The sequence below is a fragment of the Pleurodeles waltl genome, chromosome 7 (assembly GCF_031143425.1).
Source record: "Pleurodeles waltl isolate 20211129_DDA chromosome 7, aPleWal1.hap1.20221129, whole genome shotgun sequence".
Classification (NCBI taxonomy): Eukaryota; Metazoa; Chordata; class Amphibia; order Caudata; family Salamandridae; genus Pleurodeles; species Pleurodeles waltl.
The window spans coordinates 250,682,315-250,826,493 of record NC_090446.1 but is presented as its reverse complement, the minus strand read 5'-3'; the positions used below and the strand labels follow the sequence as shown (position 1 = coordinate 250,826,493).

At 46.0% G+C, this 144,179-nt stretch overlaps 1 long non-coding RNA gene across 1 annotated transcript; it reads right to left on the bottom strand.

The window, feature by feature from the left end:
• Positions 1-59,652: 59,652 nt before the first annotated feature.
• Positions 59,653-142,466, bottom strand: LOC138247242 (uncharacterized). Its single transcript, XR_011194381.1, has 3 exons — positions 142,352-142,466; positions 88,816-88,875; positions 59,653-59,712 (listed from the first exon to the last, which is right to left on the bottom strand). It is a non-coding gene; the product is annotated as an uncharacterized lncRNA (long non-coding RNA).
• Between the last annotated feature and the right edge of the window lie 1,713 nt (positions 142,467-144,179).

The window sequence follows — 144,179 nt, the reverse complement described above, 5'->3', positions numbered from 1 at the left end:
CTGATAGGGTGCGGTGGCAGACCGTGTCAAAGGCTGCTGATAGGTCCAGGAGGATGAGGGCGGCTGTTTCTCCTTGGTCCATCAGGGTCCGGATGCCGTCAGTGGCGGCGATGAGGGCGGTCTCGGTGCTGTGGTTACTGCGAAAACCGGATTGGGAAGGGTCCAGGATGTTGTTAACTTTGAGGTAGCGGGTCAGCTGTTTGCTGACAATCTTCTCGGTCGCTTTTACCGGGAAAGGGAGCAGGGAGATGGGCCGGAAGTTCTTGAGGTCCTTGGGGTCCGCCTTGGGCTTCTTCAGAAGGGCGTTGATCTCGGCGTGCTTCCAGCTTTCTGGGAAGGTTGCTGTCTCGAAGGAACAGTTGATTGTTTTCCGGAGGTGGGGCGCGATGGTTGCGCTGGCTTTGTTGAAGACGTGGTGAGGGCAGGGGTCCGATGGGGATCCGGAGTGGATGGAGTTCATGGTTTTGGTGGTGTCTTCGTCGCTGACACTGGACCAGACGGTCAGGCCACTGGTGCGAGTCGCACAGGTCTTGAGATGGCGGGATGTCGTTGGTGCTGTAGCTGGGTTTGGAGAGTTCTTTCACGATGCTGAAGAGCTCTTTGGTGTTGTGTGCGTTGTTGTCTAGGCGGTCCTTGAAGGCGGTCTTCTTGGCGGTCCTGATGAGTTGGTGGTGTCTGCGGGTGGCGCTATTCAGGTGCAAGCATCAGCTCCTCCCACCACTATAGCTCAGGAAGACCCATCAACCTGCTTAAGGGCCATCAGGATATGCAGGGCACACCTCAGCGCCCTTTGTGTGACTGTCTAGAGTGAATACACAAACAACTCAACTGTCACCCTCACCCAGATGTGTATTCAGCAGACAGGAAGAGGGAAAGAATGCTTAAGCAAGAAAATGCCCACTTTCTAAAAGTGGCATCTTCAAACCTACAATTCAAAAACCAACTTCAACAAAAGATGTATTTTTAGTTTGTGAGTTCAGAGACACCAAACTCCATTTCTCACTCGGCTCTCAATGGTAAGTTACACTTAAAAGATATTTCAAGGCAATCACCATGTTACCCTGTGGGAGGAATATGTCTTGCCATAGTGAAATCCGAATTTAGCATTATTTCACTATCAGGACATGTAAGACACACTAGTACATGTCCTACCTTTTAAATAAACTGCACCCTGCCCATTGGGCAGCCTTGGGCCTAATTTAGGGGTGACATACATGTAGTAAAAGGGAAGGTTTGTGCCTGGCAAGAGGGTGTGCTTGTTAGGTCGAAATTGCAGTTTAAAACTGCCCACACAGAAACAGCAGTGGCAGGTATGAGACATATTTACAGGCCTACCCATGTGGGTGACACAATCAGTGCTGCAGGCCCACTAGTAGCATTTGATTTATAGGCCTTGGCACACCTGGCACACTATACTAGTGACTTACTAGCAAATTAACTATGCCAGTTATGGAGAAGCCAATCACCAATACCATTTAGACAGAGAATACTTGCACTTTAGAACTGGTCAGCATTGGTAAAATGCCCAGGGTTCTAAAGCCAGCAAAAATAAAATGCAGCACACAGTCAAAAATAGGACGTCAGAGGCAAAAGGTTTGGGGATAACCCTATAAAAAGAACTATTTCCAGCAGTAACCATTGAAGTCAATTTCATATGTGCAGATTATACCAAATGGCCTGACAGAGTGGATAACACGGAATCCACAATTATGTCACTGCTTCCCACAGTCAAGAGTGTGTACTACCAACTGTGTGAACTGCAAATGGAAGTCAAGGAGTTAAAATGATGGGCAGAGGATGCATAAGGCAAATGTAGAAGGTACAATATCTGCATCTTGGGCTTACAGGAAAAAGCCAAGGGCTTAAGTATTGAACATTTCCTTGAAAGAGGGGTAAAGGAGACAGTGCTGGCTGGAAGGCTCCTGGAGTGTTTTTTCCACTTGAGCAAGTGGATAGCTAGACTGCCTAATTATGATGATAGGGATCTCATCCTGCACAGGGCACAGTTATTTAATACCCCATGGGAATGGTTACAATCTAAAGCAGCTGTGGGACTGGTAGATGTGGGCTCGGAGGCTGTAAGAAGAACAGGATCCACTAGCCATCGCTGGAGAAGACCTCAGAGAAGCCCAATGGAAGATCAGGTAGCCAAAGCAAGAGCTAAGGAGGTAGCAGAGGTTCTACAGCACACTGGAAACCCCTTCGCAGCCAGCAGTCAGATCATGTTTCAGATGCCGACCCAGACACATATAAATCTAGACTTAGTCAAGGTTCCATCATTGTGTACAGCATCTGACTCCAAGACTGGCTGATGATCTGGGTTGAGGACGAGATATGATACCCGACTGGTGCACTGGGGAGAGGCTGAGGACTAATGCATCAACCACAGGTAACACAGCTCTGGGCTGGCAGGGTGATGACACAAAGAAGCAGGCTGGTAACAGAGAAGTAAATTGTGACCTCGTTCTGTGCTCTCACACATCGTATGGGACACAACAATGTATTTTCAGTGTGAACATTTTGGTTTGGAACTTTATATTGTTTATGGCAAGGCTTATACAAAGCACAATGCCTTTGGGGGGGTGCTAATTAGTACAGTGATTATACTATTGCAACGGATTGCCCATGATACCTCACAGAACATTTTAACACTGACTGGAGACTGGACAAGTCCCACTGACAGAGGATGGGTGGGGGGAAATGTGTGCAACAAGGTGACTGTCAGCCACAGACATGCGGTCAATTGCACTCAGTTACTCTTCTACAAGATAGCAAGCACACCCTTGTATAATGTTTCGACATGGAATATCACCAGCATGACAACTCCTAAAAGATGACATGTGATCTACATATATACCTAAAGCACCGCAATATACAGATTGTCTACCTTCATCTGGCTCAAATACTACAGTCAGTGTCAGGCCTGCAAACCTGAATATGCTCCAGAACCCACATCTGGCATTTAGTAAAGTGTAGCCCTAAGCAAATCATCTGTCCTTGCATGGACCAAGGATTGCTGATGCCTTTGAGAAATGTTTATGTGAGCCAATGCTTGTTTTAGAACTCATGTAGGAATCTCAGGCACATGTCAACTTGTTGACTGAGCTTGCAACATCCTCGTGACTCAGACTGGGTGTGGCCAGATACAGCAGCCTAATGACTCCGACTGGGTGTGGCCAGGTGACTCAGTCCTGGTGTGCCAGGTACAGAAGGTATTTAAAGCCTCACCCGTCTTGAGGTGATTGCTTGCTATCAGAGGTCTTCAGATGGAGAGTGGAATTCTCTGATCCTCCGCGCTTGTTCCTGGATCATCTATTCCACAACCCAGCCTCAGATATGCCAGTCCGAATAAAGAAGATTAGCATCATGAAATGCGGTAACGCGCTGCACATGCTTGAAAGGCTTCTTACCGGTTCCCTCTGATAGCTGATTGCCGGATGTTAAGACGGGCAGTATGTACTAGAAGGGCATGTTATCAACATCCTTGGACTTGAACACTTGCTGTCTGTCGAATAACGCTCATTGTTGTTAGCTTGCAATGACAGATTTGAGTGCGTGTTGGACAATTGTCATTTTAACGATGTTGTTATGAACATGTTTGTTATAGTTGAGTTTTATGAAGCATTTTTGTGATACCAGTCATTGCCTATGATAAAGAAAACTTAGTGCTTGGAACACACTAGTTTCAAAATGTGAATCAAAGGTCTGTTATTTCCATGTTCAATTGTTACTGTCATGTAACATTGATGACACCTTCTACATACATAAGTGAGCTTTAGTATATTTACCCTATGCTCTCAGTATGGTTAAAACACTGACCTGTGTTCTATCTGATACTAACATGCTGCTCTGATTAATCCCTGTATATTTGAGAAATTGAAATACTTAAGAATTGATTTTCATTTTTTATCGTTTGTTATATGTCTATGATTTGTGGGTGTGACTGTGTTTTAGAAAGTCTCATAAAAACCCAACGAGCAAGACCTACACCTAATTTCTGGAACACTTCAGGTAGGTCTTCAAGTTGGGCCACATTGACTTGTAAAAAGGTGGCAATACATTTAGATAGTATAAAAGGCTAAACATTGTGTCTGGTTGTAGGTTCCATACTGTTTCTTGAAGATCCCTAGAAAGAGGGGCAAGCCAGCAAAAGTAGGAAAGTGGATCCTGACAGGTACACCTAGTTTGTGGGAATTGGCAAAGAGACGTTTTAGGATATCTGTTACATGGAAAGTGTTATTGAGTAAATGTTTAATTTATCATAGGAGATATCTGCTCTTCTTAGACCACCGCTAGTCATCCTGATCAGCCAAGTGACGTCCATGTTTCTCTCTCTCTCTCTCTTCCATCCCATTTACCCCAGAACATTCCCATGCCGTTCATGGACAAGTAAGTGGAACACATGCAACATCTAGGTGGAGTTGGGAACAAACATTGGGGTCAGCATTTTGTCTCCGTGGGACTAACAGGTTAGTGCTTGACAGTCAGAACTCAATAAGCTATGTAGGAGGTAGCAGGTAGCAGGTAGCAGGGACAACTATATGGCACAACCCTCTCACCCTTTGCCTGAGGGGTTCTAATATGGGTGGCCCAAGCAGTACCCTTTGTGGTAAATACTTTTAAAAAAGACCCAGATGGTGGTGGCATGACTATATGGAGCCTTTCTGACATTCCTGGTGATTTTTTGACGGACTAACTCCATCTCATACATACAATTTGTGAGCCCCTTGCTTATTGGGGTAATTTTAACTGTTATGGATCTGGGCCTGGACAGTTTTACTCCTCCAATGCTTAATACAACATGTAGCGGAGTAGCCCAGCACCTCCGTGGCTGGACCACAAGCAAGAAACATTACAAGGTGTGAAGAACAATGCACCCTGCTGAGTGGGAATAAGCATACTACTGAGTGATATACCAAAGTAGATATGTTTTGCTGCAGGGGGGATTGTGTACACAGGTGAATGCTTATGAGTATCTGGGCTGCACAATCTTAGATCATTGTCAGCTGTTGCTGTTGTTGCACTGGGGAAAGGACAGAGCCAGGATCACAACCTGGCAGTTGCATAAGGAGGCATTGTTAGATGCACCATTTTGTGACATGGTAAGTACAAACACAACACAGTATTTCACTGACAATGAAAACTCAACCACCACCAGAGCTAAGGAGTGGGAAGCATTAAAGTTAATGGTAAGAGGCTGTTGCATTAACACTACATGGGGGTTAACTCCACATTATGGAAGGAGATAATAGGTATGGAATGAGCCAATTGCGCAACAAAAAAGGCAATATCTAGATACCCCACCCATTGAATCGGCTATATGTACTACACAGACAACACACAGATTTGACCACTACACTTAGGGGGTCATTACAACTTTGGCGGGCGGCTACCGCCGCCTGCCAAGCTGTAACAGCCGGGCGGCCGCCAATGTGGCCGCACTACCGCGGTGCCCATTTGGACATCCCCGCTGGGCTGGCGGGCAGAAACCAAGTTTTCGCCTGCCGGCCCAGTGGGGATGTGGGCCGCAACATGGGAGCCGGCTCCAAATGGAGACGGCGGTGTTGCGGCCGTGCAACGGCCGTGCGACGGGTGCAGTTGAGACCCCAAACTCCATATTTCTGTCTGCTCCCAAAGGGAATTTACACTTTAATCATATTTAAAGGCAGCCCCCATGTTAACCCATGAGAGAGATAGGCCTTGCAACTTCAAAAATTTGGCAGTATTTCACTGTCAGGACATACAAAACCCATGAGTATATGTCCTACCTTAAACATACACTGCACCCTACCCATGGGGTTACCTAGGGCCTACCTTAGGGGTGTCTTACATGTAAGAAAAAGGAAGGTTTGGGTCTGGCAAGTGGGAACACTTGCAAGTTGAATTGGCCATTTAAAACTGCACACACACACTGCAGTGGCAGGTCTGAGCAATGTTTACAGGGCTACTAATGTGGGTGGCACAACCAGAGTTGCAGGCCCACTAGTAGCATTTGATTACAGGCCCTGGACACCTCTAATGCAAAGTACTAGGGGGCATATTTATACTCTGTTTGCGCCGAATGTGCGTCAAAATTTTTGATGCACAATAAGCGCAAACCCTGACCCATATTTATACTTTGACGTCCGACCCCGCGGGAGTCAAACTTCCACCATGTGCGTAATTTTTTGGAAGGGGGAACCAGCCTTGCGTTAATTATATGCAAGGTAGGCGTTCCCTTCCACAAAGTGACTTTAAGGCCTGTGCCCCTCATTTATACTCTGGCGTCATTTTGACGCACAGGAGGGGGTGGGCCTTAAAAAACAGCTCACAGCCTGATGTGCGCTGTTTTTTAACGCCTGGGTCAGGGCACGCGTTAAGGGACCTGTGGGCTCGGAAGGAGGACACCCAAGGATGGAGGGACCCATCCCAGGGAAGTAAAGGTAAGTTCGGGTAAGTATTTTTTTCCGATTTTTTTTGTGGCATAGGGGGGCCTGATTTGGGCCCCCCTACATGCCACTATGACCAATGACCATGTCCAGGGGACATAAGTCCCTTGGGCATGGCCATTGGGCAAGGGGGCATGACTCCTGTCTTTGCTAAGACAGGAGTCATGTCATTGGAGGTTGGGCGTAAAAAAAAATGGCGCAAATCCGGTTTGAGGCCTGAATTTTGCCTCAGACCTGACGTGCACCATTTTTTGACACACAACCCCCATTTTCCCATACTCCGGCGCTGCCTGGTGTGAGTCATTTTTCTTCACGCACACAAGTCCACAGCGCTGGCTAACGTCATTCCATTAATAAGGCGCCCGCATGGTGCATTGGAATGGCGTTAGCCAGCGGTAAAAGTTTTGACGCACAACTGCGTTGGCGCAGTTGTGCTTCAAAAAGTATAAATATGGGCCTAGGTACTTATCAGCAAATCAAATATGCCAAACACAGAAAGCCAATTACATACACATTTTAGATAGGAGCGTTTGTCCAGCACACATCAACAACGAGGGAAACAGAAGCAAACAGTTAGGGAAGATCACACTAAGGATGCCAAGTCTAACACGTGTCACCTCCAGCTGAAAGTAAGGAGCAACTAACCAACCTCTTGGGAGTTCTCATCACTGAGGCGGAAGAATCTGGACAGAGAATCAGCATTGGCGTCTTCCACCGTAAAGTCCATCCCCTCTAGGGAAATGGACCACCTCAACAGTTTTGGATTCTCACCACTCATCTGCATTAACCATCTAAGGGGCCTGTGGTCGGTGTGAACACATAAGTGAGTGCCATACAAGTAGTGTCTTACCTTCTTTAGTGCCCAGACCACCGCAAAAGCTTCACGCTCTATAGCACTCCACTTATGTTCCCTGGGAACTAACCTCCTGCTAATGAAGGCTACAGGTTGATCTATGCCGTCTTCATTAAGCTGTGAGAGTACTGCCTCTATATCATGCTTTGAGGCGTTTGTTTGCACAACAAACTCCTTGGAGTAGTCAGGTGCCCTCAGCACAGGTGCTGTGCACATGGCAGCCTTCAGAGCATCAAAACCGGTCTGGCAAGCCTCTGTCCAGATCACCTTCTTTGGTTGCTTCTTGGATGTCAGCTCAGTCAAGGGGGTAACAATGGTGCCATACCCCTTGACAAACCTCTGGAAATGGCCATTAAGGCCTAAAAAGGCTCTTACCTCAGTCTGGGTCTTGGGAGGTTCCCAGGCCAGAATGGTATCAATCTTTGGCTGTAGAGGTGCCACTCCCCACCTGGTGTCCCAAATACACCACAGAACCCTGCCCTATTTCGCATTTTCTTGTCCTAATAGTGAGGCCCGCCTTTTGCAGGGCCTCAACACTTTGCAGAGGTGTTGTAAATGTTTCTCCCATGTGTAACTAAAGACAGCAATGTCATCCAGGTAGGCGGCACTGAACTCATCCAGCCCAGCCAACACCTGGTTGACCAACCTCTGAAAGGTGGCAGGGGCATTTTTCATCCCAAATGGCATCACTTTTAACTGAAAGTGCCCATCTGGGGTAGAAAATGCAGACCTCTCCTTGGCTCCCTCAGTCAAGGCAATCTGCCAGTACCCAGATGTTAAATCAAACGTGCTGAGGTATTTGGCAGCTCCCAACCGATCTATGAGCTCATCAGCTCAGGGGATGGGGTGCATGCCAGTCTTACTGACCGCATTGAGTCCGCGGTAGTCCACGCAGAACCGGAGTTCTGGAGTGGCACCAGGGTCAGCGGCATTTGGGACCAAAACCACAAGGCTGGCCCAGGGACTGCTGGAATGCTCCATAACCCCTAGGATTAACATCTTCGATACCTTATCCTTGATGAAAACCCTGACCTTGCCAGTCACCCTGTAAACCTTTTGTTTAATGGGTGTCCTGTCCCCTGTGTCCACATCATTTGTGCACAAGTGTGTGATCCCGGGAATCAAGGAGAACAGTGAGGTGAACTGTTCCAGCACCTGGCGACACACTCTCTGCTGTTCTGCAGTCAGGGAGGGGGAGAGGTTCACTTCCTCCACAGACCCATCTTTCTCTCCTGCAGAAAGAAGGTAAGGAAGAGGCTCACTCTCCTCCTCTACCCCGTCATCTGTCACGAGGAGCATGGACAATTCAGTCCGCTCAAAGTGTGGCTTACGCCGGTTCACGTGCAGGTCCCTTAAAGGGTTCCTGGCAGTCTGCAAGTCCACCAGGTAGTTGACTTCATTCTTGTACACCACCGCCTCAACTTGCCCAGTCCTCTTGTCCTGGAGTGCTTTAGGCTCAACTGGTTCCATCACTCACACTTTCTAACCAGGTTGAAACTCGGCCAGAGTGGTATTGTGGTCATACCAGAGTTTCATATCTTCATGGCTTGCTTATAGGTTCTCCTGTGCAAGACCCCTGAAGGGGGCAGTCTGGTTCCTCAGAGCCAGCATGTAACTGACTACATCCTGGGGGGTTTGCTAGGAGCTTTTTCCAAAGCCTCCTTACCAGACTTAAAGGTCCCCTCACAGGGTGGCCATAGATCAGCCCAAAAGGACTAAAGCCAAGTCCATTTTGAGGCACCTCTCTGTGAGCGAACAGAAGGCATGGCAAGAGGACCTCCCACTTCCACCTCAAGGGCTCTGAGAGGCCATTTATCATGCCCTTAAAGGTGCAGTTGAACCTTTCAACCAGACCAGTGCTTTGGGGGTGGTAAGGTGTGGTGAACTTATACGTTACCCCACACACCTTCCACAAAGACTTCAAATAAGAAGATATGAAGTTGGTACCCCTATCAGATACCACTTCCTTGGGGAACCCATGCGGGTAAAACCCCCCATCAATGCACGACCCACCACAGGTATTAACTACAGAAAAAGGTTGGAGGGGAGCCTTACATTCCCCCCCCACTCTTGCCGCTTGCCTGACAAGTTTGTCAAGACCTACAATGAGCATCTGAGTGCCTGTGAATTAGGGGCTAGTAGACGTGGGTAACAAGCCGTTCAAAGGTCTTGTCCTGCCCCAAATGTCCTGCTAAAGACACATCAAGAGCCAACCCCAATTGGAAGGCACTGAAGCACTGGGGTACTACCAGCACATGGGCTGACCCAGGCTCAGGAACCTTAGGCTCACTATACAGGACCCTGACCTCCCAGTAGATAAGGTGAGATTCTGGCCCATTAACAGGCCGCCTTGTCTGCAGCCTGCTGCTGCAAACCCTCTAGATTAGGGCATCACACTCAGGCTCCACCTTCCCCGGACCATGGGAGCTTCTGGGGACGGTTTCCTGTGCCCCCTGTCCTTCCTCATTTTGGCAGTCCCCTGGGCCACTGTTTCAGTCTCCAGGGGCTCTTGACCACCTTGACGGGCTGCCATTGACCTGGAGGATAGTCATACCCACCCAGGCAGACCCAACATCTCCAAGTGTGACCTGTGTTCCACCTCCTTCCAAGGGGAATCCTCCAGGTCATTGCCAAGCAAACAATCTACAGGCATGGTTGGACTCACAGCTACCTTCAAGGAACCTGAAACCCCCCCATTCAAAGGGAACCTGCGCCACTCTGCACAGGCGCTCTGAGTTGTCCACTGAAACTACTTGGTGAAGTACATGGGGATCAATCTGCTCTTCATACACCATGTGACCCCTCACTGTGGTAACACTGGCTCCTGTGTCCCTCAGAGCCTCCACCTTCTGTCCATTGATGGTCACTCACTGCCTGTACTTCATAGTGTTCTCAGGCACTAGGGTTCTCTGGACCATCTCACTGTCCTGTAGTGAAACAAGGGTCATTCTCAGCTGGCTCCCACCCACCTGGAACCAACTCCTCCCCAAGCGCTACACTAGCCAAACCCTGGGACTGCGCACCAGTAGGTGTCGGAGTACTCTTGGGGCATTTGGGGTCCCCCCTCACATGACCCACCTGGTCCCATGCATAATACTTACATTGGGGACACCCTTCCACAGGTCTCCCTTTGGAGAACCATGGCTTCTTTTCACTCTGGGTTGGGAACCCTTACTCTGGGTAATAGGTTGGGGCTCTTTAGGTTGGGGCTCTTTAGAGAACTCCCCCTGTTTACCCTTACTCTCCCCCTTTCTTCTGTGAGGAACCCTGCCCACCCTTGGCATGGTCTCCCCATACCTCTTCTAAACACTGGTGCTCTCCCAGCAGTCCGCTTCCTGCGCAAGCTTCCTGGGGTCAGTCATCTTGCTGTCAATTAGGTGCTGGGGTTACTCTGGAAAACATAAACTATACAAGTGCTCCCAAGTTATCAAATTGTAAAACCCCTCATACGTTGTCACCTTACTGCCCTTCACCCAACCATCCAGTGGCCTGCAGAATGAATCAACACATTCCAACAATGTTAGGGATTCCTTTCTCTTATAGGACCTGAACGTTTCCTTATACTGCTCAGTGGCGAGACCATACTTTGTGAGTATGGCTTCCTTCATGATAGAGTAGCTGGGTCCCCGAGGATCCCCTAAGGATGTCAGAGTATCCCTCCCCTCTACCTCACAGTGCTTCCACAGTCCCACCCCAATGACCTTCAGGGACCAGATTCATATGGAGAGCAGACTCATACCCCATGAACCACAAGAATATGTCATCCTCACTTTGTAATCCTTCACAAGATCTTTAGGAATGTGCACCCTCCTCTCAGGCTGTACTGTGATATTGCTGCCACCATCTCTACAAGACTGGCTCCTCTGATCTAGCTCCCTCAAGCTAAGCTCATGAGCGAGCAGTGTCTTCTTTTCCTTAATGGCCATCGTTCTCTCTTTCCTCTACCTCTCCATCTTGAGCTTGAGCTTCTCCAGCTCCAATTGGTATTCCATCTCTGTCTGTGTGTCCTGTAACTCTTCAGGTGTCAAACCCTTGGAGGACACACTGCTACTTGCCCTAGAGACTCTCTCCCTGGACATAACAGGCCCACCCACTATACCATTGTGAATGGATTGCACCTCCTCATCCTTCTCATCCTCCTCCTCTGTGTGCCCCTCAGCTTCCTTGGCTGTTACCCAGGCCCTCAGTGCCTTCTGCAGCTCCTCCTTTCTGGTGGAGCATTTAATGGGACAAGCATGGTTTTTTCAGAACTGCTTTAACTGGGCAACTGTATAGCTCTCCAGATTCTCTAAATCAAAAGCATCTCCAGCTGATGCATCTCGAGACTGAGACATGATAAAGAGGTAAGAATGAAAAGTTCCAAAGGCAGAAAAACAAGTTCCAAAACAAAGTTTAAAAAAAAGAAAATTAGGGAATCAGAGAAATATTGAAGTAGAACAAAAAGAGTCCCAAAAAAGAGGAAAAGCTAAAATCATGACAAGTAATGTGTTGTCACTAAGTGGTCTGCACTGAAAACAGTAGTGTATACTTAGGTGGTCATTATGAACATAGCGGGAAACACTCTCCACCGGTGGAGGCGGAAACTACAGCCAACAGGCTGGCGGTCCAGACCCCCAAATAATGAAGCACATGAGAAACAAGTAGCAGTCTAGCCAAACACCGTCAGCATTGGAGTAGCAACGAGGACGGAGGAGGCCGCACACAGGTCGGCGGAAAGGCCCCACCCACCCACCAAATAATGAAGCACAAGACCGCTGTCAGTTCCGTGGCGGGAACTTTGCATGGCAGAAACAAATATTATAAAAGGAAGCACTTACCAAAAGCACACACAACACGCAGAAGCAGACATGGAGAGAGAGTTGCAAATAATGCCAGTGCTGCTCCTTGCCATATATCTCCAGGACCTTTACCGCTGATGTGAACGACAACGGTAAGTAACGCAACCTAGTACACATGGGAAGAAAGTGCACAGATACACAATGCAACGCACCCCAACCCCTTACTCCATCACACAACATAGACACCAGAACAAGATGTAGTTACCCGACACAAGGAAACAAAGTCCGTCCCCAAAGTACACACATGTGCACACCCCCACAAAGAAACAGTGAACAACATTACCATATTGTGCCAACAGCACCACTGCGCACTCAAACTTTAATAAAACTCCAAAAAAAGGGATGTCCGAATAAGGCCATTGGCCAGTCCATACAGAATACCCTGAAGGGCCAAATAGCCCGGACTTGACTCCCACATGTGCTCAGGGTACTCCACTGTAAAGGGACATCAATGGGGCAGCCAGGAACCTCAAGGAACAGGGGAAGGGGGTGGAGGTGTGGGGACTTACGCCTGTAAGGGGATGGTTTGGGCTTACGTTTGGGAGGTGGAGGGGTGTGGGGGTGTGGGCTCGCCCTTGGAAGGTGGGGGAGTGGGCTTGGACCAGGGAGTGGAAGACGGACCTGGGGCAACACAGGGCTTCTTCCTCCCTGGGGACGGGGCACAGGAATGAGAAGGGCGGACTGGGGTGGACGTGGATGAGAAAGGAGTGGACTGGGCAAGGAGATGGGCACGTTTAGGGACAAGACGGGGGGGCCAGTGGGTTCAAACAAGTCAACACGGGAGAGGAAAAGTTTCTTACGGGCAGTTGGAGTGGATTTGGATGAAGGTGTGGGAGTGGAGGTAGAGGGACTGCTTATACCAGGTGTAGGTGTGCTGGACGTGGATGCAGGTGCCTGTACAGTATGCTGATGTGTGGTGGATGTGTGTTGTGTGGGTGTCTGTGAATGTTTGAGTGTTTTGGGAGGAGGGGTGGTGGACACAGTGGGACAAGACAGGCTGCCAGTGTATATGGATGTTGACTCAGTGTCTGCAGGTCTGGTGAGCGTGCTGCATGTTTTAGTCAATGTAGTTGTGGTGAGTGCAGGTGTGGCGTCTAGGGTAGATGATTGGATGTCAGATGTTGTGGTGACTGCAAGAATGGGGGCAGCAGCAGTGAATGAGAGTGCAGTGATTGTGGGTGTGCATGTTGAGGTAAGAGACAGGGATGCTGGAGGGTGGACACACTGGGGGAAGTGGATGTTGTTGTGTGTGCCTTTGTATGTTGGGTGTTTGTATGCCTGTGGTGGGAAGTGTGGTGCTTGTGTTTCTCTGTGTGCTTCTTGTGTGTTGAGGTGTGTGCATGGCTGTCTGAACGTGTGCTTGGGATGGTTGAAGAGAGTGGGGTGCTGGAAGGGGTAGAGGTGGTTGGAGGGGGGATGGAAAGACCAGGGACCTTGGCTGCAGTCAAAGAGGAGACCAGAGCCTGAAAAGATATTTGTAGGCCAGACATGGCACTGTGAATGCCTTCCAGGATGGCATTGCATTGCTGCATCTGGGATGCTAGCCCCTGGATGGCATTCACAATGGTTATCTGCCCTACAGAGATGGTTCTCAGGAGATCAATAGCTTCCTCCATGAGGGCAGCAGGGCTGACTGGGGCAGGGGAGGAGGTGCCTGGGGCAAATAGACGCCCACCCTCCTGGGTGAGTGGCCACAGGCAACTGGGTGGGAAGCAACTGGGAGGTTTGAAGATAGCATGGGGGTGGCAGAAGATGACAAAATGTTGGTGGGCCCAGTAGGGTCCACCACCACCAGGGAGCTGCCATCGGAGGAGGTATCAGAGTCATTACAGACGATGAATCCCCCAGTACAAGCAGAGTATAAGCAAGGGATCCACCACCGTTGTCAACCTGAGCCCAAGAGTATTAAATACCAACGAGCTCCAAGCCCTAGAGAAAGGTCTAGGTTTTGTCCCCACCCCAAAACTTGATATCTTCAAACTAAGGATAGAACTAGCAGAGTTCTTTCGCAAGATCAGACTAAGAACCTTTTTTCTTATGAACCCCGAATCTAATAAAGAACAAGAAAGGAACACCGGGCTACGTCCCAAATCCAAGTTCACTCCCTCCTCTCACCTGATGCCACCAGAAGTCTTGGCATTTGAGAAATCAGTGAGTAGGAGGATCGACAACTTACAGAACACACAAAGGGAGATCTTCCACAATATCAGTACCGAAGAACTCACAGCCCTCCAGAACCTTAGCAATGACTCCTCCATCACTATTAAACCAGCCGACAAGGGCGGGGCCATAGTGATAATGCCCACAGTGATGTACAATACTGAATGTCTACGCCTACTGAACAACGACCATCATTATAAGAAACTGGCAAGGGACACTTTCCTGATTGACAAGGGTATGAACAACGGGTGGATCACTAAACATGAGGCCGCCTTCCTCAACCAATCTGACCCAAAAACCCCATACTTCTACATTTGCCCAAAATTCACAAAAATAAACACCCACCCCCGGGAAGACCAATAGTCTCCGGGATTGGCTCCATACTAGAACCATTGTCCCAATTTTGCGACTGGTTCCTCCAACCATTCATGAAACAAATTCCCACATACCTCAAAGACACAACAGATGTGCTCTCCCTTTTGGATACCCTGGAATTTGATAAAGACAAAGAACATCTCATGACACTAGATGTGGAATCATTATATACCAACATTCCACAGGAGGCAACTCTGGAAGTAGTCAGTGACCTACTAAATAGGGGTATCTGGAACTACATTACCCCCCCAGAATTTATCCTGGACTTAGCCCATCTGGCCCTCACTAGAAACTTCTTTGAGTTCGATAAGAACTTCTTCTTACAGATCCAGGGTACTTCCATGGGTAGCACTTTCGCTCCTAGCCTGGCATGCCTATATGTGGATCACTTCGAGAAAGAAATGGTCCTCACTGAAGAGAACCCTTATGTCAACCATATCAGGCTATGGAAGAGATACATTGATGACATCGTGGTCATCTGGAGAGGCACAAGGGAAGAAGCCAATATTTTTATCACTTGGCTGAATACCTTGAATCCGTTTCTGAGATTCACAGCCACGCTGGGTGACCCAGCGGTCGCCTTCCTTGACTTATTAATAACAGAAAGAAATGGCTCACTGACAACAGAAGTATTCTACAAACCTACTGATCGAAACACTCTCCTTCAGTTTCAGAGCTTCCATCCACGCTCCCTCAAGGAAAACCTGCCAGTGGGCCAATTTCTCCGTCTTCGGCGGAACTGTACCGAACTAACGGACTATAAAAAACATGCTCAACAGCTCACTAACAAACTTCGAGCAAGAGGATACCCGGACCATCTACTGAGATGAGCTGATAAACGTGCTCGTGTGAGCCCTAGGGACACTCTACTGCATCCTAGCATCAGAGCCAGTAAAGGAGACCCATTGATCTGTGTAACTACATTTAACCCAGCGTCTAATATGATCAAAAAGATACTAAATGAAAACTGGAAAATCCTCACTTCTGGGGGTCTTTCCTTTGAGATCCCAATGAATGCCTAGCAAAAAGTATTCGGGATATGATCATACATACACGCCCACGGGTAAACCCTACCATAAGTAGACAAAGGACCCTTTGGGACCTTCCTCCCCCCAGAGGACACTTCCCATGCGGCAGCTGCAGTGTGTGCGCACTCACCAAGAAAACCTTTACACTTGATCTAGGACTACGGACGCCCTGGGAACTGAGACAATTAACAAATTGCAACAGTAAAAACGTGGTATATATGATCACATGCCCCTGTGACAAGAGATACATTGGGATGACAACGAGAAGAGTGGGCACACGCATCGTCGAACATAGGAGCACCATCCGTTGCAAGAGAGATGCCACAAGACTCACTGAACATTACATCTCCAACAATCACCATCCTGACCACATGCAATGGGTGGTGTTGGACCAATTGAAATCAACAACAATTAATGCCAAACATAAACTATTATTATATGAACAGAGGTGGATATGGAGGCTGCAAACAGACACTAGAGGATTGAATGACAATATCCAGTGGTCATCTCTAGGTTGATGACTAGAGACCTGTAAGATTCCCTCCCCACATGAGACCCCCTCTTGGGACCTTATTATGCCCTACTACAGGTTCCATTACCCACTCGCTGGTTACTATTAATTTTTGACCAGGGGATCACCCCAATTACCCAGTTCAGTCTCTTCTCTCCTGCCATCAGAGCTATTGTCGCTTATTATTATTTTTCTCGCTTTCTCTCTCTCACATTTTCTCCCTTTCCTCTTTTGCACATACCCCTCTATTCTCTCGTTCCCTGTCTTCTTCTCCCTCCTCTCTCCCCTTTTCCTTCTTCTTTTTCTTTTCCCCCCCCATCACTCTCCCTCTTTTATACCCTCTCCTTTCCGCATATACCCTGTCTGTTTCCCCTCCCCGACCCTGGTGTTCCTTCCTCAACTTCCCTCTTTCTTTTCCTTTTTTTCCCACTTCTTTCCCACCTGCCCTCTTTTCATTTGTTTACACCTCTTTCTTTCTCTTCCCCCCCCCTTTTCTAGCCCTCCTTTTTATCCCGTTTTCTCTTCTTTCTTTCCCTTCCCTCCCCCCTCCCCCCCTCTTCTTTCTTTCCCTTTTTCATTCCCTGGCTGCACAACCCCCCCCCTTTTTTTAGTCTTTCCTGTTTGATCCCTTTTTCCTTTTCCTTTCCCTCTTTTCCCTCCCCTCCTCCCCCACCCCCCCTTCCCTCCTTCCAGCTTTGTTTCCCTGGCACCCCCCGCCCCCCTTTTTTCCACTCCGCCTTGGCGTCCTATTTGGACTACCAGGCGCGCTCTACGGGACTCTATATCCCAGAGTCCCGCGAGCGTTGATGACGCACTGCGCCTCCCGCGACGCGCCACGGCAGGACGCTCTCCGCGCCTGCCATCTGCGCCGCATCCTCTTCCCGTACTTTCACCATGTCTCCCGCGGGCCTCGGTTTCACAGAGGTCCCGCGGGCGGATTCCACATTGAAGCACCGGCGCACCCCGCACGGGGGGGCGCGGCCGGTCTAAGGGCGTGGCAGCAACACTCCCTGAGCTCCGGGAGGCTTTAGGCAATACGCCCTATACACCTGATAATCCTTACACCGGACCCCGCCCCCAGGCTCCCCAGCCTCTTGCCAATTGGTTGATGATCGACATAAAACTGCAGATCAGCCCTCCGGTCAGTACCAGAGCGGCCTGGCTCTGGCATGTAGGTACCCCCCATGGTATTCCCTTTGGAGTGGTAAGTGTTGGCCCCCCTGGCCCCTCGTATTTCTTGTTTTCCTTTTTCTTTCACCTCTTTTTCCCCATTTTCCCTCTTTTTGCTTCCAGTCTGCCTAGCTTCAACCCTTTTTCTTTTTTTCCTTTTTCTTTCTTTTTCCCCCCCTTTTTTCTTTTTTCCTTTTTTTCTCTTTGTCCCCCCCTTTCTTTCTTTTTCTCTTGTTTCCCCCTTTTTTCTTCCTTCCTTTCCCTTTCACCAACTGCCAATCGACCCCCCCCTTTTCCTTCCCTCTTCTCTTCCCTATGTCCTTGTTTTCGCTTTCTCTGTCTATCCCTACCTCCCTCTCTGGGTCTCCCTCGTGCCCCCATGTTCTGCACTTTCTCTATACATTTTTTTATCTTCTTCCCCTCTGTTTTCCCTACCTAAACGCCTAATCTCCTCAGATTTTGACTACAAGGGAAAACCCCTCCCCGGCATTAGCCAGACCAGAGGCAAATCGCCCCCTAACCTTTGGTAAGTCACATCTGCATGCGTGTGTGATTGCCTTTTACATTTTTACATGTTTTCACCTTTTGCTGTGTGCCTTGCAGTGGTTTGCCACGGTTTTTCTCACTCTGAATAGATTCTGAATAAATTGTGGTGTATTTAATTTCTATCATAGACCCGTTCAGGTAGGACATACATTATCCACTTTGAGCACTCCACTTACTGCGTGTGCTCCGACCCTGACGAATGCCCCTGACCTACCAGCACCTTGTGAGGGCAGAAACATGTTGGTCACCCATTTTTCATTTTAGACTCCAGGAGACATTACTCTCTAACGAGCCTCCTCCTCTTGTTTTTAGTCTTACCAGCATGCACCTATATTAAAACTAGCAGCAACCATCAGTGACATGCTTGGTAATTTTATTACTCACCTCATCTGGATCTAAGTAACTATCCAGTCAGTCTAATTTCAGCACTCCCTCTGGTTCTTTTAACCAAGAGGTCGAGTCCGCCCAAGCAGTATCATCTTGCTTGGGTGGGGCTAGGTGGTCATATGATTAAGCATGACACTATTATGTGTGTGAGACCACCTAGTCCGTAAGCGAAATTCCCCCTTCCCCTGTAGGACAACACAGCACCCCCCCTGCCTGGATATTCTCCAACATTGACTCCCCTGCTTTAGGACTCTAAGCAACCTAACTAATACTGGACACCGATATAAGACTGACCCAGTCTTACCTTTGGTTCCCGACTACCCCACACCTTCAGTGATTATACAGATTTCTTTAGGGAGGCGGTGTGGGCTAGCAACACTCGCAGTGCTCTCCTTTTGTGTATTTATCAGAGTCATTACCGCCAGTGGTACTTGCCTCCCATGTTACCCCCCTCGACCTCCAACCCACTGGTTCCCTTGGCCTCCCCAACTCTGCCTCCTTGGAACGTGGGCCGCTGCATCCCCACTCACCTTGCCAGATGATGCTGATGTACACAAAGGACAAAAGAGCACAGGGGTGAGGAGACAACATGAGAGAAATCTGTAAATACCAGAATGAATGTACATATCTGGTTCACACACTCACATCCAGCTCACACACCTACATGCAGCACCTACAACAATATTCATGACTGTGCCCCTGACTAGTGGCCACTACCCCAGAATACACCACATTACCCACATGAATCACAGACCTGAGGAACTGTGGGGACTACACACATGGGGGACCATGCCCAGCCAATTCACCCACTAGTCCATAGGCCCACAAAGCATCCAAAAGGTACATGAAGTTGAAACCCCATGGGCCTATTTGAACCATCAACACCTGCCCCACAACATTTCGTGTCTATGGGGGGCAGGACTGCAGGAACACACCTGTCAGAGTACCTGTCACTAGACAGCATACATACCACAGCACCCACACACATCCATCAAAGTAGAATTAAACAGTGTTGGTACTCACCCCCTTGTGGCTGCTGTGCTACCTTCAAGTGCCAATCCAAATCCGGATAGGCCACCGCCACAATGCGGGCCATTAGGGGGGTCAGGTTCCTGTGGCCACAGTTTCCTCGTTGGGAGGCCTTCCCCAGCTGGATCTCGCAGGTCTTCCTAGCCCAGCACCTCAGGTCCTCCCACCACTTCCTGCAGTGGGTACTCCTCCGGTTGTAGACCCCCCAGGGTCTGTACCTCCCTGGCGATGGCTTGCCACAGTCCTGTCGTCTGATGGGAACTGACCTGTATGGGGCACACAGAGCAGAAAACAGACGTCAGGATGTGGGCATCTTAGACAGATGAGATGTCGTCCCCTATGGGATGGACATGTCACAGAATCATGTTACCAACTTACAAACAGTACATGCCACACAATCTTCCCCTGTGCAGTTACAAATTGTACACACATGCATACAAGCATCCGCCCCATCACACACATTCAGGCAAGACAACCGCCAACTCACCTACTCCTCTGGTCGCCCATATAACTTGGCACACAGGGGTAGGACCCAGTCTACCAGCTTTTTGAGCTCCTCCGTGGTGAAGGCCGAGGCCCGTTCCCCTATGACTCACGCCATTTCAGGGACCAGAATCAGGACACAGCAGCACACTCAGTGGAGTACTTGCATGCACTGGAATCGGGAGTCATGGTGTACGCTCCACAGCGGTGTGCACCATCACCGCCGGAGGCGATCATGATTGGCCCAGGTTCCCCATTGACAACCATGTAAACCAATGAATGGGTGCATGGCAATGAACACTGCCTTCCGCCATAACGACTACTGCCAGCGGAATAATGTCACTTCCACTCCCTCAGATCTGGATGGCAGGAGCTGCCATTTTGCTAGCACCACATACATATATCCTGGCCAGGAGCCCCATTCAGGGCCTACAAATCCCAGTTCTTAGTTGCTTGCTCACGAGTGACTGATCCTCACAAGCACCCATCTTATAAAATGTGTCCACACTGGGATGCCATTAGAACAGAGTTGGCTCTGCATAAATGGACCTAACGTTGTACATAATACATAGCATGTGGGTGTAACCTATGTATTGCACATCCAGGTATTCATTTACAACCTGTTTTGAACATGTATGTTTGCCCCTCATATGTGTTCTTTCCTCCCCATAGGTACAGACCCATGTGGCGAGGGAGGGCCCCATTGGTGTACAGACCTCTTGTTGATTTGGAAACCATGGATGAACATCACATCATTGTCACCTACAGACTAAATCGTGCAACAATTTATGACCTATGTGTCTTACTGGATCCTGTACTTAGCCCGGCTAATCGAAATAAGATTGCCATTCCTACTGAAGTGCAAGTGCTATCTGTACTCCATTTTTTGGCTATGAGCCCATGTCAGGTGACAGTGGGCATGGGTGCAGGGTTCTCACAGCCAATGTTTTGCCTCATTGTGTCCAAATTCCTGGATGCATTCGTCCAACACATGCAGACATATGTCCATTTTCCCCAAAGGGCTGATCTCCCTGCCATCAAGTCTGGATTTTATGCCTTTGCTAACATCCCCCATGTGATAGGTGTCATTTATGGAACCCACATAGCTCTCATACCCCCAAGGTTGAATGAACAGGTGTACAGGAATCAAAAGAACTTCCACTCAATGTACATACAATTGGTGTGTACTGCTGACCAGTACATATCACATGTAAATGCCAGGTTTCCAGGATCAGTCCATGGTTCATTTGTCCTGAGGAACAGCAGTGTACCACACTTGATGGGACAACTACAAGGGGGCAGAGGATGGCTCATAGGTGAGTGTGTATGACACTGGATCTGTACATAGCTGACAACCATCCTGTATGCAGGTAATGGCAGTATGTTAAAGTGCTCTTTCACCCACATTTGTAGGTGATTCTGGGTACCCAACTTGCAATGGCTCCTCACACCTGTGAGGAATCCCAGGACAGATGCAGAGAGGAATTATAATGAGGCACATGGACGTACTAGGAGGGTGATTGAGTGCATCAAAGGTCTCTTGAAGGCTAGGTTTTGTTGACTCCATCTCTCTGGGGTATCCCTGTGCTATGGCCCTGAGAAGGTGTGTAGAATAATGGCGGCCTGCTGCATGCTGCACAACTTGGCTGTGAGGAAAGCTATCCCCCTTCTAGAGGAGGAGGGTGCTGTCCAACCAGACCTGCAACCTCTGAGAGGGAATGAGAGTAATGGTGAGAATGAAGAGGGGGAAGATGTCAACTCCAGAAACCAGCTGATCTGCCTATACTTCCTATGACTATGAGGTATTGTTCACTGATGCTGTTCTCTTCACTGCATATTGTTAGTCTGACTCATTTGCTTAGGGGTGTGGTGTCTGTAGTCACTGACACTGTTAACTGAAGACTGAAGTGGCATGTGCCAGGAAAACCAAAATGGTGTACATTTTGACTTACTTCAGATACTGTTGTGCGTAGGATTCCATTCCTGCAATAAAGGTATGAATATGGAATTGACTGGCTAATGCATACACACTTACAATTGTATACTCATAATGACATAGGACATAGGAATTGGTGTAGATGTGTTTTATTAAGTGTATACAATTTGTAAGTGAGCTGTACAGTGATAGGTAGTGGGCTCATGGTGCATATCCAAACCAGATACATGGGCTCAGCTGTTGGTGGCAGTGGGTATTGGTCCATTTGTCCCTTGCTAGTTGGTTTGTTGGTATTGGTGGGTCAACATGGTAGCACAGTGGCACATTTGGGAGACAGTTCAGGTTTGACACACTTCTTAGCAGGGTCCTTGGTCTTGGCAGGTGTTCCAGTGCCATATCTGGGTCTAAGAGCATGTTTGAGTGACTGGCGCTGGGATGCAGGGCTAGGGGTGCCGGTCTCCTGTGTGTCTTCTGGCAGTGTCACAAGTCCAGTAGCTGCTGCAGATGTAGATAGCAGGTCAGTTTCCTGACCAGTGGTAGGGGCTTGCAGGTGTATGGGGGCCTCAGGCTGGCTAGGGTTGTGGTGTTGCAGCACCTCTGCGATGGTGGCTAGGGTGGCATTGAGCTGTTTCCATTGCTCCATGGCCTCTTGGTGTTGTGCTGTCTGCAGCCTTTGATTCTGCTCAAGGGTGTCCAGGATCTGGCCCATCCTGTGTTGGGTATGGTGGTATGGTCCCAGGACCTCGGATATCACCTCCTGGGCTGCTGCATCCATCCTTTGGCCTCCCACCTGGGCCACTGATGCCCTCCCACTGGCCCTTGCCCCCTGAGCCTGTGTCCCGCTTGCACTGGGGCCATCATCATCCTGCCTGTTGGTGGGTGGAGACTCTGGCCTCTGTACACGTGGTCTGCCAGTCCGTGCCTGGAGAAACTGGTGTGGGGTCGGTTGGCCAGAGCTGATGGTGGTGGCTGGGTGGTAGGGGTGTCAGTGGTATCCTGGGCGGGGCTGATGGAGGGTGACAGTCCAGGACTGTGTGAGGGGCCATGGTATTCATCACTGTCCATGCATCCCTCTCCAGTCTCCTGAGTGGTGCTTCTATCTCCAGGTGGAGTTCTGGCATTCCTTGGCCTTTCAGTCGGGGTGGCATGGGTGGTGGGGCCTGTGGGGGGAATGGACATGTATGTTACATGTACTAATTCAAAGATAGATGCAAAACTCTGCCCTATATTGTGCTTTTATTCCCCTGTCGGGCCATGAGGGACATTTTGTGGAATTATTCGTTCATTTTGCATGGGATGTGGAGGTACATTGTGGGTGCAGTAGTGCCAATGTGAATCCTTGCAGGGGTAGGTGACTGTACACAGGGGGAGGGATGTGCGCCAGATAGTGTGTTTGTGGGCATGCAGGCTGACTGGATGTGGATGTTGTGGCCTGGGTGGGGATGTGGTCCTGGTGGTAGTGGGAGGGGTGGGGTGGGACATGCATTACAGGTGCAGCAGATTTGAAGTAACTGTAGTTGACTTACCCAAGTCTAATCCTGCAGTGAGTCCAGTGAGGCCCTCCGGGTACAGGATAGCCAGTACCTTCTCCTCCCAGTCGGTATAGTCGGGGGTCCTCCACCAGTCTTCTGTACCGTAATGTTGTGCCTGGATGCCATAGACCTCACCTTCCCACGCAGGTCGTTCTATCTCTTGCAGATGTCGTCCCTTGTGCGTGGATGGTTTCCCACTGCATTGACCTTGTTGACAATCGCTTGCCATAACTCCATCTTCCTGCTGATGGTTGTCTGCTGCACTTGTGACCCAAAAAGTTGTGGTTCGAACTTCAGCATTTTGTCCACCATGGTCCTTAGCTCCCTATCTGTGAAGCGTGGGTGCATAGGGGGTGCCATGGCGTGTGTTATGGGTGTACCTATGAGGGTGTTTCTGTGTATATGTGTGTGTGACTTTTGTTATGATGTTTTCCGTGTATGCGTATAGTGTTGTCAGTCTCATTCGTGCAATTGGCATTGCAAAGGATTGTTTGGGTGTGTATGTGAGTGTTTTATAGTGTTGTGGATGTATGTTAGGCGTGTGGGTTTCAAACTTGCCAATGTGTGCATTTCTTGTTGTTGGGTCCCATTGCTGGCCGTGGTGGTCCGTACCGCCAATGGTCATTCAACATCCACTATCCACCACGGTTTGTGAATCATTATATAGTGGGTGGAGAATTTGTCTGCTTGGCAGTGGCGGGGTGAGGTGTACAGCCTTTCCACCATCATGGACCCTGGCGGTGGCTGGAGGTTGCAGGATTTTTGGAGGTTTTTGTTTTTGGCATCATTATACGGAGGTGTGCTGTTCGCCGTGCTGGCGGTCTTCTGTTCACCGTCGCCACCACGGTCAGCTGTGATTGCCGCCATGTTCATTATAAGGGCCTTAATCACTCTGTGTCAAGTACAAATACAAGTCCAATCCCAACCGCTGATCACCAATGTTAGAAATGTGGTATTTGGTTGGCAGTCAGGTTAGCCTGTGTCAAAGCAAGGACTCTCACTCTATTTAGGGTAAAGGAGAATCATCCTCAGTTAACTCCCGCTCAACCCCTTGGTAGCTTGGCACAAGCCGGCAGGCTTAACTTCAGAGTTTAGGTGTAAAGTATTTGTACCAACACACACAGTAACTCAGTGAAAACACTGCAAAATGAGAAGACACAGGAAAATAGGTAATATGTATCTAAACAAAACAAGACCAAAATGAGAAAAATCAACCATACACAAGTAAAGTTATGAATTAAATCCTTAGAAATTAGTGCTAACACTGTTAGCATGAAAAAGTACCTGGGTTGCATCAAAATAACACTGCACTGGCGAGTGTGCGTCAATTTCTCACTCGCAAGCAGCACCGTGCTTCGTTCCTCCTCCAGTTGGGTTGGTGTGTGTCGTTTTTTCTCTCCACAGGAGAGCAATGTGCCAATCCAAACAGGCACCCTCGGGTCCGGGCAGACTTTGCGATGTTTTTCCGCGCCCAGTGATGTTGCATCGAAAATCCGGTCGCACAGTACCACAAAGCGTGGAGTTTGCGTAATTATCAGCCTCCGTTATTGGGTGTTGCGCGTAGTTTCTCCAGCCACGTCGCATCAATCTTCCAGCTGCGATTCAGGTGGAGCATAGATTTCAGCCGCGAAGCCGGCGGCGCGTTGTTTCTCGGATGCATCTCGGAAGGTGCGTTAAAAATGTCCCCGCACAGCGGTCTGTGCTTAGATTTTCAGGCTTTTGGCTGCCAGCTTCATCTTTCAAGGGCACAGAAACTGGATAGGGAAAACCCTCTGCTGAGACTCCTGGCAGGGGAGGAGTATCAGCAGAGAGTCCAGGTGCTGCCAGGGGAAGTCTTTGATGGCTCTGAGACTTCAGCAACAGGAGGCAAGCTCAGGTCAAGCCCTTGGATATTTTGTCACAAGCAGGAATGCAAAACAAAGTCCAGTCTTTGTCCCCTTCCACAGGCAGAAGCAGAAACTGCTGGATAATTCCACAAAGCACAGGCAGGGCAGCACTTCTCCTCAACTCTTCAGCTCTTTTCCAGGCAGAGGTTCCTCTTGATGTCCAGAAGTGATCTGATTTTCAGGGGTTTGGGTGCCCTTCTTATACCCAGTTCTGCCTTTGAAGTAGGCCTACTTCAAAGGAAAGTCTCTCTTATTTGTGAAATCCTGCACAGGCCAGGCCACAACACACACCAGGGAGTTGGAGACTGCATTGTGTTTGAGCAAACATAGCCCTTTCAGGTGTAAGTGACCAATCCTCCCCTCCCCCTAGCATAAATGGTTCATCAGGATCTGCAGGCTACACCCCAGCTCCCTTTGTGTCACTGTCTAGAGAGAGCCCAACTGTCAAACTAACCCAGTCAGGGAATCCACAAACAGGCAGAGTCACAGAATGTTTTAAGCAAGAAAATGCCTACTTTTTAAAAGTGGCATTTTCAAACACACAGTCTCAAAACCAACTTTACTTAAAGATGTATTTTTAAATTGTGAGTTCAGAGACCCCAAACTCCACATGTCGATCTGCTCCCAAAGGGAATTTACACCATAATCATATTTAAAGGCAACCTCCATCTTAACCTATGAGAGAGATAGGTCTGGCAACAGTGAAAACGGAGTGTGGCAGTTTTTCACTGTCAGGACATGTAAAACACATGAGTATATGTCCTACCTTAAGCGTACACTGCACCCTGCCCATGGGGCTACCTAATGCCTACCTTAGGGGTGTCTTACATGTCAGAAAAGGGAAGGTTTAGGCCTGGCAAGTGGGTACACTTGCCAAGTCGAATGGGCTGTTTAAAACTGCACACACAGACAGTGCACTGGCAGGTCTGAGCCCCGCAGCGCCTGAACCACCACTGTCTCGGATTCAGCGATGCTCCGATCCCCAACTTCACGCACCAGCTTGTTCTCACATTTTACTAAGGTACTGTACCTGGGGGTCTGTGTGACTCCGTACCCCGTGCCATTTGCATGGGATTGTTGGGAACAACTCCGTCACAATGCTATGTTATCATCTCATCGAAGCATTTTGTGTTTCTAAGCACTATTTTTGAGTTTAATCTTTCAAAATTCATAACGACTTATGTATGTCAGATTTTAGTTGTTTTGGTCTTGTTTTGTTTAGATAAGTATTGGCTATTTTTCTAAATCTGTGTTGAGTCATTTTGTGGTGTTTTTACTATATTATTGTGTGTGTTGGTACAAATGCCAGATCAAATAGATATCTGGAATAGAGTGCAATTTGCTAGGTACTCTATACCTAGATAAAACAAATGTGGTTACTAGGTTAAATATAGAGATGAAAACAAAGCTGAAGAAACACGTGAATGCACTCTGAAGTAGGTCTTGCAACCAATGTGTTTTCAAAAGACCTCAGAAGGGTAGTCAAAACAGAGAAGTGTGAATGAAGAGTGCCAAAAGAGAAATCTATCCGTCCCCTAACAATTTAGCATTAGTTGCTCTGGTAGGTTAGTTTAATTCTCTGTCTCCTTTAATCTGTATAGGGGTTTGCTGCAGTTTAAATGACCATGGAGGTCATTCTGGCCCTGGCGGTCGGTGATAAAGCGGCGGCCAACCCGCCAACAGGCCGGCGGACAAAAAAATGCAATTCTGACCCTGGCGGGAACCGCCAACACAGCCCGCCGCATTAACACTCCGACCGCCACGGCGGAACAAACAAACAGCGCGGCGGTCACCGCCAACAGCCAGGCGGCAGACAATGTACCGCCCACCCTATCACGACCCACCAATCCGCCACCTTTTCCGGGGCGGGAGCCCCGCCGATAAAAACACGGCGGAAACAGACATTTCCAATGGAAAACGCTCACCTCGAGACACTCCACGCGGAATCCGGACAGCATGGAACCTGAATTGAACATCATACCTGCTCTCGTCTACCTGCTCATCTACCACGAGTACGAACTCCGGCGCAGACGTCAACGGTGAGTACTGCACCTACGACACACGGGAGGGGGGAGGAAGAAAGGTTATGGGCATACACATATGCGACCCCCCCACCCCCCCAATATGTACACACCAATGCAGAGCAGGAAGTCACAGTGACACCACACAAAGACCCTTTAAAAATACAATGACACAACCAAATTTGGAATAAATTTTCATGTACAAAAAAAGCACCTGGAAATAATTGAGCAACCGTGAAAAATATTTACAAAAACCAAAAAGATATACACATCAGTGTATCACTGAAGTAACAAGTCCTGCACATCCTACGAATCTAACATGTCCGTGGGCCAAGGTTCTGCGAAACAAGGGCAAAGCCCACACACGAGACCTGAGTCCTTTGGAGAGAACACTGCAGGGGCATCTGATGTCAAAACTACAGGCATCTCAGGGGGAAGGGAAGGGGGGGCCACCACAGCCACATGAGTCCACGACGCCAGATCCACGAGGAGCCACCATGCCCACTGTACCATCCTGGGGAGTGCAAAGCCACAGTCTCTCAAGTCTCTGCAGTGGGTGGGTTGCCCACTGTACCATCCTGGGGAGTGCAAAGCCACAGTCTCTCAATGTCTCTACAGTGGGTGGGTTGCCCACTGTACCATCCTGGGGAGTGCAAAGCCACAGTCTCTCAATGTCTCTACAGTGGGTGGGTTGCCCACTGTACCATCCTGGGGAGTGCAAAGCCACAGTCTCTCAATGTCTCTACAGTGGGTGGGTTGCCCACTGTACCATCCTGGGGAGTGCAAAGCCACAGTCTCTCAAGTCTCTACAGTGGGTGGATTGCCCACTGTGCCATCCTGGGGAGTGCAAAGCCACAGTCTCTCAAGTCTCTACAGTGGGTGGATTGCCCACTGTGCCATCCTGGGGAGTGCAAAGCCACAGTCTCTCAGGTGGATTACAGAGTCCACTGGTCAAGGAGGAGGCATGGTGGGCACAGTGAACCATAAACAGTGCCTGAGACGGCGGGACCCAGCGCAGCGGTGCATGACATGGCGATGTCCAGCGGAGCGGTGCTTGACAGGAAGGGTCCAGCGGAGCGGTGCTTGACAGGAAGGGCCCAGCGGAGCGGTGCTTGACAGGAAGGGCCCAGCGGAGCGGTGCTTGAGACGCCGGGGCCCTGTTCAGCGGTACCTGTCTTCACGGCGGGGCCCTGTTCAGCGGTACCTGACTTCACGGCGGGGCCCTGTTCAGCGGTACCTGTCTTCACGGCGGGGCCCTGTTCAGCGGTGCTCTTCTGCACGGCGGGGCCCTGTTCAGCGGTACCTGTCTTCACGGCGGGGCCCTGTTCAGCGGTGCTCTTCTGCACGGCGGGGCCCTGTTCAGCGGTACCTGTCTTCACGGCGGGGCCCTGTTCAGCGGTACCTGTCTTCACGGCGGGGCCCTGTTCAGTGGTACCTGTCTTCACGGCGGGGCCCTGTTCAGCGGTGCTCTTCTGCACGGCGGGGCCCTGTTCAGCGGTACCTGTCTTCACGGCGGAGCCCTGTTCAGCGGTGCTCTTCTGCACGGCGGGGCCCTGTTCAGCGGTACCTGTCTTCACGGCGGGGCCCTGTTCAGCGGTACCTGTCTTCACGGCGGGGCCCTGTTCAGCGGTACCTGTCTTCACGGCGGGGCCCTGTTCAGCGGTGCTCTTCTGCACGGCGGGGCCCTGTTCAGCGGTACCTGTCTTCACGGCGGGGCCCTGTTCAGCGTTACCTGTCTTCACGGCGGGGCCCTGTTCAGCGGTGCTCTTCTGCACGGCGGGGCCCTGTTCAGCGGTACCTGTCTTCACGGCGGGGCCCTGTTCAGCGGTGCTCTTGCAGTATGTCAAGGGAGTCATACCTGGCCTGGACACCCTGCTCAGTCGCCCTCCGACCGTGCTGTGTCAGGCCCCTTCGGGGAGTGAGTCCTGGGCCCTTTGGTGTCGTCCCTTGCAGCCGGGATGGGGCTTGTGGGGCCCTCCTGCTCCGCGCTCCTGGTGGTTGTCCTCTCCGCCCTGCTGTCCTTCCGCTCCTTAGATGGGGCTCTCGGGCCCTTGCCTCCCCTGGCTGCTGTGGCCGGTGAAGTGGCCGGAGTCACCTCCTTGGGGGCAGCCGTCTCTGTCCGCTCACGGCGGCCCTTCAATTTCCGGGTCCTCTTGCCTGGGGGGGGGCTGGCTGTCCCCTTGCTGCTCACCGAAGTGTTACTGCCGCCAAAGGGTGGACTACACATGCCATGCACCACTTGCACTGTAGAAGTTGGGCTGGTGGTGGCTGAGGTGCCCTTGGGACTTTTCCCAGTTGGAGGGGGTGGGTCGGGGGAGGGAAAGAGGTCAAAACTGGAGAGGTAATTTTTCTTGGGACCAAGGTAAGGGGTAGGAGTAGTGGTGAGAGAAGTGGAGGAAGAGGATGTGGTTGTATGAGAGCCAGGTGTGCTGTCCTTGGGTGCAGGTGACTGGGACGTAGGCTGTGGTGAGGTGGTTGGCTGTTGTTTGGGTGTCTGCCTGCGTTTATGTGTCTTGGAAGAGGGGGTGACAGACACAGTGGGAGAGGACACAGGGGACGTGTAAATGCCAGTGGGGGTGGTGACTGCAGGTGTGCGGACTGTAGTGGAGGGTTTGCTGGTGGTGGAAGAACTGGCTGATGTTGGGGTGCATGCAGGTGTGAGTGTAGACGTCACAGGGAGGGAGGAGGGAGACGAGGAGGACGGGGACACAGAGGTGGTAGTGACTTGATATGTCTGCATCTGTGTGTTGCTTGGGTGAATGCTTGTGTTTTCTGTGGTGCTTATGTTTGGATGAGCTGGCCTTGGGTGTTGAGGTGTGTGCAGGCTGGTCTGATGGTGTGGATGGGATAGGTTGAGGTACAGGAGACAGAGAAAGGGTGGAGGCAGATAGAAGAGGGAGACTGGAGACAGGGACAATGGCTGCCGTCAGTGCTGAGGCCAGAGCAGTGAACGCTCGTTGATGGGCAGCCTGACCCGAATGAATGCCCTCCAGGTAGGCATTGCTCCGATGCACCTCCCTTTCCACCCCCTGGATGGCATTCAGAAGGGTAGTCTGCCCAACAATGACCGTCCTCACCAGGTCAATGAGCTCCGCACTGAGGGCAGCAGGGGTAACAGAGGCAGGGGCCGAGGTGCCTGGGGCGAAGGAGACGCGCGCCTTCCTGGCCGAGCAGCCACGGAGCGAAGACTGAGGGGCTGCTGGGAGGGCGGTGCTGGTGCGCTGGGTGGCGGCTGTACCTGTTGTTGCGGGGGGCACAGATGGTGCCGCCACCGCTAGGGAGCTCCCAAACGAGGACGTGTCCGTGTCCCTGGTGTCTCCACCGGCCCCCGTTGTGGTGCTCCCTTCGCCCTCCGGATCACTGGTGCCCTCGGTGTCTGTGTCAGTGCCCACCGGGGCCTGGTGACCTGCAGCTCCCTCCTGCTCCGACGCCAAATCTCCTCCGCCTGATGATGCTAAAACACAAGAAGACAAAGATTTAGGGTGGGGGGAGAAATGAAACAAAGTTGAGTGCATGCCTTAGCAATACCCTTTGCGGAGAGGACAGACACAGGTGCCTCGTGCACTAAGTCGCGAACTTGGGGTACACTACTCAGTACTTCTGACTAGGCAAACAGGTCTAGGGACAACACACGCGCACATGTGTGATGCTGGAGCATGGGTAGCTGCACTTGGCACCCTACAGAGGTGGGGGGCGGGGGCACAGGGCCATGCCTAAGGGAGCGGACTACACTACAGAGAGCGCCCTGGCCTAATGTCACCCACAGCCCTCCTCCCCCACCCAGACGCCTCCAATGCGCATACAGATAGGAGAATGTGCGGATACTCACCCCCTTGTGTCTGCTGTGCTGTCCTCAAGTGCCCATCCAAATTAGGGTAGGCCACCGCCAGGATCTGGGACATCAGGGGGGTCATGGTGCGACTGGCACCCCTCCTAGGTCGGGAGGCCATCCCCAGCAGTGTTTCTGCGGTCTTCCTCGTTCCGCGGCGGATGTCCTCCCACCTCTTGCGGCAGTGGGTGCCCCGTCTGTTGTGGACCCCCAAGTTCCGGACTTCCTCGGCGATGGCACGCCAAATAACGATTTTCTGGTGGGCGCTCACCTGTTTGACATGTACAGGGTGGGAAAGAGAAACCGTCACATATCTGCATGTTTGGAGTACATGCCCCCCCCTCCCCAACCTTGTCATGGTTCCCATTCTCTCAACTGTCGTGCGTTGCACTCCTCATTCCCTCCACACCCCACCAACTTACATCCCCCCCCCTCCACACAGGCATAACCCATTCAATGTGCACTGAGTGTACTCACCTGTTGGTCTGGAGGACCGTAGAGTAGCGCATACTGGGGGAGGACCCCGTCCACGAGCTTCTCCAACTCTTCTGAACTGAAGGCGGGGGCCCTTTCACCAGTAGCAGCAGCCATTGTCACTTCCAGACCGAGTTCACAGCAGCACTTGCAGTATAGGTCCTCTCCTGTGGATGATCAGGTCTCGAATGATTGAGCAGATAGAAAATGTCGGTCACGCCCGCGGCGGTGCGTACCGCGACCGCCGGCGCACATCGTCATTGGCTCCTGAAACCCATAGGCTTCAATGTTAACCAATGCGTCTTCGCACAGCGGTCTTCGACCGCCTACCGCCACGGTGTGCCCCGCCAGCGCAGTGACCTCACATCCCATTGTCCCACTTCACAGGTCAGGCATGGGCCATTTCAAGGGCCCACATGGCTTAATTTCTAATGCGTCACACAGGCCTAGGCCTTGCAATGGCACACATACAAACATATCAAACCATACATTTACCTGTACTGTGCAAGCTGTGTTGTACGTACCTGTGAGTGGATTGACTCTGTACTCCATATTCTCCTTCCTAGGCACCGTCCGCTGGGACTAGCGATGAGAAGGAGGAATCCTCGCGTGTACCGGCCGCTGGTGGACCTGTCCACAATGGAAGAACGCAACATAATACTACGATACCGACTTGACCGAGCCTCCATCCATGAACTGTGTGCCCAGCTGGAGCCAGCCCTGATGTCCCCCATCCGCCAACCCACAGGAATTCCCCCTCTAGTGCAGGTTCTGTCTGTCCTCCATTTCTTTGCAACTGGCTCATTCCAGACAACAGTGGCCATGTCATCTGGGATGTCTCAGCCTATGTTTTCCAAGATCTTATCCAGAGTGTTGTCTGCCCTGATGAAACTCATGCGGAGCTACATCATTTTCCCAGAGGAGGGTGATTTGCCTACAGTGAAAACTGATTTCTATGCCCTTGGACACATCCCCAACATCATTGGTGCAATTGATGGGACCCATGTGGCTTTAGTCCCCCCAAATGACGATGAACAGGTGTACAGGAACAGGAAGAATTACCATTCAATGAATATCCAGGTGGTCTGTTTGGCTGACCAGTACATCTCCCATGTAAATGCCAAGTTCCCAGGGTCAGTGCATGACGCGTATGTTATGCAAAATAGCAGCATTCCCTATGTGATGGAACAGCTACAGAGACAGCGTGTGTGGCTAATAGGTGACTCTGGTTACCCCAACCTGCCGTGGCTATTGACCCCAGTGAGGAATCCCAGGACCAGGGCAGAGGAACGGTACAATGAGGCCCATGGGCGTACTAGGAGTGTGATTGAGCGAACCTTTGGGCTCCTGAAGGCCAGGTTTAGGTGCCTGCATATGACAGGTGGATCCCTAATGTACTCACCAAAGAAGGTGTGCCATATCATCGTGGCGTGCTGTATGCTCCACAACCTGGCTTTGCGACGCCAGGTGCCTTTCCTGCAGGAGGATGGTCCAGATGGTGGTGTTGTAGAAGCCGTGGAGCCTGTGGAGAGTGAAGAGGAGGAAGACTCTGAGGACGACACAGACAATAGGGACAGAGTGATACAACAGTATTTCCAGTAACACACAGGTAAGAATCACCCACGCCATTTCACAATTGCTTATAGCCTCCTGCATCTGTACTTTCTGTAGTTCCCCACAGATGTTTTTCATTAATTTTTGCCTTTCCCTTCCCTTCTCAGTGCTGTCTGACTCAGTACCTGACTTCTGCTTGGTTCGCCCATGAAATACAGCGTATTGACATTGGTATGTTGTCATGACTAATTGACAGAACAGAAATTGAACAGTAATATGTAATACATTTGTTAATAATACAGCATGACTCAAAACAGATTTGTGTGCAAAATGTGATTTATTTACAGTGCTAGATATCGGTACATGTGATTCTAAGGGTGATGGGTGGGGGTGGAGGAATATCCATGGCAGAGTCCAGTTCTCAGTCTCACAGGTGCATTGTCCTTTTGCCTGTGGAAGGATGGAGCATAGGCAGTTCATGGTTGGACAGGGTGGCAATGTGGGACAGTGGGAAGACTTGAGGGGGTATGTCCTGCTGGCGGGGGTCTTGACATCCTACTCTGTCTTTTTTTTTGGTCTCAGGCTCCTCTTACGTGGTGGTTGTTCTTCAGCAGGAGGTGGGGTTCTGGGGGGCTGTCGAGGTGTTGGGACCTCCTGTCCACTAGCGCCGGCGGAGGTGGTAGGCTGTTCCTGGTCCGGGCTAGTGACAGGGGCCCTGTGTGGTGCACCATGGTCCCGCAACGCGTCCTCTATCCTGTGGAGGGCCAGGACGATGGTCCCCATTGCGGTCCCGATGATTCTCAGCTCCTCCCTGAACCCCATGTAGCGTTCCTCCTACTGTGCCTGGATCTCAGTGAACCTGGCCAGTACCGTCGCCATCGTTTCTTGGGAGTGGTGGTAGGCCCCCATGATGGTGGTGAGGGCCTCTTGGAGAGTGGGTTCCCTGGGCCTCTCCTCCCCCCCCTGTCGCACAGCAGCCCTCCGAGCTGCCCGGTTTCCCCCGGCCTCTGTCCCCTGGACGGTGTGCCCGCTACCACTGCCCCCAGGTCCCTGTTGTTGTTGGGGTGTTGGGTTAGCCTGGGTGCCCTGTAGTGGCAGACACACCGCTGATTGAGCTGTCCTAGAGACAGAGGCATGGGCCCGCTGGGTGGGAGCTGTGCTGGTGTTGGCAGAGGGGGTCGGTCTGGTGTGGCCTGTGGCTGCCTGAGGGGAACCGACTGCCCAGAGGTCCCCGATGGTCGGGCTGGTCATCAGGTTCACTGTCGACAGAGCTGCTATCCTCAGTGTGGGCCTGTTCCGGTGGTAGGATGGACACTTCTGGACCCTCCTGGCTGGTGTGTTGTCGTTCGGGTCCTGCATGGGGTAAGAGAGTTTGGTTATTGTTTCTGTGTGTGCAATAGCGTGCGTGTTATGGGTGCCCTTGTCCCCCAGTGCAGGCATTCCCTTGAGGGAGGTGTTGTGTGGGTAGTTAGTGGGGGGGGGTTAGTGCAGTGGTCATGCTTAGGTGATGGGTGCCCATGATTTGTGTTGGCATGCAGGAGTTGGTGTTGGGATGGGTGGGTTGTGCTGGTGAGACATTGTCAGGGAGGATGTGTGCTGGGGGGTTGGGGGTGAGGGTGGGGGTGTGGGTTGGCATGCTGGTGGGGTGGGGGGGATATAGTAGTTGAGATTGGACTTACCAGAGTCCATTCCTCCGGCTACTCCTGCGAGGCCCAGAGGATGCAGGATGTTCAAGACCTCTTGCTCCCACGATGTGAATTCGGGAGGGGTGGGTGGGGGTCCGCCGCCAGTCTTCTGGACCGCGATGTTGTGCCTGGAGACCATCGATCGGACCTTCCCCCGTAGGTCGTTCCATCTTTTGCGGATGTCCTCCCTATTCCTGGGATGCTGTCCCACTGCGTTGACCCTGTCCACGATCCGCTGCCATAGCTCCGCCTTCCTAGCTATACTGGTGTGCTGCACCTGCGAGCCGAAGAGCTGGGGTTCCACTCTTAGGATTTCCTCCACCATGACCCGGAGTTCTTGGTCCGAAAAGCGTGGGTGCCTTTGGGGTGCCATGGGGTGGTGTGGGTGAGGTGTGGGGTGGTGTATGTGATGATAAATATGTTGGTGAGTGGTGCTTTGTGCTACTATGTGGTGTGTGTGATGGTGTAGTGTGCCTCAGTGTGTCTTGCTATGGATTGTCTGCTGTGTCTCTCTCTCCTTCTCTCAGTAATTATGGTCGCAGGGGTTTGTGGGTGATGTGGGTGTGTGTTTTATAGTTGGTTGATTGTGTGGGAGTGGTGTGTGTATGTGTATCAGGTGTGTGTATTTCAAATTGTCCAATGTGGCTGTGTTTTGGTGCTGTGTGTGTATTCTGACCGCGGCGGTGTGTAGCGCCAATGGAATACCGCGTTTGAATGACCGCCGTGTGGATTCGTGGGTCGTAATGGCATGGGCGTATTTCTGTTGGCGTGACGGTGGAGGTTTGGTCATCTCCAGTTTCTCGCTGCCCACTGATGTGGCGGGCTGCAGTGGAGGACGGATTTTTGGAGGTTTGGCCGTTGTGGGTCAGAATGACCGTGGCGGTTAACCGCGGCCGCGGCGGTGTTATGGCGGTCTTCTGACCGGCGGTAAGGGCCTTTTACCGCCGAGGTCAGAATGACCCCCCATGTGTGTTGCTTGACTTAATCCAAAGTTGGGCTGAGGTAGATCTCTGACTGTTTTGACACTTTCAGGGCTATAGTAACTTTAATATAGTATTTTGTACATTACATTTTTCTCACCCTTTGTGAGTGTGTGTTTTGTATTAGCATATTGGTCCTTAACTCTTCATTAAATTTCCCTACCTCCTTGCATTTAGTAGTACTTACTCACCATTTTACCACTTCCATGCTCCAGCCTACATTCGCTGCTAATTTATATACTTGTATGAGAACACAGAAAATACAGGAGAGGCAGAGGTCTACTGCTGTATGTTTGTGAAATGTATTTTTGAGGTGCATGAGTCGTAGTACTGTAGGACTATTTATGTACTACAAAATGTAGTTTGTGATTCATTTCCTTTGTATTTTGCCTGTTCTGAAATGCAAAACACAGAATCTAGGGCCAGATGTAGCAAAGGGTTTTTCCCATTCTGTGTCAATGGGAAAATGTGTTCTTACATATGGCCCATAGTACTTTTCTGTTCTCAAATTGCACCAGTTTTTCCCTGATTGAAAGCACGCAGATTAAAACTTGGAGGAGGTAATTTCTGTACATCTTGGAATTCAAACTCAAGTGCAAACTCTTTTTTCGTAAATCCAGATGCCTACTGGCATCAGAATGGGACCCCTATTTGCAACTGTTTTATGAAACTGACTTACCCTAGAAAAGACACAAAACAGTCAACACCAGATGGCTCCAATTCTTTTTGCTGACGGTTGGATTCACCTTGCGATTTAAATTAAAAGGCGCAGTGAATAACCGTTGATTTGAACCCACTCTTTCAGCCTTTACTTCAGAAGATAACCGGCACAAAAAGAGGTTTCTCAATTTTTCGTAGGCTGACACGTCTGAGTATTGATCACAGATAAGTTTTGTTGTGAATGCATCAATATAGTCCTGCGTTGTAATTAAATTCGACGTTTGGTCGAGTGACAAGCCAAACAGTGGAGCAACCCTAAGGGCCTGTAGTTTAATAAAACTGAACAGGTTAGGCGCGTGTGCGCAGATAATAAGACTTCAACTGTTTAGATGTCAAGCAGATCACGCTTCAAAGTCAAACTCATTAAGAGCTGCAGTCAATACCGCTGTGCCTGGGAGGGTGCTTATCCAGTCACTCTGCTGTTTCAGAACACTGGAGCTAATGTTCTATAAATTGTTAAAGTACGCATATAACAACGGTTAAATTATTGTACATATTCTACTGTTGCAAGATGGTGTTATAATAAAAACCCAAATAAACTTTAAAATAAATTGTAGCAGATGTGTTTTGATTTTGCCCTTTTTGCAAAATTCCTCATATTATGTGGTGCTTTTAACCGTATAGACAGGGCTACTGGAATTATCTGGCAGAATAGAACTCAATTATGCAGCAAGAAAAGACAAACAATGCTGCATGATGTGGCACATTATTTTGCATTATTTTGTCATTTTTTACACAGAGTGATACTGCCTGGGAAAGGATTTAACCTTATTAGTACACATTTAGCACCCAAACATAGCAATAAGTAACGTAAAGGTGACCAGTCAACCTTTGCAAAGGGCCTTCCAATACTCAGGAGCACGTGTCATCATGTTTTCAGTAATTTTGATCCATATTTTTGCTAAAATCTGAAGATTATGCTGTAGATGATGGTTATGCAGCAAATCCTTAATTATTCAAAAAACTCCTTTATTGCAGAATTGTATAATTCCAGAGGCCCTGAGTATAGATGTAGTGTCATAGGTTGTCAACAAAATATAGGCCTGGATGTACCATCTTTCATACGTTAGAGCAATGAAAAATGTAAGCACTGATTCTTGGAGGAGTATGCAGCACCATATTTACTATTTACACACAGTCACGTGCCTATGACATCATCAGTGGTGCTTGTGCTATATATAAATATAAGGGCTTAATTGAGCAACTTCCAGTCTTCACTATGGTGCAAAAGCAAACCAGCAGACTTTGGCCTAACATTTTTACTTGAGGTTTACCCTTCAGAACAAATTTGTTGGCAATGACAAATGAAAATGCCTTTCATGAGTAACACACGTTACACACAGCTAACTATTCATGGAGGTGCTTGTTTTGCTGCAGGAATATTCTTCTACTCAGCTCAGGCAACACAGTGATTGTAATTTTTCATTAATGTATCTCCCTTTCCTTGAAACTATGTGTTGCCCATCTATTGTTTCATCCACTTACCTGTCTATCCATCCATGCATAAATACATACATAAATCTACCCACCCTTATCCCTTCATCCATCTGACTGCCCATTCATCGAGAAAAACCACTCATATCCATCTGTCCATCTACTGGTAAGTTTCTTCTGCAGTCCGACTAGTTGACTGACCGACACATAGACCAACCAACCATCCATCTATTGTTATCCTGAACACCATTCCTTTCACCCACAAGTCTACAAAATTATTACAACTGGAAAGAATTGCCAGATTTATGTGTTTTAACAACTAGGACACTAGCTTAATGCTCAATTGTCCCACCAAAGTGACACTTTCACAAGCGAATTGCATTAATTCACTTCCCACTAGCTCAGTAAATCTGAAATCATACTCAGAAAACTGAGCATTCCAGGTAGATCATTATCTATCTACATCACCATACGTGTCTTCACAGCGGGTGACATTGCATGTGGAATCACAGGAAGTGGCATAACCCATGACCTCAGAGAAAGTGACATCACAAGAACTGACATCAGATCTTAAGACGTCACACAAATGATAAGCAGGTCTATCATGAGTACATGTGAGCACATTAAATATTTAACAAATTAGATTTTGCATCAAGTTGTGCCAAAAATTTGACTTAACCCCAATGCAAAATCTGAGCCTCAACTTATACATTTAATTTTTAAAACCCTGCCACAAAAAAATTGGCAACAAGGAGAAATGTGGCAGCTGGTTGCATACTCTGCATTTTAAAATATCTTATGGAGCTAAGCCACCTGCTGTTGAAATCTTTGCATGCCAGAGAAATCTCAGATAATAATAATAATGGTAGGGAAAATCTGAAGGAAAACATACTTGCTGGAGAGATCTGTGTTTTGTCTAGTCGCAGTTTTGAATCAAGGTAGCCTAGGGGGTTAGTGTGTCTCCTGCAAAGCACATCATGTAACATGCAGATTTGTATTTTATGTAGCTAGGTAAGTGGGTTACTGCTTTTAACACAGGTCCTTTTGTTATTTGCAGTTCTCAAATTGTAAACTTTCTAATAAGCCCAGTGAGCCATGAAGAAAATGTGGTTCCTACACCTTGTAACCCTCACTGTCTTAGGTAAAACATCCTCTACATTGATTTGCACACATATGATTTATCGTCATTTGTATAATGTGTACATATGATATAAAGTGCTCTGACTCCATGCATTGGGATGAGCAGCACTATAGCGCTTTAAAAGAAATAAAACAAAATGGTGGTACTTAAATTGTTATTTGTGTAAATACTGAGACAGACTAACACATTTAATACTCTTACAGTGCAAGTATATCTCATATACAGGGATTGAATAAAGTCAAAAGCATGTTTCTCTTAACCTGATAGGTGCGGGCGTCGGCCACTGGCCGACGGCCACACACCCTCCCTGGTGCGGGTCACGACCAGTGGCCGACACCAGGAAGGGTATCAATAAATCCTCGGGTGCGTCGCACCCGAGGATTTATTTTTTTTTTTAAACCCCCCCCGGGAGACACGGAAGCTTCCGTGTCTCCCCCCGCCCCCCCACCCGCCCCTTTGTGACGTCAGCGCGCCTCACGGCGCGCTGACGTTGCAAAGGTGTTTTCCCCATCAAAGCAGGAAGCAGCCTTGCGGCCGCTTCCTGCTTTGATGGGGGAAAACGGCCTTTCTCACGTTCGGGAAGGCCTCGTAAGAAAGGGGAGTGTCTCCCCTTTCTTACGAGGCCTTCCTGAAAGTGTTTCCTGGCCCCCGATCGCAGCACAGCTGCGATCGGGGGCCAGGAAACACTTTCAGGAAGGCCTCGTAAGAAAGGGGAGACACTCCCCTTTCTTACGAGGCCTTCCTGAAAGTGTTTCCTGGCCCCCCGGTCGCAGCTGTGCTGCGATCGGGGGCCAGGAAACACCACTAGACGCCAGGGATTTCACTTTGGGGGGGCGGCCCCCTCGGAAAACGGGCCGCCCCCCCCCCGGGGGCATAATTAATAAAAATAAAAAAAGGTAGGTGCCCCCTGGGGGGGGGGGGGCGCTATCGCGCCCCCCTCCCCCCAGGGGATTGTTTTTTTTTTTTTTTTTAAATAATGAAAAAAAAAAAAAATGACAGGGGGTCGCCCGTCGGCAGGGTGACCCCCTGTGGGGGCAATTTTTTTTTTAGATGTTGTAGGGTTTCCCTGGGGGTCATTTTGGCCCCCAAGGAAACTATACAACAACTAAAAAAAATAGATCTATATTTATATATCTATGTAGATAGATATATCTATGTACATGGATATATCTATAGATATATCCATGTACATAGATATATATATATATAGAGGTAGATCTATATATACCAAAGAGATTTATAAAGTGTGCTACTCACCTGTGAGGGTCTCAAGGCGCTTGGGGGGGGCGGGGGGAGGGAAAGGGGCTGGGAGGTTCACTGTTCATAAAGCCAGGTTTTGAGGCCCTTCCTGAAAAGAAGTAGGTTTTGGGTCTTGCGAAGGTGGGTTGTGAGGGCGTTCCAGGTTTTGGGTGCAAGGTAGGAGAAGGATCTGCCCCCGGTGGTGGTGTGTTTGATGCGGGGGACAGAGGCGAGAGAGAGGTCAGCTGAGCGGACGTTTTGTGTGGGGGTGTGGAAGGTGACTCTCGTTGAGGTAGGCAGGGCCTGTGTTGTGGAGTGATTTGTGTGCGAGGATGAGGATCTTGAAGGTGATCCTTTTGTCAATGGGGAGCCAGTGGAGGGATTTGAGGTGTGGAGAGATGTGTTCGTGTCGGCGGAGGTCGAGGATGAGTCGTGCTGCTGAGTTCTAGATGCGTGTAGTTTGCGCTTGAGTTTTAGAGTGGTGCCGGCGTAGAGGGCGTTTCCGTAATCAAGCCTGCTGCTGTGTGCGTGAGTGACAGTTTTTCTGGTCTCTGTGGGGATCCATTTGAATGTTTTTCAGTATACGGAGTGTGTTGAAGCATGAGGAGGTGAGAGCGTTGATTTGTTGGGTCATCGAGAGGGAGGAGTCTAGGATGATGCTGAGGTTGCGTGCGTGGTTGGCGGGGGTGGGTGCAGGGCCTAGCTTGGTGGGCCACCATGAGGGGTCCCAGGTGTTTTTGTGTGGGCCAAAGAGGATTATTTCGGTTTTGCTTGAGTTGAGTTTCAGGTGATTGGCTGTCATATATATATCACTTTTGTCAATATGTGTGTGGTTTCCCTGGGGGGAAAAGGGTCCGACTTGTCTAGTGGCAGTTTTAGTGCCATAAAGAAGCGCAGAAGGTTTATATGCCTACTGCAAAGAGCAAATCTGTATTTTATGTAAATAGCTGAGTACATTAGCAAAGTCTATGGAGAGATGAAGGGCACTTTTGCTGGGTGGTAATGAGGGAATCCGAGGAGGAGGGAGTGGGAGCACCAATAATGATTGTTGGACTGGGCGCAGGAGGTGCTAAAGACTGTGACGAATGGTATGTGACAAGGTGTTTTTTGAGTGTCTTGAAAGTACGTGCTGATTGAGGGAAGAAGCGCAGGTAAGGTGGCCTCTACTGTTGCACGTATCTCACACACCATCGATTTTGTGACTGTCTACGTAGGCTAGTGTTTTGGAGCAACAGTTTAGCCAATAGCAGAGATGGCATCTTGATGGATGACTGCTGCCTACACTCGGGTTATAGAGGACCGCTCTGACATAGGATCAGAGACTGAGACATCAGATACTGAGACAGCATCTGAGGGATAGGACAATGGCGCAGACTCTGGGAGTGATTTTTCAGTCAGAGGAGTCCCATTCGATAACTCCTCTTCCAGTACATTATGAGGGAGGTGATGAGGACAGTCCTGCTGTCCCTTCGCAAGCTGTTAGTGCAACTGGGTAATAGTGGGTTAGGTCAACCCAGAGAGCAGGTGAATGTGGCGGCAAGCAGAGAGAGAGTGCTCTCTTGGGAGCTCCCCAATTTAGTTCAGCCCCAAATTCCACCACCCAAATCATATTGTGGAGACATCAAAATTATCCATGGCAAAACAAACTGGTTTTGTAAGGCAGGCACCTGTGTTTTTGGTCCTGGATTCGGCGGCCATATAGAGAAACACACTAAACCCAAACATTTCTGGAAACTAGACATTCGGGGGAGTCCACAGAGGTGTGACTTGTGTGGCTTCCCCAAAGTTTTCTTACCCAGAATACCCTGCAAAGCTGAAATGTTGAAAAAAAACTAAATGTTTCTCGCATTTCTGTCACACAAACTACAGGAATATGCTGGGATCCACAATATTCCTACCACCCAGTGACTCCTCACCTGTCCTGATAAAAACACTACCCCACTTGAGTGCCTACACCTAGTGTCTGTGTCAGGAATGGATCACCCCAGGGTCAACAGCTGCCTCACGTAAGGACCAACATTGACCGTTGTGTGATCTATTCCTGTCGCAGGCACCAGGCCTAACCACACAAGTGAGGTATCATTTTTATCGGGAGGCTTGGGGGAACGCTAGGTGGAAGGAAATTTGTGGCTCCTCTCAGATTCCAGAACTTTCTGTCACCGAAATGTGAGGAAAACTTGTTTTTTTAGCCACTTTTTGAGGTTTGCAAAGGATTCTGGGTAACAGAACCTGGTCCGAGCCCCGCGAGTCACCCCATCTTGGATTCCCCTAGGTCTCTAGTTTTCAGAAATGTACAGGTTTGGTAGGTTTCCCTAGGTGCCGGCTGAGCTAGAGGCCAAAATCTACAGGTAGGCACTTTGCAAAAAACAGCTCTGTTTTCTGTGATGTGTCCACGTTGTGTTTTGGGGCATTTCCTGTCGCGTGCGCTAGGCCTACCCACACAAGTGAGGTATCATTTTTATCGGGAGACTTGGGGGGACGCTGCGTGGAAGGAAATTTGAGGCTCCTCTCCGATTCCAGAACTTTCTGTCACCGAAATGTGAGGAAAACTTGTTTTTTTAGCCACTTTTTGAGGTTTGCAAAGGATTCTGGGTAACATAACCTGGTCAGAGCCCCGCGAGTCACCCCATCTTGGTTTCCCCTAGGTCTCTAGTTTTCAAAAATGTACAGGTTTGGTAGGTTTCCCTAGGTGCCGGCTGAGCTAGAGGCCAAAATCTACAGGTAGGCACTTTGCAAAAAACAGCTCTGTTTTCTGTGATGTGTCCACGTTGTGTTTTGGGGCATTTCCTGTCGCGGGCGCTAGGCCTACCCACACAAGTGAGGTATCATTTTTATCGGGAGACTTGGGGGGACGCTGGGTGGAAGGAAATTTGAGGCTCCTCTCCGATTCCAGAACTTTCTGTCACCGAAATGTGAGGAAAACTTGTTTTTTTAGCCACTTTTTGAGGTTTGCAAAGGATTCTGGGTAACAGAACCTGGTCAGAGCCCCGCGAGTCACCCCATCTTGGATTCCCCTAGGTCTCTAGTTTTAAAAAATGTACAGGTTTGGTAGGTTTCCCTAGGTGCCGGCTGAGCTAGAGGCCAAAATCTACAGGTAGGCACTTTGCAAAAAACAGCTCTGTTTTCTGTGATGTGTCCACGTTGTGTTTTGGGGCATTTCCTGTTGCGGGCGCTAGGCCTACCCACACAAGTGAGGTATCATTTTTATCGGGAGACTTGGGGGGACGCTGGGTGGAAGGAAATTTGAGGCTCCTCTCCGATTCCAGAACTTTCTGTCACCGAAATGTGAGGAAAACTTGTTTTTTTAGCCACTTTTTGAGGTTTGCAAAGGATTCTGGGTAACAGAACCTGGTCAGAGCCCCGCGAGTCACCCCATCTTGGATTCCCCTAGGTCTCTAGTTTTCGAAAATGTACAGGTTTGGTAGGTTTCCCTAGGTGCCGGCTGAGCTAGAGGCCAAAATCTACAGGTAGGCACTTTGCAAAAAACAGCTCTGTTTTCTGTGATGTGTCCACGTTGTGTTTTGGGGCATTTCCTGTCGCGGGCGCTAGGCCTACCCACACAAGTGAGGTATCATTTTTATCGGGAGACTTGGGGGGACGCTGGGTGGAAGGAAATTTGAGGCTCCTCTCAGATTCCAGAACTTTCTGTCACCGAAATGTGAGGAAAACTTGTTTTTTTAGCCACTTTTTGAGGTTTGCAAAGGATTCTGGGTAACAGAACCTGGTCAGAGCCCCGCGAGTCACCCCATCTTGGATTCCCCTAGGTCTCTAGTTTTCAAAAATGTACAGGTTTGGTAGGTTTCCCTAGGTGCCGGCTGAGCTAGAGGCCAAAATCTACAGGTAGGCACTTTGCAAAAAACAGCTCTGTTTTCTGTGATGTGTCCACGTTGTGTTTTGGGGCATTTCCTGTCGCGGGCGCTAGGCCTACCCACACAAGTGAGGTATCATTTTTATCGGGAGACTTGGGGGGACGCTGGGTGGAAGGAAATTTGAGGCTCCTCTCAGATTCCAGAACTTTCTGTCACCGAAATGTGAGGAAAACTTGTTTTTTTAGCCACTTTTTGAGGTTTGCAAAGGATTCTGGGTAACAGAACCTGGTCAGAGCCCCGCGAGTCACCCCATCTTGGATTCCCCTAGGTCTCTAGTTTTCAAAAATGTACAGGTTTGGTAGGTTTCCCTATGTGCCGGCTGAGCTAGAGGCCATAATCCACAGGTAGACACTTTGCAAAAAAACAGCTCTGTATTTTGTGAAAAAATGGGATGTGTCCACGTTGTGTTTTGGGGCATTTCCTGTCGCGGGCGCTAGGCCTACCCACACAAGTGAGGTATCATTTTTTTCGGGAGACTTGGGGGAACATAGAATAGCAAAACAAGTGTTATTGCCCCTTATCTTTCTCTACATTTTTTCCTTCCAAATATAAGGGAGTGTGTAAAAAAGACGTCTATTTGAGAAATGCCCTGCAATTCACATGCTAGTATGGGCACCTCGGAATTCAAAGATGTGCAAATAACCACTGCTCCTCAAAACCTTATCTTGATCCCATTTTGGAAATGCAAAGGTTTTCTTGATACCTCTTTTTCACTCCTCATATTTCAGCAAATGAATTGCTGTATACCCAGTATAGAATGAAAACCAACTGCAGGGTGCACCTCATTTATTGGCTCTGGGTACCTAGGGTTCTTGATGAACCTATAAGCCCTTTATATCCCCGCAACCAGAAGAGTCCAGCAGACAAAACGGTATATTGCTTTCAGAAATCTGACATCGCAGGAAAAAGTTACAGAGTAAAACATAAAGAAAAATGGCTGTTGTTTTCAGCTCAATTTCAATATTTTTTTATTTCAGCTGTTATTTTCTGTAGGAAAACCTTGTAGGATCTACACAAATGACCCCTTGCTGAATTCAGAATTTTGTCTAGTTTTCAGAAATGTTTAGCTTTCCGGGATCCAGCATTGGTTTCACACCCATTCCTGTCACTAACTGGAAGGAGGTTGAAAGCACCAAAAATAGTAAAAATGGGGTATGTCCCAGTAAAATGCCAAATTTGTGTTGGAAAATGTGGTTTTCTGATTCAAGTCTGCCCGTTCCTGAAAGGTGGGGAGATAGTGATTTCAGCACCAGAAACCTTTTGTTGATGGCATTTTCAGGGAAAAAACCACAAGCCTTCTTCGGCGGCCCTTTTTTCCCATTTTTTGGGAAAAAATTAAATTTTCACTGTATTTTGGCTATTTTCTTGGTCTCCTCCAGGGTAAACCACAAACTCTGGGTACCATTAGAATCCCTAGGATGTTGGAAAAAAAGGACGCAAATTTGGCGTGGTTAGCTTATGTGGACAAAAAGTTATGAAGCCCTAAGCGCGAACTACCCCAAATAGCCAAAAAAGGGCTCAGCACTGGGGGGGAAAAGGCCCAGCAGCTAAGGGGTTAAGTACCTGTGAAGAGATAACAAGCTGTGAGCCTTTGTTTCCCCTCCATTCCATTTGCATTTAAGTATGATGCTCCTGAGAGCTCCCAGCCAGGATACTCTAACAATAGGAGACCTGATGGCCCTTTATCTTCGGTTTACAAGCATAGCAGCAGTATAATAACCCCTCTTCCCAGCCAGCACGTTGCTACTTCCAAGAAAAGCAGACAACGTGCAGGCACCGCTGAATGTGTCTTGGTGTCTCAAAATTACATTGGGACAAGTTCAACATACTTCTGTAGGGCCCAATTACATGGCAGAGTTTACAGCGTCTGGCATGTGAAAATAGTAGGTAGACACTGTCTATCCGCGTGTACCCTCTACTTATGCCCTGGCCAAAGGATGTAGATTTCACCAACACATATACCGGGCACCCTGAGCTGTGGGGAACTTTATCCATAGGCAGTTCAGCAGACAGGGCTGCCAAGAAGCAGAGCTGGTTTTGGCTTGTTGTTTGTGCGCAGGCGGGGATTATTCAGAATGTTTGATAGAGCCAGAGAAGAGATTGGGCTGAAACTGCTAAGGTATATCTAAGACGGATTTCAAGGGGCTGCATGCAAAATGTGGTCTTAATATAAACGAGCCGTACAACATCCTATCTCTATGCAAATAGCATAGGAACCCAAGCACACAGTGCACAAGCATGTTGCATGTCATACAACCTACTACATACAAGCAATAGGGGTGAAGGTTGCCACTTTCAAAGGCATATCACTCTCCTTGTAATGATGGGGTCGGTCCTGATTTTACATTTGAAAGCTAAACCTTCAAATGCTTTATGCCCTAATGATGACAAATGATTGCAGTTAATATTTTCTGCAGTTTCAACTTACTTCCCTTCCCTTTTTTAATGTATGTTATGTTATGTTATGTTATGTTATGTTATAAGCATATGGATTGTGTTTGTCAACCTTTTGTGAGGCCACAGGCTGTTTTCTGTGATTCTGTGATCAGGCTGTGATTTGTTGTCATGAAGTTTCCTTATCTGTCCAATGGATCATGCTGCACAATGAGCAGAATAGGAGGAGTCTGTTTCTGTCAGAGATTTCTGTAACGGATCATGTGTAAGAGGCTGTGGGCCAAATGAGGTCATGATTTAATTTGTTTCACGAAGATGCACACAGTACATTGCTCAGCCTGAGGAGGCACCTCAGATGATAGAGTCACTTATTATGCTTTGATGAAATGTTGCACAAATGCGGGTGTGATGGGTTGAAAATAACATATTATGAAATGTTTGGTGCGAAAGATTGATAGCACCGATGTGCCATTAAAGTGGTAGTGCTTATCCCACAGTGGCCTCTAAAATGAGCAGCATTTTTATTCAGAATGGGCCCATGGAAATCAGTTGCTGAAACCAGCCAATCTCCAGGGTAATTGCCAGGGTATAATGTATTTTAGCTTTTATAAAATCTATTAACTTTAAAAAGTATTAACTTTAAAAATGTTACATTTAAAATATAAATTAAAACATCTGTAGCTTGCAAGCATAAAATAAGAAAGGACCATAAAATAATAAAAAATAAACATAATATCTAAATATAATATTTCAACATAAAGAATAACAAATAATAAAGAAAATAATCCTAATATCAAACATTATCTACTAAAAAAAATAAAAAATGTTTATAATAGCAACATAAAGTTAATTTACATTAAACCAATGTTTAAAATTAAAACAAAAAAGTATTTAAAAAAATAAAAAATCAAATAAAAATAGCCTAGGTGAGGCAAAATTCAGTATTGCTACTCCAATCTGAGCAGCAGTTAGATCATGTTCAACTTTGAAGGGGTCATCTTAACTATAACCGCGCTAATGTAAGCAAGAGTAGGCAGAGTGTTGGACTTCAAAGGTTTGGCATTTACCATTTCCACACCAACAGAAATAAAAGTGAGGAAGGTATTGAAAGTTATAGGGCGTAGATTTGCTATTCCCACTCCAACATATGTAAAAGTAAAGAAAGTGGGGGTTGATTTAGTATAATCACACCAATCTGAGCAACAGCAGGGAAAGTGTTGGGCTTTGAAGGGATCAGATATACTTATCCCACTCCAACGTGAGAAAAAGTAGGTAAAGTGTAGACTTTGGATGCAACAAAAGACAAAGGGCCTGATTTAGACACTGGCTGAGGGGGTTACTCCTTCACAAATGTGACTGATATGGTGTCCGCCATATCACGATCCAATGATCGTCAATATGGATCGTAATATGGTGGATGGGATATCCGCCACATTTGTGACAGAGTAGTCTCTCCACCAGGATCTAATCAGGCCCAAGTTTTGGACTTTGGAGGGGTTAGATTAACTATACACCCTCCAATCTAAGCAACAGTCGGAAAAGTGTTGAGGTTTATAGGGTCACATTTACTATTCCCACTTCAACGTAAGCAAATATAGAGAAAGTGTTGGACTTTGACAGGATCAGATTTTGTATTCCTATACAATCTACACAAAAGTGTTTAACTTTGGAGGGGTTGGAGTTAGCATTTCACCTCCAACATAAGTAAAAAAAAAGGGCAAGTATAGAAATCTGCAGGGTTAAATTTACTATTACCATTAAAACTTAAGCAAAAGTATGGAAAGTGTTGGGCTTTCGAGGTAACAGATTTACTACTCCCAAATGAAAAAAGTGTCTGATTTTGAAGGGGTCGCAATTACAATAAGCAAAGGTAGGGCAAGTGTGGAAATCTGGAGGGGTTAGATTAATTATTCCCACTCATAAATTTTGCAAAATATATTTAAATATAGACCAAGAATCTTTAAAACATGTTTGACAGAATAAATGTGTTAAATAAACATCACACAAATACAAGTTTTAAATTTCAAATAAAAAAGGGAAATTAAAAACACTATTATAAATATTTTAAATTAAAACACTTCCCTCCTTACTACTCTAAAAAAAACACCAGCAAAACATTACAATGGATTAAAAATAATATTATAGAAATAAAACAATATTAATTATACATTATTAAAGTGTGTTAACTGATTATAAATTAATTAAAAAGAAACACATATTGAAATAGTGATTTCTCAATTAATTTACATAATACATTATCAATTAAAAGTAAATTGCAGAAAATAAATTATACATTAAAATCAATATTTTACATTAAAAAACTTCCTACCCCACAAAGTCAACAACCCACTACCAGATAAACAATTTTTTAATAAATAAAACATAAAAAAACATATGAAATCTTGCAAATTACACCTAAGCAAACGAAACACAATAACTAATATTCATCAAATTAATTATAAAGCAATATTATATTGAACTATATTAGATAAAATGATAATATATACAACCATATTTTAAAGAAATGATATTAAATAGCTAAAAATAATATTACTACTTTCTATATTCTATCCCACAATATTTTCTGTCCCACAATTTAGTTCATACAATATTTTGTCAAACTACCAGAACATCAGGGTCCCACTTGTGATCTCTAATAATTTAGCACCTCCAGAGTTACCTACACTGATGGTATCAGTAACTCCGGGGGCGAAGTTACCCAGTAGAAATCTGGAGCACTTATAATTAGGTCCTTAATTGACATGGTGCCATATTGTACAAATGATGGTGATGGGAAGTATATCTAATGTGTAATAATGGTGTTTGGCAAAGTATAACAATCTTGTTTTGATATGTACTTTGGAGAAATTGTCATTTCTTGGAGACAAAGTGACTGGTTTAATTGTGTTTACTTAGTAGAATTTGTCTTTTTGGTGTATTGCATAGTGAAGGCTCAAATAGGTTGATGGTAACCATGCAATGTGTCTAATTCTGTCCATGATTTTTATAATGAAGTTGGTGTCTGGGCGTCTATGAAGAGGGACTTCATCAATTATTTCAGTCCACTAGTTTGCATATTTACCCAATACTTTGCATATGAAGATTGCTCTGGTGAGCAATACCATTTTTACACTATATAGCTTTGATGCAATGCTGTGAGTGTCTTCATTTGGTATGAGTTATGATAAGTTGTTAGTAATAATTGAGGGACATAGGTTAGTGTGGGATAGCTGCTGAGGTGCCAATGCTAGGCAAATTGATTGACTTTAGTGCCATTTCTGTGGACATTGGAATGCAGGAGGATTGACTAACAGGTTATATTGGAATGAATTGGAGTTGATTGAATACAAATATATTTGAATGAAACTGAAAATGGTTCATTGTTGAACATGTGGCAAGTTCTGTTGGGAATCTCATGGGAGTTGACAACACAGTAAATCTGAACATTTGTATTTATATTTGAAAGGAAACCTCACTGATATCTGTTTGTCTATGTCTATGATTTGCTGGAGCAAATGCCTTAATGTGGTGAGCACAGTGTTGGAGAAACTTTCATCACAACTGTTTTTCCTCAAATCATCAAGACATTTGGGACGGAATGAAAGCTATAATGTGCCAATAATCAGCATTTTCATTTCAATAGTTCCGATTGTCAGCGGAGTGAAAAAGTGGCTTTGACTCACTGATAAAATCAAAAAGCACAAAAATATGACCAGAAAGAGATCTGGAATCATCGTGAACAACATCTACTTTGCAAAGTATGAGAGCACTCTCCTGTTAAAGACCTCACCTCAATAATAATAAGAGTGTTGCATAATACGTGGATGTCAAACAGAGGTTCATTTTACTCATACTGGTTTTCTATTAAAAAAAAAGAAAAAAATAACTTGTAGCACTTCATCAGGACATCATTAAAGAAATGTATACTATTTTAGTGGAGATCAGCAATGAAGAGCAGAAAAAGTAGATTCTGTTTTTTTTGTACTTTGGATGTCTGGTTGTTTGCATCTCTGTGGTGAGTGAGTCTCACTAATTGATTCTTACTCACTGTAAACTACTGGTAAAATGATAGCCTGCCAGTCTTTTACCATATTCCCCATTGCTGCAAATCTGTAGTAAGAGGCTCTGCACTGGTTACTTGTGAACCTATGTGCACACTTTCGTATATATGTGTGTGGGCGTAGAGATTGGGACTCAATATATAGAGAGGTTTAATGTACAGTTCTCTATGTTCAAGGGCCCAAATAAATTCAACGACATCACTACCTCATTAAAAGGTATACTCTGGCCCCCACTTCCAACCCAGGTAATCCTCAAGATAAGCTGCATTGCCTTTAAGCCCATCATAAACAAGATTCCAGCTTTCCTGGCAAGCATCCTAACCACTCCTGGGTAACAGCACCAGACCGGGAGATCACCGGACTATAGACAAAACATTGCAAGAAGTAAGAAAACGGAAAAAAGTCTTCTCTGTCTATGTTACCAGTATCTGCATAAGTACCCCTATGGACATCAGATCAGTACCATCTCTCCTACAATTCAGGAACAGATAAAAACACACCTCTCAGAGAGCACCATCACCGACTCAACAGTCTTACCTTAACCATCCCTCAATAATTAGTTTTCCAGGGACTAATCCCCAGGGTTAGTGCTCCATTGTTGTTGAGATAGGTTTGCATGCAAACATATTATTATTTCAGTTATACTTGCACTCCTTTACATAGTTTGTAATTTGCAATAATTTACTGCTTAATAATATTTAGGTTTGACCTAACCTGCTAGGGCAAAGTAATTAATCTGCTGCAAGCAGGTAGATCAAAACATCCACCAGATAGCAGGCCCTTTTTTGGGGTGGATTAACCTTCTTCTATTGCGGAAAAGAGTATAAATCTTCATAGACCGATTAACTGATACTGTACCTACAAACCACAACATGCCCATACCACAGGGGTAGTAGGGATATAGGCAGACCTCTGGTACAATTGACATTAGGGAAGGACTTTGGTGGGAAACAACCAGTTTGTCAGGGGTGTAACTAAGACCTAGGACCATATTTATACTTTTTGACACAAAACTGCGCTGGCGCAGTTTTGCGTCAAAAATATTACCGCCGGCTAACGCCATTTCGGTGCGCCGTGCGGGTGTCAAATTTATACTTTGACGCACAGCGGCGCAAATCACAGGTGCAAGTCATTTGTTTTTTACGCACACCGCAGCATCAAGTCGTGAAGCAAAATGACGTTAACGCGGCAGAAATGACTGTGGGTCGATTTACGACACCGCAAACCGGATATGCAGCCTATTCTGACGCAATAGCGACAAAATTCCCCACAAACACAGCCATTTCAGCAGAGGAGAGCCAAAATGGATCCCAGATGCCTGTACAGACCCCAGGAAGATCACAACAGACTAGGAACCAGCCAGGAGGACCCACACAAGAACCAGGACAGTTTGAAGAAGAAAAGAAAGTGTTGCTTCAGTGCAGAGGAACAGGAAATTCTGGTTAAAGAGGAGACGGAACACCAGCACCAACTGTTTGTCACCTCAAAGTTGCCAATCAGTAGGAGAGAGGCAATATGGCAACAAATTGTTGACAAGATTAACAGTGTGGCAGAAGTACGCAGAACAGTCATCAAGTGCAAGAAACGCTGGCATGACTGTAAGCGCAGGACCAAGGAAAAGATGGCCAGGAACAGGAAGGCAGCACTGCAGACTGGCGGTGGGAGCCCAGCACACCAGGAGTCCCTGGACCACATGGAGGAGATGGTCGCAGCCGTCATCCCTGAGGAGATCGTCACAGGGATTCAAGGATAGGAGAGCGCAGACTACCAGGAGACAACGCACATGCAGGGGGAATTAAAATGCACTAATGTCAACTGTAGGCGGGGGGATACTGACCACAAAATGCATGGAAGCCATGATATACATGGGGTGGCATGGGTTAAGGGGTATGGCATGGGGGCATGGCCTGTACAGAGAGAAGCTGGGGCACACCATAACACAACACCAACAACAGTCCCATGGGGGCATGCTGCCATGCCAACGATGTAGCAAAGGTAAAGCCACGCCAGGAGGGAAGGGCACAACGTCAAACTGACATCCCGTCACACGTCAGCCACTATACCCCCTACATTAAATAGGGCCCAATAACAACCTCTAGCCATACCGACAACTGGAATGAAACAGTGACAACAGTTGCCACTACCACCTCCGCTCTGTGTGCAGCTCAAGTAGCCAATGGCAGTAACGTCCCCATGGATCATACACACCTAAAAAAGTGGGTTGAGGATGACAACTTTAACAATCCCCTGAAACAAGACAAATGTTCCAGTCCTGTCAATTGTGAATTCCCATAGTTCCCGCGAACATCAGCCAATGTCATCAACATTAGGAGCTACACAGCACTAAGGTCACACCCATGCAGCATATGCCAGGGTCCATCCTATGCCTGGGTCACAATGCAACATCCCAAATGCCATACTGCTCAGGTAACAGCATTGAGGGGGAGGACACATGTAACTGGTCACTGACATACACCTGCACAGTCAGAGGAGGAAATAGGACACTTGTACGACTATCAGGGCAATCCAATCTCCACACATTCCCCTACATCAGCTGTACACATTACCAATGCTAACATCCATATTGTGCCATTACAATGCTATGCATAGGATACGCTACATTTCAACTACATATAAGTGGATATGAAAGATCAGAGACTGGGGCAGGTCCAGATTGTTAAGTGTGCTGCTAGTGCCATCAGAGCACCCACAGCCAGTGAAAGGCATCACCATTAGAATGGATGTAGACGGAGGGTTGAGTAGGACAAGAAGCTGGCAATTCACTATTTGGCCTAAAACAACACTGGAGGAGATAATGCCGACAAGGCAAAGAACTTACCACAATACATGTGACATGCAGATGGGCCATAGGCCTGGGAGAATGCCCATCTGAAAGACTGGAGCAATGAACAGGAAACAAGATCACAATGTGAATTCCTCAGAAGGCAGGCATGTCACATCACTAATGCCACAACACAGACACACTAATTGTACCCTATTTAATTGCAGAGGACAATGGATCTCCTGCGGTTATGCCTGTCCAGGACTACCGTGATGACATGGATGACGAGCTGACAAACATCAGCCACCAGACCCTCCAAGATGTCTTTGGAACCCTCCAGACCCCACCTTCTGTCACAAGGAGGAGCGCAGAACAAGCAGCCATCACAGAGGACCCACCCACAACTCTGATTGTAAGACCTGCCAGCTCCAATACAGCTGACGACCCAGGCACCAGCTTTGAGAGAACTGTAGTCGGAGTATAGCGGGAGCTGGCCAAGGAGGTGCGGGTGGGGATGCAAACTTTGGCAGCGAAACAAAACGTTCTAAACATCAACCCCCCACCCACCTTATGAGACGGGACACATGGAGGACAACAGATACTAACCTAAACACATACTATCCTATTTCCTAAACAAATATATATTTTTTGTATTTTTTTATATATATATTTTTTTTTTCTAAACACACAAGAACCCCAACATAGAGATCACACCCACCCACCCACACACTCAAAAAGAAAAAATTTAAATATTCAGGAGCCCCTACCCACGAACACTAACTAAACTAACAGCCTATACAAACCTAACACTAAGACCCCAAGCCCACTAAGTATAAGAATAAGGAAAGAGGAGGGAGGGGGTGCGTTCGTGCATGATGTCATCTGCAGATCAGGCAGCAGCCATGCAAGGCTAACATCCATCCTGCAAGGACTACAACAAACTGTAAAGGAATTCATCACTGCAGTAAGGGAGTTGCTACAACACCTCGCACCCCAAACCTTCCACTGCATGCACGATTGCAATCATGACCCCTCAGGGCCGACCTGGCTGCCTACCATCATGATGTGGCCTCTATTCTTAAGAACCAGCAGATCCTCCTTGCAGCAGTATTGCCCTTAAGATCTTCACAGGTAGCAGGGACCGGGATGTCTGACTCCACATCTTCTAACACTGAGGTGTGTGTTGCCCCTTCACAACCACCACCACCAAGGACAGAGGAGGCAACACACACATCAGAAGATGAAGACAGATCACCTTCACATGGAAAAGTACCCGGAAGCACTAGTCCCTGCCATATGGCCAACTATTACCAAGGTCCAGTGCTTTGTAGCATGCCAGTCTTACAACAACTGTACTCAATGACTGTTCTGCAAACCACTGTTTATCTTGTCAGCCTGCCCAGTGATTGTCTCTCCCTTACTCATTGGCAAATCCAGTCCCTCTGCACTGTCTGACACATCACCCCAGCATGTCAAATGCATTTTCCTTTTGCACTTGTGTAGGATCACAATGGAAGATGTCACTATAATGGATTCACAATCATGGACAATGTACATATAGCACGACAGCACTTTTCAATAAATAGCACTTAAACAACCACTTTGTCTCTGTGTAATGTAACACATCAACCGTGCAGTAGATCACTGAATTTTGCCTCCAGTCAAACTACATAGCTTGTCAATACAACTGTCCTGAAATTATGTAGTCTGATAACTATGCACAGTGGCCTGGATTGCACCATACTCTGCCCTTCCTGAGGGTAATATCTGATGAAAAGAGAAACCATACACCTTAATGCTGTGTTGGACAGAATAATGCTTCCTCAAGGGATATCTAAGCCATCAAATAGTGGCAGCAAAATGTTGCCACCATGCAATAATAACACATATAACAGTGCCCGCAAATCTAAGCAAACAGTCAACAAACTGCATGAATGAAGGTGTCTGAGTTTACATCCAAATAAGTAATCATGCTGAACAGTGTTACAAATGTTGTCTGTGAGTCATGAACACGATACTACAAGGGTGCTTAGTACCACAGTCAGACATAACTCAGTGTCCCCAATACCAAATCTGGAAGCACTGTTTGTGACTTTGAAAACATACGTAATGAAAAAAAGACGTTGGGATCCATATTAACTGTGATTGATGGTTGCAATGAATGGTCAAATCTTTGCAAGGTAGCTTTGGGGTAGCTGCCAATCTTACAGCTCAGTTGGGATTTGTTCGTAGCATAGGACACAAATGTAATAGAACAGAATTCATGTACACTTATGCCAAGGCCCTTATCAACAAGCATTTTACACATACTGTGAAGGGTTCACTACATATTTATTAAACGGTAATAACAGAAGAGGAAACTCAGAAGTCTTACCTACCCTAATCTACCCTAACTACTCATTACCCACAACTGTCCCTAACTAACCTAACCTAAACTTACTTATCACATGTAACGAAACGTTCTAAACATCAACCCCCCACCCACCTTATGAGACGGGACACATGGAGGACAACAGATACTAACCTAAACACATACTATCCTATTTCCTAAACAAATATATATTTTTTGTATTTTTTTTTATATATATTTTTTTTTTCTAAACACACAAGAACCCCAACATAGAGATCACACCCACCCACCCACACACTCAAAAAGAAAAAATTTAAATATTCAGGAGCCCCTACCCACGAACACTAACTAAACTAACAGCCTATACAAACCTAACACTAAGACCCCAAGCCCACTAAGTATAAGAATAAGGAAAGAGGAGGGAGGGGGTGCGTTCGTGCATGATGTCATCTGCAGATCAGGCAGCAGCCATGCAAGCGCTAACATCCATCCTGCAAGGACTAAAACAAACTGTAAAGGAATTAATCACTGCAGTAAGGGAGTTGCTACAACACCTCGCACCCCAAACCTTCCACTGCATGCACGATTGCAATCATGACCCCTCAGGGCCGACCTGGCTGCCTACCATCATGATGTGGCCTCTATTCTTAAGAACCAGCAGATCCTCCTTGCAGCAGTATTGCCCTTAAGATCTTCACAGGTAGCAGGGACCGGGATGTCTGACTCCACATCTTCTAACACTGAGGTGTGTGTTGACCCTTCACAACCACCACCACCAAGGACAGAGGAGGCAACACACACATCAGAAGATGAAGACAGATCACCTTCACATGGAAAAGTACCCGGAAGCACTAGTCCCTGCCATATGGCCAACTATTACCAAGGTCCAGCGCTTTGTAGCATGCCAGTCTTACAACAACTGTACTCAATGACTGTTCTGCAAACCACTGTTTATCTTGTCAGCCTGCCCAGTGATTGTCTCTCCCTTACTCATTGGCAAATCCAGTCCCTCTGCACTGTCTGACACATCACCCCAGCATGTCAAATGCATTTTCCTTTTGCACTTGTGTAGGATCACAATGGAAGATGTCACTATAATGGATTCACAATCATGGACAATGTACATATAGCACAACAGCATTTTTCAATAAATAGCACTTAAACAACCACTTTGTCTCTGTGTAATGTAACACATAAACCGTGCAGTAGATCACTGAATTTTGCCTCCAGTCAAACTACATAGCTTGTCAATACAACTGTCCTGAAATTATGTAGTCTGATAACTATGCACAGTGGCCTGGATTGCACCATACTCTGCCCTTCCTGAGGGTAATATCTGATGAAAAGAGAAACCATACACCTTAATGCTGTGTTGGACAGAATAATGCTTCCTCAAGGGATATCTAAGCCATCAAATAGTGGCAGCAAAATGTTGCCACCATGCAATAATAACACATATAACAGTGCCCGCAAATCTAAGCAAACAGTCAACAAACTGCATGAATGAAGGTGTCTGAGTTTACATCCAAATAAGTAATCATGCTGATCAGTGTTACAAATGTTGTCTGTGAGTCATGAACACGATACTACAAGGGTGCTTAGTACCACAGTCAGACATAACTCAGTGTCCCCAATACCAAATCTGGAAGCACTGTTTGTGACTTTGAAAACATACGTAATGAAAAAAAGACGTTGGGATCCATATTAACTGTGTATGGTGGTTGCAATGAATGGTCATTTGACACAAATGTAATAGAACAGAATTCATGTACACTTATGCCAAGGCCCTTATCAACAAGCATTTTACACATACTGTGAAGGGTTCACTACATATTTATTAAACGGTAATAACAGAAGAGGAAACTCAGAAGTCTTACCTACCCTAATCTACCCTAACTACTCATTACCCACAACTGTCCCTAACTAACCTAACCTAAACTTACTTATCACATGTAACAAAACGTTCTAAACATCAACCCCCCACCCACCTTATGAGACGGGACACATGGAGGACAACAGATACTAACCTAAACACATACTATCCTATTTCCTAAACAAATATATATTTTTTGTATTTTTTTTTATATATATTTTTTTTTCTAAACACACAAGAACCCCAACATAGAGATCACACCCACCCACCCACACACTCAAAAAGAAAAAATTGAAATATTCAGGAGCCCCTATCCACGAACACTAACTAAACTAACAGCCTATACTAACCTAACACTAAGCCCCCAAGCCCACTAAGTATAAGAATAAGGAAAGAGGAGGGAGGGTAGGGAATCATGTCCATCAACAAAGTCTAGAGGTTGGCCCTCCGGAGGGTCCGCTTAATGGACCGCACACGCCTGTTGATATGGCGAACATCCCGCCGCAGGTGACTCATTTTCCAGAGGACACAGTCCATTTTGCGCTGCATGTCCGCAAAAGCAGCAGGGTCAATTGTTGCAGCTGGGGCGGTCTGGGTACCAGCTGAGGACGTGTGTGGCCGTTTATTGTCAATGACTGTGGGTTGCCCTGAAGGTGGTCCACTGCTAGGACCTGGAACACTTGCAGATGTTGGGACAATGGTCCCAGCTGTGGGTGGTGCCACCTTGGTGGTAGTGGTGGTCGTGCTGGTGGTGGCTGTGGTGGGCAGATGGTATCTTCGGGCCGTCCTTCTGTACCCCGACTCTACCAGCAGGATATGCTGGTAACGCATTGCCCGCCTCTGGAATTCACGGACCTGGATGGGTGTCATATTAGCAGCTGTGAAGACAAAGGAAAAAATATTACATTAGGAACTGCAGTGTGTGAAATGGCACAAGAAGTAAATCAGGCAGTACATCTACTGTACTTGTAACAGCTCCTATCATCATACAGATTATTGAATGTCCCTGAGGAAGTACATGGCAGGCCAGCCTGCAAAGGTCGTATCACACATAGCACATCCAAACCCTACAAGATGGGTAACAATTGGCATGATTTTGGCATCAGAGTTCTGCCAGTTGTCAGCTAACAATCATGCTGCACATCCTCCGCCAATGCCAGGGCTACAAATGTCAGTGTACAGGATGGAAATCTAGGGCCACATGATCTGCAAGTTGTAAATGGACTTGCTAGTATAGTACTCATGTGCTATACCAGAGTGTGTATACTAGGTTCTGACAAAGATTCACTGATTTACATGTCTGTGAAACATACTTGTATCATCAGTCCTAGGTACACTATTCACAAACCCATGCCTGTGTTTGAGGGTGGGGGGGTGGAGAAACAACCAACAATTTAAAACAACATGGACACCCAGGAAGCTTAGGAAAGCTGGACATGTGTTTGGCTCAACACACACACCACAGTTAAGGTGTATCTACAAATAGGAGACAGCAAACCCTTGACCAATCCCAGCGCCACACATATCTGGCAATGCAGACCTTTGTCCACATCATATACTTCCAGTAAGCCATGACTTACAACAAACACAGAGTTGCAAGAACACCCCTGGTCATGATTTGCATGCACACCTAGGCCATTGCACTCAAGTGCCACATACTTGTAGCACTACCTGTGGAGCTACATGCTGCTAGGAAGTTCAATCTACAGTTTCATAAGTACATTAGTGAATAGGGAAGCAGAGGTCTGTGGGTAAGCATTTTGCAGCCCCATTCTGGGAGAATGTGGGTCTGACAGGCACACTAAATCTGAGATTAGGTCCAGTGCTACTCTTGTTGATACAAGTGTTATCCACATGACTCAACCCAATTCACATTGCGGGGCCTACAGGAATCACCTAGAAACCCTAGATGAGACAATAGGAAAAGCATTGGCAAACTCCAAATTGCAGATTTAATGAAATCCCACTCATGGAACAGGACAAATGATGGGCCAGCGCATCACACCTTGATATTTGTTCAACACACAGGAGTCCATCACACATCACCAGCAAACACAACACATAACAGACATATCAACACTTACTGGAGTTGTCAGGGTCCTAGAATGAAGCCACCTCGCCCACAGTGTAGGGTGCGGGTCCACCTGTAAGGCATGGAAGGAAGAAATGTGCTCAAAATCCATGCACTGACCAACAATTCCAAAGACAAAAACTATGTGTAAGATTACATAAGTAAGTAAAGCCACTTAGACATGATGATACTGCATCCGATATAGCACGGCTAACATGTACATAGCATGGGTCTCTTGTGACATTTACACACATATCTGCACACATGCAGTGGCCCTAACTATCATGTGGTGGCAAACATGCTCCTTCATTAGTGAGAAGAAATAATAATGGATTGTAATTGTCTCATCATGTGCATCCAAGAGAGACATCCAAAGCATGTTTCCTTGAGGAGTACATTACCAGTCAAACAGCCATTGTGGCCATGACAAATGTATGACACATAGGTACAATGTACAGAGGGGCAGGGACATTTGTAAGCCCTCATGTTGTTACTGTTTCTTCATTTGAAATGGCCCAGCTATGATGAGTTGCACCAACCACAGAGATATGAACTCATGTGCATACCTTTGGCCTGCCATCCCTAAACGAAAGGTGGAACACCAAACACCAAATACCAGTGTAAGATGTCAGCTGAGGGCACTTTGCACTTTTTCCCTGTTTCCAAATCCAGATCTGACATGTATCCAAAATGATCAAGGACCACAATAATCCCTAACATTCATAGAACTTCCGTGAACGCTTTCCTTACACACTCACCAGACACACATGAGACATTTGTATGGGCCAAATTGCTATTATCAGTTGACGTGAAGCCTGCACTCATTTTCTGCATCATGTAGTGTTTCTAAAGTCAGTCTAGCTATTGCGTCAACAAAGGTCGGTCATATTTTGGAAAATGTATACCACACTGGCAAATGAGACCTATATAGACATGATTGGCTCCTAATTTGTGTTGCTGTCTGACACAAAGGCGGCACCAACTTACATTAAGCAAAAGTATTCGGTAAGTTTGCAGAGCACTTGATTCCTGACAGCTAGCAATTGTGGCCCTTCACATAGTCCATCAATGACCCTGTATGTTTCCAAAGCATTCCACACACTCAACAACATAGCCGGCAGATATTGTACAAATCATCTGATGTCACTACAGAGCTTTTAATCGTGCACATTTACATGATTTGTTCTCACCAACAGGGCCACCAATCACTATTCCCAGGTGGTCCAGCAGATCTTGCTTCCTGGAGATGAGGTCAGCCCAGCGGCGCTTCAGCTGGTGGTCATTCCTCTGGCTCCAATTGACGCACTGCAAGTGATGCAGGACCTTTCCCCACCGTATTCAACGCACCTCGGTGTGATACCCCTGCATCACCCACCCCCCTGCCTCAATCATAAGTGGGTGGAAATGGCACACCAGCCATATACACCCCCCAAGCTCCTCCTCACCCATCTTGCCAAGACGTGGCCTACCCAACATCTTAGCACCGAAAATAGGGGATAAAGAAGATCAAAGGAGAAAAGGGGGAAGTAGAATTAAAAAAAAGTAAACTTAACAACTAAAAGAGCCCAACTATCCCCAAACACTACCCACAACAGACTCCCACAAACAACAAAGACAATACAATACTGGACAATAGTACACAATAAACACTCAGACAGTATACAACAACAATTTTAAATAACAAACTAACAAGTAATGGAGCACACAGGAGACAAAAGCACAGTTTCACTGGACAAAACTCAGAACACAGCCACACAGTCTAGAAGAATCACAGACTGCAAAGTGAAAGTACACCCACTGTACATATTCTGTAAACAGGATATCCTATTACATCACTTCCTGCATAAAATGGTCACAGTTTTTATCGTTATACGTCATAATTTTTACGCATACAGTATGTGCGTCATTTTTTTCGACACACAGGAATAAAAATGAGACCGCATCCATATATTTGGAAATAGTCTTAACACTTAACCAATTTGTTGGAAAATGGGTTATTGGTAGGGCAGGTAGGTACCTACACCTAGCAACAAGCCACAAACCTCCACAAAAGTACAGTTAGGTCTCAGTAAATTAATCCCAGCTCTACCCTTGGTAGCTTGGCATCGAGCGTCAAGGCTTAACTTAGGAGACAAAGTGTAAAGCATTCAAATATCACAAAACAGTAATTAAATAAAACACAGGAAACAGTTTAAAAATCCAAAACCAATTTATAAAAATAGCTTATATTTTTATCTTTAAAATGACACAAAAACGATTAAAATCGGTTCAGGGGAACCGGAGATATGAATTTTTAAAGTATTATTATTTTCTAGCGCTCAGAAACGAAAAGCGCCAATCGGGTCATCTGGTTGCACCAGGACCGGGGCAAAGTCAAACTTTCAGGCCGACCGCGATGGAGCCCTGCTCGGCTACAAGTCGCGGGAGGCCTCGGTCAAAAAGTTACCTTCTGACTTAGTCTCTTTTTCGATGTTTTTCTTCCCCGGGACGAACCTGCCAGTTGGATCCGACCTCCTGGAGCCCTTGTCCGGATACGCGAAGTCGGTTTCCTCGGTGGTGATTTTTACCTTCGGACTTAGTCGTTTTTTCGAGATGAAAATCCTTCGACCGGGGTAAACCTGGATCTTGATCCGACGTCCGTGGAGCCCTTCTCGGATACGATGGCTGGAAGGTCCCGGTCAACTTTTTACGTTCGGACTTAGTCTCTTTTTTGGATGTTTTTCTTTACCGGGACGAACCACGAAGTCAGGCCGGGTCGCGGTTGAGGCAAGCCGGCTAGAATTTCCGCGTCGGGTCGGTCACTTTATGGAGCTTTTTTCCAAAATTTCTCCAATCTTTTCCAAACTTCTGGGGCTTCACCCAGATGTTCTTTTAAGGTTCTTTTGGGGTCCACAGCTCACCCCAAGGGTCCAGAAGTTCTGTGATGGTCCTTGGGAAGTGCGGACTTCAACTCCCAGAATGCACCTGGCGCAAACTCCTTTTTGGCCACTGGACAGTGGTCAGCTGGTCACTTTTTCAGGAGTTGGTGCAGGGGACTCTGGTTAGCAATTTTTCACCTGTAGCAAACAGGGAGTCCCTCCTTGAACCAGTGGAAGCCAGGCAAAGTCCTTCTTGTGGTGAAGCCCAAGTGTGCAGCTGGTGCAGTCTTTCTGAGTGCAGGGTCCAGGTGCAGGCCAGGGGTCCAGCAGGGCAGTCCTTCTTCTCCTTGTAGTTCTTTCTTCTTGAAATTTGGTGGGGATCTGAGGCGTGGGTGCAGGTCTGCCAGTTTTATCCTTGCTCCTGGGTGAAAAGCAGGGGGGCCCTGGTTCTCCAATCAGGGACAGGGTCGTCCCCCTGTGATGACCACTTCCTGGGAAGTGTGGCAAAAATCCATCCCAGAAGGCAACAGTCTCTAAAAATCCAAAATGGATGAATCTGATTTTTGGAGGAGAGATCTGGCTGAGCCCACCCACTGGTGTGGCTAAAAATCATAAACACACCCCTCTCCTGCCCTCTCCTAATCTAATCAAGGGGGCACCTAGCTGTCTGGGGTTGCAGGATGTGGGGGTGTTGCTGGGTGCTGCAAATGTCCTTCTCTGCCTTTGAAGACCAGTTTGGCAGCCCTCCCCCTTCCTGCCTCACCATCTGCTGAGGGGAGATTCTCTCCCCCAAGCACATTCCTTTGTGTGAAGTCAGGCCACTTCACACCTCATTAAAGTAGCCTGGCAGAAGCTGCTGCAGGCTGGCCAATCAGAGCACAGCAGCAAAAACAATGCAGAGCTGAAATTGGCAACTTTTTAGGTAAAGTCTAAACTTTTTACCTGCACTAGTTATATTAAATCCAACAACTGGAAGTTGTGGGATTTATTATAACAATCAATTTGATACCAAATTCTTGGTATGTAACATTTAAGGAGACTTTAAAATTTTAAATAAAGTCTGCCCATTCTAGCCTATGAAGGCCATTTACTTCAATGAGGGAAAAACAAATTTGGCTGTTTTTACCTCACCAGGGCTTATAAATCTACTTTTATAAAGTCCCTGCTTATAGTTACATGGCACCCAGCCCTAGGGGCACATAGGGCACACCTTAGGGGTGACTTATATGTAAAAATAAGGTAGTTTAAGACTTTGGAAGTACCTTTAATTCCAAAGTCGAATTTGCATATAACTTTAATTTAAAAGCAGCCAGCAATGCAGGCTTGCTTTTAAAATGACACTGGGCACCTCAGCAATGCACCTAGGTGTGCACCACCTATGCTGTGGTCCCTAAACCTACATGCCCTACCATATACTAGGGACTTATAGGTAGGTTAACTTAGCCAATTATAATTAGCCTAATTTGCATATCCATTTTACACAGAGCACAGGCCCTGGGACTGGTTAGCAGTACCCAGGGCACCATCAGAGTCAGGAAAACACCAGCATAAAGTGGAAAATGGGGGCAAAAAGTTAGGGGGCCTCTGCAATCAGCCCCAGTTTCTCACACAACCCCCCCCCAGCCCACACGCCCAGGAGACTCAGCCCAACCCTGGGAGAGTCTTCCTGGCTTGTTAGGCGAGGAAGACAGTGAAGAAAACTGGCTGTCCCTTTGCAGGGCCTACTCTGCCTTATATCCTCCTGTCAGGGTCACTCCCTCTGGGTAGTGAAGCCATCCCAACAGTAAAAGGACCCAACCCAAACTGAAACTTCCCTCTAGGGGGGTCTTCCTCCTCTCTCTCTGCCAACTTGGGTAGTGAGGTGCCCACCTCCCCTACTCCTAACTTTGCTAGGGCAAGACCTAGCTTACCCAAAGAGGTCACCCAACACTTGAGCAACCCCACCATGACCAACAGGGTCAGGGGGCCTACTTTGCTATTGGCCTTGGGGTCTGCCTCCCAGGCCAAGTACAGTGCTGCCAGGAAGGCTAGCACCCAGCAGAGGCTACTGACAGCTGTCAGTACCCAGAACCACACCCTAAGCTCTCCACTGACAGGTGGCTGAGCTGCTTTAGGGGCATCTTTGGGGTCCTGGCACCCCTCTTGCTGTCTAGAGTGGGGGGCTACCACCTCCTGTGGCAGACACCCTCCTTCCACTCTCCCTTCTGTCAGTGCAGGGGCAACACCTTGCATCTGGACAGCTGCCTGACTACTCAGGACTTCCTTGGGGTCAGGTGAGGCCTCACCAGTGCCAACTCTGGGCTCCCCCCCTACTGGGGCAGAAGGCCTTTGGCTCCCTGGAACTCTCTTTAAGAGTGGCCTACCCTTCCTTTTCTTCTTTCCTTTTCTTGGGGACCCCTGTCTCCTAACTGTAGGGACTGACTCCCCAGGACTTTGGGTTGGGGGGGCGCCCTGGGCGACCACCCCATCTGTGACCAGACTCACCTCTGGGAGGTCATTGCCCAGGATACAATCTAGGGGTAGGTCAGCACTGACTACCACCCTAATCCAGTCAAGGATACCCTCCCTCTCTAGGGGCACTATGGCTACAGGTTTGGAGGTGACCTCCCCTGTGGCTATCCTGACTTTCCTTGTCTTTCCTGGGACATACATGTCTGGGGTCACTAACCGGTCACTCACTACAGTGTGACTGGCACAGGTGTCTCTCAGGCCAGTGGTAGGGATCCCATTCACTTGAATGTGGTGGAAGTGCCTACTCCCACCCTCAGGGATCACCAGCTTACCATCTGGTCCTGTCTCCCAGCACAATGCTAGGAGGACTTCATCATCTGAGGAATCCTCCTCTATGGCTACACTGGACAGCCCAGTGCTAACCACCTTCTTTGGACAGGCTGCATCTCCTCTGAAGTGACCTGTCTGCTGACAGTCAAAGCAAGCCCTACTGTCCAAGAGCTTTTTTAACCCTGGGTCTCCCTGTCTCTGCATGTCAGAGTGGGAGTGGGATTTACTCTCCTCCTTCTTAGGGTTCTGGGGTACAGAGGGAGTCTCTGTGGTGGGCTTACCACCTCCCTCCTTAGGTTTTTGGGGACCTGTCCCCCCCTTCTTGGAGTCTCCCCCCTGGGACTTGACAACCACCCTGGTTCTCAACCACTCATCAGCTGCCTCCCTTAGCTCTCTAGGGTTGGTCAGCTTAGAGTCCACTAGATGCTGGCGTAACCTTTCTTGGATACAATTGGTCAAGATGTGCTCTCTCATGATCAGATTGTATAACCCCTCATAAGTATTTACTTTGTTGCCAATAATCCAGCCCTCCAGTGCTTTTAGTGAGGTGTCTACAAAGTCAACCCAAGACTGGGTACTGACCTTCTGGGTGTCCCTGAACTTCATTCTATATTGCTCTGGGGTCAGACCAAACTTCTTGGCTAAGCACCTTTTCATACTAGGGTATGAATCAGCCTCCTCCCCCCTTAAGGTCAGAAGCCTATCCCTCCCTGAGTTGGGGACCAACTCCCACAAAAGGGAACCCCAGTATTGAGGCCTAACCCTTCTCATTTGGAGTGCCCTCTCAAAGGCCTCCAGCCACTTATCTATGTCATCCCCCTCTACATAAGTAGGGACCACCCCCTTGGGTAATCTGGGGCAAACTCCCCCACCCATGGACACCTCAGCTTCTTTATCGCTGCTTCCATCTTTTTTGTCTTTGCTTGCCCACTTTTTCTTTTCTAGGGCAAGCTTATCTGCTTCCAAAGCTATGTAGGCTAGCTGGGCTTCCAGCTCTCTTTCCCTGATGGATGGGTTCTCTCCTCCTGAAAGGACCCTCTTCCTACCACTAGCTTTGGGTCTGCGCCTAGTGACTGTATCCAGTGAGGACCGTTCCTCCTCTTCCTCACTTGGGGTCTGATGCCTTCCCTCCCCTGAGTGGTTAGAGTTAGCATCTTCCTTTCTTTCTCCCTCCTCTGGAGCTTCTTCTGACTCTACCTCTTGGGCCTCAGCCCATGCTGTCAGGGATGTGATCAGGATTTCCTTCCTGAGATTAGTGGTTGCAGGCAACCCGCTCTCCATACACAACCCCCTAAGCTGGACTACTGTCAGTGTGGGTAGGCTAGCCAGATCAAGCTCCATGGTTCCCTAGTTTTGTGTCAACAAAAACTTTTTGCAAAAATTGGTAACAAGAATTTAGAAAAATTACAAAAATTCAATAATTGAAATTAATCCAAATTAATTAAAAAAAAATTGAAATTAAAAATTAAAAACAATTTTTGCACTAGGACAATTTAAAGGATTTTTAATTTGTTTTATCTAAAACTGTAACGTGATATTGAACACAAGTACAGGATCCCGTCGCTGCTTCCAATTATGTTGGAAAATGGGTTATTGGTAGGGCAGGTAGGTACCTACACCTAGCAACAAGCCACAAACCTCCACAAAAGTACAGTTAGGTCTCAGTAAATTAATCCCAGCTCTACCCTTGGTAGCTTGGCATCGAGCGTCAAGGCTTAACTTAGGAGACAAAGTGTAAAGCATTCAAATATCACAAAACAGTAATTAAATAAAACACAGGAAACAGTTTAAAAATCCAAAACCAATTTATAAAAATAGCTTATATTTTTATCTTTAAAATGACACAAAAACGATTAAAATCGGTTCAGGGGAACCGGAGATATGAATTTTTAAAGTATTATTATTTTCTAGCGCTCAGAAACGAAAAGCGCCAATCGGGTCATCTGGTTGCACCAGGACCGGGGCAAAGTCAAACTTTCAGGCCGACCGCGATGGAGCCCTGCTCGGCTACAAGTCGCGGGAGGCCTCGGTCAAAAAGTTACCTTCTGACTTAGTCTCTTTTTCGATGTTTTTCTTCCCCGGGACGAACCTGCCAGTTGGATCCGACCTCCTGGAGCCCTTGTCCGGATACGCGAAGTCGGTTTCCTCGGTGGTGATTTTTACCTTCGGACTTAGTCGTTTTTTCGAGATGAAAATCCTTCGACCGGGGTAAACCTGGATCTTGATCCGACGTCCGTGGAGCCCTTCTCGGAAACGATGGCTGGAAGGTCCCGGTCAACTTTTTACGTTCGGACTTAGTCTCTTTTTTGGATGTTTTTCTTTACCGGGACGAACCACGAAGTCAGGCCGGGTCGCGGTTGAGGCAAGCCGGCTAGAATTTCCGCGTCGGGTCGGTCACTTTATGGAGCTTTTTTCCAAAATTTCTCCAATCTTTTCCAAACTTCTGGGGCTTCACCCAGATGTTCTTTTAAGGTTCTTTTGGGGTCCACAGCTCACCCCAAGGGTCCAGAAGTTCTGTGATGGTCCTTGGGAAGTGCGGACTTCAACTCCCAGAATGCACCTGGCGCAAACTCCTTTTTGGCCACTGGACAGTGGTCAGCTGGTCACTTTTTCAGGAGTTGGTGCAGGGGACTCTGGTTAGCAATTTTTCACCTGTAGCAAACAGGGAGTCCCTCCTTGAACCAGTGGAAGCCAGGCAAAGTCCTTCTTGTGGTGAAGCCCAAGTGTGCAGCTGGTGCAGTCTTTCTGAGTGCAGGGTCCAGGTGCAGGCCAGGGGTCCAGCAGGGCAGTCCTTCTTCTCCTTGTAGTTCTTTCTTCTTGAAATTTGGTGGGGATCTGAGGCGTGGGTGCAGGTCTGCCAGTTTTATCCTTGCTCCTGGGTGAAAAGCAGGGGGGCCCTGGTTCTCCAATCAGGGACAGGGTCGTCCCCCTGTGATGACCACTTCCTGGGAAGTGTGGCAAAAATCCATCCCAGAAGGCAACAGTCTCTAAAAATCCAAAATGGATGAATCTGATTTTTGGAGGAGAGATCTGGCTGAGCCCACCCACTGGTGTGGCTAAAAATCATAAACACACCCCTCTCCTGCCCTCTCCTAATCTAATCAAGGGGGCACCTAGCTGTCTGGGGTTGCAGGATGTGGGGGTGTTGCTGGGTGCTGCAAATGTCCTTCTCTGCCTTTGAAGACCAGTTTGGCAGCCCTCCCCCTTCCTGCCTCACCATCTGCTGAGGGGAGATTCTCTCCCCCAAGCACATTCCTTTGTGTGAAGTCAGGCCACTTCACACCTCATTAAAGTAGCCTGGCAGAAGCTGCTGCAGGCTGGCCAATCAGAGCACAGCAGCAAAAACAATGCAGAGCTGAAATTGGCAACTTTTTAGGTAAAGTCTAAACTTTTTACCTGCACTAGTTATATTAAATCCAACAACTGGAAGTTGTGGGATTTATTATAACAATCAATTTGATACCAAATTCTTGGTATGTAACATTTAAGGAGACTTTAAAATGTTAAATAAAGTCTGCCCATTCTAGCCTATGAAGGCCATTTACTTCAATGAGGGAAAAACGAATTTGGCTGTTTTTACCTCACCAGGGCTTATAAATCTACTTTTATAAAGTCCCTGCTTATAGTTACATGGCACCCAGCCCTAGGGGCACATAGGGCACACCTTAGGGGTGACTTATATGTACAAATAAGGTAGTTTAAGACTTTGGAAGTACCTTTAATTCCAAAGTCGAATTTGCATATAACTTTAATTTAAAAGCAGCCAGCAATGCAGGCTTGCTTTTAAAATGACACTGGGCACCTCAGCAATGCACCTAGGTGTGCACCACCTATGCTGTGGTCCCTAAACCTACATGCCCTACCATATACTAGGGACTTATAGGTAGGTTAACTTAGCCAATTATAATTAGCCTAATTTGCATATCCATTTTACACAGAGCACAGGCCCTGGGACTGGTTAGCAGTACCCAGGGCACCATCAGAGTCAGGAAAACACCAGCATAAAGTGGAAAATGGGGGCAAAAAGTTAGGGGGCCTCTGCAATCAGCCCCAGTTTCTCACACAATTTTAACGGCATAATGCGTAGTTTTTCGGGCATGAGAGTCATTTTTTGACACGTATGCGTCAAAATTTCAGGGCAGTAACTGGGTTTGGGTAATTTTGCCATTTTAATGTAATGTTACATTTGTGACACAAATGAGATAGGCTGATTGCACCCACTTTGGTGTTGACGGTGTATTGTCACATGTGAGACATCATACTGCTGCGGACCATGATCCGCTACTTCCTCAACAGGATTCTCACGCGTGGCTGATGCACTAGATGGCCATATGTGTGGCCTACATATATGTGTTCCACAAATTGGGCATGTTTGGCATCAGGAGAGGATAGCAAGGTGACACACATAAGTACTATACCTCAATGCCTATGGCTCAATGTGTGTGCATTGGCTACTAATGTAGTTGTCGACCCAGTGTGTGTGCATCACAAGATGCATTATTGAAAATATGCTTGTATGAATGTGAAGTCAATGTGTCCAAACCTTAGATGCAAGTCAGTGTGGAAATGAGAGAGGACATGTGCTAGTCATACATGTAGCAACATCTGTTGTGTGCACTTCCAAGATTTTGGGTAACGTAGACACCACAAATGACAAAGCATGCACCGGATAGATGGCAGACTCTTGTTCATGTCAATGGTCCACAAGTTGCCCATCCCATGTCCTAGAAATTTGGTAACCGCTTCCTAGGCATTTGTTGGTGAACCCACCGTGAATCTGGCACATGTACAGACTAAGTGGGTACCATGTTATTGGCACAGACAGCCAAATGTGACCCCCAACTGTTATATCACGCCACAGTTGTGGTCATATGACTGAGCCACAACTCTCCAGTGGTAGTGGTGGACCAGCAGACGAGGCAGCACATGGCCACATATTTCCAGTGATCAATTGCACAGAGGTGTCTGGTTCATGTGTGTGGTCCAATGTTGATCCAGTATATTTTTAGGAGTGTATGTTGTCACAGTTCCATCCAGGTCTCATCATGAGTCAGTGGCGGCTATTCCTGTATCTACTGAGTACCCTTCGGACATCAATGTGAGTAAAGTCGATGAGGACATGAGAACCTACATGGGGATGTTCCCACCCTGTCACTGCAGACGTGTTATGAGACTGTCAACAGGGCAACCTTGATGTGCTGAGTGAGATCATATCTCAGGAGTCATTTTCTGGCAGGTGTCATTACAACATTTGTACACGGGTTGGCCTGTAAAGTTCCCACTGCATCTGGGAACATCATAGCCTCTGTGTTGATTAATCTTGAAGCTATTCACCACGCACAGGCCATCAATATGTTGTGAGCAATGTGATTCTGTGTGTGAACTGTCAGGATCCTAACATGTGTGGACTTTTCCTGCACATTATCAGAGGTAGCTGGTTCTGCTGGAGGCACCATACCCAACCCCTGCATACAGCCCTGGTACACTGTCACACTTTGTCGTTCATGCATACATGAGACCCAGACAAGGGATAGGCCATGATTTTGGTATTCAAAGACAATTTTACTAAAATGGTACAATTAAAAAGCAGATGATGGCATACAATGTATTTGGGTATGTATTGAGGAAGCACATGACAAAATACCCCCTGAGGAATGTGAGGTTTGGTAACACAAGTGTGGTACATATGCAGCCAGAAGGAACCTTTAGACAGGTGCCAGTCAGGCTGACAGGATGCAGGGTTGATCAGGATCCAGCAACTTCACAAGGTACTTACTCAGTGGTCTGATTAAGACTGGTCGGAGGCAGAACAAGACAGTTGACAAGGAAAACTGTGTTTGTCCTGGGTTTTTGAAGGTGACACATAAACCCAAGAGCTGTGTTACACGGCTTAAATACTAGCAATGCATAACAGTGTATTTGACAAAATGGCAACTTCTATGCTTTTCCAATTATCTGCAGGGGCAGTGCATGTTGAAATGGGTGGTGTGCATGGAGGTGATCACAGGTGTGTGCTGCATCAGTTTCTCACAAGTCCTGTAGGTGAGATTCGAGTTCAAATGGCCAACAATCTACAGGTGATAACAGGGCTTAGAAACTACAAGCCAGTGTATTAATTGACCTGACGTCTATGCAGTCAGGTGTACTATAACAATGGCATAACATCAAAAGGGTGTAGGACACTGGATTACTATTGTTAGTCTGTGTGTGTAGAGGAGGAAATGTGGGGGTACACATATTACCATTCCAGGGACCTCTTCAGACAGGCGGGTTGAGACCAGGAGCATGGGTGTGTCAGGAGTTAGGAAATGGGCTGACATGTACATGGAATGTCATGGGTGCAATGCATGTCCTAGGTTTGGCACTTGTGCTGTCTATGTTCTGCTTATATGGAACTCTAGTCACAGATAGTCCTTGCAAAGATAGGTGCTGTACGACTTACTGCTGTGAAGGGTCTGGTCGTACATTCCTGTTACCAATGCAATAGCACATCCACTGCGTCATGTATGAGGCATTTTTTTCCCTTATTGACTGATGGTGTCTTAGTTGTGTGCCATATGCTGCGATGAATCATGTTGCCAACATGTATGTGTGAAATAGGTATGGTCCTCTGCTATTGCCCTTCAAAGGTGAAATGTACAGGATATATGTCATTTACAGTGTGTGTGTACTGTATGTGACTGTTGTTTGATACGCATCACAATTGCTCAGGAACTTTCTGTGTCCTGATCGGTATATCAGCAATGCTCCATGAGGCTACACTCTTATTCTGATAGTTAGATATAAAGGTGAGCATAAATGATTAGCCATACCATGATATGGTGATTATTATCAGTGTTTATTTACATTAGTTAATACAGTGGTGATGGTGAGTTGGTTTAAAAGAAATTGTTCACAATATGTTGGCGCGTACGCAATCCAGCAGCTCTGTTTTGTTGTTCCCCTCATGTTGCAGGCCAGCATCCTCCTCTTCCTCCTCTTCAGGCATGTGTGGCTCTGGGTTTAAGAGGGGAATGTTCCTTCGTATGGAAATGTTGTGCAGGATGGCACATGTTAGAATGATCTTACAGACCATTTCTGGGGAATATAGGAGGCTGCCACCAGTGATGTCGAGGCACCTGAATCTTGACTTGAGGATGCCAAAGGTTCTCTCGACTATGCTGCATGTCCTCCTATGTGCGTCATTGTAGACACGCTCTGCTGCAGTGCTTGGGTTGCCAAATGGTGTCATAATCCATGGCTGGATCCCATACCCCTGATCAGCTGAAATAGAAAATTAATGGGATTGTGTTGATGTAGCTTGCCCCATTGATATCACCTTGTATGGCAGTAGTTGTCTTGTGTTGTCTGTGACTCTTTTGTATTATTGTGTTCCTTCCTAGGCTTGTAGGATGTACCATCTGCATTGGGTTGTTTCCTTGTCCAAACAAGTGTTTGCCTGCCGACCGGTTGTCAGCAGAATGTTTGGGTACTTGCAGTAGTGTGCACTCCCTAGCATTGTGACTTGTGATACAGGTGGCCTGTGTCTTCACAGGGGGTGAGATGATAGTTCCATACACAGATTCATTTTGACAGTGGTGGTAACACGTTTGCATCTATGTACCCTGGACAGCCCATACCTTTAGACTTTTAAACATCAGTGAGCCTCTTACATTTTGCAAGGTGACAATTGGCCAAACCCCTTCAAACGTTGTGATCATTGACGTCTTAACATTAGACTGTACACTAATTTCAGATGTGTGACAGGTTCACTGCAGACCTATGAAACATGGCTAGCTATGTCACAACCTCTGTGTGTTCCTGTCCACATGTTGCTGTCGTGGTGTATGTGTTGTGTGTCCTAGAGGGTTGCTGTGCAGTGTGTATATAAGTAGGTTTCTGTACTTACCAACAAGTAGTCCATTGCCATATCATCCATCCTGGAAGTATTGTTTGATGGTAGAGTGACGGAAGATGACTGAGTCATGTACACTCCCAGGATACTTTGCCACGATGTTGGTGATCAATCCTTGGTGATCGAAAATGGCCTGCACATTGATGGAATGTGTGTGCTTTCTGTTGCGTTAGAGGTGTTCAGTTGCAGCGGGTGGCACAATGCGTACATGTGTGCAGTCGATGGCACCAAGGACGTGTGGGAAGCCACTAATGGGGTAAAACTCCGGTTTTGTCTCCTGCTGCTTCTGCAGTGTGTTTGGGAAGCAGATGTGGCGGGGTGTGAGTCCAATGATGGCATCCAGTACTTTGGGCAAGAAGGCAGAGAATGATGGCTGTGATATTCCGGCAACTAGGGCGCAAGTGCTTTGAAATGAGCCACTTGCCATCATGTGAAGTAAAGCTAGCAGCTTGGTTTCTATTGGGATGGTGCGGGGTGTCAGCAAGGTGGGTGCCAACTGTGGCTCTATGTTGCGCAGCAGCTGCTGAATGGCCTGCCAGTTTAACCTGTACCTCTGTATGATGTCATGTTCCCTGAGACCATGAAGGGTTGTTCTGGTGCTGAATATTCTCTCCTGCCTTCTGCGCTGCCTTTGGGGTCCCTGCTGGTGTTGTGGTAGCTGTTGTTGTTGCTGGGCTCTGCGTCTGTGTCTGCGTGCACGCCGGATGAGGAGCACCTCCATGTCTCCCTTTTGCTGCTCTGCTGTTACTTCTGTGTGTTCTGATTATATACAGGTGTGTTTGCCCCATTTTAATGCCTGCCCTGAACCAGGCGTTAATTTTGACGCAAATCGGGCTGTGCATCATTTTCCGCCTCCGCCTCCCGGCTGTGCTGCATTTTTGCCCGGAAGCATAAATACGACGCACAGCCGTTTAAGTAATTTTTTGGACGGGAACGCCTACCTTGCATATGATTACCACAAGGTGGGTTCCCGCATCCAAAAAATTACGCACAGGGCGGGATTTTGACGTCCGCGGGCTCGGGCATCAAAGTTTAAGTATTGGACAAGTGTTGCGCCGAATGTGCGTCAAACTTTTTTACGCACATTTGGAGCAGGCGGAGTATAAATATGCCCCCTAGTGAGAGCACTTGTAAACAACCACATTACTTCACCATATTTAAAATCACTCAACAAGTTGTGCAAGGAGGTGGGGTTGAAGTGGCATCTTTGGATTGGGCAGAATTACCCACCTCCTACGACTCTCGCCTTCACTGTTCAACCCCTGCTCCAGATAGAATCTTTGGGAATAAGAGAACTCACAGAAGTAGAAGACGGACAGTCACTTATGTCAACAAAAAGAGTGCCCAGAGAGGACTCCAGACTCATAACCTGTGTGATGCTGCTGGTCTCTTGTGTTTCATGTCACTGCCCTCCTATGTCCCAAGTGGGTGGGGAGGGTGTGGGGTGAGGTGCAGTAAAGGGTGGCCTTGCTAGGGACCCTAGAGGAGAAGGTTTCCAAGGAGAATCTGTGCACCTAGCCTGGCTGGAAGTGCCCTAGAAAGACATAACACGGACTGCTGCAAGATACACAGGTGCCTTGCAAGTTGCCAAGATTCTTTCGGGCCTGGTGAGTACAGGTAGGCAGTGCTGTCTTCCCTGGGGTCAGTGTAGTGTCCTGCTGGGGACCCCCAATGAAGAGGTTGCTAGAAGAAGAAAGAACAAGGAGGCAGGTCCCTAAGCTGCTCCTAATCAGATGCAGACAAAGAACAGATCAAGTACTCTTTTACTTGTTCAGGAGGGGTCTGACATATAGTAGTATATAACCTGGTATAATGCTCTAAAAATACCCTGCTAATTTCCTCTACATTGATTTAACTAATGCATTAGTTCTACTTTTCTTAATAAACCAGGCTAAAATCCTACCTACATGTTCGCTTTCCTCATAATACTTTTGGAAGCATGTATTATAATTCATAAGTTATTGAGATCTATAATATTCTTTTAGTACCTGTCTTGCTTGCAGTAGTCTGGCACCCAACTTCTAGGTAACATATGGGGTGCAGCCGCGTGGTCTAATTCCTGCTGCAAGGCACCTAGGTGTTCCTTTCTTGCTCTATAAATTTGGGCCAGGTATGCAATGGCTTCCCCCAGTGTAAGCCTTACATGGTCCAGATATCACAAATGTAGAGGCGGATCCACTATTCCTGTCAAAGAAATCCTCAGAGCAGGGTGCATGATTGTCAGCCAGCTAGGATCTACTAATAATGACTTTTTAAGTACCCATCGTGTCATATCATGCTCCCTTTTTGCTGTCATCATATCGAGTACAGAGCCGAATGGTCAGAAGAAGAGATAGTCATTATTAGCAGACCGTTCCTTGACATTTGTGAAGATACGAGGAAAAAGTCGATCTGGGATGCAAAATTGAATCGCTTGGAGAAACAAGTGAATTCTCGTACAAATGGATGTTCCTGACGCTATGAATCTACTAGTGTTAAGTTCCTCACCATTTTGGCTAGGAAGCTAGCTGCCCTGGGTTTATTCTGAGTCTTGGTTCTGCGGTAGGAATCGCTTTTGACATCCTGTATAATATTAAAATCCTTCCCAACCACAATGAAACCCTGCAGTGTGGACAAAAGACTTTGGGGGTGATTCTGACCCCGGCGGTCTTAGACCGCCGGGGCCAGGGTCGGCGGGAGCACCGCCGACAGGCCGGCGGTGCCCCGCAGGGCATTCCGCCGCCCTATTGAATCCTCCAAGGCGGCGCAGCTAGCTGCGCCGCCGAGGGGATTCCGACCCCCCCCTACCGCCATCCAGTTCCCGGCGGTCCGCCCGCCGGGAACCGGATGGCGGTAGGGGGGGTCACGGGGCCCCTGGGGGCCCCTGCAGTGCCCATGCCACTGGCATGGGCACTGCAGGGGCCCCCGTAAGAGGGCCCCTACAAGTATTTCACTGTCTGCTTGGCAGACAGTGAAATACGCGACGGGTGCAACAGCACCCGTCGCACCTTCCCACTCCGCCGGCTCGATTACGAGCCGGCATCCTCGTGGGAAGGGAGTTTTTCCCTGGGCTGGCGGGCGGTCTTTTGGCGACCGCCCGCCAGCCCAGGGAAAAACTTAGAATACCCTCCGCGGTCTTTCGACCGCGGAGCGGTATTTCGGAGGGGGAAGTCTGGCGGGCGGCCTCCGCCGCCCGCCAGACTTAGAATCACCCCCTTTATGTTGTCTTTATTGGTCCATAAAAACTAACTAGATAAAACAGTTGGTTTTCGATCCCTATGCTGACTAAAATCCATCTCGTCCTATTGTCACAAACCACCTGTTGTGCCTATCCCCCCACCCTATGTGTGATCAGAATGACCATGTCGTGTACCACTGTGTCAACCGAAGCAACGTACGCCTGAGAAATGAAATTAGGAAACTTAGGATCCTTAACACATACCTTGAGATGTGTTTCCAGAAACAGGATAATTTGTGTGCCCGATCCCTTAAGCACCTGAAGTGCTGATCATGAGCTTAATTGTATTATTTGCCCCATTAATATTGTAAGAAGCAATCTTTATAACTTGTCTAAATATCTTCTATTCGTGCAAGAGCGCCATGTCAAGGTTGGTTCTAGCTCTTTTCCATAGTTTACCCTTTTTACATGAGATTTTATTTTGCATCCATACCTCAACCTTTCTGCTTGAGTTTATTTATCTTCTCGTTGTCACCTCAAAATGGCCAAACAAAAAGGTTTGTGTCTGAGATAAAAATAAGGTGGTCTTATTATAAGCACAGGACCAAGGAGAAGCTGGCCAAGAACCTGAGGGCAGCCATGTGGACCTGACGAGGACCAGAGGAACAGGAGGAGTTGGGCCCACTGGAGGAGCAGGTGGCATCGCTTATCCCAACTTAGTTGGTGGAAGTAGTTGCCACACAGGACAGTACCGCCATTGAGGAACAGGATAATCTAAAGGGTCATAAATTAAAAATATGGTTAAATGTGTTTTGTCATTTTGTGCAGTGCAGCGACACACCTTGCAGCTCTGCACTACGATGTGTTGAAGGGAAATGGCAAGAATGTCTAACAAGTCCTCATATACATCACCAAAATGTTAGTCAGTTTGCCAAGTGACAATTTGCCAAGTCCTGCTCAGCCAACTTTCTCGTGTCCATGCATTTTTTTTTAAATATATCTTTTATTACTTTTATAAGGGTGATAACATGAATCAAAACTTTGTGAAATTCCCCAGCAACTTAAACCCTCCCTTCCCCCCCATCGTGCACTAAGTCCTTCAATATATTTCTTATGATGAAGAGTCTTAAAAGTCTCGGGGTAGGTCAACGGTCCGGTGTTGTTATTAAGTAGTTGTAGCAGCGTGTTCGGAGTCTGAGTTCGATAAAGAGTTGTCTTCGTCCGAGGAGGGGGCATCAGCCAGTTTTAAGTTTTCAAGCAGTAAGTCCCATTGCGTAACACTCTCTCTGGGTCTTTGGCCTCGGGATGCTTCTTTCATTAGTACTGTGCTCTCTATTTCGGCCCATTTTTCTAGTGCACTTAGCCATCTAATTAGTAGTGGGCCACCTGGGTCCTTCCAATGTAATGTTATTTCTCTCCTCGCTAAGATCACAGCTAGGTCTATGGATTTGTTTGACATCTTATGTGTCGATTGGCGTGGGAAGTCCCCCAGGATTGCTGCAATCGGGGTAGGTGATAGTGTTCTTTCAGTGCAGCCAGCTAGCTTCCCGAATACTTCCGACCAGTATGCGCTAATTAGGGGGCATTTCCAAAACATATGTATTATGTCTGCTGCTGGATCAGAGCAACGTGGGCAATCAGATTTACTTGTATTATATATTTTGGCTATCCTTTTAGGAGTTAGGTAGCTCTGTGGAAAATATATAAATTTATCAATTTAAATCTTGCATTTCTAGAGATAGTGTAGAGGTGGGATGTAATTCTGTCCCATTGATTGTCTTCTAATATCATGTCAAGGTAATTTTGCCATTTTATCTTGAGTTTATTTAGCGGAGTGCAGGTGTCACCTTGCAAGAGTTTATATATACCAGAGATTAACCTCCTCTGCTCGCCCATTGAGCATAGGAGTTCGCATCCCTTATGGGCTGGGGGTTCACAGGTGCACTTGCCCCACATTTTTTGAATGATTCTTACAATGGCAGTATGTGTGAGAAACAATCCAGGAGGGAGATCAAACTGCTCTTGCAGCTCCACAAAGGGACGAAGTTTCCCATTACCATACAGTTCACCTATTTTCGTGATGTTGAACGGGGTCAGTTTATTAATATGTTTGAAGATTTGTTTATTTGGGAAGCAATTCAGAGCCTCCAAAGGGATTTCAGGAGCATAAGGTGTTTTTAAACAGGAGCGTTTGAGGTACTGTTCCCAGCAGTGTCTGATAGATTCCCATTCTATAGGAAGCGGCTCTTTCTGTTTCCTGGGGATCAGTATTATTTGCAGGATTTTGATTAATGGGCAGGTTAATGGTATTTGTAAGTCAGCTGCGATTTGGGGTTTGCTAATCAGTCTTGCTAACTATTGCATTTGTCCCGCCCAATAATAGATTTCTAAGTTAGGTGCAGCTAGTCCCCCCTCCGAGGTAGGTCTTTGTAGGGTCTGAAGTGCTATTCTGTGTCTACTGGGACCCCAAATGAAGCTTGCAATTAATGACTCAGCACTTTTAAATATCAGGCAGGGAATTATTAGGGGTAGCGTGGAGAAGGAGTATAAAAGCCTGGGCAGTACTATCATTTTAATCAGTGCAATTCTTCCAGTGACTGTAAGGGGTAAGGTGCTCCAGAATTGCATGCTAGCTTTAATTCCCCTGATTGCGCTTTGTATGTTCCCTTCTAGTAAATCTTCTACTGAATGATAGATATTGACTTCAAGATATTTGAAGGTGGATGAGGCCCTTTGGAGGTTGGGAAAATTTAGGATTTTCTCCAATTAATCCTGAGTCCGGAGGTCGAGCCGAAATTATCTAGCATTTCTATCACTCCGGGGAGATCCGCCACCAAGTTTTTAAGGAATAATAGCATGTCATCGGCATATAGCGTGATGTGGTGTGTCCAATTGTTAATTGGGATGCCTTAAAAGTGACCTTTGGATCTTGCAGTTTGTGCAAGGGGTTCTACTGCGATTGCAAATAAAAGAGGGGAGAGTGGGCAGCCTTGTCTAGTCCCTCTTCCCACCATGAATGGCTCAGAGAAGGTGTTGCCCTTACGTACTCTTGCTGTGGGGTTTGTGTATAGCAATTTCGTCCAGCGGACAAAGCCCTCTCCCAGTCCAAGTTTTAACATGACTTGCTCTAGGTAATCCCATCTCAGGCTGTCGAAAGCTTTTTCGATGTCTATTGAAATTATAGCAGCTTGCGATAAGGTGCCAGGTAGGGAATGAAGAAGTGATATTAATCGCCTGATGTTTAGCGCTGTGCTGCGTAGTGGGATAAATCCCGATTGATCCTGGTGAATCAAATAGGTCATATGTGGCAAAAGTCTGTTAGCTAGTACTCTACTCAATATTTTATAGTCTAAATTCAGCATTGAGAGCGGTCGGTATGAGCGGACATCGGTAGCAGGTTTGTCTGGTTTTAATAAGGGAAGCATTATGGCCTCATTAGTGGAATGCAGTAATTTGTTATTTTGCCAGGCTTCTGTATATAGTGTGCAAAGTCTGGGTGCTAAAGTGTCCTGATATAGCTGATAGAACTCTGACGGGAGGCCATCTGTTCCTGGTACTTTACCCTTTGCCATGCTTTGTATTGCAGTTTTGATTTCTGCAATCGAGATAGGGGCTGCTAGGGTTCTACTTTCTGTAGCTTCCAAACTAGGGAGCCTCAGTGACTCCAGTTTCGCGATCTGGGTACAATTAATTGTTTCGGGAGGTGGAGCATATAGAGAGGAGCAGTATTCAAAGAAGCAATTATTAATTTATTTTTGGCTAAGTACTCTAATCTCTGGATCTATCTCTATTTCAAGGATAATAGTTTGATGTTTGAGGGGTTTAGCTAGCCAATCCAGAAGAGCGCTTGCTTTATCCCCTTCCGCATGCTGTCTACTTAAGTATTGCTTATGGTTGAAGTGAGAGAGTCTAATGTTCTCCTCTATTATTTTCATTTTAGTTTCCCTCAAAAGAGAGGACAGTTCAGGGTTAGAGGGAAGCTTGCAGTCAGTATCTCTTAGGGAGTCTTCTAATGTATTAAGCTCTGTTTCGATAGATCTGCGCACTCCAATACTTTTCCCTATACAGTTACCCCTAGTTACTATTTTAAAGGTTTCCCATTCAAGTGCTCTAGAGGATACAGTTCCTGCATTTAGTTTGAAGTATTCGTTGATACTATTGAGGAGGTGATGTTTAAAGGCCTCGTCCTCTAATATCTCAGTACTGAGTCTCCAAGTCGGTATTACTGGTTTTTCTTTATGCCAATTAATTGATATTAATAAGGGGTTGTGATCTGATATGGTACAGCTCAGGTATTCAGCTGAAGTTACAACGGGTTGTAGCTCCAGAGAGACTACTATTGTGTCTAATCTTACGTGTAGGTCATGAACCGCAGAATAAAAGGAGTATTCTCTATTATGTGTGTAGAGGTGTCTCCAGCAGTCTCTGATTTGCCAGCCTTGTTGCCATTCTGAAAGGGCCTTAGCTGCTTTTATAGATTGAGTCCGTGAGAGGGGGGGTGTGATCTGTCCATCATAATATCAGAAATGCAATTAAAGTCACCTCCTATTATTTTCGGATTTGCTAGAATCGGACTCAGCTCCCCAGACATTTTGTCAAAGAATTTCTTCTGGTCTTGGTTCGGGGCATAGAAGCCTCCGATGGTTATTTCTCTCCCATCTAGTCTGCCAGAGATGACTACATATCTACCATCTTTATCTATGTATGTATGTAATGCTTGAAAAGGGATGCCAGGGCGTATCAAAATTAGTACTCCTCTTGCAAATGCTGAGTAGTTAGTGGCAAATATTTGTCCTCTCCACCTTTTCCGCAGTGCTGTAACTTCCTGCTCTATCAAATGGGTTTCCTGTAAAATAGCAATATGTGCCCCTCTGCGATTGATGTAGCTGTGTACCTTATATCGCTTAGCTATATTATTTAACCCCCTAACATTCCAGGTTATTAGCCTGTAGTTTGAAGTCATGGACTTGGTTCACTAGTTGTTGGTGGATAATGTAGGTGTGTTTTAGGGGTGCTTTTTCGCTACAACTTTCTAGTAAAAGTTTGGGACTAGATATATCTTCCATTCTAGGCCTCAGTGCACGAAGTTCCCTTATAACTAATTTGAAAAAACAGAAATCCCAACTCCCACTCCCCAGGACCGGTTACAGAAACTTTTCCCGTCCAAACTGATAGCATTCCAGTTCTATAATCCTATAGGAGGGTGGCGTGGAAGGGACCGAGAGCGCGCGTCCCAGGCTTTTCCCGGGGCCCGGCCTCAAAATGGTAGGATCAGAGTTATGCGCTCTTTTATCCCAGGAATCAACAATTATTGTCCCGTTCCAACTGCTGGGTAAGGATCCTAACTGGGTTTATAAGTTTTTCTCTTAAGTACTCACAGATCATAGGACCCACTCTTGTTGGCGTCAGATGATTTCTTCAGATGTTCCTAGAGTTATTCTAGGTAGGCTAGTGGCCGTGTCTCGAGAGGATATGGAGGAGCCCCCTCCGCTGAAGTCAGGATCTGACAAATTGCTCGATGTTCGGTGTCTAGGGTTAGGTCCCTTGCTGAGGGCCGCTGCCGCTTCTACAGCATCTTGCATCTCCCGCTTCCGTGATCCGTTTAGATGACCGGCTGCGCTTCTTCTTCGGTTCAATGAGGGGGCCGAAGGGCATCGTCGATGGGGTCAGGTTCAATGACTCTAGCCATTCCTCCACCAGCTGTGGTGAAGAGAAAAAACATGTTTTGCCTTTGTGTTCTATTCTGAGCTTGGCAGGGAAGAGCATTGCATATTTAATCCCATTGTCTCTTAGAGTGTGCTTTGCCCGTGGAAGGAAGCCCTCTGTATCTGGGTCTCTCTCGTAAAGTCCGGGAAGATCATGACCCGTTGGTTGTTGCATAATATTTCGCCTAGTTGTCTTGACTGGGCGAGGATGTGGTCTCGGTCTTTGTAGTGCAACAGTTTAGCTATGATTGTGTGTGGCCTAGCTCCCAGGGGCGGTGCTTCGTTGGGGATCCTATGTGCTCTTTCTATTGCGAAGTATGCCGCCAGGCCCTCTGGTGCCATACTCGTTCTAATCCACTCCTCCAGAAAGGCCTCAGTGCTGGTTGATGAGAATTCCATGCCTTCTGGTATTCCAATAACTCTAAGGATATTCCTACGTGCACGGTTTTCGGCATCTTCCGCTCTGGTTTCTAATGCCTTAATTCGGGAGGTCAAATGTACCATTTCCTTGGATGCAGTTTGTTGCTTGAGGTCGATATTGGTTAAAAAAAATTAACTTGTGTCCACTCTTTCTTTCAATTTGCGGTGATCGTCTCTGAGTAGTGAGAGTTCAGATGAGAGGTGGTTGATTTTCCCCTCGAGTGCTTCACGGGATTCTTTGATAGCCAGGAATATTGTGTCTAACTTTGCTTCTTGAGTGGTAGGGCAGTGTGAGGAGTTCTGGCTAGAGGACTGGGTGGATTGATGCACATTTGTACATTCCGTTTGGGCCTGATCGTCTCGCTTCTTGGGTTTCCCCATGGCTGGAACTGTGCTCTGGCTATGGGTGAGTTGTGCAATTTTTTCCAGTGCAGGGGTCTGGCTTAGCGGTTTCTGCTCTGGTTGCCTGTCTTTTTCCCCATCCAATTACCACTGACCACAAGTTTCTATCATTGACGGGGGTGCTCGGGTCTTCCCCGCCCCTCACTCTGCGCCCCCTTGCGCGTTCTGCTTGGGATGTTCATGCGGGGTCTGGTTTCATCGTGCAGGTTGGGGTGTACCGGGTGTTTTATAGCTGTTTACCATTGAGATCCTTCAGTGTAGACCCTCTGCTGTTAATGATTACTCCCTTGGCTTTGACTCGTCGGTTATCTAGTTTGCCTCCAGGCGGATCGGCTCCAACCTTCAGAGAGGGATCCGAGGGACGCGTCCGGGACACGCTGCTGTGCCTCACCTCTCGTTGATGCATTTGTTTCTCGGCGAGGCCAGCACGAGGTTCTGAATCAGAGTGGTGGGTCAGGTGGGAGGTCCCGCGGGTCACGGGTTCGCCCCAGTAAGTAGTGTCTCAGGTTCTTTACCGCTCGGGCCCCGAAGCGTTTTTTTTTTGTTCCAGCTCTTCGGACCCTTCTTCAGCTACTGAGTCATGCGGGTGTAGTGGTTCGCTGGTCCGATTCTTAAAATGGGGGGTCCCCGCTGTGCTTGCAGGTGTTAGCGGTCCTTCGATGGGATAGTTCTGGTTTTTCCCTCGTCTCTATGAACCAGTAATGAGTGATCTCCGCTCAGTGCCGATTGGAAATGCGGCGGTGGCCCACCGAGTTCTCCCATGAGTCAAACTGGTCCCGGTGATCAGCTGTTTCTTTTCTTTTCCATACCCCAACACCGAAGGTGGCCCTCCGCGCTCTCCCCATCCTCCGGCGGCGCTGCACCGCTCTCTTTTGCGCACGCCCTCCTTCACTCACCGGGTTCTCTGTTACACTTTTTTGGGCCCGGCTTCAGGCTCCGGTTGCTGCGCTTGCTCAGGGGTTTCCTCTCGTTCTCTGGCCTTCCATGGGCGCCGCGTAGGACGCGGTCGCCATTTTGTTTTCGCGCAACTTTCTCCTGCCGACCAAGAGTTTCACAAAACTCTCCTTTAATAGAGTGCAATAATCAAGAAAAAATAGCACATCTAGGTCCAGCCGAACTCCGGAAGGGTCCACGGTGGTCCGCTGTTAAATTGTTGGGTTCAGTGCGGTAGATATGCCGGCCGGGCCCCGGTTCAGCACCGGAGCTCCGCACTAAGCTTGCAGCCTCATCGGCTGCCGGCCACGCCCCCTTCTCATGTCCATGCATGATATGCTGTCCCAGTCCACATTGTTCTTTGAATAATGCAACTTGTTGTCTAATGAGTAACCAGGGCTACAGGTCCCTCAATACAAAGCAAAAACCATGGAATAGAGCAGCACATCATGCATGGACATGAGAAACCTACAAAACCTTTCTGATATAATACAGGCAAATGTGTTTGTCTTGGGGCTTAGCAACCAGAAATTGAGTGTTTCCTAATGGAATAGAATGGGGTTGATAGAGGATCAACTTTTTACTCGAGAGGGGATAGAAGCCTTCATTATGTGGAGTGTCTCCAAGTAGGATCATGTGAACAGCCATGGGTACACTCACAAGTACCAACACACAATGCACATAGTTGTACTGATCGGTTGGGGTGGATATCACAGGTGTTGCCTATCATGTTAGAGTCAAAACGACTTCCTATCTTATACAAATGAGTACTGGTGGGTTCATATTCCAAATGATGCACACCAGAAGTCCATGATTGTTTGAAGCATAGATTGTGTGAGACCTTGTTGCAGCTCTGTTAGCGTAGTGCCCCCCTGCAGGTGTGCCAGAGCACATTGAACTGGCAGTGGGTCTGAATGTGAAGTAATTGGATCTCAAGGAGGAGAGGGATGTTATATGTGTGGCAAGATAGCCTGAGTGCAAGTCATGCACTGTTTTGTTTTGATAGTGTTGCACATGTGTAGTAGCTGGGAATGGATGCTGTAATATAGAGCATTAATGCACCTCACTCAACATGTGGGCGTAGCAGAAGGTTTTGCAGGTGTCAGGAGGTAGGTATAGGCACATAAGTTTGACTATGCCACATGTGGTAAAGCAGGAAGCTGTACAATATGGAAGTGTGAAGTGACAGGATAAGTAAGTTGTCTAGGGTGACGGCTGGTTTTGTGGAAGGTTGGAGAGTGGATTGTCTGGGTTAATTGTCTTGGCAACCAGGGTAGGTAACTGTCACAGAGTTTCATCAGTACTCTCTTGTGAGGTTTAGCATAAGCCCTCGTAGTCGTGTTGGTCAATTGTATTTTTTACCCCATGTTGATTGAACTGTTTGTGTTGGCTTCATTCATTTGTAGCTACGCATATTCAACACATTTATGTGTAACACAAAGTGATTGTTAAATCAAGTATGTCTGTGAACATACTATAGGCAACATTGATAATAGATCATGATAAAAAAAAAAACATCTTTAATTCCAGATAGACAATCAACACCTGCTGCACAGCAGCCTATCCTGGATGACCCCCGACTTGGGGATGAGCTCCTGTCTTCCATGATTGATAACACCTTCCAGCAACTCCTGGATTCCATAGAACCTCCTTCTCCGGACCTGGCAAAGGATGACAGTGTTGCATGGTCTCGAGATAAACCACCACCCACAGAAAATGCTCCATCTGCCAGTCCAAGCACAGCCCTGGACTCTGAGGACCCCAAAGTTGTTTTACAATGTGAGTGGTAAGAGTCCAGCAGAGGATGGTTGGTGAGATGCGTGTGAGGATGGAGACCATAGCAGGCACCCTAGAAGGAGTCCATAGTCTGTAGGTTCCTCAGTCAAAATAAGTACACATCTGAGGCTATAAAAAAGGCACCTACACTTGCCTCCATAGTGTGGCTCAGTCCCTAGCTGACATTGTTGGTGTCAAGAGACAGAGGGAACAGGATCAGCCCTCTACTTCTGACACCAGTGAAGTAGCCGTGCAGTTGGGGCCATCCAAAACATCATGCGATCCATGGAGTGCAAGTTAGACTCCTATATAACAATGGGTGACCTCAATCACAACATTGTTGCTTTGTTGGCCAGCCACTAGACCCTTGTCAGGGATTTACTGGCTGCTTCAATGGCTCTGACAAAATACTGCTGGAGACTGGGGAGTCACACTTTTTGCCTCTGTTGTGTCTGTGTCTCAGATACCCTTCACACAAACACCACCAACTGCAGGGGAGGCACAACGACCATTAGAGGATGAAGATGTAGCTTTCTCAAATTTCTGTCAGAAAACTATCAGGTAACATTAGTCTGTCCCCCCGGACAGTTCCCCATTGATCCTTTGTCTATCATCATCCTACCTCTTTGGTTACCCAGAAATTGCACTATTTGTTTGTACACCTGTTAATCTAATTCACCTGTGGACTTATGAAGTGACCTACCTTCCCTAATTGCAATTTGTATCTCCTCACTGAAATTCTCAACACCTCTTCATGTTGCATGACTTCTCCTTTGCTGATAACCTATTTTCGTGTCTTTGGCTCAAACTAAATATAAATTCACATGGTGAACAACCCACACATGTAAATAAAGTCACTGCCATAAACCTCAGTGTTGGATGTCTGTTCCAGAAAAGAGTACTTATACTGTGTTTTATATGTACATACAGATCCAACATTTTAGCATCTCAAGGAGAATGAGCTACAGTTACTATCAACTGCTCTTTTTGCATATACCCAAACATTATGCACATCCACAGCCATTGCAGTACGTGGAATGTCTTGTCTACAAATTAAAACTCATGTTGTGAAACTGAGCTTCCATTACTGGACTACCACACATTGAAAATGCCTGACTATACACACAAACGTGTACATGGTTCAAATGGGGCATATGAGGCATGTGAGCCAATGAATATGTTTCACTCATCCACAAATTATGAGCCTCAGGAACACGGAAACTTCAACAAGCACATATGATTGTCTCAATGCTTACACTTATGAGACCCTAAACATCTGCTATTATACTAGCACTCATAATATGCAGGTACACATAAACACACTCCTTAAGATTTAGCTATTTATGCTGCACAAGGATGTACAAGGTAAGTCAATACCTTGTATGTCAGTAGGAATGAAAGAGAGCTTCAATTTATTCCTGGTCCATTTAGAAATGATAACTGCTGTTGAGATGTTTCCTGTGATATGTAGGATGTATGTTTCCCCCGTCCCTGAGAGGCCTCACATGTATTGAGAGTGAGCTTAACCACACATTATATCAATTTTACAATATACACAACTGTGACTGATTTGGAGCCACATCACAGACAAGGAACAAAGCAAAACATCCCCAGGCCAAGGTGAAATAGGAAACATTGCAGGCTGGTACGCCAAGCCACTTGCATGTATTGCCGCACCTAGCAAATAAACAATGGAAAGGATTATTCATGTTCTCCAGGCAGATTGTGGCCTCATACACGACTTGTAAGCAGCTAACAATTAGTGCCTAGGTGCTAATTTGTGCAAGGGTGTGTGTGTCAATGACATGCACCAGTGTGTGTCCCAACATAGCCGTTATCCTATAATATGTTGTCACAAAAAAACAAAATATACATGTTGTATTTCTTTTACCCACAGTGCTACAATAGGTGAGTATCTGTTTTAACCTGTGTGTCAAATCACATTAAAATGACCACTTAAAATGAAATGAGATTGCTAAATAATCCTTACGTGACTCATATGTGATATCCCTGGCCTGTTGACCACAGTCCTCTTAAAAAATCATATACACATTTAAAGACAACAGAACAATAGCAGCATTGTGTACCCACCTCAACATAGTCAATGGTAGAAACTCACAGTGAAGCAATAATTACTAAACTACCTAAACTACACTACCTAATCCAAACAGTACCTCAAAATAACTACGCATATCCTAATCTAACTACATTTATGCATTCTAAACTAACTATCCAAAACACTACCTAAATCTAACTTAATTTATCGTACAGTAACATGACTACTAAGCAGAAATTACATGTTAAGAATCAACTGCTTTTAACATATGCAGAGCCACAGAATACAAACATAAACTAAACCTATACATAAACTAGCTACACATTAAAACCTGAAGAAATATATAATTTGTTGGTATTTTTTAATGTTTTTGTTTTTTAAATGTTTTGCAATAAAGCCTAAACATTAACCCACTATAGCCTTATGAACTTATTAATATATAACAACAAAAACCTATAAAATATTATAAAAATCTAAAACCTACCTTATCTGAACCTATCCTATCAACTAATTAGCTAACATCCTAACAGCTAAGTTACTAGTATATGAATATATATGTGTATGGAAAAACATGATAAATATTAATGTTCACATCAGTTGGGCGATCTGCTCCATTTCCTCCTCTAGGTTTGTCATGCACATGTGTAGATTGGCCTGCTCTTCCCGAATACCATTCAGTTTACAGTTAAATTATCTTAATTCTTGAATAATGGTCTAGAGAAACACCGATTACCTCCTACCAGGCATCCTGGCTTGTGTGTGTCTCAGCTGTGTAGCTGCAAGGGTAGCTGGTGGAGTAGGTGGCTGGGTTGTCGGTTGGTGGCTTGGCCCTGGTCTGTCCTGGCCATTGATAGATGTGCAACACAAAAGGATGATGGACGGAGTGCTGAACAATGCAAACACTCACCCCCAGTCACAGATCTGGGTTCAATCCATCGTTCTTTTGCTCACAATGCCACCCCAGTTTGGACTGTATGTTTAGTAACTGTAGACCTGCTTATATACACATTAAAGTATCAGATATTCTACTCAGGCATCATCACTAAAGGATCTGTGGGCAGGGTCAGCTCTTACAGACTGTCAGGTAATTGGTGGTAGCCAAGTGTTTTCTCCCAGTAAACTTGTCAATATGACATATCACAAATATTATGCACAGACATCAAAATGGTACATACATGCACTTATGACACTTACTGGTGGCGTTGGGATCTTGGAAAGTGTTGATCTCACTCCAGGTGAAAGGAAGATGTCCACCTAGAAGACATGAATGAGGACATAGCACGGTAAAAATTGCTTTCCTGAATGTTTAATTTTTAATCAAATAGCTGTGCTATCCCACTATATCCGAAATACACAACAGCTCCTACAAAGTATTCCCAGGTTATTCAACACATCCAGTCTGCTTTCAGGCCTGAACTGGCTGGATGCAGAAATTTAGATGTATATATCATTACATCCCTGAAACATGACTCAAGGATGTGATCTTTGTAGTAATGCTGGGCAGAATAAATTCAGACTCCTATGTACTATGAAACATGGCTGACATGTTTGACCCTAGGATTCCCTACGCATTGGTATGATGGTAAAGTCCGACATGCACCTTATATAATATAATAGAAGACATATAAGTGTGTACTGGTACTTGTGTATTGAGCAAAACTGTTTGCCTGTAGTTTGAGCATGACAAGACCAGACTTGAGTAACCCAAACAAGTGTGGTTAATCACAAGTGACACAAGATATATAGCTAATTTCTGTGTAGCCTAACTGTGCACCTGAGAGTGGTCCTGGACCTTTACATGTGGGTAACTATTCACATCAGATGGAAATGTATGCAATGGTCAAGGGACAACATCAGGCAAACCTACAAATGCTTCAGTACGTAGTACCTTGCCAGGAGTGATATTACATGGAGTTAGAGCTTGACAGCTTCTAGTTACTTTACTTTTAGCTGTATCCTGTATACAGCAGCATACATCGACAAGCATCATGGTGCAGCCAATGCAGGCCTGACAGAGCAAAAAGCAAGATTTTAAGGTAGTTTGTAAGATACAGTACCCATTTTAGCAATTTGCCTGCAGACATAACTGTGGCGTAGGGAGACTATCTGTGCTGCACTGTGTGGCCCTGCCTATTATATGGTCATCTGTTTACACTCACAGGACAATATGTAGGCTATACTGTGTTCCACATATGTTAGAGGGTGTTGGAAAATGGGTTATTGGTAGGGCAGGTAGGTACCTACACCTAGCAACAAGCCACTAACCTCCACATAGGTACAGTTAGGTCTCAGTAAATTAATCCCAGCTCCACCCTTGGTAGCTTGGCATCGAGCGTCAAGGCTTAACTTAGGAGACAAAGTGTAAAGCATTCAAATATCACAAAACAGTAATTAAATAAAACACAGGAAACAGTTTAAAAATACAAAACCAATTTATAAAAATAGCTTATATTTTTATCTTTAAAATGACACAAAAACGATTAAAATCGGTTCAGGGGAACCGGAGATATGAATTTTTAAAGTATTATTATTTTCTAGCGCTTAGAAACAAAAAGTCAAAAAATCGGGTCATCTGGTTGCACCAGGACCGGGGCAAAGTCAAACTTTCAGGCCGACCGCGATGGAGCCCTGCTCGGCTACAGGTCGCGGGAGGCCTCGGTCAAAAAGTTACCTTCTGACTTAGTCTTTATTTTGAAGTTTTTCTTCACCGGGACGAACCTGCCAGTTGAATCCGACCTCCTGGAGCCCTTGTCCGGATACGCGATGTGGGTTTCCTCGGTGGAGACTTTTACCTTCGGACTTAGTCGTTTTTTCGAGATGAAAATCCTTCGACCGGGGTAAACCTGGATCTTGATCCGACGTCCATGGAGCCCTTCTCGGATACGATGGCTGGGAGGTCCGGTTCAACTGTTTACGTTCGGACTTAGTCTCTTTTTTGGATGTTTTTCTTTACCGGGACGAACCACGAAGTCAGGCCGGGTCGCGGTTGAGGCAAGCCGGCTAGAATTTCCGCGTCGGGTCGGTCACTTTATGGAGCTTTTTTCCAAAATTTCTCCAATCTTTTCCAAACTTCTGGGGCTTCACCCAGATGTTCTTTTAAGGTTCTTTTGGGGTCCACAGCTCACCCCAAGGGTCCAGAAGTTCTGTGATGGTCCTTGGGAAGTGCGGACTTCAACTCCCAGAGTGCACCTGGCGCAAACTCCTTTTTGGCCACTGGGCAGCGGTCAGCTGGTCACTTTTTCAGGAGTTGGTGCAGGGGACTCTGGTTAGCAATTTTTCACCTGTAGCAAACAGGGAGTCCCTCCTTGAACCAGTGGAAGCCAGGCAAAGTCCTTCTTGTGGTGAAGCCCAAGTGTGCAGCTGGTGCAGTCCTTCTGAGTGCAGGGTCCAGGTGCAGGCCAGGGGTCCAGCAGGGCAGTCCTTCTTCTCCTTGTAGTTCTTTCTTCTTGAAATTTGGTGGGGATCTGAGGCGTGGGTGCAGGTCTGCCAGTTTTATCCTTGCTCCTGGGTGAAAAGCAGGGGGGCCCTGGTCCTCCAATCAGGGACAGGGTCGTCCCCCTGTGATGACCACTTCCTGGGAAGTGTGGCAAAAATCCATCCCAGAAGGCAACAGTCTCTAAAAATCGAAAATGGATGAATCTGATTTTTAGAGGAGAGATCTGGCTGAGCCCACCCACTGGTGTGGCTAAAAATCATAAACACACCCCTCTCCTGCCCTCTCCTAATCTAATCAAGGGGGCACCTAGCTGTCTGGGGTTGCAGGATGTGGGGGTGTTGCTGGGTGCTCCAGATGTCCTTCTCTGCCTTTGAAGACCAGTTTGGCAGCCCTCCCCCTGCTTCCCCATCTGCTGAGGGGAGATTCTCTCCCCCAAGCACATTCCTTTGTGTGAAGTCAGGCCACTTCACACCTCATTAAAGTAGCCTGGCAGAAGCTGCTGCAGGCTGGCCAATCAGAGCACAGGAGCAAAAACAATGCAGAGCTGAAATTGGCAACTTTTTAGGTAAAGTCTAAACTTTTTACCTGCACTAGTTATATTAAATCCAACAACTGGAAGTTGTGGGATTTATTATAACAATCAATTTGATACCAAATTCTTGGTATGTAACATTTAAGGAGACTTTAAAATTTAAAATAAAGTCTGCCCATTCTAGCCTATGAAGGCCATTTACTTCAATGAGGGAAAAACGAATTTGGCTGTTTTTACCTCACCAGGGCTTATAAATCTATTTTTATAAAGTCCCTGCTTATAGTTACATGGCACCCAGCCCTAGGGGCACATAGGGCACACCTTAGGGGTGACTTATATGTAAAAATAAGGTAGTTTAAGACTTTGGAAGTACCTTTAATTCCAAAGTCGAATTTGCATATAACTTTAATTTAAAAGCAGCCAGCAAGGCAGGCTTGCTTTTAAAATGACACTGGGCACCTCAGCAATGCACCTAGGTGTGCACCACCTATGCTGTGGTCCCTAAACCTACATGCCCTACCATATACTAGGGACTTATAGGTAGGTTAACTTAGCCAATTATAATTAGCCTAATTTGCATATCCATTTTACACAGAGCACAGGCCCTGGGACTGGTTAGCAGTACCCAGGGCACCATCAGAGTCAGGAAAACACCAGCATAAAGTGGAAAATGGGGGCAAAAAGTTAGGGGGCCTCTGCAATCAGCCCCAGTTTCTCACACAACCCCCCCCCCAGCCCACACGCCCAGGAGACTCAGCCCAACCCTGGGAGAGTCTTCCTGGCTTGTTAGGCGAGGAAGACAGTGAAGAAAACTGGCTGTCTCTTTGCAGGGCCTACTCTGCCTTACATCCTCCTGTCAGGGTCTCTCCCTCTGGGTAGTGAACCCACCCCAACAATGAAAGGACCCATTTCAAACTGAAACTTCCCTCTAGGGGGGTCTTCCTCCTCTCTCTCTGCCAACTTGGGTAGTGAGGTGCCCACCTCCCCTACTCCTAACTTTGCTAGGGCAACACCTAGCTTACCCAAAGAGGTCACCCAACACTTGAGCAACCCCACCATGACCAATAGGGTCAGGGGGCCTACTTTGCTATTGGCCCTGGGGTCTGCCTCCCAGGCCAAGTACAGTGCTGCCAGGAAGGCTAGCACCCAGCAGAGGCTACTGACAGCTGTCAGTACCCAGAACCACACCCTAAGCTCTCCACTGACAGGTGGCTGAGCTGCTTTAGGGGCATCTTTGGGGTCCTGGTACCCCTCTTGCTGTCTAGAGTGGGGGGCTACCACCTCCTGTGGCAGACACCCTCCTTCCACTCTCCCTTCTGTCAGTGCAGGGGCAACACCTTGCATCTGGACAGCTGCCTGACTACTCAGGACTTCCTTGGGGTCAGGTGAGGCCTCACCAGTGCCAACTCTGGGCTCCCCCCCTACTGGGGCAGAAGGCCTTTGGCTCCTTGGAACTCTCTTTAAGAGTGGCCTACCCTTCCTTTTCTTCTTTCCTTTTCTTGGGGACCCCTGTCTCCTAACTGTAGGGACTGACTCCCCAGGACTTTGGGTAGGGGGGGCGCCCTGGGCGACCACCCCATCTGTGACCAGACTCACCTCTGGGAGGTCATTGCCCAGGATACAATCTAGGGGAAGGTCAGCACTGACTACCACCCTAATCCAGTCAAGGATACCCTCCCTCTCTAGGGGCACTATGGCTACAGGTTTGGAGGTGACCTCCCCTGTGGCTATCCTGACTTTCTTTGTCTTTCCTGGGACATACATGTCTGGGGTCACTAACCGGTCACTCACTACAGTGTGACTGGCACAGGTGTCTCTCAGGCCAGTGGTAGGGATCCCATTCACTTGAATGTGGTGGAAGTGCCTACTCCCACCCTCAGGGATCACTAGCTTACCATCTGGTCCTGTCTCCCAGCACAATGCTAGGAGGACTTCATCATCTGAGGAATCCTCCTCTATGGCTACACTGGACAGCCCAGTGCTAACCACCTTGTTTGGACAGGCTGCATCTCCTCTGAAGTGACCTGTCTGCTGACAGTCAAAGCAAGCCCTACTGTCCAAGAGCTTTTTTAACTCTGGGTCTCCCTGTCTCTGCATGTCAGAGTGGGAGTGGGATTTACTCTCCTCCTTCTTAGGGTTCTGGGGTACAGAGGGAGTCTCTGTGGTGGGCTTACCACCTCCCTCCTTAGGTTTTTGGGGACCTGTCCCCCCCTTCTTGGAGTCTCCCCCCTGGGACTTGACAACCACCCTGGTTCTCAACCACTCATCAGCTGCCTCCCCTAGCTCTCTAGGGTTGGTCAGCTTAGAGTCCACTAGATGCTGGCGTAACCTTTCTTGGATACAATTGGTCAAGATGTGCTCTCTCATGATCAGATTGTATAACCCCTCATAAGTATTTACTTTGTTGCCAATAATCCAGCCCTCTAGTGCCTTTAGTGAGGTGTCCACAAAGTCAACCCAAGACTGGGTACTGACCTTCTGGGTGTCCCTGAACTTCACTCTATATTGCTCTGGGGTCAGACCAAACTTCTTGACTAAGCACCTCTTCATACTAGGGTATGAATCTGCCTCCTCCCCCCTTAAGGTCAGAAGCTTATCCCTCCCTGAGTTGGGGACCAACTCCCACAAAAGGGAACCCCAGTATTGAGGCTTAACCCTTCTCATTTGGAGTGCCCTCTCAAAGGCCCCTAGCCACTTATCTATGTCATCCCCCTCTATATAAGCAGGAACTACCCCCTTGGGTAATCTGGGGCAAACTCCCCCACCCATGGACACCTCAGCTTCTTTATCGCTGCTTCCATCTCTTTTTTCTTTGTATGCCCACTTTTTCTTCTCTAGGGCCAGTTTCTCTGCTTCCAAAGCTATGTAGGCTAGCTGGGCTTCCATCTCTCTTTCCCTGATGGATGGGTTCTCTCCTCCTGAAAGGACCCTCTTCCTACCACTAGCTTTGGGTCTGCCCCTAGTGACTGTGTCCAGTGAGGACCGTTCCTCTTCTTCCTCACTTGGGGTCTGATGCCTTTCCTCCCCTGAGTGGTTAGAGTTAGCATCATCCTCTTTTGGTTCCTCCTCTGGAGCTTCCTCTGTCTCTACCTCTTGGGCCTCAGCCCATGCTGTCAGGGATTTAATCAGGATTTCCTTCCTGAGATTAGTGGTTGCAGGCAACCCCCTCTCAATACACAACCCCCTAAGCTGGACTACTGTCAGTGTGGGTAGGCTAGCCAGATCAAGCTCCATGGTTCCCTAGTTTTGTGTCAACAAAAACTTTTTGCAAAAATTGGAAACAAGAATTTAGAAAAATTACAAAAATTCAATAATTGAAATTAATCCAAATTAATTTAAAAAAAAAAAATTAAAATTAAAAATTAAAAACTATTTTTGCACTAGGACAATTTAAAGGATTTTTAATTTGTTTTATCTAAAACTGTAACGTGATATTGAACACAAGTACAGGATCCCGTCGCTGCTTCCAATTATGTTGGAAAATGGGTTATTGGTAGGGCAGGTAGGTACCTACACCTAGCAACAAGCCACAAACCTCCACAAGTACAGTTAGGTCTCAGTAAATTAATCCCAGCTCTACCCTTGGTAGCTTGGCATCGAGCGTCAAGGCTTAACTTAGGAGACAAAGTGTAAAGCATTCAAATATCACACAACAGTAATTAAATAAAACACAGGAAACAGTTTAAAAATCCAAAACCAATTTATAAAAATAGCTTATATTTTTATCTTTAAAATGACACAAAAACGATTAAAATCGGTTCAGGGGAACCGGAGATATGAATTTTTAAAGTATTATTATTTTCTAGCGCATAGAAACAAAAAGCGCCAATCGGGTCATCTGGTTGCACCAGGACCGGGACAAAGTCAAACTTTCAGGCCGACCGCGATGGAGCCCTGCTCGGCTACAGGTCGCGGGAAGCCTCGGTTAAAAAGTTACCTTCTGACTTAGTCTTTATTTTGAAGTTTTTCTTCTCCGGGACGAACCTGCCAGTTGGATCCGACCTCCTGGAGCCCTTGTCCGGATACGCGAAGTCGGTTTCCTCGGTGGTGATTTTTACCTTCGGACTTAGTCGTTTTTTCGAGATGAAAATCCTTCGACCGGGGTAAACCTGGATCTTGATCCGACGTCCGTGGAGCCCTTCTCGGATACGATGGCTGGAAGGTCCCGGTCAACTTTTTACGTTCGGACTTAGTCTCTTTTTTGGATGTTTTTCTTTACCGGGACGAACCACGAAGTCAGGCCGGGTCGCGGTTGAGGCAAGCCGGCTAGAATTTCCGCGTCGGGTCGGTCACTTTATGGAGCTTTTTTCCAAAATTTCTCCAATCTTTTCCAAACTTCTGGGGCTTCACCCAGATGTTCTTTTAAGGTTCTTTTGGGGTCCACAGCTCACCCCAAGGGTCCAGAAGTTCTGTGATGGTCCTTGGGAAGTGCGGACTTCAACTCCCAGAGTGCACCTGGCGCAAACTCCTTTTTGGCCACTGGGCAGCGGTCAGCTGGTCACTTTTTCAGGAGTTGGTGCAGGGGACTCTGGTTAGCAATTTTTCACCTGTAGCAAACAGGGAGTCCCTCCTTGAACCAGTGGAAGCCAGGCAAAGTCCTTCTTGTGGTGAAGCCCAAGTGTGCAGCTGGTGCAGTCTTTCTGAGTGCAGGGTCCAGGTGCAGGCCAGGGGTCCAGCAGGGCAGTCCTTCTTCTCCTTGTAGTTCTTTCTTCTTGAAATTTGGTGGGGATCTGAGGCGTGGGTGCAGGTCTGCCAGTTTTATCCTTGCTCCTGGGTGAAAAGCAGGGGGGCCCTGGTCCTCCAATCAGGGACAGGGTCGTCCCCCTGTGATGACCACTTCCTGGGAAGTGTGGCAAAAATCCATCCCAGAAGGCAACAGTCTCTAAAAATCCAAAATGGATGAATCTGATTTTTAGAGGAGAGATCTGGCTGAGCCCACCCACTGGTGTGGCTAAAAATCATAAACACACCCCTCTCCTGCCCTCTCCTAATCTAATCAAGGGGGCACCTAGCTGTCTGGGGTTGCAGGATGTGGGGGTGTTGCTGGGTGCTCCAGATGTCCTTCTCTGCCTTTGAAGACCAGTTTGGCAGCCCTCCCCCTTCCTGCTTCCCCATCTGCTGAGGGGAAATTCTCTCCCCCAAGCACATTCCTTTGTGTGAAGTCAGGCCACTTCACACCTCATTAAAGTAGCCTGGCAGAAGCTGCTGCAGGCTGGCCAATCAGAGCACAGGAGCAAAAACAATGCAGAGCTGAAATTGGCAACTTTTTAGGTAAAGTCTAAACTTTTTACCTGCACTAGTTATATTAAATCCAACAACTGGAAGTTGTGGGATGTATTATAACAATCAATTTGATACCAAATTCTTGGTATGTAACATTTAAGGAGACTTTAAAATTTAAAATAAAGTCTGCCCATTCTAGCCTATGAAGGCCATTTACTTCAATGAGGGAAAAACGAATTTGGCTGTTTTTACCTCACCAGGGCTTATAAATCTATTTTTATAAAGTCCCTGCTTATAGTTACATGGCACCCAGCCCTAGGGGCACATAGGGCACACCTTAGGGGTGACTTATATGTAAAAATAAGGTAGTTTAAGACTTTGGAAGTACCTTTAATTCCTAAGTCGAATTTGCATATAACTTTAATTTAAAAGCAGCCAGCAAGGCAGGCTTGCTTTTAAAATGACACTGGGCACCTCAGCAATGCACCTAGGTGTGCACCACCTATGCTGTGGTCCCTAAACCTACATGCCCTACCATATACTAGGGACTTATAGGTAGGTTAACTTAGCCAATTATAATTAGCCTAATTTGCATATCCATTTTACACAGAGCACAGGCCCTGGGACTGGTTAGCAGTACCCAGGGCACCATCAGAGTCAGGAAAACACCAGCATAAAGTGGAAAATGGGGGCAAAAAGTTAGGGGGCCTCTGCAATCAGCCCCAGTTTCTCACAGACACCTATGAACTGGGACATACTCTACATGTATTTCCCTTTTGGGATGATACAGGATTTGTGATGCCCTCAACTATGCACGTGTACACTCAGGTCAGAGGTAAACAACTCTTGCCATGAAAAGGTAACTTCATCTCAAAATCACTCAATGTGACAAAGTGCAATTTGTTGATTTGAAGGCACGTACAGTTTTATCTGACTTTTGATCCAAGGGAAATTAAACTATTAACATCTCAGTCTTCTTCAGATGTTCAGATGTTAGCATCACACATCTGCAATTTAATGTTGTTCTGGCTAGTTAATAACTGTACATTGTAATCCACTCATTAAGTGGCCTTTGTTACTAATTGCATTGCTGTGCAATGCATGACTATTGAGTCAATTATCTACTGTAGCATGATGTGGTATATGTGACAATGTGGCCAAATCATTGTCCCATGGGACATTTGTCCTTTCGCAGATGTTGTGGAGGGTGGCACAGACTAGTAGGATCTTGTAGACCATGGGGGGGAGTATAGCAATCTGCCTCCTGACATGTCCAGTAATCTCAACTTGAACTTTAGTACACCAAGGCCCGTATTTATACTTTTTTTAGTGCCGCATTTGCGCCGCTTTTTGGCGCAAAACGGCGCAAACCTACAAAATACAATGGCATTTTGCAAGTTTGCGCCGTTTTTGCGTAAAAAAACAACGCAAATGCGGCGCAAAAAAAGTATAAATACGAGCCCAAATGTGCACTCCACAATATTGCAGGTTTTCATCAGTGCCTATCTGTAGTTGCGTTCTAAGTCAGTCTGTGGATGTACTATTGGGGTCATAACCCCAGGCTGCAGGTCACATCCTTAGTCAGCTGAACGTGAAAAAGACATGACATATGTAAGTTATTTTGCTATTTGGTTAAGCATCATTTCTGTACATTAGTATTATGTGGACCCATTAACTCATACACGTTTCTTACAGTATTTCACATTATGTATTGCATATACATTTTGATATAAGTTTACACATGTTTCTTCCTGTTCTCTGTGTAATGGCAAATGATGACCGTGGTCTAATACTTTAGGCACTTCTACATCATGACTTTCATGCTTCTCCAGTAGCTTACTGTGATGAGTACTTGGAGACGTTCTTGCTCACTCCATACTGTATGTACACACTACATGTGTTAAGTGACATATTATTGATCAGATTGTTTAGACATTCATCCATCCTAGGTAGGTAATGACATGGCTAACTTGTTAGACACATACATACATACGTATGTCTGTGTAAAACTACTGATGATGCGTGGCCTACATAACATTGACACTGCCGCTAAATAGTTCACTTCCTTTTACTGTGACTTTGGTGCATACATGTGGTGCAGCTCTGACATGTAACACGTATTATCATCTAATGTATTGTCAAGCTTTAGCTATTGTTTTCCACTGAGATGTTTTCACTGTGCACTTTAGTTGACACATATATCTTCCAAAGTGGGCCATCTTCATGTAGACATACTCATGTAGTTACAAGTAGATGTCTACTGAAAAGCTAGAAACAACACTTTAGTTTTTAACATATATGTGAATGACTGTAATTTGCACCCTAGCACCATGGTTGCACCAGTGTTGCATACAGATTGCTCTTTTTGCATGAAAAGACACATTATTGCACATATATGACCCTTGAAAGGCATAGTTAAGTATGTTTGTGTGCCACAGAATGAAGCACACATAGTTAGCAGTAGTGACCCCAGGAACCACAGTTATTTTTCCTTCTTACACATCAGCTGGATACACTATTTTTGGACACCTTCCCAGAGTTCCCTTATATGGTATAGATGACATGTTATCAACCATAACAGTAATGGAAATGCCAACACAACACACATGGGACATCTCCCTTGCACACAGTGAAGCAACACAAGGTTGCACAATGCACAAGGTTGCATTTGTACTGCATGGTTTGACATAGAAACCCACCCAAATGGTGCTTTGTGTGCCTAAACATATGAGAGGTATGGAACTGCATTACACATGTACAAAGTTGGTGGAAGTTTGAGGCACACCCATCGTACATATGGCCCTAGCTTTATCAAAGGACATAGACATGGCTGTTCTGTCATACATTTTTACATTTTAGTGGGTGTCCTGTATAGTTTAGATTTACTTGCCAACAAGAAGACCATTCCCATATGGGCCATTCTGGAAGCAATCATTAATGATGCTGTGCCTGAAGATGCATGCTGGGTATTTTGCTAGCACATTGCTGAACCTCCCCAGATTATCCACAATGGCCTGGACATTGATAGAATAAGGCCCATATATATAGTTTTTTAGCACCGTTCTTGTGTCCTTTTTTGACGCAAAAGCGGCGCAAACTTGCAAAATACAATCGCATTTTGTAAATTTGCGGCATTTTTCATCAAAACGCGTTGCAAATGCGGCGCTAAAAAAGTATAATTATGGGCCTAAGTGTGTTTCCAATTTCTGAACATGTGTGTTGTTCCAGCTGGAGGGACCAATTGCACATGTGTGCAGTCCTTAGCCCTAAGACACGTGGAAGTCTTACAATTGTTTAGAAGTCTTGCTTGGTCTCAATCTGTTTTTGTTTTGTCTTGGGGAAGAGAAGGTACTTTGATGTGAGGTGAATGATGCCTGTGGTGTTCCTGCCACTCCTGCTGTTGTGACCTGGAATGACCCAGAGGCCAGCATGTGTGGCAGAGCCATCAGTTTCACATGTAGAGGAATGTTGGTGGGTCTGGCAGTTGGTGGCAGTAGACCTGGCCCCATCATCTGCAGCAATTCTATGATGGAATCCCTCCTGACCCTGCAGAATTTTATGAACCCACCCTCCCTGAGGTTGATGAGGGAGATTTGCTGGCAAAAGACATGCTTCCTCCTCCTGCACTGCCTACATGATGGTGGTATCCTTGCTATTCCTGGTTGCAAGATGAAGACCTCCACTGCATAGTTGAGCTTAGTTGAGCTTTCCAAAGTGTTTTTCTATATTCAGCTTTATTTATCACACCCATAGTGTAAATTCCTACACCTGCATTACCAATGCACAGGAAATTATGCCCCACTTGGGCTTTGCATGCCACATCAATGCGATGCAACTGACATTGCCACCCATAAATATCACTGCATTCGTTTTCCGTGAGTTTTTGTGTGGGGAATTCCTACCTTGCATATATTACTTACCGCATGGTGCAGGTGTTTGAGGTGCAGCTTTTGGATGACACAAATCAAGAAGAAATATGCATTTGGGAAAATGCTTCGTCTCATAGATTTGGAGTAGTGCTTGTGCCACCGTTGCATCAGCACAGCAGTGGTGCTGGACTCCCAAAAATATGCGCCTACGTTTAGAGATGGGGTCATAGTTAAATTAGTTTGTTGTCAGGATTACATTTAGGATTAAGTACATAGCTAGTGTCCAAGTTAAGATATGGGCTAGCAACATGTTTGACCACGTTGAGAATTAGGATAGAGGTAGGATTTCAACCAGGATCAGAGATTAAGGTGTGATTTTTGACTGGGGGTAACATTACCTTTTAAGGTATTTTAAAAACATTTTAGGGAAATATACACAAAATGTTTGAAAAAGAATGGGGTACCCTCAGTTAAAATACCTTTTCTTTGCAATGCTTTCCAACAAATAACTTTAATAAAAATGTTAATTTCAATGCAAAGTAAAGCAAAATTTGAGATATTCATGGAAATTAAATTCAACTAACATTTTTCCCTGTCATTTGATAAGAGATAAGAGGAAATAAAAAAATACCTTGTTTTGGTGACCTTTGCTTTCGTATGCATTGTTGGGATCAAAGGAAGATGTCTATCTCAGGGGTGGGCTTTGGCTACCACTACAGTGTGTGTCAAGGTTCTGTAATGCTTTATTGTTTTCAAGGAAAATGGCATACTTACTTACAAATAGATGTGTTTGTTCAGTGAAGTCATGCATCCGACTTTGTGACTTCCGCAAATAGCACTGGGAACATTAGAACTCTCTATTATCTGTGCCCGTATTTGAATATATGAAGAGGAAAACGTGTTTAATTTATAGGTGAGGAGTGTGGGGTGTGGCCCTTTACTTGTAGCAACATATTAATTGAAAATAAATCTAAGAAAATATACTTGGTTGAAATAAATCATACCTGTTACTAAACCATTTTATTGTTAAACACAACTGTGTAGTGGTCTGTATTGCCTGATGCACAGTGACAAATGCACAATAGTGTCTTGGATCATCAATTTTAATTTTGTAACATCAAATTGGCAAAAAAAGGAAGTACATTCCTTAATTTATTATTCTACCATTCATTTTTTTCAGAACGATTTCATAAAAAGTATTTGAAAGCCTGACCTAGTGCTGAAATAAGTTAGGGATGTGGCTTTCAGTTTTGGGGGAGGAGTTGGCTACTTGCACATTAAAACATGTCTGAAATTAAACTAAACAGAGCACGGTAAAAAACCACAAATAAATCTGATCCACCCATCTGGTCACCTATGCAAATCTTATAGCACTGAGCAGAAAATATGTTGATACATGATGGCTCTACCTTATTACTGGTAGTTATGAGCAGCAGGATTCCTGGTTTCTCCTTCTGTGCAAATGTGAATGCCTTGCAAAGGTGTTCTTTTGGTTCTTATTGATTGGTCTTAAATAATAATAGTGTAAAAGATTTTAATTTTTTTGCTTTGTACTAGGAGATAACATTAGCACACTACTGTAGATTCACATGGCTCAGAAATTAAATATTTTTGCCCTCATTACAACCCTGGCGGTCGGTGTTAAAGTGGCGGTAATACCGCCAACAGGGCGGCGATAAAATAATGGGATCACGTCCACGGCAGAAACTGCCATCATAGACTGCCACTTTAACACTCCGACCGCCACGGCGGTAGCAACCAACACCGTGGCGGTCACAGCCGACAGCCATGCGGAAGACAATGTACCGCCTCACCAGTAGATGCCTTTCTCCACAGGTTCTGGAGGGAGATTGGTGCCCAGTCTGCTTCATCCTGCCAGGGATTGGGTGAGTGGATGCCTTAATCCACTGGTTCTGCAGGTGGCCTTGTGGCCAGTCTGCTTCATCCTGCCAAGGACTGGGTGAGTGGATGCATATCTCCACTGGTTCTGGAGGGGGCCTTGTGCCCAGTCTGCTTCATCCTGCCAAGGTTTGGGTGAGTGGATGACTTAATGCACTGATTCTGGAGGGGGCCTTGTGACCAGTCTGCTTCATCCTGCCAAGGATTGGGTGAGTGGATGCATATCTCCACTGGTCCTGGAGGGGGCCTTGTGGCCAGTCTGCTTCATCCTGCTAAGGTTTGGGTGAGTGGATGCATATCTCCACTGGTCCTGGAGGGGGCTTTGTGCCAGTGATGCAGCACTTAGGGGGTGCAAGATCACAGTCCCTCACCTGGGTGTTTGAGGCACGAGATTTGCAGTGAAAATGTAACATGAAAGTCCATGGAGGCAGGGCCAGACTCCATCCTGCAGTGAATAAGGCTGCAAACTGGTGGTTGTTGCGGGGCTGTTGGGGGTGCTGCCAATGGTGGTGGGAGGCTCCAGCCCATCTCCTGTAGCCCTGGACGGACGCACACTGGGGCTGCTGCTGCTGTTAAAGGTCCTACTGTCAGCGGTGCAGGTGGCGGTGCTTGCGGCGGGGATGCTGGTGGTGCTGGCCGTGGTGCAGGTGCCGGTGCTGCCAATGATGGAGGGAGGCACCAGCCCTTCTACTGCAGCCTCGGATGGCTGGCCACTGGGGATGCTGCTGCTGACAGTAGTGATGGCAGCGGCGGTGCAGGTAGAGGTGCAGGTGGTGGTGCAGGAGGCGGTGCTTACAGCGGGGATGCTGGCGGTGGCCCGCTGTGCAGGTGGCAGGGCAGTTGGTCCTGATGGTGGCCACCAGGCCCCCATCTGCAGGCTCCGACGCCTGAGGTGCCTTGCCTTGGCTTTTTTTGCCCCTTCTTCACCTTGGCAGGTGCTGTTGGTACCTTGGCTCTGGCAGCTGCAGTTTTGGAGGAGGCCTTCCTGGGTGGGTCGTGCTCCTTGCCCTTGGTGCATGCTGTCCCCTTCGTCACCTTGACAGGTGGCAGAATGGTATGGTCCTTTGCAGGGGTCGGTGGCACACTGGCTGGCCGGAGGGATGCCCCCTTGAAGCCTCTGGGAGTTGCAGGTACCACAGCGGACGCCGACTTGGTGGCTGAGGTGCTGGCCTGGGTTCTGGACACCCTTGCCAGAGGGGAAGGACTGGGGAGGGTAGGGAGCAGGTCAAAGTTTGCAAGGAAAAGTTTTTTAGACACACTGGGGTGGGAAGATGGAGAAGGTTTGGGAGTGGAGGAAGAGGGAGTGGTTGTAGGAGGTGTCTTTCTGCTGAGTTTGGGTGAAGGTGCATAGGCTGGATGCTGTTGTGAGGTGGATGGCTGTTGGGTAGGTGGGTGCTTGTGTTGTGTACTTTGGGAGGAGGTGTCACAAACACACTAGAAGAGGACACGGGATGTGTGCATGGTTGTGGGAGTGGTGACTGCCAGTGAGGGGTGTGTTGTGATGGGCGTGCTGGTGATGGAGATAGTGGATGAGGATGTAGTGCATGCAGGTGTGAGTGGAGACGATACAGGGAGGGACGTGGAAGTAGAGGAGGAGGAGGAGGACAATGGGGGCAGTGGATGTTGGTGTGTCTTCATGGGTATGGTGCTTGTGTGAGTGCCTGTGAGATGACGTGTGGTGCTTATGTTTGCCTGAGACACATTTGTGTGTTGATTTGGGTGAATGCTGGTCTGAAGGTGTTCCTGGGATAGACTGGGGTTGAGGGGATTGGGTCTGGGTAGACACAGGGAAAAGGGCTGCCATCAGTGCTGAGGCCAGAGCCTGAAATGCTCTATGTTGGGCCACCATGCCAGAGTGAATTCCCTCCAGGTATGCATTTGTTTGTCGCAAATGCCCTGCTACACCCTGGATGGCATTCAGTATGGTTGACTGCCCAACAGAGAGGGATCTCAGGAGGTCAATAGCCTCCTCACTGAGGGCATCAGGGCTGACTGGGGCAGGGCCTGAGGTGCCTGGGGCAAAGGAGATGCCCACCCTCCTGGGTGAGCATTCACGGGAAACACGCTGAGGGGCTGCTGGGAGGGCCGTGCTGGCAGGTGGTGGCGGCTGTACCTGTTGTTGGGGTGGGCACAGACGTGTCCGCCACTGCCAGAGAGCTACCATCGGAGGAGGAGTTGTTGTCTGTGGTCTCCCCTCCTGTCCCCGTCATGGTGCTCCCCTCGCCCTCCATCCCACTGGTGCCCTCACCCTCGGTGGATTCAGCCTCCAGGCCTATGTGGGATGCAGCTCCCTCCGTCACCGGTGCCTCTGCTCCTCCGCCAGATGATGCTAATGCACACAAGAACAGGAGAACAAAACAAAAAGGAGGGGGAGAGACAGAGGATACACTTGGTCAATGCCAGCAACAACACTACCGTTGGCATACACAACACACAGGGAGCAGCCCTATGCACTAGGCCATGCACTACCAGTTACTAAGATAGTCACCAGCCCATGGGGTACAATGCCTACCACCATTATCTGCACACCTGAAACCCAAAGGACCCTGGCCAGTAGTAGATGCCCACTAACACTATTGGGGTAGGAGTGCTTCAGAGCCTGCCCAACAAGTGACCTACCCTGCCATCTTTGCCCTGGGCTAGGGGCACCCATAGCCCACAACCCCCACCCAGGTAACTCCTAACGTGCGCAAAGTTAGGATTCTGAATCTGTACTTACCCCTTGTGGCTGCTGTGATGCCTTCAAGCGCCCATCCAACTCCGGATAGGCCACAGCCAGGATGCGGAACATCAGGGGGGGTCATAGTGCGACAGGCACCCCTTCCTCGTTGGGAGGCCAGCCCCAGCTGGGCCTCCGCCGTCTTCCTTGCCCGGCGGCGCAGGTCCTCCCACCTCTTGCGGCAGTGGGTGCTCTGCCTTTCAAAGACCCCCAGGGTCCGCACCTCCTTGGCGATGGAACGCCAAATACCCTTTTTCTGGTGGGCACTGACCTGCAGGGAAAAGACAGCAGAAAAGGGAATTACTCACCCGTCCAGACCGTCATACTCATTACCCACCAGATCCCACACATCCCCTGATGCACTTGCATTGACCACCTTACAAGCTGCACTCTGGTCAGGACCCCTCTGCCCCCCGACATGTGGCTTAAACACACAGCAGTCCACACATTCATGGCCCACGCATCATGCCCACAGTGTACTCACCTGTTTGTCTGGAGGACCGTAGATTAACGTGTACTGGGGTAGGACCCCATCTACGAGCTTCTCCAACTCCTCCGCAGTGAAGGCAGGGGCCCTTTCCCCAGACACATGAGCCATTGCCGCTTCCAGATACAGGTCACAGCAGCACTTGCAGTGTAGGTCCTCTCCTGTTGAAGGCCAGGTAGCAAGTGAGTGATTAGATAGAAAATGGCTGTGACATCCACGGCGGTGCATACCGTCACCGCCGGCGTACATCGCCATTGACTTCTGGAACCCATAGGGCCCAATGATAACCAATGCGAAGTTGCGCTGCGGTCATCGACCGCCTACCCTGGCGGTGCACAACGCAAGCGCAATTACCTCATTTCCACTTGTCCCTCCTCACAGGTCAGGCAGCTGCCATTTCAGGGGGACACAGGTCATGGCACCTAACTGCGTCACAGCAGTCATTGGCACCTCAACGGACTCTCAAGTTCACATACTGTTTCTGTAAAGTCAAGAATTCATCATTAGTGCAATATATGTGTGAATATGACCCTCTGCTCACCGTTCTCTTCCATAGGCTTCAACCTCCGAGGCAGAATATGAGATGACTGCATCCTCTGGTGTAGAGACCCCTGGTGGACCTAGCGACAATGGAGGACAGACACATTATCATTACCTACAGACTTGATTGTGCTACAGTCCAAGAACTGTGTGCCCAATTGGAGCCAGACCTGATGTCTGCTATCCACCAACTCACAGGTATCCCCCCTTGTAGTGCAGGTCCTGTCAGTGCTCCATTTCCTGGCAAGTGGTTCCTTCCAAACATCAGTGGCCATGGCATCAGGGATGTCTCAGCCAATGTTCTCTAACGTGTTGACCAGAGTGTTGTCTGCCCTGTTAAAACACATGCGCAGCTACATCGTGTTCCCCCAGGTGGAGGAGTTGGCCACAGTGAAAGCTGACTTTTATGCCCTGGGACATATCCCCAACATCATTGGTGCCATTGATGGTACACATGTGGCATTTGTCCCCCCCTGGAGTAATGAACAAGTTTACAAGAATAGGAAAAGCTATCACTCAATGAATGTCCAGATGGTGTGTCTGGCGGACCAGTACATCTCCCATGTGAATGCCAAATATCCTGCCTCTGGGCATGACACCTATATCTTGTGGAATAGCAGCATCCCATATGTGATGGGCCAACTCCAGAGGCACCGGGTGTGGCTAATAGGTGAGCCCAAGGTTCCTACACATTATGAGTGGGTGTCTGGGTATGGGGTTGTCCCTAAGGGTTAGTGTGTGTCTAAAAGTTGTCCCTCGATATTTGCAGGTGACTCTGGTTACCCCAGCCTCTCACGGCTACTGACCCCAGTGAGGAATGCCAGGACAAGGGCAGAGGAATGTTACAATGAGGCACATGGGCGTACAAGGTGGATTATAGAAAGAACCTTCGGCCCCCTGAAGTCCAGGTTCCGGTGCCTCCATCTGACAGGTGGATCCCTGTACTACTCACCCAAGAAGGTGTGCCAGATGATCGTTTTATTTTGCGTGTTGCACAACCTGGCCTTGAGATGCCAGGTGCCTTTTCTGCAGGAGGATGTGCCTGGAGATGGTCTTGTGGCAGCGGTGGAGCCTATGGACAGTGAGGGAGAGGAGGCAGAGGAAGAAGATGTTGACAACAGAACCAATATTATTTGGCAGTACTTCCAGTGGCACACAGGTAAGACACTGTAACTTCACTTAACATTTCAGTTATCTGTTGGACGTTGTACAAGGCAGCCTGTTTCCCTTTGTCTATGGCTGCTGACTGTACCCTTTGGCATCTCCATTTTCAGATCTCTGTGCCCCACTCTGGCTCCTGGTATGTGTACTGCTGCTCGCCAGAGGTCATCCTAAAGTATATTTCACTGTACATTTGAGCTGCAATGCTTTGATAATGTTGTACTAATACATATTTGAATCATTTGACAGACTGCAGATTGGTATTTGTTCCAAGGGTGTTTATTTAGGTACTCATAAGTAGACAGGGTGGTGCAAGTGCTGGGCTGATGGTGGAAGGAAGTTTAGGGTAGAGTCCAGTCTCTTGGTATCACAGGTGCATTGTACAATGGGGCATAGGAAGGGGAGTAATGGCAGTTCAAGGTGGACAAGGTGACAGAGTGGGACAGAAGGGTGACAATCAGGAGAGTCTTATTTCCTGGCGGGGGGTCTTGGCAATGTTCTCTGTCTTCTGCCTGGATCGCGGGGACCATTTGCAGGGTGGTTCTCCTTCTGCAGGGGGTGGGGTGCTGGTGGCCTGTTGGTCCTGTGGTGGTGCCTCCTGTCCACTAGCGCCGGTGGAGGTGGAAGGCTGTTCCTCAGTTTGGCTAGTGTCAGGGGCCCATTGTGATGCCACTGCCTCCCTCATGGTCTTGCCCATGTCTGCCAGCACCACTGCAATTGTTACCAGGATGGTGTTTATTTTAGTTAGGTCCTCCCTGATCCCCAGGTACTGTCCCTCCTGCAGCCACTGGGTCTCCTGCAGCTTGGCCAGTAGCTGGCCCATGGTCTCTTGGGAATGGTGGTATGCTCCCAGGATATTTCAGAGTGCCTCGTGGAGAGTGGGCTCCCTGGGACTGTCCTCAGCCTCTCGCACAGCAGTCCTCCCAGCTTCCCTGTTGTCCTGTGCCTCTGTCCCCTGAACCGTGTGCCCACTGCCACTGACCCCAGGTCCCTGGTCATCCTGGGTTTGTGGGGTTGCCTGGGGTCCCTGTAGGGGTGGACACACTGCTGATTGACGTGTTCTGGGGACAGTGGCATGGGCACACTGGGTGGGTGCTGTGGTGGAGTTTCCTGAGGGGGGAGGCTTTGTAGTAGGTTGGGAATGTTCCTGGGTACCCGACTGTCTAGAGGTCCCTGATGGGCCAGGTTGGTCATCGAGATCCAGGCGTGCAGAGCTGCTGTCATCACTGTGGGCCTCTTCTGTGGGGTGTCTAGATGTAGCTGGCACTTCCTCTCCAGTGACGTTGAGTATGGGTCCTGTGGGGATGCAAATGCAGTGTTATTGTATCTGCGTGGGGCCATATTGTGCATGGGTGTGTTTCCCTCTATGATTGTGATTTCCCTGTCAGCTTGGCCTTGTGTGAGTGGTGATTTACTGGGCATGCTGTGGTGATGGGTGTCCATACAGGTCTGTGATGGGGGGTCCATGCCTTGGTGTTGTATGCAGAGCTTGCACTATTCTCCGCCATAGATCCATCTTCCTAGCTATGGACGTCTGCTGCACCTGACATCCATTACCCTTAGTTCCTCCTCAGAAAACCTGGGGTGTCTTTGGGGTGCCATGGATGTGGTGCGAGTGATATGTGTGAGGATGTGTGGGGTGATGTGTGGGGTGATGTGTTGTGGTGTATGCTGTTATGTGCGTGGATGGTGTATGGGTGATGGTGTTCTGTGCTTCTAATTGAGTGGGTGGTCCTGGCTTGTCTCTCTCGGTGTACAATCGTTTTTTTCCCTGTTAGGGGTTGTGGGTAATGTGGGTGTGTTTTTTTATATTGGTGTGAGTGTGTGGGTGTGGTGTATATGTGTCAGGTGTGTGTATTTTGAATTGTCCAATGTGGTATAGTTTTGTTAGTGTGTGTGTATTTTGAGCACGCGGTGTGTACCGCCAGTGGTTTACCACGGTTGAAAGTCCGCCACGGTGATTTGTGGGTTGTGATACTGTGGGCGTATTCCTGTTGGCGTAATGGTGCAGGTTTTGGTACCACCAGTTTATCACTGACCTTTGGTCTGGCAGACTTGGGTGGGTGACTGTATAGTGGTGGATTTCTCAGTGTGGGTCATAATACCCATAGTGGAATACCGCTGCGGTCATGGTATGTTGGCGGCCATCAGCATGGTAGGCGGCATTTACCACCAGGGTTGTAATGAGGGCCAATATATTTTTAGCTTTTCAATGGTGCTCCAGTTGAGAAAGCATGTGTGCTTCTAATCTAATGGAGCCAAGGCATAATCAAGTAAAATGAAATCACACTATAGCCATTATTCATCTTTGTTGGCAAATACCATGAAGAAACAATAACGCTGTAATTAACAAAGTAATAGACAAATTAAAAGAAAGACATTGGGGCACATTTACTATAATTTCACATGCTGAAACAAGGGTACTTGCTATGCTGCGTCACATGAAAGGGAGAGAGCTGAAATGAAAGAAATTTAACATTTTTGCTCTCTCTTTGTCCTGAGTACTGTGTGCTGCCTACTGCCAGATCAAGCACCCCTATATCACATTGCAAGGATGCGTGTGTTCTAGGCAGAAATGTTTTTGTGCAATAAGGGACCCCTTCCTTCACAAAAAACAATCTCATCCTTGTTATACGTCACTGAGGATGGCATTGCATTCTGACACATTTTCAGTTTTATCAGCTTTAATAAATCTGGGAATGAGCCAAAATCTATGGAACATATACGCCCTTGCTACAGCAGTGGAATGTTTCCCACCTTGAAATTAAACATAATGCAGCACAAAGCCAAACCTTGATAAATCTGGACCCTAATGATTAATTCAATTTGCGTGTTCACACCCACTTCTGCAGACTAATAGAACAACTCTGAGGTCTGACTCCGAATCACGTCAAAGCTTCAGACGCAGAGAACTGGGCACCTTCTGATGACTGACAAACTACGAATAAAGAACCCAGAATGTTGCAATATTACAAAGCACAACTGATCAAAGCAATGGACAGACACAGCAATCTTGGTTGACACACTTATATGAAAATATGTTGTTACGACAATAGAAAACTTTGTCTACGACATGAAACAACAAAAACACCTCCTGGACATTTTCTTTTCCACTCTGTCTCCTGCCTTTGCATGTGCCGCTTTTTTTGCAGGTTACTCCGTAGCGGCTAAAAATTAAGTGTGATGCCAGGAAAGTGTATTTCATATACTATGCACAATTTGGCAAATATTGTTCATATTTAGAAAACAAAACACATTTTGCACACCCCCAAATCAATACATTTTCTGCATCAATCAACTTTACCATTAGGCCGTGGGATCAAAATACTGAGAACAAAATTCTGCTTCTCCATATAATATGTGTTTCTCTATGTCTTGAGTGTGATCTCATGTGATGGTTTCTATGCTCAGAAAAGATGTAATACACAATTCGTACCATTTCAGTTGCAGAATTAGAACCACCCCCACTTTTAATGGCAGGGGCTTAGCCCTTCAAACAAAGTGTCTCATCTGCAGATCACATGGAGACAGTGAACTTTAACGATGACAATAACATTCACAAAGCAGAGTTAAAATGTGGTAGCCTTCCCATATCATCTTACGTATCCACTGGTTATTGATGTGTGCTAGGAATTTGCAAAGAAACATAATGCATTCCCTCCATTACTATTAAATCAATTAAGGACTGAACTGAGATTCAAAGGCATTACTTGTAGGGGGAAAAATCTTGTGCAAGGATGTTTCATGAAAGACGACCATTGACAACGGCTCCCAGAACTGACATCATTTGTGTCGCACATCCATCTTTTTCTAACTGATGTTCTGGTTTTAGGTCTCTGTGCGCTACCAAAGCTAAACAGTAGTAAAGCTCCTCTGTTACCCCCAGAACAGTGCTGTACATTGGAAATCACTTTGTGGCATACTTAACTTCCCATATAAGTTACATTTTAGTTTGCCAAAAATACACCTACTTCATGGAATATTAAATATCATATATGGCTGCAGTGTCCTCTTACACCATCCGATGTGTGAAACAAAAATGACATGTCTGCAAAAATCACAACTGTGACCTGGTTGGGCTGCAGTTTATTTGAGCTACAGTAACATGACAGGGAAAGTTGCCTTTAGCATGTTTTTGTATATCCATCCATCAACTTTAGAGTGTGCCTTGTAAGCCCACATGGCTGGGTGCCCATATATGAAAATAGGACATATTATACATTGAGTTAGTGTGGCTTCACGGTTAAATAAAACCCAAATTTCAAAAGTTAGTTTCCTTTTGTAGATTGTACTAAACATTTTCATACACAGGCCTAGGTGTGATTAAAATATTTGTTCTACAAACCCACTTGGGAAAATGTCAAAGAAATAATGCCTCCCACTTCATTTGAAAAATAAAATGTAATAATGAAATCAAATTTTGGATAAACTTTAGGAACACTTCACCTTATAAAAAGTTCTTTAGGCTGCTTTAGGCTGCCTTAGGTAGGGCTGCACCCCCAAAACTGGAATTCACATCCTGGTTTGGAGATTTAACAACCGAGGCCATTAACCGTATGTATTGGGACAAGAACCCGTGTCAAGACAGAGGACAGTCATAACTCTTCTTTTCAGTTCAAGATGCAAAAGAAGCCTGCTCCTATTCATCCCCAGAATAGTCCTAGACAGCCAGGCTCCAGTCAGAGACAGAACCAGTTTGCACCTTGTAAGATGGGAGGAAAGCTCATTTAAACAGGGCCGTGGCTAGGAAGTTGAGGAGAGACCCGCCTGGTGGCAGAAGGGATCTACTATTTTCAAACACGGGTTATAGGTAATTTTATAGAAATGTAAAAAGAAGAGCTTCAAAAGGAGTTTGGCAAATGATGAAAAGGCAGTCAGAATGAGGTAGGGAAAATTCTCCGATCACTGTCTAGTGCACAGGATAAGACTGACACCTCACCACCTCTTCCTCAAAACATTCCCAACCCTGACAAAACTACAACTGAAGAAAAGACTCTATTGGAACACAAACAAGTTCTACTCCTGCTGGGAGAAAATAACTCAAGAACTCTTTACTCCTCCTGACACCCAGGGAATGGAACTCTCCAAGTGTCCAGTACGTAGTCTATTGTTTGACTTATTCAGAGACACAAAATGCATGGGCTCCTAACTTTAAGAGGGTCCAACTTACCACAGAGGGCAGGGCCCTGCAGGAAATCTAACTGGAAAGAGCCCTTGTGCCTAAAAGCCGACACTGAGGAGCTAGTGGCTGATTACTGAACTGAAGAAACTTTCTCAGCATTTGTAGTGGGACTTTGTTATTTTTGCTACCTCTGAACAACCAGAACAAGGCAGTCATGCTTGACCAGGGGAAGAAAGAAAATCACCTTAATGTTGCTGGTAGCTTTTTGCTGCAGTGAAATTGAGTTCTGCAGGAGTTCAGCGTAAAGGTATCTGACCTCGTAGAATTGTGACCAGCTACAGCTTACACTCTTGCCTCAGTGGAGGAGTTTGTGAACCACAGAAGGGACTGAGGACCTTATTTAGAGTTTGACAGATACTCCATCATAAACATGGCTGATGTCCAGTCCAATGATTTAAATGTGCATGAATGCAGGATGCATGTCATTTTTTGACAGGCCTTCACCTCCCTAAATCTCTAAATAAGACCCTAAGGTGGTCATTCTGACCCTGGCGGTCTTTGACCGCCAGGGCGGAGGACCGCGGGAGCACCGCCGACAGGCCGGCGGTGCTCCAATGGGGATTCCGACCGCGGCGGTAAAGCCGCGGTCGGACCGGCACCACTGGCGGGCTCCCGCCAGTGTACCGCCGCCCCATAGAATCCTCCACGGCGGCGCAGCTTGCTGCACCGCCGCGGGGATTCTGACCCCCCCTACCGCCATCCAGATCCCGGCGGTCCGACCGCCGGGATCCGGATGGCGGTAGGGGGGGTCGTGGGGCCCCTGGGGGCCCCTGCAGTGCCCATGCCACTGGCATGGGCATTGCAGGGGCCCCCGTAAGAGGGCCCCTACATGTATTTCACTGTCTGCCGCGCAGACAGTGAAATACGCGACGGGTGCAACTGCACCCGTCGCACAGCTTCCACTCCGCCGGCTCGATTCCGAGCCGGCTTCATCGTGGAAGCCTCTTTCCCGCTGGGCTGGCGGGCGGTCTGAAGGCGACCGCCCGCCAGCCCAGCGGGAAAGTCAGAATTACCGCTGCGGTCTTTCGACCGCGGAACGGTAATCTGACGGCGGGACTTTGGCGGGCGGCCTCCGCCGCCCGCCAAGGTCAGAATGAGGGCCTAAGTCTGAAGTTAAAACATTGGATCGGCATGAGATGGCAAATCTAAGTGGCCTGTAAAGGCTACCCCACCAGCTATGAAATCCAGCTTTGATTTGCTCAGAGGTTTAGCCACCAAAACTAATGGCTTCAGCAGGAGCAAATAACATGGTATTTGACTTCAAAGTACTCTTGCCAGCACCAGCCTTTGTCCCAGCCTCACTGAAGGTTTTTGACTTCCATTTCACATGCAAGTCTGAAAGTAAAATGTTTTTCTGGAATTAACCTCTCATTTCATTAGACCTGTGTGATTAGCTTGATATCACAACTATGTACTGATCAAACACAAACTGTTGTTCTTGAATGGTGCTTTATGTTTTCAATGCCTTTTTGCCTGAAAATGTTGAATATTCCTATCTCTGTTTCCCTTGTTAAATTTTAGCGATCTTGGTGCCTTTTTGCTCTTTAAATTTTTCTCTATAGCTCTCTATATTTCTAACTTGGTTTTGGAATATTATTGTGTTGTTTTCTTTATTTTAAATTTGTTGATACTGCTTGAACTTAACATTCATTTCTCTAGGGACACTCTGTGCACAACTACCATGAGCAAGAAGCTTATAAGCTGTCTCTTTAATGCAACATTGCCAGTCTACATTATTTAGATGGGGAGTGCCTTAAGAGACCACAGCGGTCTGGCCTTTTAGGATTTAGGCACTGCAACCTGATTTGTGAAATTACTACTGAAGCACTCCAGTAAATGCAGATTAGTCAGGAAATAAGAAGATACAGACTTGCCCACCTTCTTGAAGAGAACTTCCTTGTATGTGTGGCGGATGACATTGATAAAACAGGTCATGTGCAGCTGGAATCTGGAATCCCAGCAATACTTGCAGTAATTGAGTCACCTGGGTATAAGTGATTTGCTGTTTTTGTTATGTGTCATGCTCCAATATTAATGAGGGATCCTCATCGTGTTTTTGTCTGTTCTACATGTTTATACTAGTAAAGTGTGCCCCAGAGCTGCAACCACTGCTTTGTTAGTTAACGTAGAATGTTCCTCTCTGTTAAATTGGTTGTGTCATAAGCCTGCTGATTGGTTTGTGGCTCAAATCTAGTAAACGTCAGGAAATCCTCTCATTCTATGTGTCTGTAATGCACATATCATTGCATTTTAGGTATATGATTAATCACAATGCAAAGGTAAATATAGACCCTGAATCGTCGTCTGCTAAACTCCAAAATTGTTACTTCTGTTTTTCATTTTTTCATTGAGATTCATGAATGGTGGAAGCAGTAGAACCACCATTATGGGTTCATTCAGTACCACTTTAGGGTCCTCACTTCAGCTATTCTGCTTTGATTTATACACCATGGTTGCACTGCCCTGCCTGATGCCCTGGAACATTGGGCTTCCTTACCACATCCCTATCAAATATGAACCCAGGGGTAATATGCTCAGATGAAGTGAGAGTGGGGATAGGGGGAAAACATATCAGGGACCTATCAGGGAGCCTACCCACTGCTTTTGTGCAAAGGCAAGTTGAGCAGAAGATTAGAGGGCATAATGTAAATGGATGCCATTTGGGCCCCCTTGATGGCATTCACTGCAGCCAACACAAGTCCTGGCCAAGTCGTTTAATCACAATGACTGAGCTTTTTTGCTTTCTGCCATAGGGAAATCTTAGTCATTGTCACATTGTCAATAAAACACAAAAGAGATCCAGAAGATCATACAATTAGAGACTCAATTTGTTTCTACAATTAGCTATTGTCGTCAATTGTACCACTGTTTTGCAGTAACATCTAAAAAGACACCATCTTCTCCAACAGCTTATACACCCACACTATCTTCTCCACCGCACATCCATGTTGAGAGTCCTATTAATTAGTTACCATTCCATCTTGGTGGATGCTAAAAACTCCTGATTAAGCATATATCTGACTCTTAAAATTAAGACAGTGCTGTTGGGTTGAAGCTATCAATAGAAGTGAACTTCCTTTTACCCCTTAGATTGTAGCGTCAGCTCTAGGAATTTGCAGGTGTCCAAATAATAAACCATGCTTCTGCTCAACACATCTCAAGTGTCTGGTACTTTGTTACAAGCAAAGGCATTCTGGTTGGTATGCAGTATTTAGCGCCAATATTTTCCATTTGTTTCACCTTTGCAGAAATAGTTGATGCTACTGTACTCCTGACAATCTTTAATGCTGGCTATGCTACTACAGACCGTTACAGGATATCATGCAATTAATTTTCACTTTAACAAATATCATGTTATCAATGTTAGCTACCATGCCAATATTTTAACTGTCTTACAAAATGCTGGACATTATGAACCATGTTTATACTTTTTGATGCAAACCTGCACCAGCGCTGGTTTGCATCAAAAGGTTTAACGGCGGCTAACGCCATTCCAACGCACCATCCGGGTGTCATATTTAATGAATGATGGTAGCCGGTGCTGCGGCCTGGTCAGTGTCAAAATAAATGATGCTGACCGGGCAGTGGAGGCGTAGGGAAGACTGGGGGTTGTGCTTCAAAGAATGGTGCAAATCAGGTTAGAGTCCAAAATATTGGGCATGGCAATTGGGCACAGTGGCATGTAGGGGGGGCAAGTTAGGCCCCCCCTATGCCACTTTAAAAAAATATATATGTATATACTTACCTGCACTTACCTGCACTCACCATGGATGGGTCTCCCCATCCATGGGTGTCCTCCAGGGTGGTCTAGGGTGGCAGGGGGTGTCCCTGGGTGCAGGGAAGGGCACCTGTGGACTGCTTCCATGGTCGGAGACCATGGAAATGAGACCACAGTTCCCTTAATGCCTGCCCTGACCCAGGTGTTAAAAAACAGTGCAAATCCGGCTGGGCACCATTTTTTAAGGCCCGCCTCTTCCTGTGTGTCATTTTGACGCAGGAGTATAAATAAGGCGCAAATGCCTTTGAGTCATTTTTGGGAAGGGAACGCCTACCTTGCATATCATTAGCGCAAGGTAGGTGTCCACGCTAAAAAATGACTCAAACTCCATGGATTTTGGCGCTAGAGGGCTCTAGCACCAAAGTATAAATATGGAGTTGAGTTTGAGCCGGATTTGCATTTAACAAAATGACGCAAATCCGGCGCAAACAGAGTATAAATATGCCCCCATATTCCATATTGCTACATGTAGTAGCTCCCAAAGAACATTTTGTGACGATAAATTTAAAAAATCTCTGCTTAAAAAATTGCATCATTAAACTCCTTAGATGCAAAGTACAATATACCTTTAAGGTTGAAACATATGCAAGAACACCCATTGTATGGTTTCAATCTAGAAACTGTTTATCTTCGATCATTTTCCGATTCTTATTGCGTATTACTTAACGTTTTCCGGCAAAAAGAGATAAGTCTTTTTCTAATGCAGTGTTTAGATATTTCTTAAGTGACACAGTATGCAGCAGCTATGATTGCACTGCTGTAAATCTTAGCTAATGTGCTGCCAAAATTGATTGATGCATCCAATTGTTATGCACGAATAGATATACACGGCAATGCAGAGGATGTCAGCAAGGTAAAACAAGCTTTATTAAATAATGATCCGTTGGGAAAACATCCCACATTTGAGTGCAATATGTATGGCTGCTCAATGATCACATTTTATTTTCTGAAATATTTATAGTATTGTTTCCAAACATGTCTAACTGGCGAGGGTTAACAATCGGTATGCTTATGGAAGGATTGACAAAGAATAGCCTTTAATGAGATGACAGGTATGATTTTTTTCCTCATTGTTCACAAAATGTTAGTTTGTATCAGATAGACATGAGGATGTAAATTCACAAGAAACCTAGGGGCATATTTATACCCTGTTTGCGCTGGAATTGCGTCGTTTTTTTTTACGCAATTCCGACGCAAAACTAACTCCATATTTATACTTTGGCGTTAGACGCGCCTAGCACCAAAGTCCATGGAGTTAGCGTCATTTTTTAGCGTGGACACCTACTTTACGTTAATTATATGCAAGGTAGGCGTTCCCGTCTAAAAAATCGACTCCGAGGCATGTGCGTCGGATTTATACTCCCGGGCAAAAATCACGCCCGGGAGTGGGCGGGTCAAAAAAAATGACGTACGGACGCTTTTGCGCCGTTTTTTTGCGCCTGCAAAAGGCAGGCGTTAAGGGACCTGTGTGCTCTGAAGGAGCCCAGAGGTGCCCTCCCATGCCCCCAGGGACACCCCCTGTCACCCTTGCCCACCCCAGGAGGACACCCAAGGCTGGAGGGACCCATCCCAGGGACATTAAGGTAAGTTCAGGTAAGTGTTCTTTTAATTTTTTTTTTGTGGCATAGGGGGGCCTGATTTGTGCCCCCCTACATGCCACTATGCCCAATGACCCTGCCCAGGGGACAGAAGTCCCCTGGGCATGGCCATTGGGCAAGGGGGCATGACTCCTGTCTTTGCTAAGACAGGAGTCATTTCTATGGGGGTTGGGAGTGAAAAAAAATAGCGCAAATCGGGTTGAGGCGAAAAAATTGCCTCAACCTGACTTGCCCCATTTCTTGACGCCCAAGCCCCATATCCCCCTACGCCGGCGCTGCCTGGTGTACGTCGTTTTTTTTAACGCACACCAGACGGCGCCGGCGGCTAACGCCGGCTAACGTCATTCAATAAATACGGCGCCCGCATGGCGCTTCAGAATGGCGTTAGCCGGCGCTAATTTTTTTGACGCAAAACTGCGTTAGCACAGTTTTGCGTCAAAAAGTATAAATATGGGCCCTAGTGCCCAGTGTGTCTTGGATTTTGAGAGACATTTTAAGGTCTACCATCATATCTTGCTTGTTTACTATGAACTGCATTGTATTTTTCCAGTAATGTATATTAATGAAAATTCAATCATATACCTTCCGGTAACATATCCTGTAGGCGCTCAGAGATAAATATTTGATATTGAAAACAAAAGCTCCAGAAGAAGCGCGATTACCCTTTAATCTGGCGATTCACCTAGATTATCCTGGCACACACACACACTGTTTGGCTTCATGAAAATGAAGGCCACCTGATCAAACCAAGGCCCAAGCGGTGCAAACTTACAAAATACAATTGTATTTTGCAAGTTTCCACCGCTTTTGCATCAAAAATAACGCAAATGCGGCGCTAACAAAAAGTATAAATATGGGCCCAAATGTGTATGGCTTCCCCAGCCTCATGGTGCCTTTTCTTGTGCTGCTGCACAATCCTAAACTCGATTGTGACTAAAGGGGCAAAGGTAATGGTGAGGTAATCGCAGGACATGCCATGGTCAGGGCTGATTTATAGCAGCATCACTTGACTTAGATAAGTGTCTGTCTTCATAAACGATTTCCAACAATTCGTTCAATTAATTCATAACTTACTTGTTGCTTTTCGAGTGCAATGTTGCTGAATGAAAACAATCTTTTGATTTCATGCCCGAGCCAAATGCCCGTGCCAAATAAAAGGTGTGGTTTGGTAATATTCGAAAAATGTAATCATGAATTTTCTCAACTATTTATTTAAATGTTCTTGTACAAATGTGTCCCCATCCGGGGGAGTGTGGCTCCTGAATATAAGTCAAGGCTATAGTGGGACATTGTTATCGTGGACAAAGTATTGCTGGACAAAATATCTAAAGGTAAGCAGATACCTATTTTCTAATTCCAGATACTTATCTTTACTATATATATATAAATAACGTCAAGGTACATTGAGGTGGACCTAAGAATAGAACATCTATACTTCCGTTTGTGGAGTTGCCTTTCGATATTTTGACCCTAAATATTTTGTCCACGATATTAGTGGGCGACGATATTATTGTACCAGATATTCAAGAGTGCAATCACCTAGCGGCAATTTTGCTACTCAACACTCTGTGTAAAAATAGTTGTTGTCAGTATCCCATATTGGTGTTAGTATTTTAATGTTTGTCATATACAAACCACTTCAGAATAAAACATGGATTTATAATCGACTGCATTTCGACTTCATTGTCCAGATTTCAGAGAACATACTTATTTACTAATTTAATTATATGTAATACATTTATCGCAAATAGACTTTGGGTCATCTGTTCTATGCAGCATGAGACCAACAAGGGAAATATATGTTGTTTTAGTCGGAAATCACATGTTCATTATCAACCTAAACCTGAATCTATCTCAAATTATCTCCTATTGTTTAATTATGAAAACAGAGCGCGAGAACATTAACACAATACAACCTTATTGAATACATACCTTCTGATGTGATCTTTCTGTTACGATGCAATGACATTGCAATCACCTTCAGAATGTGTTTTTGCTTCATAAATCAACACTGGAAAATGCCGGTCCAATTGCATTTTTTCAGCTCTGAGGGTCACAGAGATTTATCACTTTATTTGGGCTGATAGGGTTATTATCAGTGTTCCATTCAATACTCTCCGGCTGCATCACGCTTATTTTACAGTCTGCATCAGCAATCGAACGTTTATAGAAACAATTATGGCCAGGCCTTGCACCCCCAGAAAAAAAGAAATGGCTATACCTTAAAATTAACTCGACTTTTCTTAGAGACAAACAGAATGATGAAGAAATCAAGACTCAGTTGTTCTGAGTTCACACACAAAACAAAAACTCACACATCATATCGGGAAATAGAATTGTGCCATCGCTGTTTTGGGTCCATGGAGAGTTATTGCAAGGGTGTTGGCCTAAATGTAAATTTAGTTGATGCAGAAAATGTATTTATTTAGGGGTGTGCAAAATGTGAGCAATGTTTGCAAAATTGCGTATATTACACACAGTACATTACCCTTGCGCAAAGGTACAACTCACACAAAAAAGCCTTTTGAGACAATGGATGGAGAAAATGTCTTGTTCCAGGAGGAAACGACTCAGGGTGAGGCATTGCCTACTTGAACCCGTCTCTCGCAGGCAATAATCACACAAAAATGTGCATAATGAAAATGTTTTGCACATTTCTTGTAACAGAAAATTTGAGAAATAAATGAGATTATGCTGGTGTAACGAAGATTTCATTCAGGACTAATTTATATGTCCACATTTCAAGGAATACATGCATAATATCTTCTATATAGGATGAGTGTGGCTCTATGTCAAGTTTTCATAGTGCGTTTTTAGATGTCACATTAATATTATTCTTAGGGTTGGCAGAAATCATCAGTGTTAGAAATGGGGTCTTTGGTTGGCAGCCAGGCTACCCCCTGTCCAAGCAAGGACCCTCACTCTAGTCAGGGTGAAAAAGAATCACCCTCAGCTAACCCCCGCTCACCCCCTTGGCAGCTTGGCACGAGGAGCAGGCTTAACTTCAGAGTACTAGGTGTAAAGTATTTGTACCAACACACACAGTAACTTAGTGAAAACACTACAAAATTACACAACACAGGTTTAGAAAGATAGAAAATATTGCCATGACAAATCCAAACAAAACAAGACCAAAATGACAAAAATCCACAATACACGAGTCAAGTTATCAAGGAAAATGCAAGAAGAGTCTTCATGTAATGCTGTTAGCGTGAAAATGTGCTTTGGGCGCATCAAAAATAATCCTGCACAGGTGAGTGTGCATCAATAAGGGCTTGCATTGCCTCGATTTCACTCACGAGCAAGACCTTGCGTTGTTGCTTCTGTAGTCGGGTCGACGTGCGTCGTTTCTTCTCTTCGCAAGAGAGCAATGCATCGATCAGGTCAGCAATCTCAGGTACGGGCAGGCCTTGTGTTGTTTTTAAACACCCAGCGGTGTTTGTGTCAGAAACTCAGCCGCATGATGGTCCGAAAACCAAGCACCGTGGGTTGCGATCTCACCAGCCTTGGTCAGCTATTCTGCACATCGTTTCCCCAGCTCCAGGCATCGATCTTCCAGTCGCATTGTAGACGAGCATCGATTTTCAGCTGCGGAAACTGCGGCGCGCCGATTTTTCAGCCGCAGATCTGAGTTGCGTCAATCTTTTCCCCGCATGGCGGTCAGTGCGTGGATTTCTCACTCTTAGGCTGCCAGCTTCTCCTTCCAGGGTCCCAGGAAATGGATGGGAACCACTTGGCAGAGTAGGAGTCTCTCCAGAGACTCCAGGTGCTGGCAGAGGGAAGTCTTTGCTGTCCCTGAGACTTCAAACAACAGGAGGCAAGCTCTAAATCAAGACCTTGGAGAGTTCTTCACAAGAAGGAAGGCAACACAAAGTCCAGTCCTCCTCCTCTAGCACAGGCAGAAGCAGCAACTGCAGGAGGGCTCCACAAAGCACAGTCACAGGCAGGGCAGCTCTTTTTCCTCAGCTCTTCAGCTCTTCTCCAGGCAGAGGTTCCTCTTGGATTCCAGAAGTGTTCTAAAGTCTGTGGTTATGGTTGCCCATCTTGTACCCATTTTGCCCCTTGAAGAACGCCTACTTCAGAGTAAAGTCTCTCTTGTTTTTTAAATCCTGCCTTGCCCAGGCAATGCCCAGGCACACACCAGGGGGTTGGAGAATGCATTGTGTGAGGACAGGCACAGCCCTTTCAGGTGTGAGTGACAACTCCTCCCCTCTTTCCTAGCAAAGAAGGCTCATCAGGAAATGCAGACTACACCCTAGCTCCGTTTGTGTCACTGTCTAGTGAGAGGTGCAACCAGCCCAACTGTCAAAATGACCCAGACTGGGAATCCACAAACAGGCAGAGTCACAGAAATGGTTTAAGCAAGAAAATGCCCAATTTCTAAAAGTGGCATTTTCAAACACACAATCTTAAAATCATCTTTACTAAAAAGATGTATTTTTAAATTGTGAGCTCAGAGACCCCAAACTCCAATGTCTATCCGCTCCAAAAGGGAATCTACACTTTAATCATATTTAAAGGTAGTCGCCATGTTAACCTATGAGAGGGACAGGCCTTGCAACAGTGAAGAACAAATTTAACAATATTTCACCGTCAATACATATAAAACACATTACTATAGGTCCTACCTTAACCATACACTGCACCCTGTCCTTGGCGCTACATAGGGCCTACCGTAAGGACGCCTTACATGTAAGAAAAGGGAAGGTTTAGGCCTGGAAAGTGGGCACACTTGCCAAGTCGAATTTACAGCTAAAAACTGCACACACAGACACTGCAGTGGCAGGTCTAAGCCATGTTTGCATAGCTACCAATGTGGGTGGCAGAACCAGTGCTACAGGCCCACTAGTAGCATTTGATTTACACGCCATGGGCACCTCTAGTACACTTTACTAGGGATCTAATATGCCAATCATGGATGAACCAATTACATACACATTTTGTATAGGAGCACTTGCACTGTAGCACTGGTGAGCAGTAGTAAAGTGCCCAGAGTAACAAAAACAGCAAAAACAGAGTCCAGCACACATCAACAACCTGGGGAACAGAGGCAAAAAGTTAAGGGAGACCACGCCAAGGATGAAAAGTCTAACAATCAGGAACCAGTCCCCGCTAAGAACTGAAACAAAAACATCCCCATTGTCCTTATTCCCCTTTACAGTCCTTACTGCCTTGAGGAAAGTTCTTGGGAAAGAGGGCAAGGACAACCCATTTTACTTGCAGTTATTTTAAAACAACTGTTAGAAATCGGGGGCAATATTTACAAGGCCCATGGCACAGGGCGGTGTAGGAAGTGCCTTGCTGTGCCGCCCTGCCCCACTGGGAAAGGGCAGAAATGTGCTGTATCTGCAAGACAAGGTACCTTTCTGTCCTCTCCATCTGCGCTGGTGCACAAATTGCTGCCATGCTCCAATGCAGGCACCCTTGCACCATTGGTGCAAGGGTGACTGCGTTGTACGGATGATTGTTTTTGTACAAGAAGGTGTCCCTCCCTGTACAAAAACAATCAATGGAGGTGATTTGCTAATTCTATGTGTGCTGCAGAATGCAGCACACATAGTAAGAGTAAAAAAACGAAGAGAAGTAAAGATATTTCTCCCCAGTGCATCACTCTTACGCCACCCCTGGGGAGGCATAGGCTTTTGACACATTTCCAGGTTTACAAATCCTTGTAAATCTGATAAGGCTTCAAAATTCATGAGTGTTTGTCAGTGAACACCCATGCAACACCCGTGAAAACATCTCCCTGATGCGAAGTAAAGCAATGCAGTGACTAGCACTGCGTAGCCTTACTCCATATCTACAAGGCCATGCAAAGCTAAGCAAAGTGGCTTTGCGTGGTCTTGTAGATATGAGTGTGCAGCCTGTGCCACCAGTGTGTCACAAAAAGTGCTGCACTGGGGGGCAGGACGTTTGTAAATATGGACCTGGTCTCTAGATGGCAGAGGTACGCACCCTGTTCACGTAGGGACCACAATCCTAGTCAAGGTAAATCACAACACAACCTAAATTATCCTGTGCTTACCAGCTTGGCACAGAGCAGGCAGGCTTAGCTTAGAAGGCAATGTGTAAAGTATTTGTGCAATACCTAATACTGTAACATATTGAAAATACTACAAAAAGTACTCCACACCAGTTTGCAAAATAGATAGATAGTATTTATCTGAACAGAACAAGAACAAAATGACAAAAATATCACTTTTTAGAGGTCTAGGTAAGTCAAAATACATAGAAATCAATGGTTGTATCTCTTTAGCACAAAGTACTTGGGATGCGTAAAAAATAATGAGTCTGGGGGCTACAGAGGAGGTGGGGGTGTTGGAAACTAAACAGATGCATCAATTTTTCCAGTGCGGCGGAGGTGATGTGTCAATTCTTTCCTAGTGGACACAGAAATGCATCGATTTATGGTCAGGCACACTTTGTTTCTTACTGCGGAGTGGGGTTTGATGATAAATTGACACCCAGGGATGATTCATGGAAAATCCAAACATACTGTGATGATGAAACCGGCGCTGTATCAATCCTGTAGGCACTGCAGTGATTTTTCAGCCACAAGACAGGCGCTGCATCTATTCTACAGGTGTTGCACCTTTTTTTAGTGTGCAGTGGATTTTCTCCCTTAGGTGAAGTCTTTGATGGCCTTGAGACTTCTTAACAGAAAGCAAGCTGACAAACCCTTGAAGATCAAGTGTGAGGGAAAGGCAAAGTCCTTCCAGCAGAGTCAAGGAGCAGCAGGCAGCAGGGCAAACAGCAGGAGAGCAGTCCTTACAGAAAAGCAGTCCAGTTAAGGTTTGGGCAGCACGGCAGTCCTTCGGACAGTGTCCAGTTATAGGTCCAGAAGTGTCTGATTTAAGGAGGACAGAGACCCAGTATATTTACACAAATGTGCCCTTGAAGTGGTGGAAATTTCGAAGAGTGTTTTTGAAGTGCACCAATTCCCATTTCAGCCCAGGAGATCTGTGGGGGGTTATCAGTCTTTTGTGTGGGGTTGGGTCACTTCCCTTTGACGTGTCCCAGGAAGACCCATCAGTATGCAGATGAATGCAGATTCAAGTGAGTGTCCTGTATTTATGGCTGTCTGGGTGGAATGCAAAAGGGGAGCTGTCAACCAGCACAAACCAGACGTGGATTGGAGGCATGCTGCAAGGTAGAGAGAGCAGTAAGTGCAGAGAAATGCCTACTTTCTAAATGTGGCATTTCTAAAATAGTAATGTTGAATCCAACTTCGCTCGTAAGCAGGATTTCTCATTACTATTCCTGCCATGCCAAACATGACAATGCCAATACTTTCAGATCAGAAACTATGACTTAAAAGTATATAGGAGAATTTCTAGGGCTGGGTTATGATAGGAGCAGGCTTCACAATAGTGAAAAACAACTTTGGGTGTGTTTTACTACCAAGATGTAAAACTTACAATTACATGTCTTGATTTTACATAGCACCCTGCCCTATGCAATAAAAGGGAGGCTTAAGGTTTGGCAAGTAGCTATCACTGCCAAGTCAAAGTCACAGGGAAACTGCACACATAGGCCTTGCATTGACAGGCTTAAGGCATGGTTAAGGGGCTACTTATATGGGTAGTGCAATCAGTGCTGCAGGCCCACTAGTAGCATTATTTTACAGGCCCCTGGCACATTTAGTGCACCTTACCTATAAGTCCCTAGTGCACTTTGCTACAGACTTATAGGTAAATTACAAATGCCAATTGGGTAGGAGCCAAGGTTACCATATTTAAAGGAAAGAGCACAAGCACTTTAGCACTGGTCAGCACTGGTAATGTGTGCAGAGTCCTAAAACCAGCACAAACAAGATTATAAAAGTGGAGAGAGGCAGGCAAAAAGTTGGGGGAAGGCCAACCTAAGGCTGTCAGGTCTAACAACAATGATTCAAATATATTTCCTTATTCTGACTACAAAATCACTATGGCTTTTGAAAAGCAGTTATTTGGTCCATGTCTCGAAATAAACATGTTATGTGGTCCTGTTTCATTACCTACAATATCACTGTACCTCCATGCACTTTCACTTTGGATCGCCTCAGGCAAGCTGCAAAAGGTGAGCCAAGGTTGCCTGGTTGGAAAATTGTTTAGTACTATAGCCTTATATGCCACCTTAGCTGGATACACCGGCCATTAAAGGCCTGCTCCAGCATTAATGGCCCAAGCCAAAGGCAATGGCCTTTAACGAGGGAGCGGGCCTGTAATGGCTGGTATAGCCCAGGTACGGCAGTCTATGATGCTATTATTAGAACATTCTACCCTATCAATGTAGAATGTTCTAATTAATAAAACAAAGGCCTCACTGAGCCTGAGGGAACTGAAATCCCCTCATGGCCTTCCAGAACCCAAGGGGATTGAAATCTTCTCAGGCTCCATGAGGGCTTCATCTTCAGAAACAGCTGTGAAAGACAAACATTGGAACTGGGCTTTTACCAACCATTAGAATCCTAGAGCTACTGCATTGTCTCCAATGGATTGCTGAACAATCCAGTGTCCTGATGATGATTAGACTGTTGACTGTGGAAAGAGAATATATTTCTTCTGCAAAGTATCTCCTCTGCATAGTCAACCCATCTTAAGTTTTTCCCCCAAAATGGGGAATGACTACTCATATTGGGTACTTTTCAGAGCAGTGGTTTACCACTTTGGCCAAAGAAGCGTTTTACATTTTCCACCTGCTCTGAGAAGGCGGTAAATGTCATCAGCGCTGCTGATGGGGGTGTTGAATTGGTGGGCAGGGGTGAGCAGCACGTTTGTGCCTGTCCAGAGGGAGCATTACCTGTTCCTCTCAGACTACGTAGGCAAGGCTGTGCAATGCTGCTAGCTGCAGCCTGAGCCTCTACAGCTCTTCAGAGAACCCTGGTGTCTTGTATCTGGAGATTACAGGCACCATAATTCTAGGCCAAAATACACTAGTAATTCTGAATTGCATTATTTCAACACGAATTAATGCACAGGGTAAAATAACACAACAAGTCATGGGGACGAGAGTCTATCCTATATAGTGGAAAGCAACATTTTGATGGATTAAATCCAGATTTGTGACTGAGGGTGAATGGTTGACAATGTTTTTTTATGTTGTATCTATACTATATCACCCACTGGTTTGCTGTTTATTTCTCCTATGCCTTGTTTCCATTGCATCCTTTGGTTGGTTACCCCTTCCCACAGTTTGGTAACAATTGGGCACATTTTTTCCACTGTCTGAGTTGCTCTACACTTCTCCCTCTCTCCATCTGCACTAGATGAAAAACCACCTGCATTTGCTGGACTCATCATATGTGAGTTGGGAAAAACCTTGTTAGGCTACGGGATGCAGTATGTTTAAGACTTATAGTCCATATATATGTACATTGAAATTGCTAAAAGTGGTCCTATTTGCAGACTGAATTAGTGAATCCCACAGTATTTTTTTTAACTGACCTATGTACTAGTAGGTCTGTACTCAAAATACAGAATAACAGTGGGTCACAATTTGACTTTCCTCCTGACTAGTAATGATGTAGGTTGCAAATTTCAATCCACTATGGCTCATTGCCATCACAGAGATAGTGGCGTGCTGTGGTCAGTATACCACCATGTCTGTGATTGCTTTCAAATAAACCAATCTTTTTTTTTTGTACCCCTTTTCCTTGAAAGAAAATAAGAGGTGTTGCTTGTTCACCATCAGGTTACCACCTCCTTTGAGGTGTTCGTAAGATATTAGGGCCATATGTACGAACACTTTTTCCCATAGACACAGAATGGGTAAAAACCTTTGCTACATCTGGCCCTTAATGTTTTGCGACCACATTTCGGTGGCAAAACATTAGTGTATACCAAATATAGGCCCGTATTTATACTTTTTTTGCGCCGCATTTGCGTCGTTTTTTGACGCAAAAACGGCGCAAACGTGCAAAATGCCATTGTATTTTGTAGGTTTGCGCCGTTTTGCGCCAAAAAGCGGCGCAAATGCGGCGCTAAAAAAAGTATAAATACGGGCCATCATTTTTATTTGTCAGGAATAACCAAATGCTCCTCTTCCAATTATTGACTCGCTATGACTTCCTAAACCTATTTAGCGATTCAGGTAGATGCTACCAAATTGCAAAATGGGTTTAAGTATATTCAATTTGTCACAAACTGTGCACTTTACTGAATGACAGGGTTTGGAATAAGAAAAATAGAAATTTTAAAAATGTGGTTGAAAATTTTTATATTATGCCCCATTTGAAAAAATAAATTGCCAGCGATCTGCAGGTCACTAGTTTGAAATCTGGCCTGCATGTACTGGCGGTCTGGTTTAAGAATGGGTTGTTGCACAATTGAATGATTGTGGGTGCCTGCAGTAAAGTACATGTGTGTGATTTTGTCTGACAGGCTTTGTTTACTTGCTGAGCCTGGTCCTACAAGAGGCTACAGATACCTTTGTCTCCATATGGTATCCTTTTTCTCATTATCTGTCCAACAATTTGTCTAAACAGATCTGCTGTATGGATGTCAATGTGATTCCCTTGGGATGCTTTCCCCCTTCATCTAGTCATGCATTGCTGTAGGATGCTTCTGGTGTGTGCATTTGCATAGGGGTCTGTTTGTGTCTACCTGTCAGTGTGTGCAGGTAACTATGGATTGCCGTCCTTTGGTAACTTGACCTAACTCAAGTCAGAGCCCTGCAGTGTGTACTGGTACAGAAATCTGAATGCAAACCAATTAGGAAATGAAGGCCCAAGCAAGAAAAATGAATTTTGTTTGTTTGAAAATTACGAAGCTAGATTATTTTTGTCAAACGAAAATTTAAGTCAGAGTATAGTTTTGCAGAAATTGATCAAAGAACATGAGGACAAAATCCACCTTTAGTAGTCATGGTACTAAAAATAGAAGCGTAGTAAACTAGGGCTCTATCTTTCAGAACCAAAAGACACAACCTGTCAACTCTATATTTTAACAAAGGTGTCGCTCTTCAATACCGTTGCTTCAAAGATCTCATTGAAGTCACAACATTAAATAACCCAAGCTGACTGAATAACTTTTTTAGAAATACTACATATTTGTATAATATATCCTTTGTTACCTTGTTGACTTTCAAATATCTATGCTAAATTCCACATATGCATACTTTGAGAACATATATTGCAAAGACATAACTTATCACAACCGCCCATATCTGTAACACATTATCATTCCCAAGGCAGTCACGACCAAACCCCACATGAGCTAAAATCAAATCTCACAATCAATCAACCAATCAATCAGTGTTTATAAAGCACAGCTATTCACCCGTTAGGGTTTCAAGGCACTGGGGGGGGAGTGTAGCATGTACCGGAGGTGGATTAAAAAAGCCAGGTCTTCAGTTCCTTCGTGAAGCTGGGAAGTGGGGTGGTTTGTCTGATGTGGATGAGTGGGGCGTTCCAGGTGGTGGCAGCAAGGTAGGAGAAGGAGAGTCCTCATGTTCTGGTTTTTCTGATGTGGGGTACTTCTGCGAGAGGGAGCTGGGCTGAGCATAGGGCCTGTGGGGTACATGGAAGTTGAGTCGCTGGTTAAGATAGGCTTGTCCGGTGTTGTGGAGGGCTTTGTGTGCACAGGTGAGGATTTTGAAAGTGATTCTTTTCCCTATGGGGAGTAAGTGCAGTGTACGTAGGTGTTGCGAGATGTGGCAGTGTCGGGGTAGGTTGAGGATCAATCTGGCGGCGGCGTTCTGGATGTTTTGCAATATGCGGTGAGTTTTTTGTTGATTCTGGAGTAGAGTGCATTGCCGTAGTCCAGTCTGCTCGTGATGAGGGCGTGTGTAATGGTCTTTCTATGCTCAGGGGGATCCATGTGAAGGTCTTAGGTAGGAGGCAGAGGGTGCAGAAGCAAGTGGAGGTGACTGAGTTGATCTGATGCTTCATGCTGAGGTCGGGATCCAGGATGATTCCGAGGTTGCAGGCTTGGCTGGCAGGGGTGGGTGGGTTTCTGATGGTGGGTGGCCACCAGAAGTCACTCCATGCGTTGGGTTGAAGGCAGCTGTCTCTCATCCAATTGGCAACTGATTTCATGCCTTCGTGGAAGTTGTGTCTGGCCTTGTCTGGCTCGTTGGAGAGGGAGAGGATGAGTTAGGTGTCATCAACATAGGAGATGATGTTTTTTTGTAGCTTCTGACGATGGAGGCTAGCGGGGCCATGGAGATATTGAACAGCGTGGGGCTGAGAAAAGATCCTTTGGGCACTCCTCAGGTGGTGGTGTGAGTTTTGCGAGGAAGGAAGCAAGTCTCACTTGTTGCGTTTTGCCAGAGAGGAAGGACTGTATCCAGTTGAGGGCCTTGTTCCTGATGCCGGCTTCGTGAAGTCATATCACAGTCATACTACATCCATACTAGTCATGCAACATACTATACATACCAAATTAAAACATCAAATGATAGGACTGAAGATCGAAAATGCTTTAAATATACAGGAAAACACATTCATTAAATGGCTTTAATTCACAGTGTTGAAGCATAGTCAAATCCTTTTAACTTTAATGTGAATCAATATACAATTATATATATTATAGTTTTTGCCCCTGCTTATGCCTCTCTGTATTTTTATTATAAGGGGCCCTCTTATGTTTCTTAGGTCTGCCTTTCAGAATAACATTACAGACCAGAACTTACATTCACCAAAAACGAGCCTGAGCAAATGACCAGCTGTTCACTAACATGAACACCAGTCTGAAAAGAAATACAATACAGAACAGACTAAAACCGGATAAAAATAAAAAGGGTTGCCTTACATTAAGCGCGCTGAGAAGAGAGCAGAAATGCCCCAAATCCGTAGATAAGAAGCATGTCTGTTCTCTCCCTTTCACTCAATGCAGCAACTTTGCTTTCTGCTCTACTTTGTGTGAAGGTTTAGTAAATATGCCCCATAAAGTGTCTGGATTTCCTTGTTTATAAAAAACTGAGAGTGCTTAAAAACAAACAAACCCTCAGTATTATGCACTATATAAAATGTATGGATGTTTAGAGTGCCATTTTACTTTTTCTTAATGGAATTCAATGTGCTTTACCTCTCTCGCTGCACATACAAAAAGCATTTAAAGAAGGCATCCTGCAGTCGCAAAATGAAACAAGGACATACGTTGGCCCTGGCACCACGCCATTGCTCTGAAATCAGTCAGTGTTGTTTAGAATTTTGGAGATGGATCTGGAAAAATGCTATAACAGATTTCCAGCAATTAAGCACATTCGGGCTCAGATTTAAAACCCTGAAATTTATATTTCCTTTACATACATTTGAAAATCAGAATGTTGAGAACGTGATATTAATCAGACTCTATATACCACTGAAAATCTCAAATTTGGTTTCATGTTAAATAACTCCCAGTCAGAGAGGTGAGCAGAGTGGACTGATTTTGTTCTGAGTTCCTAGCTCAATTTGGCCTTTTACTGAACGTTTATGAACTAAGGCCAGGAACAATGGGAGGATAGATCAGCAGTATGTAAACCAGTGCGCAAAGGGAAAACATCAGAAGGTAAATTAACTTTGAACAGCCTGGTCATAGTACAGCTCAAGAATAATGTACATAGTAATGTTAATTAGATTAATTAATTATGTCTCTCATGTGGAATTACTATTTAAATACTTTGTCCTCAGGCACACCCATATAATCCATCTCTTTTTAGATCAAAATAATAGTAAATTATTAAATAGCATAGATTAATGCTCCGGGTGCTTTACCAAGATCACCTACCCTCTTTTTGACGTCCCAGTTGCAACCTCATTACATTTGCATACATATTAGAGATCTTTGAGCTTACACTTGTTTACATTATTTTCCAGGTCATTTGGCATCTGATAGGTGGGTACATCATGCACTTTCCTGTCCCTGGTGAACAGATAATGAATTAAACCATTTTGTTGTAAAAAAATAGCAATACGGTTTAAAATGAAAAAGGGAAAATCTGGACTCTATTATTATTTTGAAAATAAGAATGCAAGAAAATTAATTGTGTTTTTTTTCAGTCTCACATCATGCAATTTCACTTTACTTTGCTTACTTCAGTCTTCCTTCAGCCATCGACTTGTTTCCCTTTTGTTTCGTGCCACTTTCCTAGGTATAGCATGTTTCACTGTTGGGTATCCTATAAAATGCATAAAGAAGTAATTGGAAATTTTTAGTTAAGCCAGTGTGGGTGAAAATTTAGGCCCTAAATGACAATGCATGACATGGCGCCAAAATTGGCAGTGCCACACTGTCTTTTTCACAACGCAGGGATGCCCCGTATTTAATAGAATGCTATACACTCTAGCGCTAAATTAGTTGCTGAGCGCCAACGCAGCCACCCGCTATGGTGTAAGGATGGCTGTGTTGACGGGGAGATTGTTTTTGTGCAGGAAAAGGCACCTTCATACACAAAAATAATCTTAAATGGCGATTTGCGCTTTCTATGTGTGCTGCCGAAAGAGCAAAAAAGGACCAGGAATTAGATTTTGCCACTGCCTCAGGTTTATGATAACACGTAAATCTGAGGCAGTGTCAAGATGCAATGGGTGTTGCTGTGGCACGCCCATAGCAACACCCATTGCATGCCCCTTCCATGCAAAGGGCTGTCTGTGAAGGGGCTATATTTACAAGGCTGCGTTAAGCCACAACAAGTGGCTTAACACCCCTTGCAAAGACGGCGCAAGGCCTAGCGCCATGGACATAAGATGACGCTTCAGTGGAGCTAGGGGCTCATAAATACGCCCCTCAATTTTCTAATTACCACTGTGGCTCAGATTTACTCTCCTATATTCAATTGCGGGGCTGCATAGCATAAAGGGCAAAAAATGGTGCAGCAAAAATGTAGTAAAAGTTGCCTGCAGGTGACATATTTGGCAGCCATTACTCTAAATGGTAATATTCTGCATGACGCTAAGATTTATGATGTGACGCAAACGTGAGCCAGCAGCAGCCAGCATATAACTTGTAGTGGAGGCACACACTCAATACGAATTCTTGGGTGTGTACAACAACACAAGTATCATACATAGGATGTATGTTTCAGGGTAAAACACACATGCTGTAGGTAGATGTATTAGGTGATATGAATTCCTCTAGCTGCTTTTATTTGGCATTGAAATTTGGGGAAACCAACATGACGCAAAATTAGTAGACACAGTGGTAGCTTTACTAAAGGGTCACCAATGCAGTCAAGGAACCAAAAATGATGTGCTGCGTTGTGTGATGGGGAGGGAGCAGAAGAGCGCCATATCTACAGAGATGTGAGGCCAAATGTAAAAATGTATGTTTTGTGACAATTTGCGAGTTATTTGGAAATCACAAATTGCGAGTTGCAAAACAAAATGTGCAACAGTGTTAGGCACACTGTTAGCAAATCCCAATGGGTTCGCAAAGGCCTACCTCATCAATATTCATGAGGTAGGTCACAATGTGCGACTGCATTGGGAATGGCCACACTCACAGGGTTGGTGGCCTGCTGGGGACAGCAGACAACCATGTCTGTGACTGCTTTTCAAATAAAGCAGTTTTTTCCCTATAAGAAAATTGGATGCATTTAAAAAAAAAAAAAAAAAAAAAAAGGTTTTCTTTTCATTTTTTCAGAGTAGGCACTGGTCTATGGGATAACTGCCTGCTCTGAAAAAAGTTTTGTGTTGCCCTTCACGTTTACGAATGGTTACCACCAACTTGAAGTTGTTGCTAATTTGCAAATGTTTTGCGACTCGCTATTACTAAGGGAAACCCTTGGCACGCCCCTTCCTAATAGTAAACTCACAAAAACATTTTGTGATTTGGTGATAAATTACTGAGATGCAAAATGGGGTCTGTACATGCAAAAATGTTTTTTTGCATTTGTAAATGGCCTCATTCTGCGAATCGGACCATTTGCGAATGCAAAAATCCTTTGTACATCTGGCCTTTAGATCTCTCCTCGCCTCTCCCAAGTGTTTCAACAGAATGTTTCTGTTGTGCATCACACACACACTTTGTGACATTGTGAAAGGGTGTGTGCAAGAGTCTATCATAGGTTTTGTACTCGAAGGTTCCATTCCAGAATTCTATACTTAGATCAGGCGTAAAACGTTTCCTATTTTGTAGATGTGCAGCAGAGTGCAGCACAAATGCACAGTCGGAAAAGAAAAGAGAAATTAAAACATTTCTCCTTTTTAATGCCTATATTCAAATGGCATTGATGATGTAAATCCCATTGTCACATTTTTTGGTAGATAGGGTTTTGCATCAAAAAGCACAGATCGGTACATTAAAATGTCCATCTAATGCCCTCTTGATGCTCAGTAACACAAAACAGTGAATCACGACAGTTTGTGTTACTTTGGGCTATTTCCAGCACAAAACAAGTTTTGCGGTAGAAAGTAAATAATAAGAAAAACATTTCCTGCTGTTTTGCATCACTTTTGTGACACAAACATAACACAAACATTGGTAACTCTGTCCCATTGCATTGTGCCAAAAGCTGTGAATTTTTGGTTATCTCACAACAGACACTCCCCTTGCATTGATTATCAGGGAGATGGCGCTAAGAAGTTTAGGTGCAAGGGATCAACTTTTGGTGCAAAAATACTTTTGAATGTAAAGGTGATCTGGTGCTGTCATACACACAGTTTGGCAATTGTTAGAAATGGAGTCTTTGGTTGACAGTCAGGCTACCCCCTGTTCAAGCAAGGACCCTCACTCTAGTCAGGGTAAAAGAGAATCACCCTCAGCTAACCCCTGCTTACCCCCTTGGTAGCTTGGCAGAGCAGTAGGCTTAATGTCAGAGTTCTAGGTGTAAAGTATTTGCACCAACACACACAGTAACTTAATGAAAACACTACAAAATGACACAACACCAGTTTAGAAAAATAGGAAATATTTATTTAAACAAAACAATACCAAAACGACAAAAATCCACAATATACAAGTCAAATTATCAATTAAAAAGCAAAAAGAGTCTTTATGTAGTTTAAAACACACACTAAGACTGTTAGCGTGAAAATGTACCATGGGTGCGTCAAAAATAACCCCTGCACGGGCTGGTGTGCATCAAAAAGGGTTTGCAATGCATCGATTCCACTCACGAGCGGGACCTTTCATCGTTTCTCCTTTCATCGGGTCGGGCGTGTCGTTTCTTCTCTCCGCAGGAGAGCGATGCGTCGATCCGGTCAGCACTCTCGGGTCCGGGCAGGCCTTGCGTTATTTTTACACGCCCAACGGTACTTGCGTCGGATATCCAGCCGCACGAGGTTCTGAAAACCACACAGCGCAGGTTGCGATCTCCCAGCCTCCGTCAGCGATGTTGCGCATCATTTCTCCTGCTCCGTGCGTCGATTATTCGGTCCGACGAGCGTCAATTTTCAGCTGCAGAGCCGGTAGCGTGTCATTTCTTCAGCCGCAGATTGGAGTCGCATCGATTTTTTCCACGCATGGCGCTCTGTGCGCCGATTCCCTCCTCTTAGGCTGCCAGCTTCTTCTTTCAGGGTCCCAGGAAGTAGATGGGCACCACAGGCAGAGTAATAGTCTCTCCAGAGACTCCCAGTCCTGGCAGAGAGAAGTCTTTGCCCTCCCTGAGACTTCAAACAATAGGAGGCAAGCTCTAAATCAAGCCCTTGGAGAGTTCTTTTCAAGATGGAAGGCACACAAAGTCCAGTCTTTGTGCTCTTACTCTGGAAGAAGCAGCAACTGCAGGATAGCTCCACAAAGCACAGTCACAGGAAGGGCAGCTCTTATTCCTCAGCTCTTCAGCCCTTCTCCAGACAGAGGTTCCTATTGGTTTCCAGAAATGTTCTAAAGTCTGTGGTTTTGGGTGCCCTTCTTATACCCAATTTCTCCTTTGAAGTAGGCCTACTTCAAAGTAAAGTCTCTTTTGAATGTGAAATCCTGCCTTGCCCAGGCCAGGCCCCAGACACACACCAGGGAGTTGGAGACTGCATTGTGTGAGGACAGGCACAGCCATTTCAGGTGTGAGTGACCACTCCTCCCCTCCCTCCTAGCACAGGTGGCTCATCAGGCTATGCAGGCTACACCCCAGCTCCCTTTGTGTCATTGTCTAGTGTGAGGTGTAACCAGCCCAACTGTCAAACTGACCCAGACAGGGAATCCACAAACAGGCAGAGTCACAGAAATGGTAGAAGCAAGAAAATGCTCACTTTCTATAAGTGGCATTTTCAAACACACAATCTTAAAATCAACTTTACTAAAAGATGTATTTTTAAATTGTGATCCCAGAGACCCCAAACTCCACATGTCCATGTGCTCCCAAAGGGAATCTACACTTTAATCAGATTTAGAGGTAGCCCCCATGTTAACCTATGAGAGGGACAGGCCTTGCAACACTGAAAAACAAATTTAGCAATATTTCAGGACATATAAAACACATTACTACATGTCCTACCTTAACCATACACTGCACCCTGCCCTTGGGGCTACCTAGGGCCTATCCTAGGGGTGTCTGACATGTAAGAAAAAGGAAGGTTTAGGCCTGGCAAGTGTATCCACTTGCCAAGTCGAATTTACAGTTAAAACTTCACACACAGACACTGCAGTGGCAGGTCTGAGACATGATTACAGAGCTACTTATGTGGGTGGCACAACCTGTGCTGCAGGCCCCCTAGTAGCATTTGATGTACAGGCCCTTGGACTTCTAGTGCACTTTACTAGGGACTTAATAGTAAATCAAATATGCCAATTATGAATAAGCCAATTACACACACATTCTGCAAAGGAGCACTTGCACTTTAGCACTGGTTAGCAGTGCTAAAGTGTCCAGAGTAACAAAAACAGCAAAATCAGAGTCCAGCACACATCAACAACCTGGGGAACAGAGTCAAAAAGTTAAAGGAGACCACACCAAGGATGAAAAGTCTAACAGCAATGCTTTGTGACGGTTGCTTCTCTCAGTGTCACGCGCATGCCTATGGGTCAGAAATAGTCAATTGATATTGATTGCCTGTCTCCAGTGGGATGTAATAAGATATCTTAATGTTCTTGAGCACAGATGCAAACATCTAACAAATAGGCCAAGTAGACAAGCACTCCTTAATTTCATCATGTTTGAGCCCCCTGTCAAAGAAATTTGTGAGAGAGCGTAGTTTAAATATTATATATTGGACGTGAAATGCTTATATCTAACAATGCTGCATACAAAAACGATCACAAAATATTATCCACTTGAATGTATTCTTAACGCAATTATAAGTGTGAAGCTGCTATTGTACTTATATACTAATGTCGATTATAAGAAATAATTGCTTGCATTATGATTAATTGAATATGTTAACATCTACAAGGATTAGGTTTATTAGAATCCATGAGTCTTAAGTTAGCGTGAGTTGAAAACTTAGTCGTGTAGCTCTCATATTAAAGCATATTTTTCTGTTCCTTCAGTGTGCTGACTCGCAAAAGGCCATGACCCAGCATTTGTTCTTTTCTCCGCTTATTGTATCAATGGCAGTTGTATTCCCATCCGCTTGCTAGATGTTTTAGTATAAGTTTTATACGCTTTGCAACAATTATGGAAACTTCCAAGGACATTCGACCATGGACAAAGGAACTTTTGACCTGATGAACGTGCCAGAAAATGAAGTAACCCCGGATGTGCCACCTACGAAAAATGTCAATTATGAAGACCAATCAAAGTATTCTAATTTATCATGAAATGACAAATGCATTACTTAATGTATAATTTGATAGGTTGAAGATAGTGGGGTGTAGTGACTATCCAATAGAATTTTGGGGGAATGTATTATGAAAAAGGGATAAAAACTCATGACACAGGAGACTCAAGAGCATTAGGTAGGGAATGATATTGATTGCATCCAGAAACTCTGTCACTCTATTTGGTGATTTGAGACTTAGACAAAACCATCCTCATCCATAGACTGCCCCATTACACTTTCCCTCCTTATGAGGGAAGTGTCCCCTGTCCTCAGATGAAAAGACTGTTGGCGCTCTAACTGATGTCCTGAAGACGAAGACTGATCCTGTATGCTGACTCATTCCGAGGAGGGTAACTATGACAATTGCTATTGTAATTCGTCTAAATGCTTTTCCTTTCTAGGTACCAACTGCTGTATTTTTGGTTAGAAACCCTAGTTAGATGTTTTTCCAAATTGGTGTTCTAAATTGTTTTGCATGAAGTCCAACATGCTGATGCCAATTAGCGGTTAGAATAGGTATTCACTTTGACTGACACCAACAGACGTGACTGACATTGTGCTATGTTGAACTAAGCGTATATAATGTTCTATGCATTCTGATCTATGTGCCTCATATATCAATGTCTTATGTTTGTGATCTTTGCATTGTCAAAATCTTATCGCAGTTGCCATATCGTGACTATGCTTATTGCTACCTGGTTTTGAGATTAATACCATTGCTATTAGATTGTAATCAATAGGGAATAAAATTCACAAAACTCTAATAAGGTGTGGTTATTCATGACTGAAAGGTCATGGTTGCGTCGGTAGTTTAACCAATGTCTAAAGTGAAATATATTGTGGTGATATATGTTGATAACATCATTGACATATTGCTTGACATATTGATCAGTTATCTCGTTCTGCGGTGTCTCACCACTGGGTCAAAAGATTCATCGGCCTAAAACGAGTCCTAATGTGTATAAATTAACATAGAGGGACACTTTAACATTTGTGTCCTTATTGGCCATGTTTCTTTTGAATTAGCTTGCACACACCATGGCTCAGGCCAATCCCTCTATTTATAGAAGAGAAAGGGAGAAGATATGTCCTCCCTTGTCCAATAACTTACCTTAGAATTTAAATGTGTGTGTTCGATCTCCCTTTAAGGCACTTGACAAAATTATCTTGTGTGATCCTTGGCAAATATATTTCTCTCGATTATTTTGGAAGTGTATTAAAAAAAAATAGGCAGTTTGTTGTGCCAATTACACGCTGTACTCGCAACTATGAAAAAAGCGAGGTGAACTGACAATGAGCATAAACAAACTTAAAACTAGCTACTGTCATCATCTGCTCCAACAATGTCTGCATAGGTAAGGAGATTATGTTTACAATTGTATTTATTTCGCCCACAGGCTCTGACCTAACAGTATGACTTGGATTTCTATTGGTCCAATAGATGAAAGCAAGGAATCATGCATAAACGGTTTATTTGTGGTATAGATTAATACTGCAAGTGGACAACTTCCACCCTCATCGTTATTTACACATTGGCAGCAGAGCCGTGTGTGTGACGACTACATGCACCCAGAGAGCCCTGGGAACTCTGAGAAGCAGGAGGCAGGTAGTTTCCACAGTGTACCGGTTGGCACTATGTCAGCATTGTTCACTCGCCGTGGTTTGGGATGCACTGGGAGCAGATCTGAGGGGACAAGGACCATGTGCCCCAGAGAGCCCAGGGAGGTCTGAGAAGCAGGAGGCGGGAAGTCTCCACCACAAGTCCTTCAGGCGCTATATCAGCAGCGTTCTCTCCCCATGGCGTGGAACGTATTGCCAGCAGAGCCGTTGGGGCAAGGACAACATCCACTAGAGAACCCTGAGATCTCTGAGAAGCAGGAGGCTGGGAGTCTCCTCAACACATCAGTCGGGCACTCCATCAGCATCTTTCACTCCCTGTGGCGCAGGGCATACCCATGCGCTACCTGGATGAAAACTGGGCCAAGTACAGGCCCGTCTGTGCCTGTCAGAGCCCAGAGGAAGCTATGCTGGGCCAACCCTCTTTTGAGTATTCTAACAGCTGACACTTTTACTGGAGCTCTAAAGTTGAGTGTTATTTTAATCATTTGCTATGGGAAAACATAAAGCCACTGATACTGTTACTACACCCTGCAGAATAACCATCTCAACCGTTTTCTCAAGAGAGTAGTTGGGGTCATATCAAATGAAATTGCACTAACTGATCACAGATTATCCATGGAGCACCAGCCAGAATCTGTTGATGCGAGTAGTTATCCGTGGAGCACCAGCCAGAATCTGTTGATGCGAGTAGTGGGAGTAGCATGCTTAATGGAGCCCCAGCGACAATGGAAGGGGGGAGTCCAGTTTGTTACTTATTATTCTACATGTAGCAGACCCATGGTTAATTCAGATAGTCCCATGGCCCCATCTAGCCCTACAATTACTGAGTCTCGACATGAAACAACTGAAAGAAATGCTTGTTCCTGTCTTGGCCACAACCAGCAAAGGCTTGCACTCAACCTAATCTACCTAATCAGGCCCTTCTGTGTATTGAGGAACATAGCAATACACATTCTACCATGTTGCTGGAGCAACTGAGACCCATTACAGACCAACTTGACAGCATACACAGACAGTTGGCTAGTCTGTCTAGTTCACAAATGAAACTGCTTCTATTGGAACTCTAACACCTGCTCTGGTCACTATGTGTGCCGCGCAACTACTGGGGACAATTTCTCTCCTAAAGTTGCCAAGTAGGATAAAATTGCTCTTGCTGGTGTTGATAGGCACCCTCCCTCTGAGGGGTGGTCTCCCCGCTGTGGTTGCTCCTGAAACCTGATTGTGAGCTGTCAAGGATGTTGCTGTCCTTGATGTGCTGGAGGAGCTGATTGTTGATGGCCTTTTCGATGACCTTGGTTCGGAAAGGAAGCAGAGAGATGGGGGTAATTTTTGAGGTCCAGAGGGTCCAAATCGATTAGAAAGCACTAGTACTGTTTCTTATTTAGGGGTCATTTTCAATTCAGCTGACTCTTGGCCACCTAATATCACACACTGTAGGCAGAAGCTAGCAAGGACAGTTGGCTGTCTCCTCAGCCTTCCTCTGCGCCTGAAGGGAGGGCAATCTCATCACTTTTGCAGATCTATGAGACACAGTGTGTCTCTGTTGCAACATACAGTGCCGAGATACGGGGTACCACACACTGTGAAGCCATTCAGGTGGAGGAAAATTGTTTTTACAGAAAAGGTCTCTCAGCTCCTTTATCCTCCCCCATTTCATTTGCCATGAAGAGCTGAGTTTGACTTATTTGGGTGACTGCATTACAGCCCACCGTCAGCCCCTGTAGCTATCCATTTGGTGAAATTAGAAAGTGGCTCTTACTAGAGATATTACCAAGGACTGTATAGCATGCAATAAGAGCTTTAGTGTACCATGGATACCATATGCAAGGAAAACTTCCCAGGGATTGAGATGGTTCACACCTTTTTGGAGCCATACTCCAGTGGCAGTCTACATAAAAAAATAAGTAAAAACTTTATTACTGAATCAAGCCTGATCCCATAAACTTGCAGTGGAATTACTAAAGTCCACGGTCACACCCCATTTGCATCTGAGCCTTGACAGCCCACCACTACTTATTTGTTTAGTGCACACTGGTGCTGGGAACCATGTTTGTTATTTGGCTTTAGAGCGGACAGTGTTAAATATTTACTTTGTTTCCCATTGGGCTTTCCAAAAATCCTTGGCATTGCCTATGTCCTTGTGATGGTAGATCTGGGCATACAATGTTACAATTCATCTTTTGTTGTGAATTTTATAAAAAATGTAGTAAACAATTTTTAAACCCAGGTATGAGGTTCTGGAAGTTTAGACATTGCAGCTTTGCTTTAATGTTTTTACAACAACTCACAGATGATGAGTCTTGTTTTCATGTTGGCTGGTTTTTAAGAGCCTCTGTGTGGTGTGTAATATGATGCACTTTGAGTAAAGAATTAATTCTGCACCTAATATGTTTTAGATTTGTTCCTTTGTATTTGCTTCACTGCATTTTATTGTATTTTTATATGTGATTTTTTATACCTTTTTAAACTGTACCTAAATGTGTATTTTATATATCTCATTTTTTAATCTTTTATTGTGCACTTTTAGGGATGCATTTGGCACTCATAAAGTTATTCTGATTTGGATTCATCATTAATTAATGCACAATCATAATATGAATGACACAGTGGTTCCTGTGAAACTCCTGAGCCTGAATTGATTAGTCTCTGGCAGTCGGGCTCAGAAAATTCAAGTGTGGATTGAGAAAAAGTGGCAGCTGCAAAACCCACACTAAATTGAATATCTTAGTATTATTTAAAGTTGCTTTAGGTTATTCCATTCATTTGTCTTCATCTGCGGGTTCTCTGAGTATCCAAAGAAGACAAAGGGTATTGTCTGAGGGCAGCCAAATTGTGTGGACTCACATCACCAACCTGATCAAATAATATTATCTTCATTCCTGAATGGTCCGAGATTTTTAGCCATTTCTGTTGACTTAACATCGTGAATTTCTGATTCTTTTATTTAGTCCCTCCTGTTGAGTGTGCAGGATGAGGGAAGGCTTGTGATGCCACACATCAGCACCAGGCTGCTTAAAAAGAAGCAGGAAATCAGCAGTACGGTGGAAGAAGGATAAGTAGTTTTTTCATGAAAACAAAGTTCTACTTACTCAGTAGATTGTCTTCCTGCAACTGCCACCACAACGGCCCACTGATTCCATTCTAGAATGGAACAATATTGCAATAAGGGACATAACTCCCTTAAAAGAATGATCATTTCACCTGGAAAACAAGAAAGCTGAATAAACATATATAATGAAATAAGGTAAAGAAATGTATGGAAACGCATCAAATAAAATATTATGAAAAATTAAAATAAATCTGAATATCCTATTCCACCTAAAATTAATATACAAAATAATCACCAAATTGTGCTGGCAATTTCACCTTTTCCTGTGCATGGAGCATTTTATGTTGCCCCACCATATTTGTGTAATGCATATGTAACATCTCTCATTTCAAACCATTACTTTCTTTCAGGTAATGAGGCACTCTCACAATTTTCTCCCTGTTCCACGTATTTCCATCATGGGCAACAACAAACATTAACTTTTCTAACAACCAATGGCATTGAAAACTTTGATTCACACTTATATTCTGTACTTTCAACACAAAAACCCAATCTCCAACCTTGTAATCCAGGCTATCACCACCACAGTCTGACACACTGACTTTATGCTAAACTTTCTTTGACAGTAAAGTCCTGAGCTTGTGACCTTTCATTAACTCAAAGGGAGATGTACCGGTTCCACAATAAAGTATAGAGTGATGTGACAAAATTGAACTTCTCACAGGTTTTCTTCACTCATTGCCACTACTGAGAGCCAGCTGTATTCCTTCTTTAAATGTTCTGTTCCACCTCTCAACCAAACCATTACTTTGGGGAAAATACATAGAAGATTGAACATGTTGGGAGATTTTCCAAATGCATGTAATGGTCCAGTAAAATCAACAGCAGCCTTCTTCTACACGCCATCAGACATATGAATCCATCGGAGAACACCACCAACTTCTGAGGCTTATTATTCCATTCACAAGGTACCGATTCCATATTGCTATGTTCAACATCATGGTCAAGCCCTGGCCACCAGTACTCTGCTCTGATATGTCTCTTGGTAACACTTATACTAATATGTCCTTCATATGTAAGTCTTACAATTTGTCCTCTCAGCTCAAAGGTATGACAAACAACTGTCTTCTCAACAACACACCACCCAACAAGAACAATTCTGTAGTCAGTTGGTGGAAAAACTGGAAAAACTCTGCAGCATTAGGAGCTGTACCCTTTTATTTTTTACCTCTTGCAACACTCTCCACAGCACTCTTGCACACCTCATGGTATACTCTTCCACCAATTACTACTTTCACATTGGCCACAATAAAATTATCAGTATCATCAATTTCATCCATATCTTCTCCAACAGGGAACATGGAACAGTCTCCCAACATAATTTTTCTAGGAACATATTCCATCCTATAGTTAAATTCTAACATCCTCTTGACCCAAAACGTTATCATAGGAGATGTTCACCTAGCCACACCAGTAGAAAACACACCATTCAATGGCCTATGATCTATTCTGAACTTGAACTCTCAAACTTCCCAAAATGATTCGCTCCCCACCAACATGCTGACGCTTCTTTTTCAATTGTACAATATTTATTCTCCACATCTCTTAACAGTCTGGAGGTGTAAGCAATAGTGACATCCTTTCCATCACAGTTTTGTGGCATCACTGCACCTAGACCTACTCTACTAGCATTTGTGTGGATGTTCATTACTGCTTTAGTATCAAAAGGTTTAAGCACCAGACTTCAATACTTTTTTTGAGCTGGCAAAATTCCTTTTCATACTTAATACACCACGCTTTTCACTCTTCAGCATGAGTTTTCGCATACACTTGGTTTTGTCTGAAAACGTCTGTATGAAGCTCGAACA